This window comes from Eumetopias jubatus, unplaced genomic scaffold (assembly GCF_037043125.1).
Source record: "Eumetopias jubatus isolate StellerSeaLion01/CBP00866 unplaced genomic scaffold, mEumJub1_p1.0 scaffold_8, whole genome shotgun sequence".
Lineage (NCBI taxonomy): Eukaryota > Metazoa > Chordata > Mammalia > Carnivora > Otariidae > Eumetopias > Eumetopias jubatus.
The window spans coordinates 126,205,027-126,349,205 of NW_028274814.1; the positions used below are offsets into that span (position 1 = coordinate 126,205,027).

The 144,179-nt window shown below is 47.4% G+C and overlaps 1 protein-coding gene across 1 annotated transcript; it reads right to left on the minus strand.

The window, feature by feature from the left end:
• Positions 1-14,780: 14,780 nt before the first annotated feature.
• On the minus strand, positions 14,781-83,620 carry NUAK1 (NUAK family kinase 1). The gene is made up of 7 exons (XM_028121713.1): positions 83,339-83,620; positions 50,585-50,705; positions 32,868-33,019; positions 30,240-30,305; positions 20,842-20,961; positions 18,720-18,852; positions 14,781-15,934 (listed from the first exon to the last, which is right to left on the minus strand). The coding sequence occupies exons 1-7, from the start codon at positions 83,618-83,620 to the stop codon at positions 14,781-14,783; spliced, it is 2,028 nt and encodes a 675-aa protein (XP_027977514.1).
• Between the last annotated feature and the right edge of the window lie 60,559 nt (positions 83,621-144,179).

A 144,179-nucleotide genomic window follows, 5' to 3' on the forward strand; every position in this document is an offset into this window, starting at 1 on the left:
CTTTCATTCTCTGTCTCCCTTTCTTTCATTCTCTATCTCCCTCCCTCTAACTGTCTCTCTTTCTGCCCACCCCCCTACTCCCACCTCACACACACAGACAGGGAAGAGGTTTCAAACAGCCCCTGTGGCACTAACAGGGAAATGGCCATGAGGAGCGTTCCCAGTATTACTCGGGGGACAGAGCTAAAGTCTCTGGTTACATGAAGAGGAAAAGAAAAATCACGAACTGAAACATAAACTTCCGAATTGTAAGGACCGTGACTGGCAGGCAGAGAAAACCTCCTCGTTCTCCAATAGACCATCATCTTCAGGAAAACTTCAGTACATAACCTCCTACTTTAACATGAATAAAGTGAGAAGAAGCAGACTGTGCTGCCCCAGGAGAGGCTGAAAGAGAAAAACGAAGCTCGCTTCTGGTGTCCCTTCATGTCCCCCTCCAATCCAGACACTGAACTTGAAGCACCACCATGAGCCAAGGATCATATTCTCGAAAAATCTGCCAGACATTCCTGCCATTGCAGCTTTATTGAATTACTACAGAGTGCAGGCTGAGAAATATAAATCACGGGGAAACAGGAAGCGCGTTTATTTCATTAGCCCATGTAGCCTCCATCTGAGGCCTGCCAGTGCCTCTCTCAGAAACAGCCTTGCAACCTCGCCCTGCAAATACATTGCATTTTGTTCTGCAGCAGCAGCAAGCCCGGGGCTAGGCTATCGCTTTGTTCCTGCTTCTCCTCAAAAGTGCTTTCTGCCCAATTGAGTTGTCCAGATGGAGCACAGAGCTTTAAGATGAGAACATCCTTGTCATCTCTTGGTCTCCTGGGCAGTCGCTGGCCAGACCCGCTTTTCACTTCCATTCCAATCCACCAGCCACACAGGGGAAGAACTCGTTCCCAAGATGGGCCACGAACATCTGGAGGACATGAGAGAGCCCGGATGACCTTTGGCACAAAATGCAGTACTCTGTAGATGGGCTGACCGTGCGAACTACTTCATGGATGGCAGGGGTGATGAAGGCAGAGATGGTCTGGATAAAGTGAGCAACTTTACCTGCTAAGATGACGGAGCGGAATGAGGATGGGAAGCCCCGGAGTCAGATGGACTGAGTTCAACTTCGGGCCACGCACTTGCCAGCTTAATGACTTGAGCCCATGACTTCCCTCCTCCAAGCTTCCATTTCCTCTGTGGTATTAAGGTTTACTTCCAGGGATGATTGAGAGGGGGCCGCAGGGACAAAATGAGTGTGTGTGTGGGGGCGGGGAGCTGATGATTATTTGTAACCTACAAAACGTCACTCGCCTTTGTCGCTGTTGTGACCCCCAGTAATCTTTCGTAGGTTACATTTAATCTGTTGTGTCTTGTATTTTGTATTTACAATGTGGGCAAGGGGCATTTCATAGGAGTTTCTCCTTCATGGTTTAAAAGATTATTACCTCCAGACCAAAGAAGGTGAGAGTCAGATACTGAAGCGGCTCAGCGTGAAGCAAAATCTCTGTCTCCTTCTTGCCACCTTTCTAGTGAGAATTCCCTTGCCTTCACATCCTGTGCTGCTCCCCATTCTTACTGCCAGTTCGCACTTAATAAATCTCTCCTGAAACGTTAATGGCTGCCTAAGGTTTAGCTGACAATGACTTCATGTGTGATTCCTCCTGGGGGGACTGGCGTTTATTTTGATAGGGGAAGAGGCCCTAACTTCTCTCCTAACTTCTCTCAGAAGCTCCCCCGGAGTCCCGGGAGACAGCTCTAAAATGTCACCATCTGGGCCCTTCCCACATGATCATGTTGAAAGTCTGGAAGAGCGACCAAGGAGAGGGGAAAGATAGCAAAAGAAAACCTTTAGGAGTTTCTTCTCCTTTTCCAATGTGAAGAGAAGCCTAGTGCCTGGAACGTAGTCAGTGTTCCATAAGTAAGCATGAATAGATAGATAAATGATAGAATCAGGGAATGCGTCAGCAAATATAGGAAGAGCTGCCCCGTACTTTCTCCACTCACTCCCAAGGAAAAAATAAATGAAAGCTTACTTTGGCAGGGCACCTCTGAGAAATAGCCTAACTATAACAGCACACTCCCCAGCTAATCCTTTTTACTGAAATTAACAGCAAGCAGAATAACCAATTTGCTTTTCACTGATAGGGTTTTTACCTGACTTCTTTCTGGAATGTGAGATTTAAAAAAAAAAATGTGTGTGGGGGGTTGGAGAACAAGATCTTGACAAGAGTGAAAAGCATAGGCTTTGATGTTTGTCATTTCTGAGTTTAAGACCCAGTTCTGCCATCACCCATCTCTGTGATCGGGCAAATGGCTTAATTCCAACTTTTACTTCTATCCATGAAGGAGAAACTCCTATGAAATGCCCCTTGCCCCCATTGTAAATACAAAATACAAGACACAACAGATTATATGAAACAATTGCTGTTTTAGGCAACAAGCAATGTGGAACTATGATCCCCAGTAGAAAGGAAAAAACAAGGTAAACCCTCCAATTGCATCAGCTTAACCTGGGAGCAGTTTCCGGTGAAAATCATTTCACCAGAAGGAGGAACAGAAACAGAGATCATGGCGGCCAAAAGCAGCTAGATTTGGGGGCACAGAGCACTGGCAAGGAGGACACTATGCAATCAAAGAGCCCCAGATATCTGCATAGGGACACTCTAAGCCTTTAGCTAAATACTAATCTGCTCATGTATAGGGAGAAAGCCCATGAAGCTGTGCAAAGAAAGAGAACAGAAAAAAAAGAAGAAGAAGAAGAAGAACAATCACTGGGGAGCTGTAAGCTGAACAATTCTCAGGGCTCACCCAGGACTAGAAATATTCAAGTTCCCACCGGCTAGAGTACAGAGACATTGCTGAATGCGTATGTATACCAAATGGAACTTTTAGGGATGAAAAACACAATATATGAAATCACTGGATGGAATTAAGAGCATATCAAACACTACCAAAGAAAAGATTAGTGAATTTGAAAACATACCAAAAAAAAAAAAATCTTAAAACGAAGCACAAAGAGGAAAAAAAAGACTGAAAAAAGTCAATGGCTTTATTGTCAAAAGTTTCAACAATATTAAGTGGTATAACATGTATGTAACTGAGTTCCAGAAAGAGAGGAAGGAGAGGAATAAATATTAAAAGTATTTGAATACACACTGGCAATTTTAAAAATTCAGATTTTGATGAAATTTATAAACTTATAAATGTAAGAAGGTCAGTGAACCCAAAGAAGGATAAAAACAAAAAAAAATCAAGGGAAATCATAATCAAATTGCCAAAGAAAAAATGATAAGTAGAAAATATTAGACATTGTACAGAAAAAAAAATGTTACATACAGAGAACAAAGAGAAAAATTATCAGGAACTTCTAATCAGAAATTACACAAACCAGAAGAGAGTGGAGTGGTAACTTCTAGGAACGAGAGCTAAAAGTTGTCACTAAGATGTTATAACCAGAGAAAATATCTTTTCAAAATAAAGTTGAAACAAAGCTTTTATTTCAAACAAATCAAAGCTGAGAGAAGTTGTCACCATCTGACCTTTACTACAAGAAATGTTAATGAAAGTTCTCCATGAAGTAGAAGAATGATACCAAAGTGCAGCTTGGAACATGGAGGAGTGAAAACACAGCAAACATACAGTTATGCATAAATATGAAAGATATTGTCTGGTTTTCAATTTTTTTTAAAGAAAAGTGGATTTTTTTAAGATTTTTTTTTTGTTTATTTATGAGAGAGAGAGAGAGCACAAGCAGGGGGAGTGGCAGGCAGAGGGAGAAGCAGGCTCCTCCCTGAGCCAGCAACCTGATGCGGGGCTTGATCCCAGGACCTGGGATCATGACCCAAGCTGAAGGCAGGTACTTAACAAATTGAGCCATCCAGGCATCCCATTACTATTATTTCTAACTAATATTTACTGGGCATGTATTATGTGCCAGGCAATAGGCACTTTATATAATACTGATTAAAAACATTGACTTTGGGTTAGACCGATCTATGTTTTAATCATACTGTAGCTACTTATTAAAGATTATTTAATCTCAGTTTCCTCAATGAGCAGAAGGCAGACACTTAACTGACTGAGTCACCCAGGCCTCCCTGGTTTTCAATTTTTAAGATAATTCAAATTTTTGCTTATTTATTTAAAAGATCATCTTAAGGTCATTTAAAACCAAAATGGTAATAATGTATAGTCTTCTCAACAAATTGCACTCCAAAAACTGAAGATCCGTATGCAAAAAAAAAAAAAAAAATGAAACTCAACCCTTTTCCCACATGGTAAGCAAAAGTTACCTCAAAATGGATCATACACCTAAGTGTAAAAAAATTAAATGTAAAGCTACTAGAAGAAAAGAGAGAAAATCAGTACAACATTAGTGTAGGCAAAAATTTCTTAGGACATGAAAAGCACAAACCATTAAATACTTTATGAAATGGATTTTGTTAAGATTCAAGACATTTGCTTTTCACATCACTCTGACAAGAAATAAAAAGGCAAACCCACAGAATGGGAAAAAATATTTGCAAATATATATCTCACAAAAGCCTGTGTCTAGTATATATAAAGAACACTCACAACTCAATCATATGAAGATGATCAACCCAATTTCTAAAATGATGGGCAAAATATTGGGGAGACACTTAACAAAAGAAGATATTTGGCCCAAAAGCACATGAAAAGATGCGCAATATCGTTAGCCATCAGGGAAATTGACATTAAAACTATAATGAGATACTACATACTAAAATGACTAAAATTTAAAAGACTGACAATGCCAAGTGTTGGAATGGATGTGGAGCAACTGGAGCTCTCCTCTGTGTGTTTTTGGTAATACTGTCAAACGGTACAACCACTATGGGAAACTCTGTGGTTCTTTTAAAGTTAAGCCCATGTACCATATAATCCAGCAATTCCACTCGTAGGTGTTTACCTAAGAAAATGCTAACATATGTCCACATAAGGATTTTTTACACAAATGTTGAGAGAGGCTTTATTTTAATAACAAGTTATAGTATGTTCATACAGTGGAACAGCACCTAGCCATAAAAAGGAACGAACTAGTGCTACTTACAACCACATGGATGGATCTCAGGATACCGTGCTGAATTAGAGAAGCTAGACACAAAAGAGTACATGCCATATGCTTTCACTTATATGAAATGGTGTCAGAAGGCAGGTTGGTAGTTTACCTGAGACCAAAGCTGTGAAGGATGGACAAACTGGGAAGAAGCACTAGTTAAGACTTTGGGAAGGTGAAAATGTTCTAGATCTTCACTGTGGTGGTGGTCGCAGGCACACATGTATTTTTCAATACTCCTCAAAACCGAATTCATGTATGTTTTATTGTACGTAAATTATGCCTCAATAAAGTTATTTTTAAAAAAGACACATTTTTCATAATTGTGTGGATAATGGAATGATAGCCCCTCACCCTCTAGGTTGTGGTGATGAAGAGAGAAGGAAAAGGCATGCAAAATACAGTAAATGCCAGGATAGAAAATGAGTTTTTTCTCCCTCCAAAGTGTACGCTCAGGAAAGAGATGGTTGCCTATTGTGCTGTTCGCCTGGCATTTCCACTGTCCCAGAATAAGACTACGTTTCCCTGTCCCTCTTCAAAGATGGGAATACGTCTGTGTGACTTGTCCCATGAGACGTGAGCCCCACACCATGTTATCACTTCCGGTGGAAATGTGAAGAGCCAGGATGCATTTCCCCACACTCCCTTTCCACTGGTGCACTGGACATAGAAGCACATGTCCATATGCACTCTCATTAGCTCCAACTTAGCCTCATGGGCAGCATCATCCCACAATTCTGGATCCCAAAAGGATCTGAGCATGCGATTATGACTTGTTTCTCTGAAAAGGGGAGACAATGTTTCCCAAGCATCCATAACTCTTTACTTTATCACCATGGTGCCCAGCTTTACATGTTTATAAGAAACCAGTCTCAGCAGCTTCCACTCCCAGGAATCATCTGTACCACATAGGGACTGAACCCACAAGCATGGCTTCTTAGGAGCTGACCAGTGAGCCTGGTTCAGAGGTCTGCATCTGGCTTTCTGCTCTGCACACATCCTTCTGTCTGGGTGCCAAAGCCTGATGGCTGAAGCTTCTGGAATACCCCAGGCATGGCCGCATCAGATGTTTCTCAGCTTCAGTGATTCACAAATTCCTATTTGAAGGACTTTCTCAAGATAGCTATATTCTTGGCGCCCCTTTTCTCCAGCTGCCTCCAAAATGAGCTCTTCCCCATCCTCAGTTTCATCTGACAGGGAGGTGTTCCTCTGGAAATCGGATTTGAGGCCATGCCTGTATCATCACCGTGCTCTGGGCTTTGAAGACATGGCAATGTTCCGTTTTTTGTGACGGAAGTTGTTGCAATGCCGGATACCAGGCGGGTCCGTACAGCCAGTCTGGCCTCCTTTGTTTCCATATGGCTCTAAGGCAATTGCTTTGAGCTCTCAGTCCCCAGAAATGGGGCTCCCCTGAGGCCCATCAGCACAGGAAAGAGCATATAGAGCACAGTTGGGTGTATGTGAGTACACAGATTTGGACAGAAGAAACCCAACCCACTGGGCCCACTGCCCCACAGCATGTGCTCAGGATGGAGAAAGACTCACTCCTTCATCCCATTCCACTCTAGAAACCTGAACCAATTCTATTCATTTTATCTACTGAGACTGAATCTTCTAAAACCTGACACCATATTTGTTTGGAGAGTGCATTGACTTGGGTCGATGTAATCATCCCTGATGTTGTTCACTTAACTCCTGCAGGAAAATGCCATTTACATGGACAAGGATGGTGACAAGACAGGGCTTATGATCCCGGAGTCTGACCTAAGGATCATCCCAGGGACACAACAGAGCAGTTAAGAGCTTGGGCTCAGAAGCTGGTCAGCCGGGCTTGTATTTGATTCCAGCTCCACATTTACTAGTTGGGTGACTTCGGCAAGATACTGCACATTTCCAACACTGTTTCCTCATCTGTAAAAATGGAGATCAGGGAATATCGAAACATTAAAGGAGCATTAGAAGAGATGACTCATGTAAAGGGTAAGCACACTGCCTGCAGCTCGGTAAACATTCAGTTAATATCTGTTGATATTATGCTGCCTTTCCCTGTGGGAAGCAGGCAGAAGTTGTGACAGAGCCATTGTGATGTGTCCATCTGACTCCATTATGTTTCCCACTTTTTAAGTACTACGGACTCAAAGACTTCCCAGGAAGTCAGGCTGGGGTCAGATGACTGAGCTGCAGCCAGGAGGAGAAGGGTGCACGTGATGTCCCCACATCCAGGCCTGACCCTTGAAAGGTGCTCACCTGTGCTCTCTCTATCCTCCATTTGCACAGCTAGAAACAGAGGACCCCAAGATGGCAGACCCACGGGATGGATGAAGCTCGGGTCCCTGAGTGCCTGCATGGAGAAGACATGATGAAGAGATCTGCCCAACGTGTACTGGACTTGGTGATAGTAAGAAATAATCATTTATCATACTGAGCCACTGCCCTCTCAGGGCTTGTTACTTGAGCATAATAGAGCCTATCCAGACTAAAGCACAAATGGAAACTAGCACAGGGAGTAGATGGGAAAACTAGCAGGTCAAGACACAGTACATCTTCCCAGTCAGGGGGAGATGAGCACCATACATTTTTCATCACTAAGACAAGAATTGGCACAATTTTAAAAAAATTGATTGCTCATTTCCCCCACAAGTCCCCACTGGAGCCAGACAGTTGTGACAGCTTGGGGCAGGTTTTGTGACATGAAAACCTTAGTCTGCACTTTCTGGTCTTCATAGAGCACCACTGCGGCTCCACTTGCATGCCCCAAGCTTCGCATGATTGTGTGGATTAAAAACATCTTCTCCATAAATTTCAATAAATTGGCAGTGAATTTCTGCTGTGGAAACATATTCTTATTTAAAATTGCACGTCATGGCATGTCTCTCATCTGGGGACCACCTGTCACAGGAAACGGCCATTTGTAATTAAGGATACACAAAATCTTAGATGATCATAGCCAGTCCACGTGAGAACTTGGCCACATATGTTTAGCACAACACCACACTCCCTGAACCGTGGTTGTCCTATGCCAATGGACCAGAAATTAACCCTACAAAGCTCTGTTTTGAAGACCCCGGGGCCTTTGCATATACCGTTCCCTTTGCCTGGAATACTCGCTCTTCATATAGCTAGTTCTTCAAATCTCTGCCCAAATGTCACCTCTCCAGAGATGGCTTCTCCGACTACTCTTTCTGCAAAAGGTTCCTCCTCCCTTAATTCTCTATCTCGGCACCCTGTCCATTTCCTTCATAGCCCTTATTATAATCTGTAGTTTTAGGGAGGGGTTGTTTGTTTACTGTCCATTTTCCCACTAGATCTAGGTAACCATGAAATCTACCTTATTTCTAAAATTCAAGGTATATGAGCTAATAAAACCTTTTCTGTGGCTTAAACCAGTTTCAGCTGGATTTTCTCATATTCTAACTAATTTAACAACTAAAATCGTCCTAACAAATATATCTGCTCTCTATAGTTTTATATTGTTGTCTTTCCTGACACTATTGGTATAAATTAGAAATCTTCTAATGTCAGAGCACCTGGGTGGCTCAGTCGGCTAAACATCTGACTCTCGATCTCAACTCAGGTCTTGATCTCAGGATCATGAGTTCAAGCCCCATGTTGGATTCCACTACTGGGCATGGAGCCTACTAAAAAGAAAAAAGAAGAAAGAAGAAGGAAGGAAAGAAAGAAGGAAGGAAAGAAAGAAAGAAAGAAAGAAAGAAAGAAAGAAAGAAAGAAAGAAAGAAAGAAAGAAAGAAAGAAAGAAAGAAAGGAAGGAAGGAAGGAAGGAAGGAAGGAAGGAAGGAAGGAAGAGAGAGAGAGAGAGAGAGAGAAAGAAGGAAGGAAGGAAGGAAGGAAGGAAGGAAGGAAAGAGAGAGAGAGAGAGAGAAAGAAAGAAAGAGAGAGAGAGAAAGAAAGAAAGAAAGAAAGAAAGAAAGAAAGAAAGAAAGAAAGAAAGAAAGAAAGAAAGGAAAGAAAGAAAGAAAGAGAAAGAAAGAAGGAAAGAAAGAAAGAAAGAAAGAAAGAAAGAAAGAAAGAAAGAGAGAGAGAGAGAAAGAAAGAGAGAAAGAAAGAGAGAAAGAAAGAAAGAAAAACTCTGAAAGCCAGGGATTATGTAATGCTATTTTATAGATGAGGAAATCGAGGCCCAAAAGGTGTAACTTTGTTTCATTAGCTCTGTATCCCTTCTTTTGGCAGAGCCCCCCCTCCCCTGACTTCGTGTAATACTGAAGGAGCGATCATTCAAGTATACCACAAGGGTAGGCACATGATCCAGGTGGGCCAATCAGAGCATCTCTCCATCTGGACCCTACGAATAGGCAAGAGAGAGACACATGACCCCCAGCAAAGCCAATCACACTCCTTCCTTGGCACATAAATGCTGGGATAGTAAGCATCTCTCTCTGACTTCAGGATCACACACTTAAAGGACCTCCTAACACCACTACTACCAGAAGCTATCTTACCACCATGTGGAGAGAGCCTGCCTAGGAATGAAACCCACCTCCAGGGAGAGTGAGTGAAAAAGAGGCCAATGGCATCTCTTGAACCCCTGGATCTAGCTGTGCCTGAGACATACTCCTTAGACTTCTCAGTTACATGAAGCAGTATATTTGTCTTGTTACTTAACATGGTCTGAGCTGGGTTTCTTCCACTTGCCACTGAATAAGGATGAAGTGAGCACCCTGAAGAAGCTCCATGAATATTAGTTCTCTCAATCTTCCTCCTTAAAGTGACCACTTCTCATTAACCTCACCAACCTATCAGTTGGCATGTAAGCCATGCCCCTCCAGCTGCTCCTATTTCCTCCCTATCCCTTATATTCAGTGACTATTGCTCTGTAACAACAGGATTATGGATTCCCATTCATAATGAGTTTTACACTCAAGGCAACTTCGTAGAAATTAGCTCATTCCTTCTTCATGGACCCATTAAAGTTGGGTAAAGGTAGCAATCCATGCACCCATCAGACAGATGAGAAAACAGAGGCACAGAGACACGAAGCAGTTTGCCTCATTAACAATCAGCAAGTCCAAATCGGAATTGAGATTCTTCCCACTGCAGCCCAGCTGGAGAGGCACAGACAGACAGGTCCTAATTCGGCAGGCCACATCATAAACATCCATTCCCCAACCCTCAACCTTATCAGGTACCTGGTCATTTTAGCCAAATAAGCTCCATCAGATTGGGTTCCCAGATAAAATACAGGAGGCCCATTTAAATTTGAATTTCAGATAAATAAATTTTTTTTTTTTTTTTTTTTTTTTTTTTTTAGTATAAGCAGGACCTAAATAGTGCACGGGACATACTTATACTAAAAAATCATCCACTGCTTAACTGGATGTCCTGTGGTTTTATTTGCTAAATGTGACAAGCTGTATCAGATGTTTTCCCAGTAGACCAGATAAGGGGTGTAAGTTGCAATTTCTTTGCAAAGTCAGACTTTTCTTACACGGATCCCCAAACACTGCTATTCAGCACAGAGTGTAACTCTAATGTTTGATACTAGGGTAGGGTTTGATGTCATTTGCTATTGTAACTAGGATCCAGTCTTACCCTATTATTCATCCCTCTTTCTAAGAGCTTCCTGGAAGGTCTGTTCATGCAAGGAATAATGGTAAAATGGGACTCAGGGTGCCATTTTATCAGAGGCAGAGCAGTGGCTTTTCCCATTGGGAAATAATGCCCATTGATCTTGGACTCTGAGCAATCAGATTAGCAGTCTGGCTGCCCTGGGAACAGAGGGGGCTGCCAAAGAAGGGACAGGCAGAGGGAGCTGAACCAGAAAGAAGGAGAGAGCATGACTGGCTATTAACTTTCGATTACTGTCTCTAGTCCAGTTTGAAGGAACCCAGTCAGTCGTCTCTTCTGGAACACAGAACTGAGAATATGTAAATTTGGAAGCTGTGAGGTAAACCAAAGTGGGTCATAAAATCAGGGAGAAAGCTAGGCTACGAAAGGAGGCAGAGAAAGCCGGTGTGCAAGGAGGAGTAGAAGAAAGGGCCTGTCATTCTCTTGGCTCCTCCTCCTCCAGTTCTAGCTCCTGCTGCCCAGCTAGCTGCATTTCCTTTTCCAAAAACTTCAGCTAAGTTTCCCCTCTGTGCCTGAGCTAGCTTGGGTGGGTTTCTGTTACTTATACCCACTCTGTCACTTACTTCCTTAACTAAGAGGAAAACAACCAAATAAAGAAGCAAGGTCCCAGTTCAGTTCAGTTCATTGCAATTTATTTAATTTAAAAATAAAAACGGAAACAAAACAAAACCAAAAAAACGAAACAAAACAAAAAACAAAACAAAAGTCAGTTTCCAATGAAAATACAAACACTTTGGGTGGTTATCCAGCTTTTTCCCCCCTGTAGGCTGTTCTGGGCTCAAACCAATCAAATGAACAAAAACCAATTTTGACTGGAGCCATAAAGCATGTTGCACCAATTAAATTACACCAATATATTATTATAATACCTTTGAAATGTCTTTCAGACCAATAAATAAAAAAAAGACAAATTCAAATAAAAAAGTCAACTTTTTATTACCAAAACAAAAAAAAATAGAAATTAAATAAAAGTCACAACACGGATTTAAAAAAAAAAAAATGTGCAGTCAAGTTTTTTTCTCTCTCTCTCTTTTTTTCTTCTAGGAATGATACCATGCCAGTAAATCCCTACAGAACATTTCCAGTTTGGCAATAAGCAGTCAGTTGATCATTCACATTTGTACTCAAGACAGCAGGCCAGGGTGACACTCCCCTGAATTTCCCCCTGGAAAGTGCTCCCCATCATCTGAAGAAGCAGCACCTTATAACAGGGATGGAAAGTCAGGGAGCACTTAGCATTTTCATTTCGCCTAGGGTCTTGAAGCACTTCCTGAAAACTGATCATGCCTTAAAATTTACCTGTAAAAAGAAGTATAATTCTACTCCTTTGGCAGATGTGTAAACTAAGACACAGAAAGGCCCACAGAGGCCAGGAAAGGACCAGGAGAGCTTACATGGAATCTCCTGCTTGGTCCACCAGGTCATAAAAGTGTCTCTCACTTGTAATTCCATGGAAATGAATTAAGCATGACTTCCTTGGTTGGGGATTGGCTGGTAAGGATGATAGCACTTAATCAGGAAGCAGGGAGCTACATGTCAGGGCTTTTCTCTCTAGACCAGGTTTTTCCTTGAAAGGACAGAGTCAACACAGTATGGAGAATCAGAGGATGTTAGCAGAATGTCAGAAGCAGGCAGGGAGCCTGAGAGATGGGCTAGTCGTCCCTCCCCCCCCTCCCCTCGCCAGCCCTCATTAAAGGGAAAACTTAGCTTCCCAAACACTGCAGGTGCCTCAGGCCACCAGCTAGTTAGCAGCACACCAGGACTCAACTCAGATCCTCGGCCTCTGAGTGGAGGACTGTCTTTGCCACAATCCACTGTCTGGGTTGGTGGACAAAAGAGAACATGCATGTGTGGGGTTTTAGGGGGGGAAGGGGAGAAATAGAATGATTTTCCTTAATAGTGTCATTTTAGAAGGATGGAAAATACTAAACAGACACAATCACTTGGCAAAAGGAAAAAACATATCACCCAGTAGATAGGTGTTATACCTTAGGCATATTGACAGCTACCAACTTGGCCAGTTGCCACACATGCGGGACCAGCAGTGTGGCAATACAGGCTGTCCAGAACAGATTACATAAAATGAGACAAGAAATGGGGAGCTCGGAGGCTACAGGATGCCCTCCACACACCCACACTTCCCACACACACAATTTGCTATCTACAGATTTTTTTTCCCTTTGAACCTATATTGGAGCTCAGGAAGGAGGTGCAATTGAAAGAAAGAAAATGGAGAAGCTTCCCATAACACACCACTCAGCTCGACCTGAAGGCATGCACAAAGCCACAACCCCAGGGCTGGTGACAAGGGGGAGAAACGGAGCCATCTCCTTAGGAAAAGGGCAGTTTCACTCCAATGAATGTTCTCAGCGCCTTACGGCGAATTCTTTCACATCTCCCTATAACTGTTCGTTGTCTGTTGGTTTTCCCAAAAATAACCCCCCCTCCAAGACTAGTCCTCCTTATATATCTTTGCGGGTCGCAGAGGTTGACCATCTTGAAACAAGGCTTTCAATTTGCCCAGGCCAGTAGGATCTGAAGTCATCCCAGATTCCCCAATGAGATCATTAATTCCAAACCCAGTATCTGAAGATATCCCATTGTGGGACTGACATCTTATCACCTGTAATCTGGGTGTCAAGAAGTTGAATACCTAGTTATGTTACTTTTTATGATAAGAGTCCTGCTATACCTCTTTCCTGCCTCCTCCAGAACCATCTGGATGGCTTCTTGGGAAATGTTCCCTCTTCTGTATGCTTCCTCCCAACCCACTGTGCTCTTTCAACACCTTATTCATTTGAATGGGTGGAACTTTCTTTTCCCCCAGAGTCTAGGACTTCAAACCCATGACAGAATCCCTAGATATGAGGGGAGGACCTTATGCCTACCTTTCCTTTCCTCATCCAAATAACCCACCTACACACTAACTCCCTAGAAGCAAACTCGCCTGCCTCTGCGGATTCTACCCTTGGTGGACGGGGAAACCGTTTGCTATTAGTAAACAGGGTCAATGGTTGAGCCAGTTACTCCTTGGAGACTGTGGACAGCGTCACATCTGATTCATGCAGGTGAGAACCCAAGAGGCAGCATTCCAGTTAATAGTGAGATGTTAAAGAAATCGACAAGTTGCCCCCTTGCTGGTGTGGATCAATTTCCATTCATCTGCACAAAGACCACAGAGGGTCCCGAGCTCTGTTACACACCAGAGTTTTGACCTCTGACACCACCATTCTTTTCCCTGTCCATCCTCGGGAGGTTGTGCTGAAGAGCAAGGCAGACATCAGGAAAGAAGTGGGAGACAGCAAACAGCCCAAAAATCACCACGGGCTGACTCTTTTAAGTCCTTAGCGGTGTTCAGAGCATTCTCTCTCTGCCCGAGACCCTGTCTTCCATTCCAGGTAGAGTGGCAAATTAACAAAGGCCACACGAGCGGCATGAAAGACAAGCATAGATCCCACAGGATGCCTCAACCCAACACTTTCGGGGCTTAGCCATGTCAAGGATGGCCACCGCATGGCATGAGGGCTATTGCCCCCCTTCCCTTTCCCAAGGCAGCCATTGCTATTCAGTCACAGCACTCCCTCCCATGAGCCTAGGCTACTCACACCAGCACACCCGGGAGCCGCTATCAGTCGATCACCCATTCGAGTTCAGGTGGCTGAAATCTACTTGCCAACCCCACGCAGTCAGACCAAGCCTGCTCATGTGAGGAGGGAAGCAGCAGGTTCTGAGCTCATCCAAGGCAGACGGCCCCAGTCTCTCTTGCCCTTCCTCCAGAAGCATTTGGACAAGTTTTAGGGATGTGTTCCCTCTCCCATATGCTTCCTCCCCACCCTCTTCATGCTGGCCAACACCACCTCCCCTGGACAGCTGGTCCTCTAGGAGGTGCCACAAAGTAAATGCCAATCAGGACCCAAATTCTGACTGGCCGTTGGCAGGACTGGCAGAGAGCCCACTTCTCCCTTTCAGGTGCTGCCTCAAGGCTGCCAATTGGGCCCACCAGGATGGCACCAATCCTTTTTCAGTCTATTGTCACAGGCCAGCAAAGAGGTAACCAGCTCACTAGCACAAGTCATTGCTCCCACGCCTCCCCCGAACCCACCCACAACCCAGCCCCGCGCCCCCCCGGGAGCTAGTTAAGCTTGCTGCAGATCTCCAGCGCTTTCTTGTAGACCTGAGTCACATCGTCCATGTCCATGAGGAGGGAGAAGCTGCTGTCTCCCAGCCGGTTCCGGTACCGCTTCAGGTACTGGGGTCGGGGCCGGTTCTGGAGCCCCTCAAAGTCCTGGATCTGGAGGAAGTTTTCAGCAGAGACGCAGCTGCGGATGCGTGGGGGGGCAGGGCGATTCTCCGGCAGATCCAGCAAGTCGAAGGAGTCGCTGGACAGGACGCTGTCGTCACTGATGACGCTGGAGGGCCGGCTGTAGCTCCGGGAGAGGCCCTCGGCGGGGGCGCCGGGCTCCAGCAAGGATTCCAGTGTGGGCATTTCAGGGCCAACGAGGGCCGGGTCCGTGGTGCCTGCTGAGTACTTGCTGCTGTGTTTCAAGATGCCCTTCCTGTGGCACGAGAGGCCGTGGGACGTCCCCCTGGTGGGGTCCGGGGGGCTGGGGGAAGGGAGGCCACTACCCAGCCCGTCGTTACTGTCCAGCAGCTCTGAAGACTCGCTGCGCTCCGGGGACGAGTAGTAACCTGACTCTCTCTGCTGGGTCTTCTTCAAGATGCCCTTCTTGGGCATCGTGGCCGACTGCTTGGGGCTGAGCTTGCCCGGCACCTCTGCCTCGGGGGGGCTTGGGAGGGGCACGGCGGTCCGGACCAAGTCGGGCTCCATCTTGAAAGCAGAGGGTAGGGCAGGGCTCACGACGCCTTCGATGAAGCCGGTGCTGTGGGAGCGATGTTCACTGTTGCTTCGCTTCTTCAGGATCCCTTTGGGCCTCTTGGAACTCAGCTTGGATGGGCTCTCGGGCACCGAGTCCTGGCCGGACTGGGCAAAATCGTTCTCTTTCTTGGACTTTTTCAGGGACCGCTGCCGCTCCAGCATGACCTCGGAGGCCCCGGGCTTGGCCAGGCCCTTGATTTTGGCTTCGGCCTCAGCCTGCAGCCCCGTGGAACGGTGGTGCCAGTCGATGATGCGAGCCAAGAGCGGCGACTCGGAGTTGTGGAGCGCATCGCAGTCACAGACGCTGCTCTTGTAGCCCCAGTTCACCCACCAGTGGTTGGCGATGTCCTCGATGGTGGCCCGGCGATCGGGGTTCACCATCAGCATCCACCGAATGAGTCCTCGGGCGTCTATGGCACAAGAGAAAAAGAACGGTGCGTCACATGGAAGCCTTTGGCCTTGACGGGGGGCTGACGCTGCAGGGGTGAGGGGACACGCGCACTCGGGCGGGAGATCTGGTCCTGCCATACCAGGGAGCAGGAGCCAAAGCCTTCTAGACGGTACACGGAAGGCATCATCAGGACACAACCACAGGCCAGGGCACGGTCACACCCTGGCATGTTTTTCCACAGAAGCAAAGGAATGTCCTAGAACTACTGAGCTCTCCATCAACTCAGATCTTCACTAAATGGGGAAGGCCAGGTAACTGGAACAGATTCCAGACCCGACCCCAAGCAGGGCCCCACCATTCCTTCGGTGGATATTATTTTACCAAAAGGGAAAACAGAGTGAGGTGACCCTGGCTTTTCTGTAGTCCTCCAAGGTGGGTTTGTATAAACATGCAGTGCTCAAGGTAATGGGGAAAGTGTGTCGCCATGAAAAGGACATCTAGGGCTGAGACGGTGAAAAAGAGGCTCCTTATCAAACAGGGAAAGAAAGAAGGATGGCACACGTGGGCAGTGAGAGGTGCCATCCCCAAGGCTGGCCTTACCCCAGGCTTTTGCCAGGTCCTGAGACCCACGCCCAGTGAGCTCACTTCCTCTCCCTCTCTGACATAAGCTGTAGCCTACCGAGCCGTCAGCTCAGAGAGCTCATCTAGATCTGCTATCCGCTCACGGCCTGGCTGAGACATTCCATGTGCACATCTCGGCTGCCAGAGAATTAGGGGAAAGCCCCGAAGGGATGTTGAGGAGGCCACTGGAACCAACTGACTCTCACAGCTTATAAATTGACTTATAAGATTAAACTCTGCTCCCCCAATGGGAGGTGAATTATACCCTGGGAAGGCACCGCCTCCCCCTCAGCCACTTATGTGGGCTAATGAGTACCTGGCAGGGGTCAGGCAATGAGATCAGGAGTGAGCTGCACCCCTGAAAAGTAACAGAATGTTCCTTCAGTCATTCAGTAAATATTTTCTAAATTCCTGCAATGTGCCAGGAGCTGTGTTGGTACCAGTTGGGTCACCTGAAATTTCTCAAAAAACAACAAAAACAAAACAAAACAAACAAAAAACCCAGGCTGGTCTATTGAAAAAAAAAATGTGTATGCATATACATATATATGTGTGTGTGTATATTCATTATTCACAGATTCTGTATTATAAATTCTCCTGCTCACTAAAATGTCTTTGTAACCCCAAAATCAATACCCGGGCACTCACTCTCCCTGTCATTTGTGTCCATTTGCAAAGTGGCAAAAAATTTGAGTCACCCCCCGCGTGCATGTATGTTCCCAGCTGAGGTCGAAGGAGGGGCCGCCTCCCTGCCTTCTTGTTTCCACTCTCATGCTGTAAACAGGTGTACTTCTCACAGCCTGTATAGTCCTTGTTTTTCACACTTTTGACCTTTTTGTTGGTGATTTCACTGTGTAAAATGGCCCAAAGTGCTAACTATGGTTCCTGAGTTCGAGAAGGCTGTGATGTGCCTTACAGAGAAAGTGCACGCGTTAGATAGGCTTCGTTCAGGCATGAGTCACAGTGCTGTTGGCTGTGAGTCTGATGTGAATGAGTCAACGGGATGTTTTAAATGAGGTGTCTCTGGACAGAAATATACATAACACAAGGTTATATATTGATCAGTTGACACCAGTACTGTGACCAGAGCTTGAGCCCTGTATTTGCCCCCAGGAGCAGTGCTGTCTCAGTATTCACTCACTCCGTGCTCATAGCAACTTTGTGAACTGTAACCACCGCAAAGAATGAGAAATCAGCTGTGTTTTGTGCGTGCGTGGGCAGCATGTCTACATAGGAAGGTCTGCGTTAATTACTTTCCAAAGATGACCATGTGGACACACACGTTCCATCCACACATCACACCCTCCTAGCAAGAGATGGAGCTTATGATCTCGGGTGCTTTGACCCATAGAGCGTGGCAGAAGTGACATTATCTGCCTGCCCAGCACAGAAGGCCTGGAAGCTTCTTCTTCCTCCACCTTAGAGCCCTGAGCTGCCATGGAAGAAGTCGAGGATTCCTCCTGGAGAGAGGGGCCTGGAGAGGCATCTCATGGAGAGGGAGCCCACGTGGAGGAGCACTGAGCATCTGTCCTCCAGTCAGACCCAGCCCAGCTACCATCTGAATGTCATGGTAGGAGCAACCCAAGCATGGCCGGAAGAGCTCCAGCCAGCCTAGGGAATGGAGAGACAGGGTACCTGGTTGTTCTTTAAACCACCAAGTTGATTCAGGGTGGTGGGGGAGGTCGGGGATAGAGTTGTTATAGCAATAAATACTGAATAATGAAACAGCGCCCATGGGCCATGCCCCTGGCTGGGGGCACAGTGGTGAAAAAGAGCAGTCGCCACCCTCATGGCACTGAGTCTAGTGAAGATGGTTTATATAACCACGTAGACCAGAAAGGACTTCATATGATATCTCTTCCTAAATGTGAATTTATAGTGGAGAAACTGAATCCACATGGTAAGGGACTTGCCCAAGTTCACACAGCAAGCACACAGGACTCCTAGCTTGCCTGGTGTAGGGGACATTTGTTCTAGAAATTCCATTTGGGGAGGTTTGGGCAAAGCAGTCTAGGAAGCCAGCTTTGCCAGAAAGCAAAAATCTGGAGAGAAAAAGAAGAGGAAAAGGCAGGAGATTCCCTGCAGATGTTAAAACAGAAGCAAAAAAGTGTGAGCTACACACTCAAAAAAGGGTAATAAGCCAACCACTCCTGCTCAATCCCTGAGCCTCCGAGGGCACGCACCTGACGGCTGTGTAGGTTCCCGGTACTCTCCACTGCTGATCTGCCGAATGAGGTTTTTGTGATCGAAACCATCGAAGGGCATTGTTCCATAAACGAGAGTGTAAAGCAACACGCCCAGGGCCCAGCTGTCCACCTGGAGCAGAGAGACGGGACATACAGGAGCTCAGAAGCAGGTTCCGGTATGCCTTCTGATCCATTAGCATCACAGACTGTGAGCAGCCACCCCTAACGGCCCCAGGAACTGAATTTAGCACTTGGCGGACAGGTTCCCACCGCAGCCTGACAAGTGATATGCGGTGCGGTTGTCGGCTGCTGCAGAGCCTGACCTTTCCCTCTCAGAGACCAGGAGTCCCAATCTGTGTGAGGACTTTCTTAAAAAGATTATCTCCTTGGATCCTCAGTATGATGTTGTGAAACAGGGAGAGCCTGGATTATTTTCAACCCCATCTGACAGATGGGAAGACTGAGGCACAGGAAAGCTAACCGATTTCTCCAGAGCCCCTCTCTGCCTCCAGGATGGGTGCCGGACTGGGACACGGGGCTGTTCACTCTAAATCCAGGCACCAGTGCCTTCCTGCACCTTCTTCAGATGGATCAGGGGCTGCCAACTCAAATGCTTACAAGAGCCAGGCATGCAACCAAGATGAACAAAGCAAGAGAGAATGTGGGGTACAATGTGGGAGTGCATGGATCCACCTGACGGAGGCAGCCTCCCCTTGGCTAACTGCTGCCACACAGTAACGTAGGCCCGGCACTGCCAGATCCTTTCGGGAAGTCAGAAACCAGACCTTAATGCAAAATCTCCCAATTATTGAATGTTTGGTCCAGTTTCTTTTAGAAAGACTAACGTGGCCAGATAAAGCATGTTTGCTAGCCAGATCACAGGCCGCCAGCTTAGAACTCCAGAAAGAGATCATCAAAGATCAAAGAAACATTCATTACCTATGATAAATGGAGAGTGTCAAGTTTCTAGAGTTTTGTAAATGGAATCCAATGTCCCGCCCTTACATTCTTATTTTAGAAAGACTTTCTCTTCACTGCAATTGGTAGAGGCCCTTGGCATCCTTCTCTTCACCCTCCAGCCCTGCCTTCGAACACTCTCCAACAGATAAATATTTGGAGGGAAACATTTCAACCCACTGAGCAGCTGCTATTTAAAGGATAAGGAGTGGATGAATCTCTCTGTAAAGAGAACCATCCTTTTAAAGAGCGTAATCACTCGCAACTCACCCATTTTCAAAATAGCATTTCCACATACACATCTCTTACAGTGGTCCTGAGAGCTTTAAGCATATAAAGAAGTGCATTTCTCGTGCATTAGAAGGTGCGATTAAAACTGTATTTCCTTAGCGGAGCCTGGGTGGTGCAGTCGGTTGAACATCTGCCTCTTAGTTTTGGCTCAGGTCATGATCTCCTGGGTCATGGGATCAGGTCCTGCAGAGTCTGCTTGGAATTCTCTCTCTCCCTTTCCCTCTGCCCCTCCCACCTAAGCTCTTTCTAAAATAAATTAATAAATCTTAAAAAAAAAAAAACCTATATTTCCTTAATCAAAGATACATGCTGTCTAAGATATATGCAAAAAGATATTCATTGCAGAGTGAGGGGTTTTTTGCTTGTTTTTTTTGGTTTGTTCTAACAGGGAAAAACTGAAAACAATCTGTCTAAATCTAGGGAATTGATTAAATTATGGTATATTCATAAAATAAAACATTATATCATCCTCAGAAACCACGTTTTTTAGTAATAACAAATTCAAAGTATGTCACAATATAATTTTAAGTCAATAAAAGGCCACACGCACATATGTATACACGTATATATAATGATTGCCATTATTGTTTGAAATGCAGAGATCGACGCTGGAAAAAAGTCTAAAAGAAAAGTGGCAAAAATATTAAGTGGTTATCTCTTGTGGGGGAAATTGCAGGTAACCTCATTTCCTAGATTTTTCAAACTTTCTCCCAGGTGTCTATATTGTGGCTTTTATAATCATATAAGGAAAAGCTTTCCCCACTTGCTTGCCTTTTTGTTTGTTTGAAGTATTTCTTATATCCAGTTCCTGCCCTCCCTCCTCCCTTTCCTCCCCGGCCCCCACCCCCATACACCCCAGCAACTTGCTCACCTCTGGCCCCCGGTACGGTCTCCCATTGACAATCTCAGGAGAAGCATAGAGTGGGCTCCCACAAAAGGTTTGCAAGAACTTGTCCTTCTGGTACAGGTTGGAAAGCCCAAAGTCAGCAATCTGCAAAGAGAAGCAAGACCCAAAGAGGCCATTTAGCATTCCAGGGGGTACCTACCTTGAATCATCTGAGCACGAGGGCACCTGGATGGGTCTGCCGGCTGGGTCACCATTTTTTTCTCCAGTCCTTAGTCTCCATAAAAGAACCAGTCCACCCACAGAAATGGGCCAGTGACTCCCAGCTGCAATCTTTGGCAACCACAACAGATTCTGCTGGATCTGCACGCTACATGTTCTCTTACTTACTCAAAACCGCTCCCTGCATGGACTTGACCTTCACTTCAGTTTAGACCCACTCTGAGAAACAGCCTCAGAACCACAGCCTTGATGTTTCCGACGCACAAGACAGTACACAGCTATTAATCTGGGAAGTGCCCCATCTGTAGCCCCCCTAAAATCACAGTGCACCCACAGTGACTTTCGAAAAGTCACACTTTGGAAAACCGTGACCCAGTGCCACTGATACCAACCCCTTCTCATCCACCCCCACTCTACCCAGAATTCTATTTTGCCAACCTCTTGAGCCCAGATGAAATCTAGGACCCCAGAGTCCTAGATTTTGAGTCACCATATATCAGCCCAAACTCTGTCATTAGCCATCTGTGTGACACGGAAACAGGTCCCTTAGCTACTCTGAGCCTCAGTTTGGCCACCAGAAAATGGGAACCCAGGATCCTTTCCTGTTCTGGACCGCAGTTTTAGTGTGAGAAAAAAAAAATCAATCACTCAAGATGAGATCATGAATGTAAACCTTTAAGTCTTCAAATTCCATACCAATGCTCTACCTAACACTGCTTCTCTTGTACTGCACACCCCTTGGAATCACTCTCTTCTCTCCTGGTTTCTTGAAGCATTTTATTCATTATCCTTTATGGCAGTACTCTTCCCTGTGTGAGTGTATGCAGGCGTGCATGTGTGCATAAGTACATATAATCACATATATACACGTCACATATATACGTATGTTACGTATGTACATATGCATATACGTCGCATACACACACACACACACACACACACACACACACACACACATATAAATAATAAATTCTCCTTGCCCATTAGACTGAGTCCCCTGAAGCAGGTAACATGTTCTGCATTTTCCCTCATCTCTGTGTCATCCACTGTTTAGCACCTGCCCCCGCCAAAAAATACTTGTCACTCGAACAGGCAAAATACTTTGAAAAGCACAAGACAACTAATAGAATATGCAGCAGAAGAAGAAACTTAGTCACCACTTACTGAACCACCTCCAATGATCAGGCCCTGTTCTGAGCACTTCACCCTCTCTGATCTAAGCCCATTTACACAACAATGTGAATATACTTCACGCCACTGACCTGTACAGCTAAACATGGTTAAAATGGCAAATTTCATGTTCTGGCTATTTTGCCACGATTTTTTAAGCAGACCAGGAAAGTGGGGTTTAGGGAGATGTGGTGAGGCATCTCAGGAGAGCTGACTAGCAGGCAGCAATGTAAAGCTGTGCCTCCAAACCCTCACTCCAGCCTTCTGAGACGAGCCACCATGGGCTTCTGCCATTCTCCGTGCAGATTTCCACTGGAGGCTTATAAATAGGCTGAGCAATTCACATGCCCAGCAAGCAGCCCAGCCCCGATGGCGCTGAGGCTCTGTTTTGAATGCAGCCCCAGAATAAGCCTATTTTCTAAAAGTTGTCCCTGAATGAATGAATGGAATGGCATTGAAAGCAGCTGGTGTATAACCAGCCTCAGAAAATGCATTCTCCAAGCTCGGATTGCATTTAATTGCCCGGAATTCCACTTTCTTAGCAAGGCCTCTGATTCACTTGTAGGAAGTCGGTTGGAAGCTTATGAAGCGTGCCCGTCCATCAGAAAAGGAATGGAATGGCCACAGCCCGGGAGCACGTCCCAGGGCTTTGTCCTCGGCGAGCGCAGCCAAGGCAAGGCCTCAACACTGTGCGGGGCCTGGGGGCGGGGGGAGACATCCCCTTGCCACCCCGCAATGCACGATGTCCGCGGCTTCCAAATACACACACCCGTGAGAGGCACCCATCACCGCGGCGTGCAAATCCCTGCATGCACACACTCACGTCGGAGCGCTCCCAGTCCGGGCACGCTTGCTCTCTCTGCAGCCGTCCTGAGAAGCGTGTTTATGTTAGGGCCCACTCCCATCCCCACAGACTGATGTTTATTAGCCTCTCCCAGTAAAACTGTCATTTGCCACTGACAGAAGATTCACAGAAATGTAGATTAGTCTGTGTTCTTGGCACTTCAGTGGAAAAGAAATATGAATCAACACACACACACACACACACACACACACACACACACACACACAGAGAGAGTTCTCAAACCTTGAACCACCTAAACTCGGGCGGCAGCTCTAAGATTTCACGCCCTATGGAGCCTCTATCGGCCAGAGGAGCAGGAATGGCCACCGGGTATAAAAACTTCTCAAAGCCTCAATTTCTCATCTGTAAAGTGGAAGTAGGAAGCGCACTGACTGCCATAGTGTTGTAGTGAAAATTAAATGATGGAAAGTATGTAAAATGCTTGGAACAGTCACTGGCACAGAAAAATTGGCCTCGAGAAATCTTTGCTTCCCACCCTTAAACCCGTAATAGTAGCTTTATCAACCTCACGATACTCAAAACAACACTGGTTTTTCCATTTCAGGTAATTATTTTAAAGCGTCTTTCTCAAATAAATATACTTTTTATTTTTTTTAAAGATTTTTTATTTATTTATTTGAGAGAGAGAATGAGATAGAGCATGAGATGTGGGAGGGTCAGAGGGTGAAGCAGACTCCCTGCCGAGCAGGGAGCCCGATGTGGGACTTGATCCCGGGACTCCAGGATCATGACCTGAGCCGAAGGCAGTCGCTTAACCACCTGAGCCACTCAGGTGCCCAATAAATATACTTTTTAGAAGGGAACTGCACTAAATATAAATATTAAGTAAAAGAACACAGAAGGTTTGAGGGAAAGGTGAAAGCCAAGGAGACAGTGAAAGAAGAGAAATTTGGGAAATCTGAAAAAGCTGAAATTGGGGAAACAGTGATTTTAAACATAATAAAACAAAAATAACTGAATGAAAGTCATACTTTGCTGACATATAGGTAACCTCTGGAGAAAGGTAACTACTCAGCATTTTTGCTAATGATGGGATTGTCCCCTGCCTGCTACGGGCTCTCAATCATGTCCCCACACTGGGCTGATACCCCATTCAGCCTGGGCCCTGGAAAGGAATCTGAGAAGCCAAAACTCAGGTCCTTAATTTTTGGAGTTTTTGTTATTACCAAGCCGTTCTAGAGGTGTGCGCTGCTGGATAAAAATCAGAGTTAGAAAGACAAAGTAGGAAGTGATTCTTCACATCTCCAAACAATTAGCCTCACTACAACACGGATGCACCATGAAGACGCCGAGCTAAGTGAAGTAAGCCAGACGCAAAAGGATAAATATTCCGTGGGTCCACTTCTCTGCGGTACCTAAAGGGGGATTAACCTCAGATCTCTGTGAATAATCGCTGTGAGCTCACCGATGAAAAAGGAAGTATCCGGTTGCTAGTGGGTAAACGCTGGGGGAAAACACTCATGAGGTCGATAATGTAAGTGAAGGGCTGATGGTCTTTTGCAGTGTCTGAGAGGAAGTACAGTGGGCTGGACAGATCAGAAGAACCTGGGGCTAGCCTTGGACTTGGCCCTCCTGGGTGATGCGCGGGCCCTGCCAAGTCACTCAGTCTCCTCATCTGCAAAGTGGGAATAATCACAGAACCCACCTCAAAAGCTGTGTGGAGACTGAAGAACAGGGATGAAAAGCCCTTGGAACAGTCCCTGTACCAGCTGATTCTAGATGACAGCAATTACGACACTGCTGGTGGTTTGGTCTCTTAACAATTGTTTGCTAAGAGCCAGTGCCCACCCCAGAGCCCAGAGGAATTATCGTCACCCACTTCTGGAATAGGCATGCCCAGGGTGAGAGGCTGCACTGCACGATGGGAGAAGTAAAGGATGCGGGGTTGGAAGGTTTGGGTTCAAATCCCAGCCCCACCTCTTACCAGCACTGAACTTAGGCAGTTAATTAATCCTTCCCTGTTCCACTGAGGTCCGTGGACCAGCAGCTTCAGTACCAGCTGGGAAATGATCGACCCCAAGCCATCTGGGGAAGCTCTTCACTGAGGGCACCTCCAGGAAGGAGCCTCTCAGGGGACCCCAGTGAGCAACCTGTCAAGACTCACCACTCATTCGACTCCGGCATCCCTACGTGGGTGCTCTGGCCACCACGACACAGGCAGCCTGGCCATTGGCCACCATCAGCACTTGGAGAGTCCCTCCCGGGAACGGCTGTCTGCAAGCTGCCTATAGACAAGGTAAGGCAGACTGAAGCAAGGGCCAAAAATGTGCCCTCGTGTGATGCTCTCTTAGATTTGGGGCAAATTTGGGTGGTAGCAGTAGAGGGTAGAATTTATCAGGTGCCTGGCCCTTAGAGTCGAATGGCCTTAAGTTTGCAGCCAGCCCTATTGCTAATATTAGCTGCAGGAACCTCCTCATCCATAAAATGGGGGATAATCCGACCCACCCCGGTGGAGACAGTCTGAGATCCAGATGAGATAAGGCAAATGGAAGGTCTGGCATGGACTCTGGCTTCCAGCAGAGGCTCAGGAAAGATTACTTCCATTTTCCAGCCTCCACGGCCTATTCCTGTGCTTGCTGCTCCTTCCCTGTAGAAGGCTGTCGGCACATTTCTTTCTGTCAAACTCCTACCCACCCTTCAAAACCAAGTTCAATCACCACTGCCCCAGTAAAGGCTTTTTGGTCCGTTTATAGTTCACAGACCCCCCCACTTCCTGCTTAACACTTCCAGAATACTACACAGGGCACTATGAGGCAAGGCACATAGAAGGGCCATCTGGCCCTGCCGAGAAAGGAGGATCAGGGAAGGCTTCCTGGAAGAAGAGGCATTCAAGCTGAGACTGAAAGGACGGGCAGGCAAAGAGCAGTGGGAAGAGCATACCAAGCACAGGGATCCATGTGTGCAAAAGCCAGGAAGCCAGAGAGAGCTCAGTGGGGATTTGAGGAGTGTGAGTCCTACACAAGTTGTTTTCTCTGACCACCCTAGCTAAAAGCTCCTGCAAGCCTCCGCCCTCACTCTGCACGGATTCTCTTCGCCACCAGACAATTACATTCTGTATTTATTTGTCTGCTGCTTGTGTCCCCAAGTGGAATTCTAAGTCCACTAAGGCAGGTACCTTATCTTCCTCACTCATCTCTATATCCTTCTCCTGGCCCCTTGTTACTGCTGGCTGAACAACTGTGAGATTCCGAGCCCCCTGACAAGGACCTGGAACGCCAGCCTCCGGCACAGGGCCAGGTGCGTGGTAGGGACTTAGTAAATATCTGTGGTCGAGTATATCCTGCCCCCAGGAGATACCCAGTTTGCTGACTGCGTAAGTGCAGGAATAGAGGAGAGAATGCGGGCATGCGTGGCTACACACGTGTACACAAACACATACATAAATGGATGAATGAACAAACAAACCGATGGGTTAATTAATGCACGAATGCAGAGTTCTCACACGCATCTAATCAAAGCCCAGGGGCCATATCCCAAGTTGCCCTGTTTGGCCTTGTTCAGCCTCTGAGATTTCTAGCTCATCTTAGCCCTGGCCATTCAAAGCCGCTTTGCTTGTCCGCAGCAGCAGCGATTTCATTGTCATCAGGGGCAACAGGCCATTTCCCCTCTGCCCCTCGCCTCTGAGCCCTGGGAGCTCACCAAATTCCCAGCCCTCTTTGAGGAGGCGAGCTGACCCCAGGGCTTGGACCTCTTCTTATTGTAAGACATTTTTACAGGACCCTTCTATGGGAATTGTCGGCATTCCATTCTCCCAGAGAGTGGGATGTGAATCTGGCCCATTTTTATTAATTGCAAATTAATGCTATGCTGGGTGTCTATTTTCGTAGACATAGGCTTACTCCGCAGAGGCTTTAGCAGGCTTCTCCGGAGTACGGAATGCAACCCAAAGAAGCACATTGCTCTCATTCTTTCTGCCAACAGACTATGTGAATATTTTTAGAAGCCACGCCCTCTCGCCCTGGCCAGATAAATAATTTCCAATGCCAGATGTGCTCTTTGCAAATCAACATCAGGCTGAGAAGAGGGGAGGAATGAGCTACACAGCTCACACCAAACTACAGTGACATGCGACAAGCTTAAACCAGTAGCATTTTTACAGGCCTCCCACCCTTGGAATACGGAAGATGGAACCACAGCTAGAGAGGCAGCAGAGGAGGCTCCAAGAGGGACCTGGCTACTCATAACCCGTTGCTTTCTCTGCCCGGCCCTGGAGCCAGACGTTGATGCCACAGGCTCTCCTGAACATGGAGACCAGCGTCTGGCCATGTGTCCGCTGCCTTTGCCATCAGTGCCCTTTCTAAATATGTTTCCAGCAAAATGCTGAGTCAGGAAGAGCCGGGCAGACATAGCCGGAAGACAAATCAACACCAGCTGAAATGCATTTTTTTAAAAAATCTTGGAAGTGCGTGTGAGATGATGAAAGATAATTTGCCCAGAAGTCAAACATGGGAGTTCTCCTGGCTGTCATCCCTTCACCCCAAACCCAAACAACTTAAGGGTACCTACTGTGTGGCAAGCACTGGGCCACACTCGAAGGAAACAGAGACACAGTAAGCCCACACTGATTCCCTGCGCATGACCTTGGGCCTGTCACCTAGACCTACAGGGCCTTCATCATTTGAACAAGGGGGCTGGAAAATGACACTCAACGTTCATCAGGCTCTAGGATTCTCAGATCCTAGCAGCATTCCTTGAACAAGCAAAAGGAAGAACCCGTGTTGGGGAATGGGAAGGTTTGGTTTCTGTGTGTGTGTGTGCACACATGTGTGCGTTTTACCTGGAAATGCCAGGAGAAGAGAGTCTTAAGGAAAAGACAAGGAGAAAAAAAAAAAAAAAACCATGAGTGAAAGTTCAATTTTTATAATGTTCTGTGTGTCTGCTATTTATCTATACAACGGACAGGGAGCGCAGATGGAAGGACGTGGTCCTGGGAGCTGGGAGGCCCAACACCACTACCCCATTGCTCATTCAAATGCGCCATTCCCCAGGGCTCCTGCGGCATTGTTCCCAGCACAATTGCTTTCAGAATTCTAACTATTCTTCTCCTCCATTGGGAAATTCTATGACTCCATAGGAAGCTATGTGCCTTATCACTTCTGGGACTACATCATGGGACCAAGAGGTCACACTGTCCCACAGAACCCAATCCCCACGCCAGAGGCTCACATTCCAGGCCTTGTAAAGACTACATTTCATTTGCAGAGCTCCGGAGGCAGGTGGCAGAAAGAATCTGCAGAGAAAGTTACCAGGGTGAATGACACAAACCCTTAGAAATGTGCCCCTCAGACCAGCACCCAGTTCTCTAGCTGTGGCCTGGCCACCACTCCCGAGGACCCAGGCACCTTCACGACAGCTGACGCCCTGTTCAAAGTCCTCTCTGGTGACCAACTATTGGCACAGGTGCCTTGGATACTGAGAGTTGAGTGCTAAGTGCTCTGTGTACTAAAATCCTCACATTTGCCCCTGATTCCCTAGGCACCCCGGGCACAGGGCACGCACACATAACTGCTCAGGAAATACTCACTGAGAAAATGGACGAACAGACAACCACCCCCAGAGTTAGGACTGGCATCCCTACTGGACACACCAGAAAACTGAGACTTAGGGGATTCATTTCTCCAAAACACTGCCATTAGTCAGGGACAGAGTCGCGATTCAAATTCAAATCGCAGGCTACCCAACTCCAAAGCCACCGCTCTTGATCTTGACTCACTGCCCAGTGCTCAGCAGTGTATGAAGCTAAACACAGGGTATCTTGTTTAGTCCTGAACACAAGCCTGTGAGCATCACTGTTACCCCATTTTATAGTCGCAGAAACAGGATGAAGTGGGTTTCCCCATGGCAAGCAGCTAGGAAGCCACACCGGAGGGAATTTTTTGACTGGACAGCCAGTGCTCCTGCTAGAATAATCCAGAAAGGGAGAGACCTTGAGATCTCACTGCCTGATCCTAGGAAAAACTGCTTTGACCAACTGCTTCCTCCGTATTCTATGGACTAACACAGAAAGAGGTCAACGACTCGCAAAAACAAGAGGTCATCCTAACATGACTTCGAGGATCCTCTCAAAGGACTATGGTAACTAACGGTGGCCACCACGATCTGCAAACAGTGTTAATCCAAACTCGGAGCAAGGCAACAGTCTCCCTGTGATGCGCCCCACCCCCTCCCCTGAGCGCAAGAGCAACCAGGAAAGGGGGCGACGCAAGGTCGTTCCCATGCTTTGTCCAGGGACCAGGGATGAGGCACTAACGTCACCGGCGGCCAATTAGAGGGATCCCCTGGTGTCAGGAGTACTGAGGCCATTTCATAATGAAACCCATGCAGCGAACTCCGTTTATTTTGAAACCGTATTTGCTTATTTTGCAGCTGTGATCAAAAGGACGTTGAGAATGCTCCGCAAGAGGCGCTTGAACCCCGTGGGCCAGGAGAGCTTGCTTCAACTGCAGCGGCAGCCAGCAAAAACACTCTCCGTGGCAGTAAACCCCCTCACCGGATGGTCTGCTCCTTTCCCAGCAGCACATACCACCGGAGCCCGCTGCCCAGTTCCACAGCTGGTTCGGGGGCTGGGAGGGTCGGGAGAGAGAAGGAGAAGGCATGGCATGGCGGTGACAGAAGGGTGGCGGGCAGAGAATTCCAACTCTTACATAACCTGGGGCCCTGCTGGCAACTCAAGCCCTCGGGAGTCAGACACACACAGGCTCAAACCCCAACTCCACTTACTTACCGCTGTGTTACCTCAGGTTGATTACTTAACTTCTCTGTGCCTCGCTTCCCCTATCTGCGAAATGATGTCAATAACGGCACCCACCTCATAGGGTTGTGAAAATTAAAGGTAAGCGATAGCAGGAAAACATGACAGGACATACACACGCAATATGTTACGGTCGTAGGTGTTTTCACAGTGACGATTGCAAACTATGAGCTTCCTGAGGACAGGGACTGTATTTTAATCATCTTTTTCTCCCAGCATGAAGATTGAAGGTCTGGCATGTAGTTGGAGATCGATAAATGCTGGTCGAATTGAAGGGTTGGAACAGAACTGAGGTGACTCCCCGCACCCGCTGGCCAGGGCAGGACGCAGCCGCCTGGCTCCGAGGCTGCAGCCTGGGGCACCTTGAGCAGCCCCCTTCCCCACCCTGCGTATCAATCCACCAGGCAAGAGCTTTACCTTAATATTGCAGTTGTCATCCAGCAGGATGTTTTCCAGCTTCAAGTCCCGGTGGACCACGCCATTCTGCAATGAGAAGACAGGCGCAGACGTGAATGGGGCGGCCAGCACGAGAGACAGAACGAGGGAGCGGGAGGGTGAGCAAAGGGAGACATTTGACAGATGAAAGAAATGCGCCAGCCCCGGTGGTCTTTGCCTCCAACCTTCAGGGCTTCTCTTACTGTCATGAGGCCCCCGCCAGCCAGCGACCAGCGACAGGAGAGCATTAGTCACTTGCTGGGCGGTGAAGGGAAAAATGACTGGAATCCATTCTCCCCCAGAGCCTGTAAAACAGCAGGGGGATTCTTGGTCGGAATGTAATTCCACTGTGTGAAAGCAATAGAGTCGCGGGCGGCGAACAATGTCTGTCTGTGCTGGGCTTCTCAGGGAAGAAGCAGATTTCTCTGCTGGAGACTCAGAATGTGGGCCTCGCTTGTCTGTCTGTCTGTCTGCGGGCCTGTCCCTCTCCCCCAGGATAGCAGAAGCCCCCCCACGGGCATTTCCTGAGTGGCTGGGAGGGAAGTTCTGCAAGACCCTCTGGGCTCAGCTAGACTCAAGGGCGAAGGGTGAAGGTGGGAGGGGCCCAGGAGACCCTAGCCACTGGGCTGACCCAAGCAGGTCGCTCCCCTACCGTGTGACCTTTCCGTTCAAGCAAACTCTGGCAAGGCTGGAAGCTGGCCTGCACTGACGGGCAGACAGCCCCGCTGAGGCTGGAAAGGAGTCATTAACCAGTAGGCTGCTGGTCTATCCCGCAGTAACACCTGATACGCACAGTCCTTTGTAAAGCCCAGTGATCTTTTAATGGGATGGGGGGAGGGCATGGGCAGAGGTGGAACAGAAAGAACCAGCTACTTTGGGCTGGGCGGACAAATAGCAAGGAGTAAGGTTTTCATATCGTTCAGCATAAAGGACATTTGCGATTGAAGCTCCTCTTTTAAGCAAACCAACTGGCTAGAACATCTCTGTCTTTCGATCAAGATTTCTTTAGTTCAGAATCGGCATGTTTATTACAGTTGGTGCTTTACTGTTTATTTTCCTTTCCATTTGACAGTCCCTACCACCTCCAAAAGCACGGGCTGAGGAGATAAAAGCTATATTTCTACTCCTCTTCTTCTAACGCAAACCTTCCAGGATGTGTTTTGACTTCAGAAAGGCACAAACCAAGGCTCCCGGAGGAAAGATACAGAATCTAAGGTCCCCGATTTTTTTCTCGTTTTAAAGACTGGGAGCAGTTTTGGTTTATATTATTGCATTCCTAGTTTTCAGAGTAAGATGGAATGAGTCTGACAAAGTGCCATTCATACAAAATCTCAAGTACTCACACATCTCAAATAATGAAAATATGATCTGTAGTCCCTAATGATGATGCCTGATGATAAAGTACAAAATACCGTATGATCTGAGTAATCAGCGCCTTTTGAGTCCGCAAAGAGAAGTCCAACAGTGTTCGCATGGGTTAAAAGTTTTAGATTTGAATAATATCTTCTAGTTACTTACGGAGCCACTCTCAATTAACCGGAATATTTAACAAACCAGAAGGCCCCGTGTTGCAATCATTTGAACAAAGAAGCTAACTCTATTTTGGATGTCATGTTCGACTCAAGTCACTACTGTCCTCAAAGTGAAAGACTGTTCCAGGTGTGACCATTCTGGGGGAAAGTGTGAATACAATGGGAATCACGACTAACATGATTAATAATGATGAAGGCTGAAATACATCCTGGAAGTAGCTGTGTACTTCATTTCCTTCTCCAGAGACAAAGGGTGGCTAACCTGACTGTATTGGGAGCACAACCCATTAGGTGTGTTGCAATAAAATGTATGTGTAGGTACGTAACCTATGTGGATATGACCTATGCAAGGAAAGATACTGAGAGCACAGGAAAGTTCACAGCCAGTAACTTCACTTCTGGATTTTCCCTCAGGTGAATCAAATGAGAAAAGGTTAATATATAAAGATGTGGATCCCTATATATATTAACCAGAAATAGGAACCAGCCTTAAATGTCCAACAATCACAATAATTACAGAGAATTTTTAGTAACATAGGAACGTGTTCTGATTAAAATACTAAGCGGCAAGGCAAGACACAAATGTAAAAATACACGCACTGTTGTTCTCCAAATCCTGAAAAGGAGGAAGAAGGTCATTGGCGGAGAAACTAGGGAAATCTAAATAAAATCTGGAGTTTTGTTAATAACAGCGCCCAAATGTTGGTGTCTTGGTTTCAACAAATGTACTGATAGTAACATAAGCTCTTCCCATTAGGATAAAGTGAGGGAGGGGCATACGAGAACTCTCTGTACCAGCTTGGAAACTTCACTGTACATCTAAAATCATTCAAAATAAGAAGTTCAAATTAAAAAAAAATGCTAGGAGTAGGAGGAAGAAGACGGGAAAGAAACGAACAAAAATGTCAATCATGGGTTTTGCCTGGATTCTGGAATTCTGGGTGATGGTGATTTTCTTCTATTTCATAAATTCTCCATGCAGATGACAGTAAACAGGTATCGCCTGCATACTTGTGAAAACATTCACATGAGCATCAAAACCGTCGGTGCCCCGAGCTCTGGCGGGGCTCGGCCATACCTTGTGACAATAGTGCACAGCAGAGACAATCTGCCGGAAGAAGTGTCTGGTCTCCCTCTCGCTGAGGCGTCTCCGCTCGCTGATGTAATCATATAGCTCGCCCTTGCTTGCGTACTCCATGATGATCACAATCTTATCTTTGTTCTCAAACACTGCGGGGGGGGACAGCAACACACAAACACCCTGTTTATCCAACAAGCTCACTTATGACTCCAGAGGGTGCGAGGGAGGACAACGGAGATGTCACTGAGCAGGGGGCCAAGAGCAACCGGTCAGGACATAAGTCAGGCCGTTCCACGTCACGAGGAGCTGGGCGAGAGTGTTCCGGCCAGGTGGACGATGACATCACCACTCTTGTGACCGGACACACCTCTGCAACCTGAAGGGAAAGGTGCCTCTCTTTTCCGAGGGCCTCTCCCCCCCGCCCTTCACCAGGCTCGTTCTCCAAAGCCCCGTCCACCAGAACGCCGCCCCCAGCCACAGGACAGTGCAGGATAACACCTACCTTCTATGAACCATTCGATATGGACCTCACAAGCTACTCTGAACCCAAAAATGGGTAGCTGGACTTGTCACCTCTTTGCTCAAAACCTTCTAGACTTTCCATCTCACTCAAAATAAAACCCAGTGTTCCAAATTGGCCCAGCAGGTCCTGTGTGATCCCATGGATCCATCCTAGCCCGATTCTGTGTATTCTGTGTATTAATTTAGTTCTTCTCGCTTACTAGAGTGTAAATGAGGGTTGGTCTATTTCATTCACGGATGCCTCCCCAGCACTCAGAACGCTGACCGAGGGGCTCAAGTCACAATTATCAAATGAGTGAACTCAAAACTTCCTAAGTACATTCGGACAATTACAGGAAATAATTACTATGTGCCAGCCTCCTGTAAGGTTTTGAGTACCTGACATGTACTGACTCATTTAGATCTTGCAACAAACTTTCAGGGAAATACCACTAATTTTACCACTAGTAAAATGGGGACACTGAAGCCTGGAGAAGTTAAGAGACTTGCACAGTGTGGCTGAGCCCTCCAGACTGGACGGGGCTCATCTCCGGCTTCCGGCGTGGATGGGGACCTGTGATGCCACAGCCTGGTGGCATGTGAGGACCACTGCAATCACCCCAAGCTGGGCTCCCTGCCTCGGCCCCTTCCCACGCAACCCCCACACCACCATGGAAATTGTTTTCCCAAATGCCTGTAAATCCTTCTCTCTCACCGACTCTGACACTCTAGCCGTGATGCTCACATTCGGCTGGACTAAGTCCGTGGGAGGAAGAGCCAGGCAGATGCCCATAGGGGCGGGTTCGGGGAGGCCACAGAGCACAGGTGCTAGCTAGGTCCTCAGCATCCCTTCCACCAAAGCCACCCCATTGCTATCCGTTTCCTACTTTGGGCTTTCACATAGATGTCCTTTGAGCAAAGAGAAAATAAATAATTATTTTGAAATCCATCCCTCCCAAGGGACATGGCATAAAAACCTTTGTAGGATATCCAAGATCCTTCCTAAAGAATCCCTGCCTAATATTATGTAGCCATCAAAAGGAAAGAGATCTTGCCATTTGCAACGACCTGGATGGAACTGGAGGGTGTTATGCTGAGTGAAATAAGCCAATCAGAGAAAGACATGTATCATATGACCTCACTGATATGAGGAATTCTTAATCTCAGGAAACAAACTGAGGGTCGCTGGAGTGGTGGGGGGTGGGAGGGATGGGGTGGCTGGGTGATAGACATTGGGGAGGGTATGTGCTATGGTGAGCGCTGTGAATTGTGCAAGACTGTTGACAGACCTGTACTTCTGAAACAAATAATGCAATATATGTTAAGAAAAAAAAAAGAAGAAGATAGCAGGAGGGGAAGAATGAAGGGGGGGAAATCGGAGGGGGAGACGAACCATGAGAGATGATGGACTCTGAAAAACAAACTGAGGGTTCTAGAGGGGAGGGGGGTGGGGGGATGGGTTAGCCTGGTGATGGGTCTTAAAGAGGGCACGTTCTGCGTGGAGCACTGGGTGTTATGCACAAACAGTGACTCATGGAACAGTACATCAAAAACTAATGATGTAATGTATGGTGATTAACGTAACAATAAAAAAATTTAAAGGGAAAAAAATAAAGTATCTCTGGTGTCTTCCACAAAAAAAAAAAAAAAAAAAAAGAATCCCTGCCTACATCCCTCTGTCTCATCAGCTTCCACTGTCCTCCATCAGGCCCCCGATGTCCACTAAGGCTGGACCATTTGCTGTTTCTCACAGTCTCTGTCTCTGTCTCCCTGTCTCTGTCTCTCTGTCTCTCTGTCTCTCTCTCTCTCTCACACACACACACACACACACACACACACACACACACACACACACACACACTGCTGTTTCCCACCTCCTCCCCTCTGCCTTTACTACCTGCCTTACCTGTGGGGGAAATTCCAACCTGTCAAGGTTAAGCTCAAATATGGCTTCTATTTTGCCTCCCTCTGCCTCGCACTGTGCTACTCAATACTTGTATGATAGCCCTTTCAAACTGCATGGATTTATTTGCTGGTTTACATATCCATTCCTCTGCCTGGACTGTGAGTCTGGACTTTTACATGTAGAAAGTTTAGTTTTAGAATCAGACCCTCCTAAGTAGGATTCCTGGATCTGCCTCTTACTTGCTGTGTGACTCTGGGGGAGTTGCTTGCCCTCTCTGTGCCTCAGTTTTGTCAACTGTAAAATGTAAATAATACTAGTAAGTACTTCTTAGAACTGCTGGGAGTGTTTATTGCTATTGGGTGTGTTAAATGCTTAGAACAAGGCCTACACTTACGGCATGCACCCAGTGACATTAGCTATTATTGTTACTATTGATATTACTGGACCCCAGGGCCTTAGCACTGAGCCAGACTCCTAGACACACTCAGTGAGAATGGAATTGAACTGGAACACGCCCAGGCCTGGGTCCTCTGTCCTCCCACACCTTGTCACTGGCTGTTAGAAGCTCAAGCCCCTCCAGTTCCTCCTTGGCTCCTTCAGGTCCAGCCAAACCTCTCTGATAAAGGGAAGGGGGAAGGAGAGGAGGAAAGAGAACGGCCAGATAAAATTGGCTGCTCCTGCGCCTGCTGGCTTCGGTGTACCCCGCAGCTTTGGCTCTTGCCAGGGATTTCAGCCTGTTGTGCCCTTTTCATTAACAATAAACTTTGGAAACTGCAAAACCGCCTCGGGGTGCCTGGCTCAGGCTCTGAAAATGATGGAGTGCTAGGCCCAGGAGAGGGTGGCGGGCTTTCTAATTTTAAAAAGTGGGGGAGGAAGAAAGAGGGAAAGGACTTTGACAGAGAAGTAAACAAGGAGGTTCACACCCCCAAAAGGTCTGACGTGTCCCTAAAGGAGGCCAAAGTCACCGGTCCCTTCAGTGACTATCAGAACGTACGGGTCTCTGGTCTCAGGCAGACAAAAGGACTGTTGCGGTGACAGGAGCCCTCCCTCTCCCACTGGCCCGCCTGGTATCTAGCAGAGATAAACACGATTCGTCTCAAGACCAAATATTTTACTACGTGAGGAGCCTCCATCAGTGAGTCCGGCTAGGCCCACCTCTAAAATAAATACATCCTGATTCTGTGCTCGAGTCTGATGTTCCCGCGCACCCCTTGCTCTGAATCTCCATCCTCGCTGGTTTCCTGCCTTTTCTCTCTTGCCCCTCAGCTGACTTTCTGTATTCAGAGGGGGCTGGGGAACAGTGTTCCAGATGCGCGTGCCATGGAGCATGGGTCCTGCAAGATATTCTGGAAGAAAAAAAGTGCCTGTGATCAAGCATCGGCCAAACGTTTTTTGGACAATGCTAATACCTGATTGCCCTTGGACGGTCTGGTTTCTTTGACTCTGAGTTTTGCAGGTTGATTTGGCCATTTCAACATCCTTCCTGACATCCAGAGGAACTGACGGGGAGCCAATCCGGTAAACAATGGGTGGAGATGATAGGCAGGGCTCACGGGCAGCCAGGTGAGAGACCTGTCCAAGTGGCCACCTGGGGCTCTGGGACCCCACCACCACCCTTCCCACAGGAAGCAGCATAGCCACTCCTCACAGTCAAGGCCCTCACTGTAACCCTCAATTAACTAAATGCAAATAGCAGTTCTAGACTTGGTACATCAATGATTCATCAAGGAGGTCCCATGGTGTTAGGTATGAAGCTTCCAGTCCTTCCTGATAACAGTGACACTTACTGAAGGCCTACTATGTGCAGACTCTGAGCTAATAAGCACTTTGCATGAATTATGTCTTATGGCTTTGTTCCTATGAGTATCCTCACTGTACACGTGAGAAATTCTGAGTACAACCAGGTTAGTAACCACCATGGCCACAGAGCAAGTCCAAGGCGGAGCCAGGCCTAGGGCCATAGTCTGACCACACATGCCACTCTCCTAGCCACTACACCATTTTACATATATGTGACCCCCCGGAACCTCGGTCTCCTCATCAGTCAGATGCAGGGCCCTCGGTGAGCTCACGGGTCCTGCTCTTTCAGGATGGTGCCTTCGCCAGTGCTCAATAAAGGGGAGCTATCCTCAGAATTACTCATCTGCCTCTTAGCCAGCTTCTGCAAAACAAAACCCTAAGACTTTTCTCTCCCTACTGCCATCACTCTTTAAAACGTGTTATGGCTGGAACACCTGGGTGGCTCAGTCAGTTAAGTGTCTGACTCTCGGTTTCAGCTCGGGTGGTGATCTCAGGGTGGTGGGATTGAGCCTGGCTCAGTGCTCAGCACGGAGTCTCCTTGGGTTTCATTCTCTCTCCCTCTCCTTCTGCCCCTCCTCCTTGCCCCGCATGCACGTGCTCTCTAATAAATAAATAAATCAAAAAAAAAAAAGAATGCCTACTTCTGAGAAACACTTGCACATTTAAAAAAATAAAAATAAATTAAAAAAAATAAAATATGCTGTGGCTGCCTCAGAATCACGAAATTTTCGAGCAGGAAGGGCCTTAGGGACCAACTATTATTTTTCCAGAATAGCCAAGGATTTCTAATGTTTAAGAGCAAGGCCTTGGGAATTTCTCCTGAAGAATGACCAGCTTCCACACTCCTGGCCCAAGGCTCCTTGCCCACGCTAAGGTCACTATCAGTGAGGTGACAGGAACCCTCTTGGCCATTCTTCTGGCAAAAGGGGCCGCTTCCCTTGGGCACTTTTACAACTGGTTATTTATAAGCCCAGAAATCTTGTCTGTGTTTATGTTATTAGTCACTAAGCAAAAGCTTATTTTCCACCAGTTGGGAAGGGTTTCCTTTCTGAAAAATGAAAGCCTGTGTCTCTTGGCCAGACAGCTTTACCCAGAAGCCCGGTGGCTCCAGAATGGTAAGGAAAACTATGGCCCTTGACATGCCAGGCCTACCAGGAAAATCAAAACCCGGAATAGAAACTTAGCTCAGCTTGAGTCAGCCCGCAGCGCAGGGGCCATGTCCATGCGCTGCAGACCCAGGTTTGAGTTCTAACAATACACTTGTATAAAGTACCCGCTATGGAACTGGCACTGGGGATACCGAGAGAAGACTTTACTAGGGGAAGAGTGGGAAAGGCAGGCCAGGCAGAGGGAGCAGCACGGGCAAGGGCAGAAACAGGAGCAGAACCACCAGCAGTTGGCGGGTGCTGGGAATTAAGGGACAAGAAAGGAGAGGCAGGCTATGTATGAATGAGCCACCGAGGCCCTGAATGCCCACAAGGAGCTCTGTGGGGGAGGAGCCAGATGGGCCCAAATGTCGCCAAGAACAATAAATAGATGGGACAAGGCACAGGGCAGCCCCCAGGATCCTGGGCCTATGAAATAGCCCAGAGCACCCTTCTTCCCGAGAGCCTTCCATGCCAGAGAGTGCTCGCTCCTTCCTCAGAAGGCTTATTTGTGGTAACAATAGATAACACGTATTGAACAATTACTGCACGCCATGGATTGTCACATTTAATCCTAACAATCCCCTATTTCATAAATAGGGAACCAGCAATCAGATGGAGAAACAACATGGCCAGCACCGAGCACGGCCCACCTTCTCCGTTCCTCTTTCTCTCACTAACCATCTCCCCAAGGATATATATAAGCCAATGCCATGAAAAGGATGACTATAAGTCAGTACCATAGATAAATTTTGCCAATTGTCTAAAAACGGAATCATGCTGAATATATTCCTCTGTGTCGGGCTTCATTAGCTCAACAACGTAAGAATGATCCCATGTTCGTTCCATGTAATGGAAGACTGTTCACTCTTGTTGCTGTAGAGTGCCCCGTTGTGTGAATGTAGCAAGGCTGTATCCATTCTACTGTTGATGGGTATATTTGGGTTGTTTCCAGGTGGGGGTCATTACGAATAGTGCTGCTATAAACATTCTTTCAATGTTCATCTCTATGCATTTCTGTTGGGCAGATAACCGATAAGGATTTGATCCCAAATGTATGTGACCCAAAAGCTTCTACTCTTCCCACAACTCCCTACTACCTTCCTCCATCATCCATTTACTTTCCTTACGTAATACTCAATAAAGAGTCTCCTTTGTTAAAGAGACCAGCATCACTGTTTTTTTCTGAAAATGCTTTTTTTTTTTTTTTTAATCAATCTGGAGCATTTTCTGCTTTGTGTTGAAGGGGATACAAATGCAACAGAAGGCACAGTCTTTGTCCTGGAGGCATTGTAATGTAGCTGGATACCACCAGTAGTGTTTATAAAATAAATCAAGTGTTAACCTGTATGATACAGACTTTAAGGACCTAGATGATCAGAATCAGGGAGATAATGCACATGGCCCAAGAAAGTTCCTAGAGAAACAAGCATGCAGCTGAACCACCCAAAATGCCTTGGGTTTTGCTCAACTGAGATGGTTTTACCATTGTTTTCGCATAGACCGATATCCAGACTCTGCTTTCTTCTACTGTCCCACAGAAAGAAAGGCCTTCTTCCCAGACACCAACTTGAATGATTTCTCTTGTTTTCTGTTTATTTCCCATTTCAAGGGAGAGTGGGGATTGGTTCCTATAGCAACGGCTACTTCTCCAAATTAATTCTGAATTTCATCAGATGTTCAGTTTGACCGTCCAGCTCTGCCTTCTGATTGTCTTGCTTTCCCAACCACGCTAATTACCCAACTCCTAATGACTCCCTCCTGTTGCCCCCGGGGCAAATAACACAACTTGTATAACTTGAGCAAATGAGGATTACAAAATAATGCTCTGGCCTGGGAGAAAGGCTGATGAGTGACGAGATCTTGGGATTTTAACCGTCCGCCAGCCATTCTAGAACCAAACTCACGATGCCACTTGGAAGGAAACGGGCTTGGGAAGGGAGAGGGTGGGAATCCCTTTACGAGATGCTCCATGGACAGCAGGTTACAAAAAAAGGAGGATGTCTTTCTGGTTTACATGTAACCTCGGAAGAGGAAGATTCGATTGTTGGTTTTAAGCAAAAAAGCCAATGGCCTAGAGTGGACCAGTCAGGATTCTCCTCATGCCTTTGCCTTCAGTCAAATTAGTTCATTCTTTCCATGGGGTTGCCTCCCCACATGACAGCATTTTTACTGCCTTCCCAAAACCTCAGAGAGATGGACCATTCCACTCCTCAGGGGTGTGCTTCTGTTAAAGGTCGTACGATCCTCATGGAAAGTAGCTTATTTTTCATTTCAGAAATGGAGTGGTCTTTCCTTTGCAAGAACTGTCTGCAACCTAATTAGGTCCTTTAGTCAATGCAAGATCCATTTTTCAAGAGTTTCCTCCCCAGAACTAAATTTCAAGCACCTCACAGGCTCAGGGCTTCACAAAATGGTCTTCTGATCCCTTAAGTCTGAAAGCCCATGGCAGTGAGAGTTGAGAAAGTTATACTGGGCTGGCAGTTCTCCCACAGCCAATGAGTTGGTCCGAGTGGAATCAATGTGTTTCCTGGTTTGGACAATGAAAGGCTCTTTCGTTCACTAATTGTCTTTTCTTAAACCAAAACTCTCTCTGGATGTTGGCTGGCATATGCAAGGAGAACCATAGCCAACCAGGCCACCCACTACCAGCAGTGGACTCCACAGAAGGCAGAAGAAATAGTAAGAAAGTATACAAGCTCCCTGCGGAAGAGGGGATGCGGATGTCTTGCCAAGAACCATTCATTCCTGCTAAGACCATCAGTGCTATTTGGGGGCCCAATAACAAATCCTAGGAGGGCAGGGGATGTGGCCAGGATAAAGGAAGGAGCTACATGGGAGAGAGAATCAGTGGCACCATGTTGGTCCAGCCGTTGGATTCCATTCTCCTTCCACAACCATCCCTGGGGTATTTCCATGGAAACAAGCAGGCTTGTGAGGTGATGCGCCCCATCAACCATCACCACACACTCATTAGCCACACCCCACAGTCTCCCTGATCATTTTCTTTATTGCTCTGTCTGGGCTTTTTTGTCTCACACACACACTCACGCCATCCTGAATCTAAGAGCACTGACAATTGGTTGGAACACCTCAGAACCACCCCAGGCTCACGCTAACGCTCTTGCACTTGACTCGGTGAACTCTGAGAAAAAGCAGGCTCCTCCAGTTCAGGCAATGAATGTGGTAGAAATCCATCCCCTTTAAAGACGGCCTTACTGTTCCCCACCCCACAGAACGCTTTGCTACAGGGGCTCATCCCACCCTTCCCAGCGGCCGGTGTGGAAAAGGCAGCCTGGTGGTTATCACAGCTATGCTTCTAGCCATTGCTCACCCCACCGTGTATGGCTCAGGACTAATCCTGTCAACCCTAAATTCTGGTCCACCTCATCGTGCAAACACAGTGTTGTTGTTAAGAGCCTGACTCCCGGAGCCAGGCTACCTGGGTTCAAATCCAGGCTCTGCCACTTACCAGCTGAGTGACCTTGGCAAGTTACCTAAACTTTCTGAGCCTCAGTTTCTTCATCTGTTAAGGTGAAGACCACCGATCCTCATTGTGAAGGTTATCACAGCATGCGTCTGTGTGTTAGGCTGTTATTAATAGGCAGCAAGTCTTAGTCATGCCTGAATCAAATCCAGGTTTATTAAGGATATATGTATTGGCAAAATCTACACCTGAGATCACATGTGTTCCCTTGAGGGATGAGAGGGAGGCGGGAGAACAGAGAAGTAGACTAAGACTCCGGGACATCAAAAGACTTGCAGCCAAGCCCGAGGTGGAGGCAAGCTTAGCTCTCCTAATTAGGGTCCATTCTTCAGACACCAGTGGTGTTCCAATGCATGGATCTCAACCTCAGAGCCACCCTTGCCAGATGAACCCACTGTCAGAAATCATCTGGGGAGTGGGCCTCTTCCATACCCCACAAGCCTTCCTCAATGCATGCTGTTAACCACCGAGGCAAATTAACAGAGCCATCACACTTAAATTCAAAAGATCCTCTATTACCAGACAACACGGTTCCATTTTCTTTTCTTTAGAAATTAAGTTCAAATACAAGTGGTATTATTTGAGACACTAGAAAATACTGAATTCCAGGAAACCCAAGAGGGCGAGGCAGGACAACCAGGGAGTAGCATTCGTTTTTAGTTGTTTTATTTCTAATCTCCAGCCTCTAGAAAAATGACCTGGGTGTAATCAAATGAAAACAATGAAAATAATACACTTGAAGGTCAAACAGCTAACTTAATAGGAAACTCATTAGAAACGTGGCTGGACAGATTCACAGCTGAAGAGCTCGTGCCTGTGACTAAAAGTGAAGGAAACTCTGGTGCTGTGTTATTAACCAGGGCGAGTCCTTCCTTTTGGATCCAGCCTGCAGAGACTTCGTGTGGAATTTGTGGATCTGGCAGCAAGGGGAGTGTGTTAAAATGCTCAGCGATTTGCCATGGGTTCAAAAGAGTAAACACAAGCATAATACACCACTTTGCCAAGTTCAACAAACTGTTTCATGGGGCTCTGAGTCCCTGATGAGGGCAGCAACCAAATGGCTAAGTAAGGAAACCCAAGCCCAAAGGTATCACTCACTGCTCGCTGGTGATCGCTGCCAGACACACTTTCTTCTCTGGAATTCACTGATGACAAATGATCAGACCAAGACAAGTTTTGAGAGCAGGGCTCATTTCCTCTTCGTTGCAGGATTAAGTCCGTATTTCTCAGTCTGGCCAATTAAATCTGAATCCCCAGGGGGGAGGCTCAGGCATCAGCATTTTTTACAGATGTCCCATGAGATTTTAATGTGTATCCAGCGCTCAGTATCACTGGGGTAGGCAATCTGGCTGCGACCTTCTCTTCTAACTCCTCCCAAAAGAGGGTGATACTCCAGCCATTAAGGACCTCTCAGAGCCCTAAACATCACAGCAGGAATAACCAGTATTATTTATTGAGCATGTACCTGCCGCTGTGCTTAGCGATCTTTTCCTTATCTGATTTAATCCTCACAAGTTTATGTAGAAAGTAGCGAGCTATTGGTCCCATTTTATAGGTAAGAGAACTGACCCTCAGACCGGTTAATTCACTGGCCCAAGGTCACATAATAGCAACTGGAAGAGCAGTTGGCTCACTCAAATCGAAGCCTGCTTGGGACAATAAAACATATACTCATCCTACTAGAACAATACCTGCCTGGGACGTAAGTACTCAATATATTTTTGTAAAAGCAATGAGTGATCACATGAATGAATGAGAACACTGGGTAGAATTAATGACTAACAGCCCTTGTCAGATCAATTCAGCCATCCCCTGCCTTCGAAAAGGCCTCAGTCAGAATCTGCTTGCTGGCTGAGAAGGCTGGGTTGGGGCACTTGACCTGAGAAGAAAAACGTGAACTGCTTCGACTGTAGGTATTTCCAAATAATGGATGCTAGAAATGAGCCCTGCCTTGGTTTCTGCTCCATGGAGCAGCTGTTTCTCTAACACGGTGGTTCTCAAACTTGAGAGTGCTTTCGAGTCACCCGGAAGGCTGGTTATTCCACACATGGATCTAGGGTGGGCCCAAGGAACACAGACACTGCAGCTCCAGAGTCCCTCTGAGAACCGTGGCTCACATGCATTGCTGGGCAGTTGATCAGGGTCCTGCCATTCTCAAGGGGTTACTCTGCAGGGGCAGCCACACTTTGTGACTCTGGGACCTCTGCTAGACCCTGTGGATGTGTCTTGCACCAGCCCCACTGCCCCTGACCAAAAGTTGAGGGGCAGGAGAAGGCAGGAGGTGGAATGCCTTGTCATCCAAGCTTACAGCTCACAATACAGCCTCTAGGCTTTTGCACAGGCCCTGCCTCTTGGTGTCTCCTCTGCATCTCTGGCTGGATTGTTAGAGCAGTGATTTTCACCACCAGGCAAGAACCATATGCCCTTCCAGAAAACTCTATCAAATTCTCAGGAGACACAGGTAGCTCAGAAAAGCACATTGTAATGTATACTTCCAGGAAGATGGAAGGAACTTTTCACTGATCTAAAAAAAAAAAAAAACTCATCCAAAGCGTCTTTATGGTAGGAATTCAGGGAAGTTTCTAGAATACAGACTCCTTTACATCTTCTCCTAGGCAGCAGGTTTAAAGCTCACAAGACACACAGGCTTATCAAGGGAGGCATGTTTGTTTGTTTCATTTGGCTTTTTTAAGTTTCATAAACTCTTCCAAAGGTGAGAGATCACAGCTGACCAATGTCCAATAGGCTTCCCACTTTGTTCCAGAAAGCCAGGATCACCCTTACCTAAGACAGGGGACGCGATGAAAGGGTGGGCCCATTCTAACATACCGCAATGCAAAGGGTCAATGAAGGGATGAAATCTTGCAGGGCCAGGAAGAGAGATTTCCAGGAACAAAAACCAAGGGCATACAAGTGAAGGCACCAGCAGAATCTCCCCCACTCACTCCCCCGCCTTTTCATTCCCCTCCCTCCTCCCCAGCGGGACTGTTACCAGATGGGGTGCTAAGTTTCCCTAAAGTGTTGTGTGGCAAAACGTTCATTCTAGAGATTTTGCAGTTTGTGTCTCCTAGGCTTTCAAAGGGGAAGCCAGGGCGAGACAATGTGCCTTTGATGTTTGCACTCCAGTCCTGAAATCAGAACCTCAGGCAAAAACTGTTTTTATCTCTTCCATCCTAGGCAGCCAAGTTGAAAGCTCTGGTGGGCACTTCCTTTTCAGCTGTTCTTTCCATATTGTCAGTTCCCACCCTGCTGAGAGAATGGAATTCCTTTGACTGGAAACAGGGGTCCATCTCAGAGATGGTGCCAGAGATTTCTTTCTTCCTTTTTTCTCTCTGTTACGTTGTTACCCTTAGTATCACACACTAGAAGGTGTATGTCTATCCTCTTTTATTTACTTAGCATTAGAAACCAGTTATGGTTTCTGTTTACACAGAGTCGACAAACTTGAGGGTTACTCACCTTCACCCATAGGTCAATAGGAGAGTAACCCCAGGGTCTGGTTTGAGAAACATTTGAAAGGAATTATTTTTGAGATTTGGTGAAGAGCAGCGCTAATTCAGTGAAGTCGCAGATTTCGTGAGCCTGTGGGTACCCTGAATAATGTACAAATAACTTACATTTCCATGGACAGCAGTTTAGAAAACACGTGATCTTTGAGTTGACCAGATTTGGGCCCCAAGCTTCTTCCTGAGATGTATGTAGAAATATTTTCTAAAATAGCCACAAAGCTGGCATTTAACACTCTCATGTATTTCAGACAACAACACCCGCGAACACCAAGAATTCTCTGTATCACAGGGTCCAGAATAATGCTTGCCCCCAGTTAGGGGTCACTGCAGACCACCAAATGACCTGGCTTGTCTTAGGTGCACCAGCTTCAGAGTGACTAGGTTCAGCACTCAGATCTCCCACTTCTTAGTGTGACTTTGGGAAATGTATTTAGCCTCTCAGACAAAATTTCCTTACCATAAAAAAGGGATGTTAACAGTTGCATTTCATGGACATAAGGACTAACTGAGATAATACAAGCACACATCCTAGTACAGGGTAAAACTCAGTAACTCCTAGCTATTATTCGTACTATTTTAAAGTGTAAATAAAAGCTACTTTCTTCCTCAAAATCTGTGGCTTTGCCCTATTCTTGGTACAAAACCCACAGCTCTCCTTAGCCAACCTGGTCCAAATCTGGCCCTCCCTGACCTCCTCTCTCCACCACCCTCCTACTCACTCGCTCGCTCAGCCTCACCGACCCTCTGTCACTTCTGCCGACACGAGCTCCTTCCCTCCTCTGAGCATTGTTCCTGAAGACACAGTGTCAGACGCATCCTTGCTTTGCCATGTTGTTGCTTTTGCGCCTGCTACTACTGTGTGTGCGTGTGCGCATGCGTGCGTGTATTTTAACTCACAGAAGTCCCGGCTGAAGAACTCGTAAGGTTCTTCCACAGTTCCTTCCGTTCACTTGGCTAACGTCCAAACAGCCAGTTCATTCAGCAAAATCTGCGCATCGCTGCGCCCAGCGAAGGCTCCTGATTGGTCGGCTAGACAACCAATCAGCTTCCAGGGAGAAGGTTCCCTTTCACACAGCGATTGGCCGAGAGACCTCAGACTCGGCCCCCCCACCACTGCGGCCACCGCACTGCCCCTACCACACCAGGGGGCCTAGAAGGAGAGAAAAGGGGACGCCTGGGGCGCACAGGTGGGCTGCGGAGCCAGCAGAACAAGACACAAAATCAGAGACATAGGGCGGAGGCCCGGTGGAAGAAAAATCAAATGAGGTCAGGAGGCCTGTGTGCCAGGGCCACCAGCGAGCCATGGCACTGAATGGGGTCATGAACTGAATGGGGTCCTCCAAATTCATGTGTCGAAGTCCCAATGCCCCATACCTCAGAATGTGACCCTACTCAGATACAGGGCCTTTAAAAAGATAATTAAGGTTAAATGAGGACATCAGGGTGGGCCCTTAATCCAGTCACACTGGATTTTATAGGGATTCCCCTTATAAAAAGGGGAAATTTGGACACAGACACAGAGGGGACAGCACATTAAGACGTGGGGAGAGCCATCTATAAGCCAAGGAGAGAGGCTTGGAAGAAAGCTACCCTCTGACACCCGGATCTCGGACTTCTAGTCTCCTCCAGAACTGAGAAACAACACATTTCTGTTGTGCAAGCCACCCAGCCCATGGTATTCTGTTGTGGCAGCCCTGGCGAACTAATACACCCAGTGCATCTTAACGTTTCCAGGGCCTCAGTCTCCACAGCTGCAAAATGGGACACCTGGCCTGCCCCTCCCACAGGTGTGCTGCAGGGATCGACTGAGGCTCGAGGTGGGGGAGCTTTGTCAACCATACAGAATTCCATGGATGACCTCGGGAGGTCTAATTTCACTCTCAGGGCCCTGGTCCTGGCGTCCCGGGCAGTAAAGCAGATAAAGTCAGAAGACCCTGGGGACTGTGGGGTCGCAGTCAGAGAGGTAGGAGCTGGACCAGTGCCTTGGCAATCCCCTGCTCCAAACCTCCAGGGAAGAGACTGGAGCTGCCCTCCTCCACAGTTATTTAGTGGATGTGGGAGAAACAGAACTTGCGTGGGAGAAGGGAAAGAGAACAGAACAGAAACCAGAGATTTCTAAGAAATGAAAAGAAAAAAAAAAAAAGCCATATTCATGTCCCTGAGAATTTTCTGGATAAAAACAATACATTTTATTTGTATGGTATTCTGCAGGTCACAAAATACTTGATAGCAGTAAAGATTTTTCTTTAACCTATCTGAGGTCAAGAATCCCTCTGACAATCTGATGAAAGCTATGCACCCTCTCCTCAGAAAAAAATTAACCCATGCACTCAACATCTAAAACATTATACACCAGCATGGTCCTATCCTGCAATGATGAAAAAGTTCTGTATCTATACTGTCCAATATGGCAGCCACTAGCCACAAGTGGCTATGGAGCCCTTGAAATGTGGCTAGTGGGACTGAAGAACTGAATTTTTAATTATTTTATTTTATTAATTTTAATTTAAATATCCATCTATAGCTAGTGGCTTCTATATCGGACAAGGCAACTATACAATATTCCAGAGGACTTACAAACACCCTGAAGTTCCACTGACCCTTGCCAATGGACCAAGTTAGGAACCACTTGTAATGATCATACTGTCTTCACAATAATTATCTTTTTTGAGCTTACCAGAACCTGTATCATCTAATTTAATCCTACCAACAACCCAAAGAAAGAGGTAGAACTGTTATCTGCATCTTACAGGTATAGATATTGAGGCCCTGAGAGGCCCTCCAGCTTGCCCAAAGTCTCATGTCAAGGCCACAGTGAAGGATTTGGGACTAAAACCCAAGAGCCTGATGTGAGAACTCAAGCTCTTTCCCCCAAAACCTGGTGATGATAGGGTTTTATGAATTGAGGCCCAAGCTCCCACCTGAGGCCTCGATAGAAATTATTTCTAGTCACCCAAAGAACTTTAAATTATGTGGTATCTATTTTCAAAGTTAAAAGCAAGGGTCCTTCTCTACGCCAAGAAATCCCAAACACAGCACACTGGTCCACACCGTGGAGGTCATCCTTCACAGGTACCCTCAGGTTCCCATGGTAACCAGGCCACAGGGAGCAAAAACACTCAGAATTGTATAAAACTCACTCTCCTCCTGCATTGTGTATCCCCACTCATTTCTAACCTCTAGAAGTTCCTCTCATTTGCAGACATATTCAGATTTGTTTTCTTAACCTGGAATTCTACTTTCCCCAATTCTTCCTCAAAATAACTCCTTCAAGGCCCAGCCTATATGCCACAAAAACTTCTAAGCTCCAGGACTCTATGGTCCCAGAATATGTTGCTTGCATATCTACGTAACATTCTTCTGTCATGCCTTGTAGGGTGCCTCGAATAGGAGATCCATAGCCTGTTGTCTCTTTCAGTTTCTAACCACACTGAACACGGTGCTTAACACGATCACTCGGTAGACCAGTAGTTCCCACACTTGTTAAAACATGGACTGCCGGGCCCCACCCCCAGAGCTGCTGATTCAGCAGGTCTTCAGTGAGGCCCTGGAATCTGCATTTCTAACAGCCCAATTTATATGGATGTTACCGGTTCAGAGACTGCACTTTGAGAATCCCTGCAAGAGATGTTTGTGGAATGAATACATGATTGAGTGAATGAAAATTTCCCTTAAGCATCCTCTCCCCAAGGGCTCCAAAAATGAGCTTTAGAAAAATCAAGATAAAAAAAATTGTTACCAACATTTACTTCTAGCTGAGGAGCAAAAATAGAAGCAACAGGGAGAAAAAATGGCCAAAAACAGCCGGGAACCAGAAGAAGGAAAAGTTAAGATAGATATCAAAAAACTTTCAGGTTACCATCTGGTTTCCTCTTAGCCATTACTGTGTAAACGTATTATGATCAGACCATAATTAAAAATACTATGATGAGACCAAATTAAAAATAGGTTCAGTTTTCTGACTCAACCATTTCTTTAAAAATATTCTGGAGAAACACTCTGACTCAGTTAGTCCAAGCCTAGAAAAATTTTCATAAGACAAAAAACTAATAATTATCAGAAATGAATATAAAAACGATTACAAGGAGGGTCACAAAAGCCCTACTTATAATCACCAGAAATTTGAAACAACTTAAATGTTTAACAAAAGAAATTAGATCCAGTAAGTTATGGTACGTCCATAAATGGAATACACTATAAAGCCTTTTAAAATGTCCTTACAGGGAATATCTATTGACACAGGAAAAGGTAGAGGATATAAAACATGAAAAAAAAAAATTAAGTCAAAAAACAGTATAAACAGTATGCTCTAACTTTGGATAAAAATCATACACAGATATAGAGACATAAAAATATAAATATAGCTAGAGTGCTATTTATCAAATGGGGGGTTAGAACAAATTATTTGGAAATTTTAAATTGTGTATTTCAATCATTTCTGCAACAAATACATATTGCTTGAGTAATTTTTTTTACAGATTTAAAAAAAGAGAGAGAGACATAGGCTATAGGAAGTTTACACTCGCCATTTCTTCCCAGGAAGGAGTAACAAGTTGAAGCACGAGCATTTTTGTTTGTTTGTTTGTTTTAAGATAAGTCTTTTTTTTTTTAAAGATTTTATTTATTTATTCATGAGAGACAGAGAGAGGAAGAGAGAGAGAGAGAGAGAGAGGCAGAGGGAGAAGCAGGCTCCCAAGGAGCAGGGAGCCCGATGCGGGACTCGATCCCAGGACCCCGGGACCACGACCTGAGCTGAAGGCAGACGCTTAACCATCTGAGCCACCCAGGCGCCCAGCACGAGCATTTTTGTAACTTTTTCTCCTGGCCCCACTCTCCTACAAACATGGACTACAACTTGGATTCCATCAGTGAAGCATCTGCCCCACCAAGAGATCCCTCTTCTTTCTTGGTATTTCCGGGACCTGCTCAAAGATGATTCCCAACTCAGAGAGCCTCCACTTGGAATAACTCATGACTCCACCACTGGGGCAACTGCGTTGGAGAACGACATTGACAATGGATCCACCGTGACCCTGGTCACCCAGCAAACTGCCATTTTTTGGAAACCGTGGCTGTCTCCCCTACCGGCTTTTAATAAGGCGGGTTGCTTAGCATCCGCCAGGAACTGGCAAGAAGGCAGAAGGCGGCACCAGTCAGAACTATTTTATGACCAAAGTGAGCTGTGCTACGTGTGTCTGGTTGCATTCAAGGTAACCAAATAAGAGATAACACCCAGCTATTTTTGCATCATGAGGAAAAAATACTTGGCTCCTGACCAGAGGGGCAATTACCTAAAAATCTTGGCAGGCCCCATGGTATGAGAAATGGTAACTGATACACGGGTGAAAAAAAAAAAAATCACTGACCTTCATAAATACTGATGATATGAGGATGGTTGAGGGATGACATGATCTCAATCTCTCGTCTGATGTGAACCATGTCTTGTTCATCCTTAATTTTGTCCTTACGAATGGATTTTATAGCAACCTATAAAGTCAGGAAATGAAATGTTACCCAGAGAACTAAACAGATGCAAATCAGCCATTGGCGGAGTTTGGAAAATAAATACAGATGTTACTTGTTGGCAGAACCGACAATAACCAAAACAAAGCTTCGAAATACCCCCTGTCACGTCTTTCATTTATAGCAAAAACACCCTTCTCCCAACAACAGAAAACATCAGGTTCCAACAGCCTAGGGTTTGGGATGCTGGGTTGGTTTTTTTTTTGTTTATTGAGGGGTTTTTTGTTTTTGTTTTTGTTTTCCATAAAGCAGAGGCTGCTTCATGTGGCCAGATCCATTTACTCCAGGAATCCTGATCCTTTGAAAAAAGGAAAAAGGAGAGCTCGGTTTACAGGGTCTGGATGATTAAACATGGATGGGTGAAATCAGTATCACTCAGCTCCACCGGGCAGCTGCCGCAGCAAAGACTAAAAAAAGCTTTACTGCATGGGGCTTCTCGAGGCCAGTTCTGCTCAAACGTACGCTTTCAAGACTCCAGCCTATGCTGTGTTTGTGCAATTGCTCAGCGGCCAAATCCTTCCTTCATTCTTCCTCTTGTCCAAGGACCTTTGATACATGTGACAAGACAAAAAGGCTCTGCTATAGAAAAATCAGGACAAAACAAAGGGAGTGACAGCCAGACTCCCTGCCCAGCCCCAGTAGATTCCCGTGCCAATGTCTACAAATGCAAACTGTAGAGAGCTGCCAGGGCCAACGCACAGAACAGTTCCTCAAAAGAAACACATAAATAAAAAAGCATTAAAAGACAATGGGAATCTAATAAGGAAAAACGTGTTTGCCAATGGACTCATCTTTGCTCATAAACAAGTTGCTTCGTAATTTAATCCACCCTGGCTCTAAGGGAGGCAAAAAGTACTTTCGAGGGGGAAGGTGTCCATGGGTAACAAGGAAGCCCGCCAACCAATGTGCTGCCATCTCCAAAAGCCTGCTTAGTCCCCTCCAAAGGGGTCCTCCTGTGATGTCAGCTCTCACCTGGACCACCCTCTCCTAGATGAAAGGCACTTAGCCCATCCCTCTGGATCACAAAGGCATGAAGGGCTCCTTGTTCCCAGCAGGCCATCCCCACACCTGGATTAAGACAGGGTGAAGCCTGTCAGCCTCAGCAGGAATGCACTCCCACCTGTGAGCATTAGCATCTTCTGGATTACACCAGGTCCCCACCAAGCACGATACATGGAAACATTTCTAAAATACAACTGGTCCATCTATAACTCAGTAAGAATTGGGCAGCTATTATTATTATTATTATTATCATTATCATTATCATTATTATTGTTTTGCTACTTGCTGACCTCCCAGCAAATGGGGGAAATGGACAGGCAGGTCCCCATTTTTCTCCTCTTCAGAACCCTCCCCAGCTGTAATGAAATCAGTATTTGTGTCGTCACTTGGCTCTGTACTAGTAGGGATCTAATTCACTGCTTTATCTCCAGGGCTTAACTCCGTGTTGGCACATGGCAGGCCCGAGAAAAGCCTTAGTGTGGGCAGGTGGGCAGGTGCTAGGTAGACAGAAAGGGAAGGGGCGGGGGCAGGGGTGATGTCTGCCGTTAGGTTATGATTGCCCAGACCAGAGATGTGACAGTGGAACCGGAGCAAAAAAGGAAGAACACCCTAGTCAGACACCACCACCGAGACAGGCACACTGGGAAGCTGCTTAGTTTTTCTTTGGCATCCTACCTGCAAGGGGAACCGAGCAATGGACAAAGCAGACCGGAAATATGGGACGCTGGGCTGTAAACCCAGGGGCCGGCACCATCCTCCCTTAGACTGGAGGCAGACCCCGAGGCTGCATAAAAGGAGGCTGCCCAGAGATGAATGAGCTCCCATCTTCAAGGCCCCTTTTCACCAGGGTGCCAAGCTCAAAGCCACCCCAGGCCCTCCCGACAGCCCCATTCCGTATGCAGCAAGAAAAGTCTCCCTGTGCTTACGTCAAATGTAAAGATATGACTGGAAGGCTTTATTTTGTCTGAGCTGGGACTGTGATCTTGAGAGCTTGTTCTGGGAGGAAGCAGACAGTGAATACACACAGGCCGTGGAGGATGTGGGTGGCTGTTGGACCAACTCCTGCATTCCTCCAGAACTAAAGATGGGCCAGGGGAGAAACCACCCCTTTGATTATGCAGCAGGCTGAACTTGGCCTCAAGGAGGCCCTATTGTCAAATGACAAGAGGCATAAATTCTTTCCCCTTCCAGGGTCAGGGGAGGGTGGTGACATTTTGGGGGGTAAGAAAGTAAGCCCACTTGTCAGTTCCCCCCAACAGTGGAGTACGTTTGCCAGGGGGATGCTTCCAGCCCAGTATGAAAAGGAAAGTGCTCACATTCTAATAAAACCCCACTCGGCACTGAGGAAACTGAAGGGGCTCCATAAATGTTAATAACCATGGTGGTTGCCCCTCCACAAAAGCTTCCCTCTTCCTGCAATGAATTTTCTATTGAAAATGTAAAAGAGGGCTCATTCTGCCCCCTCTTTCAAAGGGTTGGAGGGAAGTCAGTCGGAGACAAATGCTAGAAATCACTTAGAACCATGCAACTGTCAGGGCCAGGGGGAGACTCTCAGTTCAACTCCCAAGAGCAGGGAGCTGCCTCACCCAAGGTTGCAGAGCCCGTTAATGGCAAACCACGGACACAGTAACCCCACAGTAATAACAGCAGCTGGGTGTGGAGCACTTCACATTCGGTGCAGACCTGGTGTGAATTGCTCTTCACACCGCCCATCTTTACCTCCTCATTCAGGCTTCAGCTCCAGGATGCCCTAGGGCAGCCCTCCCTGACCCCTCTCGCCACACCTGCCCCCACTTTATCTTCTTTGGGACCTATCGCACCATCTGAAATTCTCTTGCTTGTTTGCTGTATATTCAGCCTGTGACCAAATCCAGCTTGTGGCCTGTTTCTGTAGGACCCAGAAAGCTAAGAATGGTTTTCATGTTTTTAAAGAGTCGTTTGTAGAAGTCCAATGCTCTATCCATTGCACTATGGAGCCACCATAGGGGAAGGGAGGGAAAAATGAAACAAGATGAAACCAGAGAGGGAGACAAACCATAAGAGATTCTTAATCTCAGGAAACAAACTGAGGGTGGCTGGAGTAGTGGGGAGTGGGAGGGATGGGGTGGCTGGGTGATGGACACTGGGGAGGGTATGTGCTATGGTGAGCGCTGTGAATTGTGTAAAACTGATGAATCACAGACCTGTACCCCTGAAACAAATAATACATTATATGTTAATAAAAAAAATTTTTTAAAAAGAGTCGTTTATAAAAGGAGACAGAGATCTATAAATGTAGCTCCTGTAATGTAAGGCAGTGCCTGCTTCCTGAAGTCCAGGGAATGAACTGGGCCAGCACGCAGGGAAGCAGGGTTGCCTAATGGTCAGGGGCATGGCTAAGTCCTGGCTGAAACCACTCACTAGCTGCTGTGTGACCTTGGGCAGGTTGCATAACCTTTCTGTGCTCCAGTTTCCTCATCCCTCAAGGAGGTACCCTGTGAGGATTTAGGTGAACAGGGGAATAAGATATTCCCACTCGAATCAAAAGTCTGTCTCAAGATACCCACTTCAGCCTCTGGATTTGGACTGTTCATTCACTTCTTTCTTTGGAGCACCTTCCAGGTACCAAGCACAGCGCTGGCACAACCCAAAAGGGAACCAACAAGATTCTGTCCCAGCCCTCGAGGCTGGGGGGAGGGCGGGGAGTGGCAAAAATTGCACAAATAATTACGTAATTTTCCTCACGGCCAAAGGCTACCGAAGAGACACACAGAGGTGTGGGCATTCTGGGGAAAACCTCCTCTCCAGTTTTCCTCAGTCCTCACCCACATCGACAAAGAAAGACGGAGCTAAGGAAAGAAGGGCCCAGCAGGCGGAGATTACCAAATGTCTGAAATCATACACCCTCCAAAAAAAAAAAAAAAAAAAGTCCAATTTGTTGCTACAGGAGCCAAAGAGATGTCACTCCGCCTGCAAAGTGACGGGAACTCACACGCAGTACAGCCCCTTTCATAAATGTTCCCAAGTCTAGACAGCACCGTGTGCCTTATAAAACGGTCTGCCTTTGTATAAGGCCACCCTGTGGTTTAATGTCTGAACCGTCTGCAGCAGCAGGTCTGGCCAGGGACCTGTGAATTCTGCCCTGCGGTGCCTGCCTCTTTAAGAGGCACGCTCAGCCCAGCCAGCCCCCCAGCCCTGGGGAACCTGAGCAGGCCCCACCCCCTCTTCCTTCCACAGGCTTTTTCCTTTTTGGAATAATCACCACAAACCACCTGTTCTGCAGCCTGCTGGGCGTCCTTGGCCACAGCGGCTGCCGCCGATGTTAAGAGCTGGGTGGCCGGGCAGGTTCTGGGAGGCAGCAGGGTACTGCGAAAGCTCAGGCTTTTGCTGGCTAGCTGACCTCAGGTGAGGTCATCAGAGCATCGCAGATCTGTTTCCTCATCTGTAAAGGGGGGCTAGGAAGCCCCCCTTCCTTGGGGCTGTTGTAAGGAGTGGGAATAATGCGAGGAAAGTACCTGGCACACAGTAGGTGTTACTGAATGGTGGTGACAATAGATGAGGCCTGGCAGTAACAGGGTCCTGGACCATGTTTTAGGGGTGATGAGCCCCAGCAAATCATCTTATAGGCCTCTCCCCTCCCCATTCCCCACACCCATCCTCCCCATCCCCACATTTGTACTGAGGCAAGAGCAGGTTGAAATTTGTACCTAGCCGGCCTGCCCGCAGAGACTAGGGCAGCCAGCCGTCCTCCTGGCCTGCTCTGGGGAGTCGGGGAAGTTCTGGACAGGTGGTATGTTTGCCAGCCTCTAACCAAGAGCATCACAGCCCCCTTCCCTCCGGAGCCACCTCCCATGGATGCTCACTCACTGCCATCTGTCAGCCTGCAGGGAGTGTCCTAGAACAGTGTCTCTCAAACAGGGGTCATGGACACCTTGTTAAAATGCAGATTCTGAGTCCAAAGGTCTAACAGGGGGCCTGGGGTTCTGCACTTCTAGCAAGCTCCCAGGTGATGACAGTGATGCCAGTCCAGGGACCACGCTTTCAGTGGCAAGATCTCAGTGCTCTGTCTTTGGCCCTGACATATCCGCATTTTACAATTAGTGGCAATATTCTTATCAGTGGCAGTAACCAGCATTTCTTAAGTGTCAGCTGTGTATTAGGGGGCCTTATCTCATTTAATCCTAACTACAAGCCCATTTTACAGGGGAGGAAACTGAGGTACAGAGGAGACAAATACTACCCAAACTCACACAGCTTGTGAAAGAGAAAGCTAAGGCTTCCACTGAGGCAGCTGATTCTAGAGGCTCTGGGTAAAGCCGGCATGGATGGCAACCATGGCAGGTGACAGACTCTCTCCCCGGATCTCAAAGAGTCTCCAAAACTCAGTGTGATGGGACCCCTCCAAGCAGATGAGGTTTTATAGGGTCATCTGTGAGGCAGCCAGGAGGCAGCATTTGGCGTCTGAGTAGCAGGGAAGAAACGGGGCCATAAACACGGCATTAGCATCACTTAGTAGGAACAAGTTTGCATTCTGATCTGGGCAATGGGAGCTGGCAGCTTCCCTGCCATTCACAAGGTGTGATCTCACCCCCGGCCACGTTCCACGGGAGCTGCCCGGCACTGAGTCAGCAGCTCGGGGATCTTTTCTCACCCAGGGGCCCGGAGGCCACTTGCAGCGGAGATGAGCAGCCAAATCAAGTTGGAGGCCAGTGTAGGGGTCCCCACCCATGTCTGGTTGATGGTCAGAGTTCGGGGCAAGGCACGGTTTCACACCGGCCACACAGAAAGGCTGTGCATGGCCCATCACCGCAGTGGTGCCACCCAGGAGGCCATCCTGCAGCCAAAGCCCCTAATTAATTAAATGACCTCCAGCTCTTTGTGAGGAGCCTGGCCAACTCAGGATAACACTCGAGCAAGTTGCCATGATGCAACCGACCCCACAGGGACCCAAGCCAACTCCTCCACGGGGCCCATGGGCCTCTTCCTCTCTGGCCTGTTGATTCATGTCATTACATGGATGTTTTTTCAGACAGAAGCAGATTAGGAGCCAAGAGTTGTATCAACAGGCGCTGAGGAGATGCACCCCGACGCCAGGAAGTGCGGCATGTGGAAGAAGGAGCTTTTTCTTCAAAGAAGAGCATCCACCGTGCACCACCAGCAGCACTTGAACCTTATAAAAGGTCCTGAAAATAGAATCCTCTTAAGGTGGTTCTCCAGCCTCGATTTCCCAAAGCTCCCCATCAGAGATAATGTGGCCTCAGATGAGGCTGCTTTTTCCCCCGCCATGAAAAATGTGTTCTATTTCCAGAGGCGCCTGGGTGGCTCAGTCGGTTAATCGTCCGACTCTTGGTTTCAACTCAGGTCATGATCTAGGGTCGTGAGACTGAGCCCTGCACCAGGCTCGGAACTCGCGGGGAGTCTGCTTGAGATTCTCTCTCCCCCTCTCCCCTACCCCTGCCCTTCTCCCCTGCCTGTACTCTCTCTCTCCCTCTCTAAAATAAATAAATAAATCTTTTTTAAAAAAATGTGTTCTATTTCCAGAATTTGAATAGCGAATTAGATTTTAATCTGATGGGCCTGCTCAAGAGGACCTCAGAGAGGCCGGGACGTCTTTATCTACAGCCATAGGCTTCCCTTGCTCCCCACACCTCCTCTTCAAGGCCTGGGCTAAGCATGTCATTATTGCATGGGGTGATGCCACAAGGGAAGTGGAAGTCATGGCTCAGAAACTGTGGGCACATTTACACTCCCTGTACCACCAGGGGTTTGCAAACACCAGATAGTGGCCACAGCTGGGCAGACAGGAATCAAAAGAGCGGCAGGAAAAAAAAAAAAAAAAAGCCCATGGAAGGTTCACAACAGTGGCAATGCCAAAAGCAAGCAATGAGCCAGATGAGAGCATGGGATCTGATTCTCTGGGAGAGCAGTTCCTCCCTCAAAGAGTGCTGAGCACACCGCCTGCATCAGATCCGGGGGTTGGGGGGGCTGATTGTCAAAATGCAGCTTCCGCCCCCCCACCCCATCTACTGAATTCCAGCATCAGCATTTTTTACAAGCTTCCCAGGTGGCTCTGCTGCACTCTGACGGTTCTCAAACGTTTGAGAACCGTCAGAGTAAACGCGGCCATGACGGCACTTCTTATTCCATAACTTAAAGGCTGCACAGTCATATTAAACATGAGATGATTAATGAAAATTAATGAACTGCCCATCCATATAGAGGGGAAATAAAAACAAGCTGCTTTCCTGAGGGGACTCTGTGACCTGAATTAATTTAACCCTGGCAAATGGGAGGTCTGCTCCCTGGGGACAGTTTGCTCAGCGTGGACCTATGGATGCTCGAAGGCCCCAGAAGCTGGCTGGTAATGGGGTGCACACATGCTCTGCACACAACCTGGGGCTCCCATACCTGGAAATGTAAATGTCTCCAAAGGAAGAGAGAGGAAGTGAGCCCTGGAGCCTCCGGTTCGGCCTGCTCTGTGACAGAGGATCTGGCTGGGGCTGCAAGGAGCCTCCTCTCACCAGGATCCTCCAGAAGTCTCTCCAGGCTCTGCCTCAATGAATGATCCCGGGGCCTGCTGCAAGCAAAGGCCTCTGGAAGCACAAGAGATGGGACCCAGGCAACAGCAGTGCCACAGAGGGTCTGAATTCACAAGGCTGTTTAGCTGGAACCCGAGTGGCCAAGCAGCTGTTTATTTTTGGACTTCCACATTTCCGAAAGTCAAATGCAACCCCAACTCAGAATTCTAAAGTGCAAGCTGCTTTTCTTCGAGGTCCCAACTGTCCCGGGGAGGGAGAGGAAGGGCCGGACCAGAGGGCCGATGCTGGACAGCCTCGACTGGTAGCATCTGATCGCTCTGAAGCTGTTCATAACCCAGCTTGAATAAGCATAGGGTTGTGCAACTTTTATTTATCAACCTCCGAGCCCAGCAGAGGCCCCGGCCAGAACAGCTGGGAAACCACATCAGCACCTTGGCCTTGTCCTCAGTCACAGCAACTTGGCCAGGCGCCCCTGCACATAGGTACTCAGACCAGCACGCCAGAAGCTTAGTTCCCTCCTCTGCAGATGAGGATGCCAACAGTGCCAACCCCATGAGGTTGACGGGGGGGGGGGGGCGGTCATAGAAGGTTGTGTACAGCACGGAGGGCGGAGAAGGCACAGAGGCATATGGCACCAGGTGTAATAATCAGCAGATGTTACAGCTGCAAGGACCTCAGGATGTTCCATGCCAACCCCCTCATTTTACAGGTGAGGAAACTGAATCCCAGGGAGGTTAAAGCACAGGCCCGGGTTCACGGAGTTAAGAGCAGCATTGGAGCCCCAGTCTGGGATTAATACTCAGGGCAAGGAGTGCTCGCCAACTTCCAAGCACCTGAGAGGCAGGCCCCAGCGCGGCCAGGCCCCCGGACTGCCGAACTACGAACAAGCCGAGATGGGGAGTGACAGATAACTCCTAAGCGTGCCGGCAAATTATGACCCTTTTCACAGCACGGCACCTCCCCCTCGTGCCAGGGGGCTGCCCTCCCACAGACAGGCGTGAGACATGGTCTTCAGTCCAATTCAGTCCAGAAATTATTCCAATTTCTGAAGTCTGATTTGATATCACACACGAGTAGGCGTACTTGGGAGGTTTTTATCCCATTATTTCTTAATCCGCTGAAAACACTGCTTTTAAATATTAACTTCGGGCTGCTACCGAATCACTGACCTTGGGAACGATGAACAAGGGACGCAAAAGACCTAAGAACCAAAATTAGTTTTCCAAAGGGGGAAAAAATTAGTCGACTGAATTTAGCTGATCCACGTGAAGAGAACAAAGAAAAAAAAAAACGTTTTTAATTTCTTAAGATGGTAAACTATATAGAACATGCAAAAAAAAAAAAAAAAAAAGCATGGCTTTAAATTCTATTGCGTATTCTAACCGTGGATGATTTTATAAATGAGCGAAAGGGAAGATTCTTCAGATGTTATTTTTATCACGACAAAAATCTTGTTCGGAGAGCTGATTCTTGGCACTGAGAGTGTGAGAAGACACACCGGGCAGGTAAGGAACAACTGTCAGGCTGTAATCTGTCCCCTGGAAGCTCTCACTCTCCATTACCCAGAGAGTTAGCAGGCTGGGCCCTGCTCCAGAGCCCCACTGCAAACCTCCCCCAACCCATGCTTATCAGCCCACTAATTACTCCCTACTAACCTGCTGGAGAAGCTTGTCACAGCAGGGCCTCCAGCTACGCAAGCACAGCCCCAGACGATGTCCACTGGACCCCCAAGGAGCATGCTCTGTCCCCAGCAGGTTAGCTCTGTGAGCTTCATCCAACACCCACCACTCAGTTCGTACCCTCAGGGAGACTGGGGTAGGGGTCTGTGGCTCTTACAGGGACCCCAAAGAACAGCCTGGGCAGAGAGTGAGGTGCTCCTGGACATTCGTGCTTGTCATTTTCTCCGCCGGGACCCCTCCACACCCAATTATCTGCCACTAATGTCTTCAGCTGATGAGCTCCTCTGTATCCACCCCCCGCGATGGGCCCCCCATAATGCACGTACAGGTCCGCTTCCCTAACCTCGGTCGCCATTCACACACAGACCATTTCTGTTGTATTCACCGTATCGCCAGTGTCTCGCAGGTGCCTGGCATATTCGACGCCAAAAAGCTGTGGCTCAAAGGGACTCCCAAGTATTAAAAAGGACCCTTAACATTTTGCTAAGTGAAATAAATCAGACAGGGAAAGGCAAATCCTGTATTATCTCACTTACATGTGGAATCTAACACGGCCAACCTCATAGAGGTAGAGAGTACTGGTGGGTGCCAGGGCCCAGGGCGGGGGGGAAATAGGACATGTTGGTCAAAGGGCACCATCTTCCAGCTTTAAGCCGGATAAGGTCTGGGGATCTCACGTGCAGCACAGTGACTACAGTTAACAATACTGTCTTAGGTACTTGAAGGTTGTTAAGAGAGTAGATCTTAAATGTTATCACCATGCATGTGTGCACACACACTGATGATTAGGTGAGCGGATGAAGGTGTTAACTAACCTAACAGTGGTAATCATTTTGCAATATATCCGTGTATCAAATCATCGCACCATACACCTTAAACTTACATACATTATATGTCAATCATAACTCAATAAAGCTGGGGGGGGTAAGGACCCTTAAAAAAAAAAAAAGTAAAACCACAGCAGGACATCTTATCAGTCCAGAGCCACCTGCCACTGACTCTTCTTTGACTTACTCATCTCTCAAGTGTTGAATCCCTACTTGTCCTGAAATCACTGAGCCTGAACTTGCTCATCTCTAAAATGGAGATAATATGATGGTGTTTAGAAATGGGACCTTCAGGGGTTGATTAGGTCCTGAGGGTGGAGCTCTCATGAATGGGATTAGGGCCCGTAGGAAAGAGACCCCAGAGAGCTCCCTTGCGCCTTCTGCCAAGTGAGGACATGAGAGAAGGTGGTCATCTATGAACCAGAAAGGGGGCTGTCTCCAGATACAGAATCTCTGGGGGCCTGATCTTGGACTTTCACCCTTTGAAACTGTAAAATATAAGCTTCCATTATTTATAGGCTAATAAATAAATAAAATGGAGATAATAATAGTACCCACTCCAGAAGGGCTGGGAGATAATTCACAACAACAGCTAACAGTAATCCTAATAATTACAGACTATCAAGCCCTGACTATGTGCCAGGCACTGGGCACCATCATGTTGCTCAACCTTTCACTCGTTAAATTCTTGCAGAAAGATTATTATTTCTGCTTCTCAATGAATATAAACTGAGTCTGAGACAGGTGATGTAACTTGCCTTAGGGCACACAACTAATAAATAGGGAAGCTGGGTCTCACAAAGCCCAGTAACCATACTCTCAAGCTCTGGATCACATCCATGAAGCAAGTACCACAGCACCTAGCACATAGCGGGGATCTGATGAATACGGGGCTGAATCCGAGTCTCTGAAGATACAGCCTTGTCTCCACCCTAAGTCTTGTTTTAAGCTAATTTTTAAACTGCTTCCATCTTCAAAAGCACATCCATTGGCGTTCCTTGCTTTTCTCTGTGAGGCCAGCCAACACAGTCGGACAAGAGGCAGAATTGGAGAGGGGGTCTGAGAGGTGTGTCCTTAAAAATGATGCAGTCATAAGTCAATTCTCCAGCAAGCAATTTGGGCAAATCTGCTCTGGATAAGGCACTGATCTAGGCCCTGCCGAACATGATCCAGACATTCCCTTCAAGTGGCTTACAATCCTACTAGAAAGGGCAGTGGACATGGGGGCTCCTCCCTGTCCAGCACCTATTCCCCCTTCTACTGATAGAAACACCCTGACTTTGCTCAGGGGATCCCAGTACGTGCAGTTTTAAAGAGACAGTCAGTCAAGATAAAGCACCCTCCCAATGCCAACAAGTGGACCCATGATCCTAGGATTTGGCTAAGAAAATTCTCTCCCCCCAGAATTGAGTTTTGAGTGGTCTGAAAATGGCTAGGCATTTTATCCCAACAACAACCTCTGAAAAGAACTAGTTCCTTGGGGCTTCCTTGGGTTTTGTCTCTTCCCCAGCCTGGTCCTCTGGGATACACCAGACCTTCCAAATTCATTTTCTCCTTAATGAGTCACAGAGTCCATTTCTGTCACTAGCAACCAAGACCCCTAACTTCTACCGGGAGACATCAATGGGTTGGTGTGGGAAGAGAGAACCTGCTGTGCTTGGGGCTATAGAAGTCAGAGTGGGCTTCTGGGAGCAGGTGAGATGGGGGACTGGACCAGAAGATACATAGGCTTTGGCCAGACTAGGACACTACCAATCAAGATACTTCACCCTCCTCAAGCCAATAGGCAAACACATGGGCCTAGAGATTGGCCAAGATGATGCTTTTTCTAGGACTGTAAGACCCTTCCCACCAAAGTGTCTTTTTGTGAGATCACAGGTGAACTGATGTAGGCGTGCAGAGATGGAGCCTCCTGAGAAGTCCTTCCGTGCATCACCCCCCACCATTTCTACCTCTGTGTCTCACTCACACTCCTAAATAAGACCAAAATTGAGTCTCACTTTGCTCATTCATTTTTCCATCCCTAAAAAGGACACATCCCCCACTGTCCCCTTTGCTCACACATACTGCATACCTACACTCAGTCACCTCCTTCATGAATTGGGCCATGTCTCACTTGACCGGTACATGTCAAAATGCCAATCTTCAGGGACCATCCAGATGTAATTTTTACAATAATTTCCTCTCGCACCACAATAAAGCCATATTAAGTTGTTGTGGAGTTTTGCCTTTTTTTTTTTTTTCTGGCTGGTTGGGGGTTCAATAAGGATTATTTTGACCTATTTTGCAGAAAAGTGGAGAAAGTCTAGCCATATTCTCTGCCAAATAATGTTCACATCTGTATTTACCAGTTGTTGTAGACTGAATTGTGTCCCCCCAAATTCATATGTTGAGGCCCTAACACCCAATGTGACTATATTTGAAGGCAGAGCCTTTAAGGAGGTAATTAAGGGTAAATGAGGCCATAAGGGTGGGGGCCTGATCCAACAGGACCGTTGTCCTTATAAGAAGAGGAAAAGACACCAGGAGCATGCACACACCCATGATAGAGCATGTGAGGACACAGTGAGAAGGTGGTGGTCTACAGGCCAGGAAGACAGGCCTCACCAGAAACCAACCCGGCTGGCACCCTGATCTTGAACTTCTAGCCTCCAGAGCTGGGATAAAATTAATTTCTGTTATTTAAGCCACTCAGTGTGTGGTATTCTGGTATCCACCTGAGCACACTAATACCCTGGTCCTTGTCCAATTGACCTAAATCACAGACAACATATAATCCAACCAAAGGGAGGGTCATTCACGGTCAATATCAAGCATAGCAGGGAGAGCCTACAGGATAGGAACCCTCACTGCCTCGTTTATCCCTGTGTCCTCAATACCTAGGAAAGAGTCTGACACCACAGCAGACATTCAATAAATAGTTGTTGAGTTGAATGTAATCAGACATGATGACTATTGTCTTAACTTTTCTAAGAATGAGAATACCCATCCACTCACTACCAACCTGGCCCAGCACCTACAAGTTGCTAAAGTCAGACAACCTACCCAGATGATATCCCGGACTCCACTCCAGTCCATGTCACTTCTGTCCTTGTGGGGAAGATCACAAGCCCAGGGGATGCAAGACCACGGTGCGTAAAGGACCCCCACGCACTGTGCATACAATGCCATCCCACTTCACTATACTCTCCCCACCAGCCCCTGAGACAGGCTCCTCATTTTGCAGGAGAAGAAAACGGAGACTGAGAAAAAGGGACTCCCCAAGTCACAGGTCATAAAGGCCACACCCAAGTGTCAACCGGGGACTTAGATTTTGTGGCCAATGCTGCCTCCACTGGGCCACACCTGTTCCCACAATTTCATCAAATCCACAGAAGCGCAGGGTAAGGAAGAAACAGCCTGAGTCCGGCATTGGGATGCTTCCTTTCTCGGGAAGTTAGGCCTGGGGGGAGACTAGCTCAGATATCAGACTGTTCAAATTTCGTGGACGATCTGGCCGGGGAGCTAATCAGAACAATTTGGCTGTGCGGCTAAACAAGGACACCCCTTCCTGGATCGAGCACTGCCTTGATGGCAACACTTCATAAGAACCATTCCCTTACAACAAAACTGTCAATCCCAGCAACCGCAGGCCAGAAACATCCCAGCTGAGCCCCACCAAGCTGCTTTCTGATGTACTGTACACACAAATACCAATATTCCCCAGATGTTCTCTATGTAAAACATTTGGTTTGAGACACAGCCCTTCTTTCCCAAAAACCCTTACATTTGTTTAATGGACTCATACAGTTCAGCTAAAATGTCCTGGATCAGACATCTGAAGCCAGCCCGGCTCTGATGCAAGCATCCCATCTGCAGAAAAGACGAACAAGTAAATAAGACAGTCTTCCCCAAGATTTATGCTCCCTGCATCTTTAAGCAGGTCATAAAATGTAAGCTATGTATGGCTAATAATGCAAGTTGCTTTCAAGTGTGTTTCTGAGTCCATCTCCGAATTAATCTAAGACTGATGTTCCAACAGAGAGTGGGTCTGGCATGCTGAACAAGAGGCCACATTCTGCTTCTTACTTCCGCAGGAAAGTTTAAAAAATCAGTCATTTGAGTAACCTTGAGGTAAAGGTAGGTTTTTCCTGGTTTTAGTTATTCAAATATAGCAGTATCTCCTTTCGTTCCAATGCCACTGACCCCCTAACCCACACTCCGAAACACAGGTAAGAGACGGTGAAATGGAAAATGTTCTCCCTGAGTGACCCTGGCCAGCCTTGCTCCCCCCACAATGGCTCATCCTGTCACATGAAAAACAGAAGTTCATGAGATGCACGGTCAGGGCCCATTCAGCTGTGAAGATTATTAGAGGAAAGGAAATGAACCCTTAGGAAAGCCACCCAAGAAATGTCATTGAATCCACACACTGAGCCCCCGCAGACAGCAACCCACAATTTTCCTACTAATATTTATAATAAGCTTGGTCACAGCAAATCTTTGGGGAAGTGAAAAAATGGAAGGAGAAAGCCGTCAGAGGGAGCCTCACTGACAGAACCAAGACAGGGCAACTAATTTTTACCTTCCATCTTTAACTTCCGTGTCTTGTGAGTTTTCAGTATTGGGCAGGCGTTATTTTTGCTATCAGAAAAGAAGTCTATCCTCTAAAAAGGTCACAGAAAGGAATGAAAGTTGATGAGGGAGAAGACAGACAAACTATAAATAACAGACATGAGAACCCCAAAATAAAGTTCTGAGGACCAGTTGGGAGAAGTTCCCCCAAAGACATCAAGAAGAGGTCTAACGTTCAAGTACTTCGTTTTAAGAAGGAAAGAAAGTGTAGGTACATTGAAAAAGATTTCCATAATAAATGGCTATAATTTTTTTTTTAAATTGGCTATTAAATGGGTAAGTTCCAATTACCTGGAAAAATACACTTGGAGCTCTCTGTGATAACTTAGTATGTCCACTTACCAGGCACATCAGATTAACCAGTATTCTCCATTTCTTTGACTGAGGTTCATGGCAGGTTGAAGACAAGGGGTTGCACCTGCTACTCTCTCCTTTCCCTACAGCCTTCTTGTTCAATCAGCCAATTACCCACCATCATCCCAGGCAAGTCAACTGCCCCAATATGGTGGCCTCTACAGTCCATGGAACTCCTCATCTTCCAACAAGGCCAGCAAATCATGACATGATTGTAAGCCCTTCCACCCTGAGGATAAAAAGCCCCAGATTTCAGACTTTTCTTTACTCTCTTACTGCCAAGAAAATGCAAAATGCAGTAAGATAACACACAGAAAATACCCCGGAGGGGTCCCAACAACGCTAAGTGCTCCAAAACGCTTTTACGATTATAGTTAACAAAGAGCCCTTATGCAATATGTGTAAGAAAGAAGGGGACTCCAATTAGACCTTCAAAATCTTGAGAGGTCGAGAGGACAGTGTCAGAGGGCAGAGTGAGAAGGGGCTGGGAGAAGGGGAGCAGCTGGGGCCACTTTCGAGAGGACATTTCAGGTCACCCCACTAAAGAAGTCCCTCCAAATGTACTTCTGTAGCCCCCAGGGAATTGATTTTGCAGGATGGAATTATTTTGCTGAAATAAACAGACACACAAAGGTCGCTACAACTGGGGCCTAAAAAGAAAACAAGCCAGCTGCCGCATTTACGGGCAGCCTCTGATGCAATAGGAGCAAAAGGTCCGGGTCCAGGTCCAGGGGGATGGCTTTGGACACACCAGTCCTCCCCAGAGAAAGAAAGCATACCAGGGGGCAAGGCTGGGGGTTGGGGGAGGACTTGCCTTCCTGTGGGTAAGGTCTCCACTTGGCCAGGCAAGGCTGGGGGTTGGGGGAGGACTTGCCTTCCTGTGGGTCAGGTTTCCATTTGGCCAGGCATTGATGGAGACATCTTCAGGAGGGCAGACCTGGGACCTCTGCAGTCAGCATGCGCCAGCCGGTGACCTAGGGGACTGTTTAAAAATGTTGGTGCCCGGGCACCATCCCCAGAGAGCTTTTCAAAGGTTATTCTAATGCTCAGCCAGGACAGAGAACCAGTGGTGTAGCGGGAATTGCCCTCAGCAGGGTCGGACGGACGAGAGTCAGCGCGGCCTTGACCCCTTGGGCAGATCAGCTACTCTTTCCCAGCGTCAAGTTCTTTAACTGCAGAGTGGTAGTTAACAGTCACCCCATCACAAAGCTGCTGTGAAATGAGAGGATACATGTCAGCGGCCTCCTTCGGTGTGCCGTGCAGAAGGCACACACGTGCACCCTGTAAGTGTCAACCTTTCTCTCCTTTCAAGGCTCTTGCAAGTGGGTCAGGAATTCCGGGCTGCTCCTAATCCTAAGGGGTTTCCTGAATTGCTAAGTGGTTTTTAAAAAGGTGGGGGAGAAAGGCACGTCTTTCCTTATGCTGGATCCCCACCACACATATAAAATTCACACACACACACACACAGGCATGCACCCCTACTAGGTGAAATGGGCATATTCTATAGTGAAACTATGTAAAAAATCGAGAGTCACAAGCAGCAAACTGAGGGAATGCCTAGTTTCTAAGATCGGCATTGCTTTTCCTGTCCAGAAGAAAACCTATCCGGGGTGAGACGCTTTCTCAGAAAGCCCCTGCCTCACCCCCATCTCCCCCATTATGCCAAGTGCATGTCTCTTCCACCTGGAGGCCCTGTACAGGGCTGGAACATAGTGGGCCCAAGGGAATGTCTGCCAAATGAATGAGTTAATTCTGCCCCTTAAGGCCAGGGATGGACATGTGTAGATCAACAGAGCTCATAATGCCCACCCATGTTAATCCCCTAAACAGGCATTGCATAAACACACCTGAACTTTGATTCCAAGCAACTGGCAGAAAAGGATAGGAAGGTCCATCCAACACGCACAGGAAGCAGCTGCTCAAAGGCCAGTGACCGTGAGCAGCAGCGTCACCACATCTCAGGGTTTGAATCCCACCTACACCTGCAGATGTAGGCAAGTGACTTAATTTTCTGTGCCTCAGTCTATCCACTGTAAAATGGGAATAATCATGGTGTGCACTTGCTAAGGTTACCGTGAGGGTGATTTTAGGTCAGTGATTTAACACGCATGGGCTATAGCCAGGTATAATCACTGCTATGCAACTGTCTGCTATTATTACTACTCCATGGGAGGATATCAGGCAAAGAGATCTCACGTTTCAGGCCCACTAAGAGAACCCCAAGATCTGAGAGCCTTCTGGTTATCACAAGAGAAGGTATGGACCGAAGAAAGTGGGGTGCTGTATTCCCAGATGAATACAGCAACTAGCTTCCCAATGTCCAGCTGAGTTTTTCTTTTTTTTTTTTAAAGGTTTATTTGGCGGGGGGGGGGAAGGAGAGAGGGAGAGAAAGAGAGAATCTTAAGCAGACTCCCCACCAAGTGCAGAGCCCGATGCGTGGCTCGATCTCGCGACCCTGAGATCACGACCTGAGCCAGATTAACCTACTGCGCCACCCAGGCACCCCAGAGCTGCGTTTTCCAAAGTGCAGACCATGGACCAACCCCATCACATCCACTTGAGTTGCTTGGTTAAAATGCTGCAGATTCCCAAATCTCCCTAAGTCCCACCCCAGCCCAGCTGGATCAGACTCTCTGGGGTAGATGCCAAAGATGGTGCATTTTGACAGGCACACCCAGGAGGGTCGCAAGTCCCCTCAAATTTAAGAACCATTGGATTGGCTAAGCTAGAGGATCCATGTCTGTATCCCCCGGAGCCTCACACAATGCCTGACACAGAGCAGGTGCTCAACAAATACCAGGTGAATCCATGCAATGGTTATAACTCTCGAAGTGTTCGTTCAGTTTTTTGAAGGCCCACTATGTGTAAGGCCCATACAAAGCAATGCTGAATCAGACTTCATTCATTCATCTAAACATCTTTACTGGGTGCTTTACAACATGCCAGGCAGTGTTCTAGAAACAAGATACAGAAACAATGACGAATGGGGTTGCTGTTTACAGATACTGACAAGTGCCGAGTACGGAGCTAATAAAGCAGAGTAAAGAGTGGCACGCGACTCTCATTAAACTCAGCATCTAGAGCAACTCTGCCCTTCAGAATTTCTGTGATGATGGAAAAGACCTTTTCAGCACTGTCGAATGGTAGGGAGGCACTAGCTACAAAGAGTTATCAGGCACTTAAAATGTGGCTAGTGTAACCAAGGAACTGAAGTTTTCATTTTAATTGTAATTAATTTTAACAGCCACCCGTGTCCTTATTAGTGCAGGTCTAGAGGCAGAAGAAGAAATGGAAACGGGAAATGATAACACACGCATTATGTACTACAGGGGTTGGGAGGGAGGGGGGAGTGCTTAGAGCACCATGTGTTATCAAATGCCTCTCACCCAATTACCAGATGCCCTAATGTTCTCTGGCTCCGAGAATTGAAAAGAACAAGGTCAGGTACAAGGCATGGTACTTGGGCTGGAATTTTTATAGCCCATGATCAGTTGGAAGAGGTATGCAGCCCAGCCAAGCCCCAGAGACTGTGATTTGGGAACACACTGCCACCCGCAAAGCCTGCCCACAGCTGCCAGAGAGATCTCTTTCGGCCCCACCGCTCTGTGGATGGTCAGTCATTCTGTCCTCGGCTAGAACGTCCCACTGGGCCCAAGACATTGCACGGATTTTAGAAGATTTCCCCGCTTCAAGCCTAAGTACAAATACAAGCCTCCCAAATTCCACCGGAAAATTGGTGGCTAATCCAAACATTTCATAAAATTAGAACTCATTGTGGGGCTGAAAGGAATTCAGGCTGTGCCGCCACCAGAGAAATGGAAGATATTTGTTATAATTTTTTCCTTCATGAGCTGTTTTAAGAAGCAAGTGCTTTTTCTGCTTGAAATAAAGAAGGCACGCGGGGTGGGTGGGGGGCGGGTGGGGAAAGAGGGCGGTGGGAGGAAGGGGAGAGTTTTTGCTTTTGTTTTGTTTTCTTTGTGGTTTGCAAAAAAGCATCACCAGATGACAAATCGGAGGAATCCTGCCTGACTCCCTCATCCCTCAGCTAGCAGAGATAATAAACCTTCCTTCCCAATCCCGGCGGCAGCTCACTTTTGTAAAGACGGTGTTTTTCCTGGAAAAGGGGACTTTTGCTCCTTCATTTTCTTCTTGGGCTTTAGCCCCAGAACATTCACATCCAGAGATTTCATGAGCAAGGAGGATAGCCGAATCATTCATTCAGGCATGCGGCACGTGTGTCGCCAACATTGATTCACCAGGCACTGGACTAGGTACTTGGGCTACATCAGCAAGCCAAAGTGATGAAAATCCCTGCTTGGGTGGTGGGAGCGTGCATTCTAGTGAAAGAAGATGAACAAGGGAGGATTCGCTGCCAGCCACTTCAGAGGTACGTGGGAACAGGACGTGAAGACCCGCCAAGGGCAGACTCTGGAAGAAGCGGGAAACGGGGCTCTGGGAGAGCAAGGAACCCCGTCGTCTGACTGTCACTCACCCCTTTCGCCCAGAGCAGAGCAGTGTCTGACACACAGCTGGCCCTCAACAAATACTTGTTGAGTGAATGATGAGGCCTGACACCAAAATCGGTCCCAGAGCTCTCATCTTACAGATGAGTTAGGCAAAGCTATCGAAGGGATGGATCTTGCCCCAGCTCATGCAGCTCAAGTTGTGGCAATGAGGGGACTGAGCCCAAGCCTCCTGACACCAGTCCCAGACTCATGATGCCCCACAGCCATTCGGCAAGTATTGACGGCATTCTTATTGTGGGCCAGGCCCTGAACTAGGCACTGGGAGGACACAGATGAGTAAGGCACAGAATAACTGAGATTATGGGACAGAGTTCCTCCAATTACCATTTTCACAAGCTTGGAGACAACTTCTCTGAGCTTTAAGTCTGGGTTCAACGGGTGTCTACCATCCAGCATGCAGATAAAAAGCCAAAGGGCTTTTTAGGTAGCAGGAGGGCTAAAGAAGCTTCCAAGGTCCCAGACCCATGAAAGGCTACGGAACCCAGTGGTTACGACCATGACCCTGATGTCAGACAGCCCAGTCCTAAATCCCAGCTCTGAGACTTTGAGCAAAGTCATTGACCTTTCTAAGACTCCTCTTCCTCATCTGCAAAATGAACATCCTAATGATACAGAAGAATGGGAGAGAAGGCATGTCAAGTACTCAGAACAGCACCTGGCATACACCAGTCACTCAATAAATGTTTCCTGCCATTAACACTGTTAGGGAAAGGACACTCCATCTGCTCTGGAGCATCCTACACACTCAAGCAGGTGCAAAGGACTCAGGGGAGATTTCCACTTAATTCCTCTCCTCTCCAGGATTTCTGCTACCAGCTGCATGCACACCCATTCACACACCAGTTCCCTCCCTGAACGTCACATTTGATTCTCTCTGGAAAACCTATCATTTGACCATGAGGAAGATGCAAGGTAGGGTTCTCCCTAAAGTGAGCACATCCCTGCCCTGCCTTTCCATCCAAACACATTCACACGCTGGGCTTGGAGCTGGACGGTTAGCCTCTTCCCTCCCACTCCTTCTGCTAGCTGAAGGAAAAGTTCACTTTGAAATCTACTAAGAACCATTACAAGGTAATTACATGGCATCTGGGGCCACTGAGAGTTTCTCAAAGTTTGTGGGTATCTTTTTTAATTGACTCTGAGAAAGTCAAGGCTGGCTGCATGAGGGATGTACTTGAGGCCAAGGGATGAAATTCCGAGAGATTAAAACAACACACACATACTCACTCACACTCACAGACACGCACCAGGGAATCGGTCTCCTTAAATGGACCAGCTAAGACGGGTTAAGTGTAGGGGGCGCCTGGGTGGCTCAGTTGGTTAAGCTACTGCCTTCGGCTCAGGTCATGATCCCAGGGTCCTGGGATCGAGCCCCGCATCGGGCTCCCTGCTCGGCAGGAAGCCTGCTTCTCCCTCTTCCACTCCCCCTGCTTGTGTTCCCTCTCTCTCTGTCTCTCTCTCTCTCTCTCTGTCAATTAAATAAATAAATAAAATCTTAAAAAAAAAAAAAAAGATGGGTAAGTGTGGGCCACAATAATCAGGATCTGAAATGACCAGAGTAGCCGCAAGTTCTAGAACCAAGAGGTGGTTGAGTCGCCTTGGGGCAGAGGTTGTATCTTGCTCTTTATTTTCTCCCCGGTGCCCAGCACAGTGCCTGGCACACAGGAGGAGCTCACCAACCATCTGAATAAATATTTTTAAAGGCTACGTGGGAGAGGCAGAAGGAACACTTGCCACAAGAAATAAAAATGACAGCAGATATTTCTACTCCTTCTTAGGAAGCTGTCTAGGCTCCTAGACGAGAGCTGAGACAGACTTGAGTTTCATTCCTGCCATCCTCCCCAAGTGACAAAGAGAGTGGCCCTGGGCCTCAGTCCCCTCTGCAGGGAGGTGGGAATAGCTGTAGCATCTCTCCCTTAGAACAGGTCTAAGGACAAGGACATCCATCAGGTGACGTAGGTGAGGCACTTACCCCGAGGCCTGGCAAAAATAAAGTGCTCCCTAAAAAGGAGTTTGATCAATTGATCAATTGACTCCCTCCTTAAGGATAAATTAGTAGTAAACGCATGAGTCAAGTCTTCCTTTTAAGTGAAGCTGCGAAAAATACCTCTTGCCCTAGGAAGAGGCCCTCCTTAGTCTTTTCCTCAACCCTCGAGTCTTGCCGCCACCCCACCTGTCACCAGGCTGAAGGAGCTGAGCCCTCCCGGGATGCCAAGTGCCCCCACCACTGCTAAAGCCACAGGGAGAAAAAAATGTGGTCTCCAGGGAGAGCCACAGGCAGGAACAAGAGCAGAGCCAGCCTGGGCTCTGGCTTCCCCGGGACCCCAGGGCAAGCTCTACCAAGCGCTAGGTATGTTAGGGATAAGCAAAGATCCCTCTAAGCAAACCCACAGAACATGAACTTGCCCTCCTCCAAACCCCGGAGAATCACAGCTCACATTTACCAAGGACTGGCTACGTGTCAGACACTGCTCTCAGCACCATTCCTGGATCCACAGGCCCACGTAGGAGGCATGTCCTACTATTCCGTCCCATTTTATACATGAGAAAACGGATACATTCTTGGAAAGCGAGAATTTTCTATCTCACGCAGAGTCTAGGGCAGAACCCACCTCACAGACGTGCTTGACAAAGCACCGCCTGCCTTGGGCTGAAGGGGGTGCATGCGCATCTGACGAGACCAGGAGCCAGGAAGGAAGAAGGCCTCCCCAGTGCAGGCTGACACTCCACATGGGGAGACTCTCCTTACACTTGTCAAAGCCTGCACCAGACAATCTGAAAAGAGTTTTGAGAAATAAAGATACTTCCCTTCCCCCGCAACAAGCCTCCTTCTGCCAAAAATCAAGCAACAGGAAGTGAAATCTACATTTCACCAATTTCATTCAGTGAATCCCAGGATTCTCTTTCTGTGAGCTTGGAGACCAGTCTGTCTCAGCCCCTCGATTTACAGGTGAAGAAAGGGGGCTCAACACTGGGGTACCTACTACACGTGATGCACAGCACCCAGGCTGCCCAAGGCGCAGGCACGGCCGATGGGCTGTCCTCCCTTCCCCAGGAGGGTTTCTTCCAAGAATAACACTTAAGGAGCATTTGCTGTGGACCACACACGTTTCTAAGACCTTGACACACAGCGCATTTATCCTCACCGCCACTCCCATTTCACAGATGAAGAAACTGAGTCGGGCGGACCATCTCAAGGTTGCACAGGAGGTTCAAGTGGGCTCTCAAACCCAGGGAGCCTGGCTCAGAGACCATGCTCAGAACCCACCCTCACACTCCCTTTCAGAGCCACAGATGGGATCATCCACTTTCCTTCCACCACCCTGGAGAAAACACAAGAGCATCCCTGCGAATCATCCCTGAGCGGAGCCCGATTCTTGATGAAACGACAAGAGCCAGCAAGGACTCCCAAACCTGCAGCAATCTGCTGTCCTTGTAGCTTTGGAGCTACAGGAATAGGAGAGCTTGACACAAGCAGAGGGGTTGGGAGGGGATGGGGAAGGGATGGGGCCTTTAGGACATACTAAGACAAAGAAGCAACTCCTTCTATTTCCCTGGGAAATTGCCCTCGGGCCCTGAGCCACTTGACTGCCATTCCCTTCCCCTCCCAGGGAAGGGGGAACCTGCCACAGCTACCTCCTAGCCCCTTCGCCCAGAAACCTCATGCTGTCTCAGTATCTCTCATGAAAGTAAGCGACGTGGAATTCTTTTCTTGAGTTTAAAAGGCAAATCATGATGGTGTTTTTTCCAGACATACATTAACTCCGCACTCCAGCCGGTTTACAATTCTTAAAGTACTTGATTTACAACCCAGGGAGAAAATGTTTTGAAAACCTTGCAAACGTACTTTGCATCTAAAGCTTGCCTACTCTGCAGAGCTGATCACCAGGCTTCTCAGATGAGGGGCTGGGGACTCCTGGGAAGATGTGAGAGTGTGGGAGCAACCTCCCAAGGTGGGAAATGGGCTCCCTCCCCCTCCCCCTCCTCCTCTCTGGTAGGGGTGCAGGGCCGCAGCTAACAATGCTGGGCTCTTGGGGCGCCTGAGTGACTCAGTCGGTTAAGCGTCTGACTCTCATCTTGGTTTCGGCTCAGGTCATGATCTCGAGATCGTGGAATTGAGCCCTGCATTGGACTCTATGCTCAGCACGGAGTCTGCTTCAGATTCTCTCTCCCCCTCTCCCTCCTGCTCATGCTCTCTCTCAAATAAATAGATAAAATCTTTAAAATTTTTTTTAAAAAAGTGGGCTCTCCACACCTGTCCACACAGTGGTGAGGAGGAGGTGACTCAGAAAAGGAAGAGGGTGGGGACCCAAGGGGTCTTTCCTGCTGCCTCCCATGGTCCAGAGCTCCCCCTCTCAGGATTGCTGCTGCACTTCTCATTCATTCATTCATTCATTCTTACTGAGTACCTACTATAGGCAGAGCACCAGGCCACGGGCCAGAAAGCAGTGAGGAGTACGACAGCTCCCCTGCTTCCTTCTAATGGGGGAGGAAGGGGAGGGTATACACGGACAAATCATCGAAGCCGCATAGTTTACGTGTTCTGAAGGAAACGGACAAAGGGCCAAGACAGAAGAACGAAGAAGTGGGAGTTTGGACACTGGGAGGAGCCTTGAAGGATGTGGCAAATTCTGAATTTAGTCCCCACACAACCCATGGCCGGGTTTTAAGCAGGGAGAGCCACGATCTAGGATAAAAAGACCACCAGCTACTCTATACTCTATGCTGGTACTTCTCACCAGAATAAATAATAATACCAGTCCTGGTTTCCTAGAGCCTGCTAGGCACCAGGCTCTGTGTCGGAAGCTTCCAAATTCTACTTCTCATGGCAATCCCAGTTGGCCTAGGATGCTGAAAGCTGCACTTTGTAGGTGAGAAAACAGAAGCTCGGAGAAAACGTGTAGCTTGCCCAGGGTCATCTAGCTGCCAAGTAGCAGGGATGAATTTGAACCCAAGTCCGTCTGGTCCTACAGCCATGATTTCTTCCCCTACACCTCATTTAGATACTACCTTGCATTGTTCCCAGATTATTCCAGATGAATGACTCACATGCCCCAACTAAGTCTCAGTATCTCGGTGCAGGACTTGTCATGTTCTCCGAAATGACCAACGGTCCTGAGCACTTAGGAAGCACTCATTCAGTACATCGGGTTTACTGCTAGATTAAAAGGAAAAGGAGGCATGCCAACCCCCTACATATGTTGAGTCTTTATTATGTGTTTCTAGTATGTTGTGTCTGAATATGACTACTCAGCCACAGAGCAGGGAGGAGTGGTGGACAATAAGAAGAATGAGGAAGACCACCAGCAAGTGCTGCCAGGTAGGGATGTGGGGATCATATACACACAGGGCGCCCCATGGAGAGACAAGTGAATGGCAACCCGTTCTCCCAGAGCCACCCGTCTGGGGGCTGCTTTGGGCCAGGAGGGGAACCTTTTCAAATTCATCCACCTCGAGGGAAGCCGTTTTCTATTTCAAACAGATGTACCTTTTAAACTAACCACAGCCCCAGATGCACTTAATATACATCTACTGTGTGCCAGGCACTGGGCTAAAGGCTCAGCTACATCACATCATCTTATTGAATCTTCTCAACAGTCTGGAAAGTAAGAACTGGTATAAGCCCCGGATGAGAGAACAGAGGTGTCAAGGAGATTAGGAACTAGGCCAAGGTCACACCATTGTCAAGCTGTGGGATGGAATGTGGAAGCGGGCATCTGGTTGACCATGGCACACAGGACACTGCTTTCCACTTCTGACACAAAATGAGCGTGAGCGTTCTGGGGACCCACAGATTGGAATCTTGAGGGCCTGACAGATATGAGGCTTCCACTCCCATCCCCACTCCCCACCCACTCCCCTAGGCCCTGCCTTGTTTTGTTTTGTTTTTAATAATAACTTTATTGAGATCTAATTTACATATCACAAAATTCACCCATTGAAAAATGTACAATTCAGGGACTTCCAGTATATTCACCGAGTTGTGCAACCATCACCACAATCAATTTTAGAACATTTCCATCCCTCCAAAAAGAAACCCCACCCCCCATTAGCAGCTACTCCCCATTTCCTTCCAACCCACTCAAGCCCTAGGCAACCACTCATCTACAGTCTGTCTCTCCGGCTCTGCCGAATTTGGACATTTCACAGAAATGGGATCATACAACATATGATCTGTTGTGACTGGCTTCATTCCCTTAGTATCACGTTTTCAAGTTTCATCCATGTTGTAGTGCGTTCGTAGTACTTTGTTCCTTTTTACTGCGGAACAATAATCCCTAAATATTCCATAAATAAAATTATGGAAAGGATCATATACAATAGTCCATAAATAAGCTGAACATACCACATTTTATTTATCTGTTCATCAGCCGATGGACACTTGGGTTGCTCCTACTGAGGGCTCTTAGGAATAACGCCACTAGGAACATCTGTGCTCACGTTTCCGTGTGGACGTGTGTCTGCATTTCTCCTGGGCAGGCCTGGGAGGGAAATTGCCCATCCCCATCTTAAAAGGCAGTTACAAGTTCACCGAAGAGCCCCGCCGTGAAGTCAACATCTGGCTGCTCCTGGGCCGTTTCCAGAGAATTTTATCAATATGGCCAGACTCCCCTCACGGGTAGGTCATCTGGCCGAGCCCCTCCTATTCCGGGGCCTGGGATCTTCTCATTCCCGCCCTGTACAGTGTCGTCTGGGCCAGCACAATGATAAATGCATTCTGCTCTAAAACAGATACTTCACAAATCATAACTTACAGATGCTCCGGGACTTTCATGTGGGAAACACAAACGAGACTTAGGCCGTCTGACTCCAGAGCCACTGAGGACAGGAAGCCGACAGGCCCGGGACAGCCGTCTCTCCCCCTCACGAGTGCAGGCGCGCATGCAGCAGACAGGGAATCCGTGCACAGAACGGTCCGCCCGGCTCTGCAGAGTTTGCCCGTGTTAAGCCGCATTCATTCCCAGCAATTGTTTTTCAATCCCAGCAAATCAGAGAGCTCCTTGAGGTCACAGAAGACAACCTGCCGCCTTTCCACGTCCTAAGTAGTCCCTTGCCCAGTGTATTCACATCAGTGTCCATCCCACAAGCCTTTGTTGAGGACCTACTATGTGCTAGGCATGATGCGAGGCACGACGGGAGGTTTAAGACAGTAAGGTCGGGTTTACTAGCAGACAAGGCACCCGGCCCCAACCCTCCTGTACTGCTGCTTCCCAGGAGGAGGTGAGATGTCCTGCGTGCTGTGGGTGCATTTCTATCTGCAGGCAGGGAAGTGAACCAGCTGACCCCTCCAGGCCTGCTAGGGCTTCCAGAATCTGAGGCTACTCGAGGAACAAAGAACTCAGTGTGTGTCCAGGTGGAGAGCTCCCTGACTTGATTCATTAAAACAGACTCATGGCCCAACAAGCAGACAGCTCGCCAGAAGCAGACACATTAATGCGGTTCCGATCCTTATCTTCTCATACCTCAACTCTTGCGAAAACCTCCAGGCTAGCCTCCCTGCTCCAAGCCAACACACCAGACTGCTGGGCTCAGAGCCCCGCTGAGACCAGAACCCAGCCCAGCCCATCTAGAGAAAGAGATACGGTCAAGGTCTCCGCATTCACACTGCCTGCATCCAAACCCTGGCCCTGCTTCTGCGTGTGACCTTCACGGTCTGCAACTCAGTTTCTTCATCCAGGAAATGGGATAATAACAGGCACATTATGAGAATTAAATCAGTTAATATGTGCCTGGCGGTGTACCTGGCCCATGTTATAAGCACTCAGAAAGTATTAGCTGCTATTACTATTATTAAATATTATTATTACTACCCCAACCTATCTTGCCAATCTTGCTTCCTACTGCATCCCAGCACAAACCCTGCATTCTAAGTAATCTGGCCTGCTCACCCTAGAATCCTCTTTGCCTGAAATGCCCCATATTTCAGTCTTCTGAAACCCAAATCAAGGATCATCTTCAACATCATCAGCCCTCCCTAATCTTCCAGAATGCCACAGCCCTTTCTCTCTATTCCTTTCCTGAACAGTGCAAAGAAAACTTTTCCCCCAGGAAAAGAATCACCCCCATGGCGGATCTTCTGACACCATGAGCAAAGTATCACGCCCAAATCCAGAGGTCACCGGTTGTGCAGCATAAGGAAGGTTCTCCATTTCTCTAGCAGCAGTGGGTTTCGAAATAGACCACTTGACCCTCCAGCTGTATGAGCCTGGGCAAGTTACTTAACGACCCTATGCATCATTTTGCCCGTCTGTTCAATGGGTTTAACTCAAGTGCACACCTCTCGGGGTTGTTGTGAGTGTTAAATGAGAGATGTCTGGAAAGCAGTTAGCACAGCGGAACACACACCAAGCTTTCAAAAGTGTCTGCTGGTAGTAATCACAGTAGCTGTGGCCATATGAGGAGGGGGTGTCCCTGTCCAGAATCGAATGTGATCGAACAAACTAAGCTTTAGTAAGCTACATTCCAACTGGAAAATCACCTGATATAATCCAGTCCTGTACCAGGCACTCAGACCAGGTAACTGCTTACTGCATCTTCCACCAGATGGGTAGTTCCGTGGGCCTCGGTCACTCCTGTGTCCCAGCATTTTAACGTGGAGAGCAGCATACAGGAGATGGTAATAAATCTTGCAGCCACACAGAACTAGTTCAATATCTGTAAGTACATTTTATCTTGGCTACTAGACTACAAGCTCCTTAAGAGCTAGCATCACGTCTTGCACTAGTAAAGATTAAATGAGCGATGCAAAAAATACCAAACCGAGAATCAGGTTGCTTAGACCCAGCTCAGTCACTGGGTTATTCTGGAGGATTAGGGAGGGCAGATGATGTTGAAGATGATCCTTGATTTGGGTTTCAGAAGACTGAAATATGGGGCATTTCAGGCAACCCCGGAGAAGTCCCTTAACGCTTCTATGCTTTATTTTTCCCATCTCCGGGATGAGAAGTCTGCACCATGTGTTGGCCAACGCATCTTACTCCCTGAAACTGGGTTTGGGTCTTCAGTGCAACATGGTACCTGAGCCCCTGCAGATGACAGCCATCTGGCTCAGCAGGCCAGCTTACAATATGATAGCACCCCTCATTTGCAGTCTTCCAGCACCAGGCAAGGAGTAACTTTGGGCCAGTGCTTAAAACACCCATTTTTGGTCAAATCAGTTCATTTGCGGAGTGAGGACGCCCCATCACCCAAGCTAGAGCTCTGGTACCCCCAGGCACACCAATGGCAAACTGGGGGCACACTCTGCCCACTGGTCCTGCACCTCCCATGTCAGACCCCTCCCAGAGACCTCGCCTCCTGTTCATATCGCACAGCATACTGCTCACAAGAGATACTTGGTGCAGAGGGAAAGTTGAACTTGGCCCTTGGTGGGGAGGTGATCACATGACACCGCTCCTCAAAATGTTGTTTGTTTTTGGGTTTGGGTTTTATGGCAATAGTTTGCACAGCCTGAAGGTCCAGGCAGTTTGGCTCAAAGAAAATGCATGCCATGTTATGCCACAGGGGCTCCACTCAACAACGGCCCGGCCCAAAACTGTATCAAAACAAAAGTTGTGCAAGAAACAAAGCCCAAATTCAAGGCTTTAGAAATGCATTCAGATCCTATCAGAATCTGGCTGATGGTCTTGGCTTCTTATGGGTGCACTTTTCTGCGAACCTCACATTCCCTAATTAACCTAAAAAGTGGGTTCTTTCCCTACCATTCTCTGAGTGATAGCATGCTGATTTTCCAATGCACCATGTCTCTGATGGTCTTAAAAATCTAAGGGAAGGTCTACGTGAGATGAGAAAAAAAATTCTGCTAAAAGAAGGAACTAAACCAGCTAATTTCGCCTCTTGAGGCTTTCCATCAATTATTTTATTTAATTGTTACACAAGTCCACGAAACTGGTACTATCGGTAGCCCATTTTACAGATGAGGAAGCTGAGGTTTCAAAAAGTTACAGAGCACGCACCAGCTCACGAAGCTAGTGAAAGGCTGGGATTTGAATGTCCGCCAGGGCTCTTAGCCCTTCTGCAAGAGTGCTTCCTTGTGGGGTGTGTTAATCTCTGGAACAAGCCACTTGGAGTCCTTGTGTCATGGACACCCTCCGGCAGTGGCCACAAACCACATTTGGGAATTCAGAGAGGAGTGTGCCTGGACTAGGCCAGGCCGAGGGCCACTCCAAGCTCCTGATCCTGCAACTCTCTTCAGAAGTGGCTTTCACAGAACACAGAAGATGATGCTGCATGGTGCTCTGTTTGATTCAGAAGGCCCTTCCAGATGTACAATTAAAAGCCACAACATTTTCATTTTTAAACACTTCTCTGCCTCTGAGCTGCTTTCAACGGGAGTGCTGATCCCACAGCATCTCCTGCCCGGGACACCAGCCACCAGCGTTGGCAAAGCGGCTTAAAACCCCTGCTCCTCTTGAGAGGTGCCATATAAGACATGGCAATGAAAAAGACAAATGACATGAAAACGTCACTTTGGAATTCTACCCAAAGCCCGAAAAGTCAGACCTGAGAGAGCGCTCTCTCGATTCTCCTCCACCGCACCCCGAAAGCAAGTTGTAGCTATTCACTGCATCCTTAGAACCAGAAGAAAACTCCCAAGTTCCGACTTCAGATGACCATGTCTTGCTGCTCTTGACAGATTCTGAGTCACCAAGTGTTGTACAGGGGAGAACGACTTGCTGACCAATTTTTTTGTGGGGGTTTGTTTTATTTTCTGTTCAGCCAGGCACAGGGAATTTTCCACCTGACAATTCCTGCTTCTCACTTAAGTTCTTATACCATCTGTGAGCACTGTGCTCAGCAGGGGGAGGACTCAAGGCCAAGGAGGGCTTCCCATCACCAAACCTCAGTTTTCCCATCTGGTTAACGCAAGCCTTTCACCAGATGATTCTGCTAAGGTTCTCAGCTTATCTATGGAATAGAAAGCAGTTTGAGGATTGCCAGCTTCTGAGCCTGGATCTGCTACCAGATTCAAAATCTTTACATAATTTTTTAGTAAAACAAGAGATTTGGCTGAAATTAATAGCACAATGGGAAACGACCAGGGCTGGACAATAACAGAGCAGGACTGGAGTCCCCCGGCGGAGAAATGAGCCTCTCCCGTTCTCAGGGCGCCCCCTCGTGGTCCTTCGACTAAATCCCGACGGAATGTTCAGAGTTTCTGCAAATAAAGGGAAAGACACCCACCAAAAGAGAAAGGCAGGCTCCCGTCTACTGATGCAATCCCTTTCACTCTAACCTCGTCTGTGGACCAGACAGCGAGACGAATGCCTGACAGGAAGCCCCAGTGAAGCTCAAAAAGGTGTCTGCCATAGACAAGATTTCATTCTTTCAAACAGTTGGCGGCAGCTCCCCAGCATTCAGGCTTCTGTGTCCCCTGGCAGATCCCAGACACACCCTTGCCACTCAACCTCTCAAGCTCACATCCTCAACCTGCAGCTCCGACCGCGTCTGTTTTTCATTATTCTGCTTTCCAACTTCCCAGCGCGATTCTTCAACAGCTATTAAGACAACACAAGCAAGGACCTAGGCTTAGTTCTTGCTTTTTCGACATCCAGCCTGGGGAATATCACCTCAGAAGAAAAGCATGAATGAAGTGCACGTTTCTCAGCCTCTTCTTCCGCAGACCTGAAAGTCTGTTCCTCAAAGGACATGTCTACAACCATCTCCTCTTTAAAACGCTCAGACTACGAAAAAATGGCACCTGCCCAGAGTGAATTCTTCACTACTTGCTATCAGATTTGTTTATCCGAGACAGCTTTAAAACTACAATGTACAATGTCTCAAATTTCCAATTAACCTACGACAGACTTCTTTTTTAAGCTATAGAATACAACTGGATCAACCCAAACAATGAAGCTTAGGATGAGGGAGTTATCCGGGTATCCAAATATTTGAGAATTCGGGGCTAAACCTTCTGATTGGGGCCCCATTTTCTCCACAGAACGGTCCCTGTACAGATTGAAAAGAAAAATGCCAACATCAACCTACCTACCACTTCATTCAACAGTTCATTTTGCTTTTACCCTGTGGTCATTCGTTAAGTTTATAAGCAACCCTGGGCCCCGAAACACCCCCAAAAGTGCACACGAGGCATACCATAATTAGTTCCTGACTTTGGCCCTAAATCGATTAACATACATCTGATATGCTTCAAATCAAAGAACCATGTTGATTTTCTGCCACACACCACACAAAATCTTTCTGCAACAGTCAGTCACTTTGAACCCAACCCTCTGGCCACAAGCAGTGTGGATTTCAAGGGCCTGTTCCCCAGAAAGGAAAAGGACAACAAGCCAAGTTGGGGACACGGAGAGACCCCAAGGTACTCCAACCGCTTCCAAATGGGGCTGGGACCCTGGCAGGGTTTCAGCTGTCACAAAGAGTGGGGCAGCTGGCCCAGTCCCCTAAAGCAATTCAGCAGCCCTGCAACCAGGACCTGAAGGGCAGTGGGGTCGGCTGCAATTCAGCATCTGTGTGGCTACCCATGCCCTGGGCATTTCAGTCCTCCCTGAAGCGGGAGGTGAACTGTCACAACCCTCAGGCATGCAGTAGTCTTTACTTTTGCTCCCTAACCTTCTGTCTTCAAAAACAGGCGGGAGTCCACCCTCCCTTGCAGCTACAGCAGCACCGGGGTGATGGGGAGTAGGAGTGGGAGGGTGGGGGTCGCCCTCACGTACAGGACACGGGACTCCGGGGACCAGCTCCCCGCTGAGGATGTGGGTCTGTTCGGAGTTAGAGCAATAAAGCATTCCAGGGCTTGGTCTGAATGCGTGCCCGCGAGGGAGACCTCCACGGTCCCAACGTTGCAAAGTGTTTGCAAATCATAAACACTACTTTGCTGCTGGGAGAAAAACCCCCAAAATATGCGCAGACAGGATGTAACAAGTGTTCCGAGAGAGAGACACGCCTGAGTCACGGGGAGCTGGGGAGAGAGTGAGGAGTCTGTCTGGGGGTTCCCGGGAAGCCCCTCTCGGACAAGAGAGTCTCGGAGCCCCAGCCCCCCAGCCGGCGCGCCCTCGGTTCGCAGCACCGTCTGGCCCTCGCCCTGGGGGGCGGGGAGGGGGTTCCCCCACTCACCACTCGACCCGAAAACCTCTCGGTGGCCCTCTTGACTTTGCCGTAGGTGCCTTTGCCCAGGGTCTCCTGCAGCTCGTAGCGGTGCTTCAAGTTGTGCTTGTGGTGATGCCGCTTCACCCCGTGCGGCTTCCTGGGCTCCGGGGCCGCTGCCGCCGCCGCCGCCGCCGCCGCCGCCGCCGCGGGGGCTGCGGTGGCCCCCGCCACCACCTCCGGGGGAGAGCCCGGAGCCCCCGGCCGCAAGTCGGGGCCGTCCCCGGCCGCGGGAGCAGCGGCCCCCTCCATGTCGGAACGCAGGGCGAGCCGGTCTGGAGAGGGCAGGACTGGGCACAGCGTTCGAGGTGTCGGGGTCCCCGCCGAGGAAGCCGGGGCGCGCTCAAGGTCGCCCCCGCAGCATCGGGGAGGCGGCCCGATCCCGCTCGGGCTGCGGCTCGGTCACTGGCGGCGGCGCAGACTGCACATCTGGCGCCCCCGGCGCGCACGGTCCGCGCACCGCCCCCCGGCCGCGGCGAGCTGCGGAGCGTCGGGCGAGGTGGCGGCGGTGGCAGGGGAGGCGGCGGTGTTTGCAGGAGGGAGGGGAGAGGGGTGGCTCCGAGCGCAGGCGGGGGAGTGTTATGTGGGGCGCCGCGCCCCCCGACCCCTCCCCGGGCGGACGCGCAGACGGGGCGGGGGCGGGGGCGCCAAGCTCGGCCGGCCCCCGGGGGAGGGGAGCGAGGGGCGGCGTGGCCGGGGCTTCCCCACCTCCCCGCCGCCACCCGGGGCCCGGGGCCACCCGAGCTGGGAGGGGGATGGGTGCGTGTCGCGACTCGCCCTTTGTGCCGCGCGGGGTAGGCCGCAGTGGCGGCCGGGGGGGGCTTTGTCCTCGCTCGGCCGGGACCCGGACCCGAGGCTTCCAAGCCGGGGCGCCCCCTCCCCGGGCTCGCCCGCCGCAGCTACCGCGGGCCCGCCGTCACCGCCGTCTCCTGCTCCGGCCGCTCGGCCTCCCCGCCTGCTGGCGCCCGCGCGGCGGCGGCGGCGGCCGCGGCGGCTCGCCGAGCCCCGGGGCTGGAGAAGCGGGAGCGCTCCGAGCCAGAGGCCGCCGGGACCCGCTCGCGATCCGGCCGGGGGCGCCACGGGCCCGGGCACCCCTTCATTTTGTTTTAGGTGTCGCCGCGGCCGCCAGGCCGGAGACGGAGGAGAGGCTGGGGGAGGGGAGCAAGGCGGGTGTTGGGTTACAGGCGGTGAGTCACGGCCCCTCCGCCGCAGTGCGCACCCCTCCCGCCCAGCCGGGGCTGGCACCCCGCCTCCGAGGCCCCCTCCTCCGGCTGGGGCGGCTGCGCTCCGCGGAGGAACCCAAGAGGGGCGCCTCGACCCCGGCCCCGCGCCCTCGCCGAGGAAAGGCGGAGGCGGGGAGGAAGAGAGGCCCGGAGGCTGAACCTGGGGTCCCGCCGCCGACTGCCGGACCTCCGACACCAGCCAGGACTCTGGCCGCCAGGGAAGGGAGAACAGTTGGGGGCGTGGACGACGTGGGGCGCCCACCGTGTCCGCGACGGCTGCCTTCGGAGGTGGGCGAACCGGGGACCTCAGAGGGAGCAGGGCCCGGAGCCTTCTGAGCAAGAGGCGACTCGCAGGCCTCTTTGGCCGCCTTGGGCCTTAGGAGTTTTACTTGAACTGAAAGGCCCGGATCCCGGAGTTGGTAACGGCGCCTGTACCCCACAAGTTGAGGGTCAGGCAGGAAGGGCGTCCGACAGCGGTGAAGCAGCCCCCTCCACCACCACCACCACCACCACCACACACACACCTTCTCCTCGGAAGCTTCAAGGCAAGAGAAAAAGAGGCCTTAGGGAATTTTTTTTTTTTTATAATGGTGCTGTAGACTGGGATAGGAAGAGTGAGGTATGAAGAATGTCTGGTGCCTGGTTCTCTTTACTTTTTCACCAGGGCGCCCCTCTCGACCTTCCTCTGCAGCTCTCAGGTCCGTCCCTTCTGCATTCCTGCTGTCTTCACTCAGGTCTCCCACTTATCGCCTTATTCTGGACTCCTGCAACGGCTTGTCCTGCCCGTCAGCCCCCTCCCTGCTGCTAGAGAAATGGCCCAAAATGCTGCCATCACCATATCCCCCACACCTGTGCCTCGGCCATACTCTTGTCCTTATCTGTCCTAACCTCTCTCCTCCGGTTGCCGACATAAATCCCTCTCTGCCCCTTCCTGCCTTCTCCGAGAGCACACTGGTTATTGCATAATACAAAGACAAAGGCCATGTCTATTCAACTCCTATGCTGTCCTCCACAGTTGCAGGGCCTCCCTGCCCCCATCCTGAAAGTGAATTCTTTTTTGTTTTGTTTTGTTTTGTTTATAAAGTCTGTAGACATTGTGCATGTAAATTGAAGAGTCGGGGTGAGCAAAGTGCGGGTTGATTCTGGCTCCCCGGTGGACAGGCTGTGTGACCTTGGCCAAATGACTTAACGTTTCAGCACCGCTGTTTCTGCTCCTTAAAATAGGGAATAGCAGATCTGTTTTACAGGTAAACGGACTGTGTCTGTAGTGGGAATTGAAACTGTTCACCAAGTATTTCCTTGTTCTTTCCCTCCTGAGGGATGTGGTAGGAATCTACTACCCTATATGACTTACTTAGGCCAGTGGAATGAGAGCAGAAGTGGTATGCATTGCTTTCAGGGAAAAACTTCTAAGGGCCAATGGGCAATCCCAAAAGTTCAATCTTGGCAATCTTACATTGTCAACCATGGAAGTGCAGCAACAGAGCCTCCCCCAGCCAGTGTGGGGCTCTGTAAAGATGACTGAGCAAGCCCAACTAGCATGCATTAGAAAAGTAGTGTGAGCAGATTTTACACTTGTGTTGCGTTAAACCAGTGAGATTTGGGGGTTGTTTGTTACAACAGCGTAACATTGCTTATTCTGGCTAACAGTGTTGTTCCCAAATGCTTGGGACTTCATCGGTATTTGTTGAATGAATAGCATTCTGACACTATTCTGATATTATTCTGATACTATTTTATGATAGTATCTGATACTAAATGATAATAATAAACCCTCTGCTGTAAGGTGGCTGTGATGGTCCCTATTTTCAATTAAGGACACCATCTCAGAAAAATTAAGTAATTTGCCTGAAATCGCACAGGTCATAAATAGCAAGGCCAGGGTTTAAACCCTACCTGTGCAGTTCCAAACCTCATGCTCTTCCTCTTCTACACTTGCCATGCCACATCTCCTTAAATGGGAAGGATGGAAACACCCAGTACAATGCCTGGCACACAGTCGTACTCAAGCACTGGGAGTTCCTCTCCAGACTGAATTCCTATAGCATTTATAATTGGAGCCACACTTTAGCACAATATTATCGTGCATTGTGCTCAAGTGTTTTCACATAGATAAAGCATTTCCTCCGACAAGATCCCAGGCTGCTTGATTAAGAGCTTGAGATCTGGCGTCAGACTGCCTGAGTTCAAATCCCTATTCTGCCACTAGTAACTGACCACCTTGGACAATTCTTTTCCCTCTCTATGCCCCCCTTCTCTCATCTTCAAAATGGCAGGTGGTATTAGGGGTGCTAACAATAATATGTGTGAGGGCTTGTGTGAGGATTAAGGGATACAATATATGCACTCAATAAATCATGGCTATTAATATCATACTTGTTTTTATTACACTTATTCTTTATCTTACATGACTCCTACTGGCATTGAGGCAATTATAAGCCATTTAATCATATTACTTACTTGATTAGACTCTGATTTCTGGCTTCATTCTCATTACGGGACAGAGGTAATAACATCTGAAGTTAGAAACATGACATCCACACTGCCCTACAGCTCATATTTACATAAGGCTCATTACTTGTTCTTTATTATACTTTTCTATTTTCAGAGCAATTTAAAAGAAAGTGTGCTTGCTTTCTGGAGAAATATTTGTTCAGAAAACATAGTAATGCCGGTATCCTTTGTCCACCATCTACTGTCTGCCAGGACCTTCATATGTGTTGCCTCTAATCACCATCATAAAACCGTGAGGTGGACGTTATGAGCCCCATTTGGCTGTTGAGAACAGGGAGCTCAAAGAGGTTAAGGTGCCTATGACCAGGAAGTAACTGCCCGAGTCAGAATCAGAACCCAAGTCTCTGACTCAGGTTTTGCTCCGACCCCTATTTTAAGCTGCCCGACATCCTAGTTCATATCAATGAATGCCCGTGCTTTGGTCGACAATCGTTTTCCATTTTTCTAGATGAGGTTTTGGAAAACTACCTAAGATCGTGACTTTTTTTAAGAGGGAGAGAGCGTGCACGCATGCGTGTAAGTGGTGGGGGAGGGGCAGAGGGAGAGGGACAAAGAATCTTAAGCAGGCTCCACACCCAGCACAGAGCCCAATTCAGGACTCAATCCCAGGACCCTGAGATCATGACCTGAGCAGAACGAAACTAAGAGACGCTTAACTGACAGTCACCAAGACGCCCCAGATTGTGTCATTTCTAACGTAAGTATATTGTCTGCTAGACATCTTACACTAAAGAACCACCTGAGAAGGTACGTATTCTTCACTGTGGCAGAAGACTGCTAGCTAACCTCCGAATAGCCATGCCTGTCTTTCCGCAGGGGAGCTGACAGACAGCTGCTCAGCTGGGGATATATCTCCCAGCCTCCCTTGCCTCCAAGCCTGGCCACATGACTAGTTCTCTCCAATGAAATATGAGCCAAATGATGTTCACTTCCTCCTAGGCCAGGGTGTTTAAAAATTGCCTACCAGGAAACCGAGGCCTCCAAGGCACTGGAGGATGGTGGAGCCACTAGATAAAAGAAGCTCGTGCCCCTGAATCTCACTGAGGAATAAAGCCACCCTCGGGGCAGGACATGGGACTGGCCCATGAGTGAGAAATAACCTTCTATGAAGTCCCTGAAATTAGAGGGTTTATTTGTTACAACAGCTAATACTGCCCTAATACATACAGCTTACACTAAGTCTGTATTTACGTAGGAAAAGCAAAATGGAAGACGATCACAACCATCTGAAGAGTTAGAACCAAAAATGCCACGTGTATGTTTTCTGTCTACTTGCTGACTTAAGGAGAAAGCAAATTATTTTGGGCCAGAATTTTTCTTTTAGTTTTTCCTGGATTACGTGTATCAGAGATCAAAACAGAGAGCTATGTTTCTTCCCCTGCTGAGCAGCTAGAGAAACAGAAGGGTGGTTAAGAGCCTAGTTTCCAGAATAAAAACCAGCTCAGTTCAAATCCTGGCTCTACCACATTCAAGGTGTGCGATCTTGGGCGACTTGGTCTTTTTCTCTGTTGTCTCACCTTGCAGATGGGGACATTAATAATGCCCCACTCAAAGGGCTTTTGTTAAGGATTGATTGAGTTTATGCAATAAAAAGCACCAAGATCAGCACGAGGTAGTGGTGACACCCCATAAATGTCAACTGTTATTATGACTTGCCACCTTCCCTATTCTACATTATATTCTCTTTTGTGCATGCAAGGGTACAAGGGAAGGCCAGGCACAGAATCATGAGCAGAATCAGTTGCTCTTACAAGTGTTCAACCAAAGTAATCCAGACTGAGCCTTCATTTGCAACATGTCTCATCTATTTGGTGACTGAGAGGGCAGAGGACCCTGCTGGGAAGGAAGAGCATCAGTCTGGGCATCCACCATAGTATGGGGACAACCAACAGGACAAGACAGGGTTTCTAGCCCCTGCTGTCCTGGGGGATGCCACCCAGGGCAGGTGCCCTCACCTGTCTGTGGAATGACATCACCAGGCAAGACGCCCTCTGATGACCCTTGGGGCTGACAATTCCTGATTCCTTTTGGAGATGGCAGTTTCACACTCCTTGCACGTGTCTTCTTCTCCCTTCTTTTCCCACGTGGGCAAGCAGATGACTTCCAGCAGTTCCATTTGCTTTGTTTTCTCTGTCCTAAACATTGTACTGAAAAATAAGATAGCTTGTCCCGAGGCAATAAAACAGTGGGGAGGCATTGGAAGGTTCTTTTATGGAGAAAAGAAACCAAAATGTGATCAATTCCCCATCCACAGGAGAAGCACCAGCAGGACTCCCCCAGAGCGGGAAACACCTTCCCACCCCTGGAAAGGGTGACTGCCAGAAAATCGAGAGTAAACATGTCCCATGCAGGGATGCACTGGGGTCATGTGAGAGAATAACTCTAATTGGCTACAATGGGAGAGACTTTGGGTTTTGTGGAGGTTAAATTGGGGGGGGGTCCAAGGTGGGGTGCTACAATGGAAGAGACTTTGGGTTTTGTGGAGGTTAAATTGGGGGGGGTCCAGGTGGGGTGGGGGGATGTAAAGAGCTCATTTCTACATGTTGCTCCCTGGATGGGTGAATGCACTCAACCATATTAGCTAAGTGCTTACCATGGGCCCATCACAATTCTAGGTACTGGGGATACAGAAGTGAACAAAAACAAAGTCCCCGCCTTCATCAGGTTTACAGATAAACAGTGAGCCATGGACAAATGAATCTATTACCTGTCAGGTAATGGTAAGGGCTGGTGAGAATAGATCAAGTTGAAGAGGCAGAACATGTTGAGAGTGGTAAGGAGAAGACATTCTGACAAAGTGACACGTAAGCAAAGGCCCTAAGGAAGCGAGCATGTGTACAGCCTGGATATCTGAGGGATAATACGCACATCTGGGGAAAGAGCCTCCCCGGCATAGAGACTCATAAATGCAAAGACCCTGAGGCAGGAATATGCTTGGCATGTTCATGAAACAGCAAGTGGAGTGAAACAGGGGAGAGTAGTAGGCGTTGAAGCCAGAGAGTTACCAGAAGACCAGATCCTGTCGGCTCTGTGGAATGATGAAAGAACTCTGGGTTTTATACTGAGGCAGGCAGGAAGCCATTGGTCGATTCTGATTAAAACAGTGACATCCTCAGACTTGGATTTGAAAAGTCTGCCCCAGCCATTGTATTAAAAATAGACTTGGGGAGGGAGGGAAGTGATGGGGGCATGGGGCTCTGAAAAAGGCTAAGGGGCTCTGACAAGAACTACATACAACACCTCACCTTCCTCAGTGCCTTCCCCCTTGTGCTCACCGTGGGTCATTCCTAAAACACATACCTATCTGACTCTTGTGTCTCTCTCCTAAGATTCTGCTGATCTCCTGTGGCCTTGAGGGCAAAGTCCAAACTCTTAGCCTGCCGCTGGCTGGGGAAAGCATCACAGGGTAAGAAGGCATTGGCCTTGGCACCAAAAAGACCCGGATTAGAGTCCTGACCTTAGGGCTCACCAGCTGTGTGACGTGCCCGAGTCGCCGGAGGTCTCTGACCTCAGTTTGTTCTCTTTCCTCCTTGTCCTGGATGTTATCACCTGCATGTCAGCTCCATGAGGGCTGGGACTCTGTTTGTCTTGTCCCTTGCTATATATTCAACACCCAGAACAATGCCTAGCACCTAGTAGGCACTCGACAAATATGGGTGGAGTCAGCGAATGAGCTGATAACGTAGGAGAGGAGCATCCGCAGAGTGGCTAGTGCCCAGCCATTGTGCCTTTCTCTTGCTGACTTATGCTCATTGCCCTCTCCCCGAATGGTCAAACCCTAACGGTACCCTCCTGATCCTTATCCACACCACCTCCTCCCACCAAGCACCATATTTTCTGGGGACACCTCTGTTTCACGCTGCCCCACCTTTGCACACGCTGTGCCCAATGCCTGGGATGGCCCCTTTCCTGTCCTCCAGATAACAAACTGCTACTCATCTTGGAGATCTAGCTTAAGATGGCACCTCCCCTCTGACACCGTGCTAGACAGAACTAAAGGCTCAGTTCTCTGTCCCCAGGGCATTCAGTCCCTGGGTCTCTTACAGCACTTACCTCATGGCATTACAATTATTCGGCTATGTGTCCAGCTCTGCCCAGTTGCCTGGGAACTCCAGGATGGTCAGCATGAGAACAGCACTGTCCAACAGAAATATAATATGAGCCCCGTATGGCATTTTAACTTTTCTAGCAGCCACATTAAAAACAAGTTTTTAAAAAAAAGAGAGAGCAATTAATCTTATTAATGTATTTTATTTAACCGAATATGCCCCAAATATGATCATTTCAATATGAAATCAATATAAAAGCCCATTAATAAGATAGTTTACATTCTTCCTTCTGTACAAAATTTTTGAAATCCATTGTCACATTTTACACTTACAGGAAACCCCAATTCAGAGCTAAATTTTCAACTGAAATATACCCTAGCGAAAAGATAAAGTTGCATTTCACAGAAAAATATTTTACACAGCTCCAGAGTTTTTTAACTTAAATTTTGGTTAATTGTATAAAATTAAATGTTTAGTTCCCTAGTTAAAGAGCCTCATTTCAAGCACCCAATAGCCATATGTGAGTAGTGGCTACTGTTTCCAACAGTGTAGATCTAGATCTTATTCTTTATTCTAATAGAAGTATAGATGTGGCTTGTAATATATAAATACTGAAAGGATGGATGGATGGATGGATGAATTTTACTAATTACACACCTTCCCTAGTTTACCTTCCTATTTCTTACTCTGGAAATGTAGGGCCCAGGAAAGAGAGAATGAAATTAAGGGAAAGGTGAATCCATAGAAATCTTCCTTGGACTCCAATTTTTCAATTTGTCCCATGGGACAAAGTTCAAAGGCATCAAAGTTCTCTCTGATCCATGCAGCTCAGCAACCCAGCATATTCAACTCTTTGCTTAGATGTCAAAGCAAAGTGGCGTCTTTACTGACCATCCTGTTTAAAATTGCAGCCCATCCTCTCCTCCTCCATCCCAACACTGGGGCTCCTTATCCACCTTTACCTGTTTTCTTCTTCACCATTGCATTCACCAGCATGTAATATATTACACAATCTGTTTCTTTGTTGTGCTTGTCTGGACAAAGCAGGGATTTACATCTATATGATTCTCTCATAAATCCCCAGTACCTGGCGTATAACAGGTGCTCAATAATTATGCATGGAATGAATAAACGGATAGATGAATAATTTGAGTTCCAGTTGTTTCACCTGCTAGTTCTATGATCCCAGTAAGTAATTAAAGATTAAACCTCAGTTCCTTCATCTGTAAAACGGATGTATAGTAATATTTACCTTACAGAGTTGTCTGATAGGATCCTACAGGGGTTAATACTTATCCTATAGGACTAAGATGATGTCTCTGAAGCATTTAACATAGTACCTACATTGGTACTGGCAAAATGTAGCTGTTCTTAGTCTGTTTAAATAATAATATTAGATTCATTCTCTCAGGTCTATACCAACCATGTAAAGCAATCACAATTCCCCCAAGTAATTCTGTCCCAAACAAAAAAACTAGGTCAGGAAAAAATAGTCTCAGGATCTAGATTTCCTACACAATTGCCTATATTTACTTGTCCTGTTTGTATTTGTATTTGTATTTCTAACCCTGGGATACAGGTCTCTCAGCCCTGCCCTGCCAAGAGCCAGGGCAGCTCCGTGTCAGGCCACTCTGTTTACTGTCACCAGGGACTTAGGCTCGAAAAACAGGCACAAGAGGCAGGGCATTCCACGCGAGTCATCAGCCTGCCTATGACGGCAGAAGCTCTTGGCCCACCTGCTCTGGGGCAGTCACCCAGGCCTTAGATGGCCTGGGGCCTGGCAGCCAGGCTACCCAGGCAGCCAGCTAGTGAGGGAGGCATTAGCCGCCTTCCAGGCAGAGGAGCCAGAAACCCCAAATTCCTCTCAACGGCCTGCTTCTCCTGCTCCCTCTCCAGCCTCATCCTCTGAAATCCTTAATGTAACAGGCACATCTCCAATCTGCGCCCTTCATGACGCTCTGCGTCCACCTGTTCATTCATCCAGCCAGCACACGGTATTTGAGCGTCCCTGACGATGCAATCATTGAGTCTGGGCTGGGGATAAAGGGTAATATCAGACAGTCCTCTGTCCTCAGAAAGCATCTAATACCTCCCCCCACTGATGTGGTGCTTTACAGTATACAAGACACTCTCACATGAGTGGTCTCTCTTAAATCTCATAATGATATTTTATTTGAGATTAGATGTTTTTACCCCCCCACACACACAATCCCTGGACAACACACACATTTCACTGGATGTCCTAAGAGATGGAGTGCATTACCTAAGATCTCACAGTCCACAAAGGAGGAGCCAGGAACCACACTCAGGTCTCGTGCTGACACCAGAGGTAGTACCCAAGCAACATCGCATCTCACAAACAGCAGTTCTATAAAAGTCAAAAAAAGGGGTATGTGGGTGGCTCAGTCGGTGAAGCATCTGCCTTCAGCTCCGGTCGTGATCCCAGGGTCCTGGGATGGAGCCCCACATCGGGCTCCCCGCTCATTGGAGAGTCTGATTCTCCCTCTCCCTCTCCCTCAGCTGCTCCCCCTACTCATGCTCACGCTCTCTCGCTCTCTCTCTCTCTCTCTCTGTCAAAAAAAGTCACAAAGAGTCAGCTCACTAAAAGATAAAGGCCATTTAATTGTATATGTAATGGCTCCAAAGAGAAATTGCATGTTATACAAGGGGCCGAGGGAGAATGGCTCCCTCCCTCAGCACAATAGAAGGGGACATCAGGAATTTGGATGGATCAGGAGCCTCACCAGATCCGTCTGTCCCTTGCTCCTCCAATGTAAGCACCCAGCCTGGGATTTCTGAAACCTCTGACCACAGAACCCCGACTGCCCAAATTAACATGGTATGAACAAATGCTGGAAACACATGCGCAGGTATGAACCACACCTCCTTCCCCCTGAAGCACCATTTCTGGTGCCCCTACCTTTATTCCTGGGGTCTTCTGGGAGAAACATCCAGGTGGCTTTACGAGCAAAACACATCTTCCCACAGCTGAGTCTCTGCCCATTAAAAACCCCATCCAACAGAGGCTTGCTCCAATGAGCCAAGGCACAAAATATCTAACAACCAGGAGCAAGAAAAAGAAGTTGGCAAAACCGAGGAGGGGTGGAAAAATTCAGCAGAGATCCAGGAGACGTGGATGCCCTCATAACAGGAAGAAGGCAAGCAGTCAAAGCTCTTCATCAAGAAGCAATTTAGCAGAAATTCAGAAATTATGGCTGCAAGTAGCCAACCCTTCCCTTTTTATAGATGGGAAAACTAAGGCCCAGGGAAGTTCATGCTCTTACAGGGTGACGTGAGGGCGATGATGTACTCTGTGCAAAGCTCATTACCTGTATGGTCTTATTTCATCCCTGCAAGTCTAAGAGAGAGGTATTATTGCTCCCCAGTTTTATGGATAAAGATAGAGCAGGAAAAAAATCAAATAAGAACAATATTTATGATATCTGAAGATTATGTGAAATTCAGATTTCAATGCCATAAATAAAGGGTTATTGGAACACAGCCCCACCCATGTATCCATGTACATCTATGGCTGCTTTCAAGCTATAAGAACAGAAGTGAGTGTCTTGACAGAGACTGTCTGACTGTCAAAACCTAAAATATTTACTATCCAGCACTTAATAAAATTACCAGCTCCTGGGATAGAGACTCAAAGAACTTGAGGAACCCTGGGAGAGGTGCCTGGGTGGCTCAGTCAGTTAAGCGTCTGCCTTAGGCTAAGTTCGTGAACCCAGGGTCCTGGGATCCAGCCACGCATTACATTGGGTTCCCTGCTCAGTGGGGAATTTGCTTCTCTCTCTACCTGCCTCCCCCCCTGCTCGTGCTCTCTCTCTCTCTCTCTCTCTCTCTCTCTCGTTCTTGCTCTAATAAATAAATAAAATCTTTAAAACAAAAAAAGAAGTGATATGATGGGGGAAAAATGGAATATGAAGTTAGAGGACCAAATCTGTCACTGACTATGTGATCTGAAAAGTGGGGTTTAATAATAAAACTCCCTGTGGGGTTTGTTATGTGCATGAGCTAAAAAGCTAGACGCAAAAACTTTCTGCGCTGCAAAATGCTCCACATTTGTGTCCACTGTTGTTTATGAGATTAGAGCCAGTTTAGGGTCCCGATCTTCCAACTCCTTGTCCTGTACGCTTTCCACTATATCACATAGTCTCTCTGGGCCTTGGTTTCCCCATCTATTAAATGGGCATAATGATACCTTTTGTCATATAGGCAGAGTCAAAATGAAAAAAAAAAAAGAGCATGTTTGTGAAAGCCACTCATAAAATACTTTGTATATGGTTAGCTGCAGGGTCTCTACCTCCTGTCTGTAATGAAATGGAATGCCATGAGTTTTCAGCACCCAGATTAGAGTACTGGGAGCCAAAATGAAGAGCTGAGAAAAGGACGGACAAGAACACCCAGCCTGGCTTCAGCTTGGCCTCCTGCCCTTTCCAAAAGAGCAGCCACCTCAGTGTTCATTTGAAAGAGGAGCTGATTGGATTCTCAGCACCTTCATTATGCCGGGAGGGCATTTAGGGAGATTAATGTGGCCTTGGGGTATTTCCACTCCGCAGTCCTCTCCAGCCTTACACCTGCTTCTGACCCTTGGACCTTCTCAGGCTACCAGCAGGCTTTCTCCTCAGCTGCAGTACCAGCCACTCATAGCAGGCATACCGCAGGTGATGAGTAGACGCCAGCCCAAGGGACCAGACCCCGACATGGATAGAGAGGACCATGGCAGCCACCTGAATAGTTGGGGAAGGGAAGCAAGGATCTGCTGCTGAGGCAGGAGATGGTGACCAGCCCACTTCGTCCACACCTGGCCCCGGGCAAGAATACAGCAACTGTCCAGAGTTTGGACCCCAAGACCTTTACCTAAAATGTCCCAGCAGCTCTCACCAAGTTGCTTGGGTCATGGGCCCACCTGCTGGCTCAGGTCGCCATTGGACTGTGTGGCTCCTTAGCATCCAGCTGCATCTATCCAAAATAGGCCCAGCCAAAGTCAAAGGGAATAAAGCATAGAGAAAGTCCAATGCAGGAGTGGCTATGTATATTGAGAATGAAAGCCCCTGAGTCAGATATGGGTCATGTCCCAGGCCCCTCCATTGCTAGCTATGTGAACTTGGGCAAATTGCTTAACTTCTCTGAGCCTCAGTCTCCTCTGTATCTACAAAATTGGAATAATACCTAACAAATATAATTTAAAGAAGATTATATTAAGGTATGTCTGGCACATAATAAGGGCTCAAATAAAGGGGAGTATTGTCATTTTTGACTGTTGTGGCCCCAGGTTCTCCTCAGGCATCTTGGGAGCCCTTTGTCCCTCAGATCAGGATACAGTGAACCACTTGCTAAATGTGAATGAATGAACTAACAACGAAAAGTAGTATGCTTCATCCTGTTCTGTTGATAACATCCAGGAGAGTTGCACTATCGCATTATTGTGTCCAATTTACAGATGAACAATGTGGGGCCCAAGAGCCTACATCATCCATAGACATTTGTAATCCAAGCCACAGTTTTAAATGCTGGCTTCTGTTGGGGCCTCGGTTTCCTCATCAATTAAACAGGTGCAATTGCCAAGCCTATCTTGCTGGATCGTCAAGGGCATCCAAGGAGAGGAGGCAATGTGAAAACTTCCTATTTGTGGTTATTAAGCATAACGGTTCACTCTCCAAGGAATGTACTTTAATAAGACACAACTTAGCCAAAAGGATAAAACTCTAATTATAGAATTCGATAAGCTTGAGAAGTGTCCACGCCGGTAAAGGAGAACTGCCCATTATTTGTGCAAATAAGTGGCCTACGGCAATGATGGCCAGGACAAAGGTGACCTAGTCCTCAGAGGGTGTTTTCCTGGATTCATAGAATCCAGGCTTGACTGTGGCCTCTTGAGTGAAACCCACAGATGACAGAATTGCAGAGACAGTGGTCTCCACAAAATCCACGCTCATTCCTCTAACAGAATCATCTGGCCTAGTTCCCATTTACAAGCACCCTGTCAGAGACACAGGGGTCTAAGGCTAGAGTAAGCTATGTTTGTTCATGTCACGGACCTTGTCATAAGTAGAAACCCATCAGAGGCTGCTTTTCAGATCACACACACACACACACACACACACACACACAATTAGGATTACTTAACATTAAAAGATCTTCCGATATAAAATTATCTAAACTGCCTAGACTAAACCTTTCTATAAAGGTCATACATATGTTCCTTTGGGATAAAGGACCTAATCAGTGCCTCAACGTCCAGGACACTACCAGTCAGAACTGCTCACCTGTAGGAATGGATGTCCTCTCTCACACCTCAGCAGCTGTCCCAGCCATCACAGTGGGCTGGATCTGGTACAAGAGTTCTCGTCAGGGCATGACCCAGAACGTCTAGCCACAGACCTTCAGAGTTACTTAGGACAGTGGGGAAGGGGTGCAGAGGTGCCCAGCAACCAGCCCCTGCAGGGCCACCAAATGCCATCAAACTGTGAAAGCTCAGTTCCTGGTAGTGAGGATTGGTTTCCCTGGGGTGTTGCTATTCACACTCTCATTCTGATTGGCTATATGCAAATAAGCAAACTCTAATATGTTGATCCTAGATATGTTGATTAGCAGTGCTCAGGCTGGCTCTTCTTTCCCCACCCATCTCTCTGTCTTACATGAATGTATAAATTAGGCTACATTAATATGCTGATGCTGGAAAGATGCTGGTCCGTGCTGGGAGGAAGCAGCCCTCATGTGCTGATGCTGAATCCAGAACTGGGACTTCCAATTAAAAGCATATATACTCATACACTCTACACACCCCATAGTAGGGGTTCAATAAGTATTCTCTTTCCTGGTTTGATTTGCTCCCCTCTCCCTGCCAACAACCATGTAGCTGGCTCCCCTCCTTTGTAATTCCATACCATCACTGTCCTTCCCATTTTGTGGAATTATCTGTTTATCAATTTGTTCTTCTCCCTAGGCTGTGAGCTCTTTGAAGGCAGGATGTGGGTCTCCTTTTCTTTCTTTCATTTGCTTTTTTCAAATTTTTATTTAAATTCTAGTTAGTTAACATAAGTGCAATATTGGTTTCAGGAGTAGAATTCAGTGGTTCATCATTGACATACAACACCCAGTGCTCATCACAACAAGTGCCCTCCTTAATACCCATCACCCATCTAGCCCCTCCTCCCCACACACAGGCTCTTACAGGGTGATGTATGGAAGTGTTGAATCACTATATTGTATACCTGAAACTAATATAACACTGTATGTTAACTAACTGGAATTAAAATAAAAACTTAAAAATAAAAAATAAGAACAGAGGGTCTTTCTATTCTTCTCTACCATTTTTAGCTTACTGGCTTTTTAAAAATTCTTTGGGTTAGGGCGCCTGGGTGGCTCAGTTGGTTCGGCAACTGCCTTCGGCTCAGGTCATGATCCTGGGATCAAGTCCTGCATCGGGCTCCTTGCTCAGTGGGGAGTCTGTTTCTCCCTCTGACCCTCCCCCCCTCATGTGCTCTCTCTCTCTCTCTCTCTCTCTCTCATTCTCACTTTCTCAAGTAAATAAATAAATAAAATCTTTAAAAAAAATTAAAAAAAAATTCTTTGGGTTATTACCTACCTCATGGACACAGATGGCTGCCATGGTTCCAGACATCACATTCTCATACTACTGCTTTCAAAGGAAGTAAGAAAAGGTGGGGTGAGGGGGTCAGCCAGGGCAAAGGGGAAGCTCCCTTCATATGTCTTTCTATACCTTTATGAGCGATGAAAATACTTCCCAGCACACCACATCAACCAACACTTGGTCCCATAGTTACACTTAGCTGCAAAGCAGGCTAGGGAAGCAAATACCTGGCATATTCAGGCTCCATATTAGGAGGCAGAGAAGGAGAAAGGAGGGTGGGAATGGTTGCTAGGGAGGCAACCAACAAAGGTTCTCAGAGACTTGGTTTCCATTAGACATCAAAAAATCCAACCCAGGGAACCAAATGGTTAACTTGAAGGAGGGACTATACATACTAATAACCTGTTGAACACTATAGAGCAGCTTAGTATTAAGTACTTGGCGTACATTGTCTAATCTTCTTAACACCCTTGAGTGACCTTGAGGCCACTAGTGTTAGACCCATTTTATCTTCGACAAAACAGAGGCCCAGAAAGTTCAAATTACTCACCCCAAGTCACACAAATTATAAATGATGAACTCCTGACTCAAAAGTAAAGCCTCTTCATCTCAACACTGGACTACACAGATAACTCATAAGGAGGTTTTCCTATCATGGTTCATACTGTTACATTATGCTTTACGGTTTACAAACCTTTCCTATATCCCAAGTCATTTGATCCTCAGAATAATTTGTCAAGGTAAGAAATATCATGCTGTAGGAGGATGTTTAGTTGCTCCACACCATTCTACTTCTCTTGACATTTGTGGTGGTAGAACTCATGGTCTTTAACTGGATACATGGCACTCCAGAACACAGACTGTATTTTCCAGGCTTCTCTGCAGCCCAGTGGGCCATGTAGGTTCCAGAGAATGGGATCTATGTAGGTTCTAGAGAATGAGTAAAAGCCATATGGGTAGCTTTGGGGTCATGCTTTTAGAGAGAGTGGAATCTTAACCCTTCCACCATCTTGGAAGTGAATCTGATGATAAGCCATAATGAACCACATGGAGGGTAAAACTCTACAGAAAGGAGACACCGAGTAAGAGGAGCCCAGCCGACTAATACAGCAGCTGTGGTCTCTCTGCCCTATTTCTTATCTATTTCTATATTATTTAAGTCACTGCTATTTGAGGTCTCTTGAACAAGTGAATCTGGGTTCTGAAATAGTCCCTAGATGAATTTTGGTATAACTATCCTGCTTATAGCGATGTTCTTGACCTCGCACTTCACCCAAAAGTATGATCTCTCCTTAACTATGTTTATGCTCAATGACCCTGACTTCATGGCCATGGGAGTGGACAATAAACCCAGATGGGCCAATCAAAGGCTCTCTTCTAGTTATGTGAAATGAATGTTAAGTGATTCCAGATCAGTCTGGACTGATTACTTGAACAGAGAAGATGTAAATTCAAGAGCTATAGGGTATCCATCTTCTGCAAGTTATAAGGACCAAAGCACAGAAAGTCAGTCTGTAGAAAAAGAATGAAACAGATGGGCAGAGACAAGTTGTGTGGTCCTAGATGAATTCCACACTTCTAGTTCTAGTCTCTTCCTAAGGCCCAGCTGTACCACTTGCTCAAGTTCTATAAAGTATCTCTGGATCCTTACAGTAATTCCTCCTTTTGCTTCCATAGTCCAAATGGGTTTTTATTATTTGCCAACATTATTCTAAAGAATGCCATGAGACCTGGGGTGCCTAGGTGGTGCAGTCAAGTGCATCCAACTCTTGATTTTGGCTCAAGTCATGATCTCGGGGCCCTGGGATCAAGCCCCAGCTCGGGCTCTACACTCAGTGGGGAGTCTGCTTGAGGATTCTTTCTCTCCTTCTCCCTCTGCCCCTCCCTCAGCGCTCTCTCTCTCTCTCTCTCTCTCAAATAAATAAATAAATAAATCTTAAAAAAAAAAAAAGAATGCCACGAGACCAGTAACATTAAGCAAGTGGCAGAACAGAGACTCACCTTCTCTAATTCTGTGTCCAGCGGTCTTCCCACAGCAAACCTATTTCATAGCTTGACTTGCAAACCTGCTCTCACTTCTCCCTTTTCCTTTCCAATGGACACATCCAGGTAGGACAGGGTTCAGGACCTAAACTCCAATCTGAACCTGGCCCGCCGAAGTTCCTCCACTACTTAAAGTAGGAGCTAGGTCTCAGCTTTCTCACTTTTCAGAGGCTCCGATGCATTTTAGGACCTTTTGTAATTATTCGGACAGATGAGTGAAAGTTCAAATTTTACTCACATCACTGTCCTAACTAGCCCTTCGATAGCTCCCATTTCCTGCAGTTTAACCCCAAAGACCTTGACCGCTGAGGCCTATCCTCCTTAGACTGTCCCCTGCCTGCTCTCCAGCCGTGAATCCCATCATGTGGCTCCAGCATCCCTGAGCTGCTTGTGGCTTCTTGTCCTTACTCATGCTCTTCCTCCCATTTTGTGATCGAGGGACACTGGCCAATTATATGCTTTTACTAGTCAGCTTTTCCTGCGGTCACAGACAGCCCCCCAGAATCTCAGGCACTTACAATAAGACATGTTTATTTGTTGTGTCTGGGCTTCCCTGTCTTCTGTGGCTCTGCTGGGCCCAGCTGGGCTCAGCCCCAGGCCGCGGGCCAGGTGCAAGTCTGTCCCACATGTCTCTTCATCGCAGGCCCCAGGCTAAAAGAGAAGTACGAGAGGTATGTTAACCTCAAGACAGAGGCAGATGCTCAGGAGGCCAGGCCAAACAGGAGCACATTTCAAGCCTCGGACCAGATGTGATATATGTCATTCTGGTCCCTTCTGTCGGCCGGTGCAAGTCACGCTGGGGAGCAAACATCCATGAGGCGAGGGTATGCACTCCTCCCATGGAGAAGTAGGGGGGACCGTGAATATCTGATCGATCAAGATACAATCTGCACCACACCTCATGTCTGCATGTGATCAAGAGGGCTTTCCCTCATCCTTTGGGAAAGAAGAGCATTGAAAAAATCACTCCCTCCCTCCACAGTCCCTAGCTCTCTGAGTGGGGAGGTAGGAAAATTGGGACTGGCCCATGTGGAGTCCCTCCCAGGGAACCTGTTAGCCTGCATACTACCCAAGGCGATTTTCTCCTCTCCTCCCACCCTGTGATAAACTCACCAGAGTAGGACTTAACCCCTGCAAAAGGGTGAGGAAGCCAGTGTATTAGTGAAGCAAAGGAACAGGACCACCACACCAGCCTCAAGCCCAGGCTGAGATTTCCAGCTCGGCTTTCCTGGTATGAAGCTGATCTCACCTCTGTCCGATTGCCGTATTCATTTCTCAGCTGGTGCACGATGCGAAGCGGAGAATTGGGTAGGGTCTCACCAGGCCCCCAGCACCAAGAATGCTCTGACTTCTCCCAGGCCCCCATCTGACTAACAGCTACTAATTATAAAAAATAATTAATAATCATAGCTTATACTCATATAATGTCTATTATGTGCTAGTCACCATTATAAGTGCTTTTCAAACATCAGTTCATTTAAAACTCATGCAAACACTATGAGGTAGGCACTACTTTTAACATCCACATATTAGAGATGAAGAAACCGAGGCATAGAGCGGCCAAGGGACTTACCCAAGGTCACACAGCTAGGTCTGTGCTGGATTTCAACCTGGGCAAAATGGCTGGAAACCATGACCTTAACCACTCCACTTTACTGCTCCCAGGCTGGATGAGGAGAGCCCTTGTCTTATTGGTGTTTGCAACACCCTCCACAAACTGTTATCACCACACTGACCACACTGTATTAGAATGACCTCTTTATGAGTCTGTCTTCCCTCTTGGCTCTGAGATTCTCCAGGGCAAGAATGATATCTTATTCTTACTACTGGATTCTCTGCTAAAGATGCTTCTATGTATTTATTCAACGTTTTCTGAGCATGACTAATGGCGAGCACCGTGATGAGTGCTATCTCATTATTTCTCCCATTCACATGATAGCCCAGATGATAGCAAACTTGTACAGTTAGAATGGTAGCTGTTTGGGGGAGAAAAAAAAAAAGACCTCAATCATTCCCTTCCTTGAATCTGGGCTAGTCTTAAGACTTGCTTTGGCCAATAAAATGCAGTTGGCAGCTCGTTCCAAGCTTGGACCTCGTCCTAGGGGCCTTGTCCACTTTTATTCTCTTGAGGCCTTGGGCCACTGCCACAGGGACAAGCCTGGGCCGGGCCAGCCTGCTAGAGGATGGGAGGCCCACATGGAACAGACACGAGCCAACCCAACTGACGCCGTTTTAGACCAGTCAGCCCCCAGGCCATCTTGCAGCTGACCACAGAGGCGTGAGCCAACAGCCCTAAGTCCCACCTGCCCAGAGAAGCAAAACCACCAGTCACATACAGTCTCGTGAGCTGAAAAAATGGCTCTTGTTCTTAACTGCTAAGTTTTAGGGTCACTGTTATACTAAGACAGTTGGCAATCCTGATGTGCACAGGATGGGTAATGAAAGGTGCAGTAACTGCACACAGACCCTATTAAGGATAAAATGGGGCAATGACCCATTGTCAATGAGGCCCACGACCCCAGTTCTGCCTCCTCCTTTTTTCTCTCACTCCAATGATAGTCACATGGTCTTCAAGACGAGAAAGGACCACAGGGTTCCAAATGCTCTGTGGAAAGAAGCCCAACAGCCCAACAGGTCTTTCATTCCAGGCTCCCAGGATTTTACTGCACTAGCTCTCAAACCCTATGATAAATCCTGCTCTACCAAGAAGCGATTATTGTGTACCCCAGAATTAGAACATCTCAGAGGAATGTTCAATGAATAAACCAAAGTGCCAGGAAAGCCTCTTATGTCATTCAAAGGGAATGAAGCCAGTGGCTTGGATCTTGGAGAGGACACTTATCTGTTTTTCTGGTTAGTGATGAAGGACTCAGCGTCTGTAGAAAAGGATGAGAACTTTGCTGTTCTCTCATAAAGTCCTGGCTCCTCTGCCCCAAAGCTTTTTGATTTTTCACCTACTGGGCTCTATCTCAATAAACTCAGATAGCTCTGACCCCACAGGGAAAGAGGAGCTGTCTTCTTTATTAGCTTCTTCATTGCTCCGCTGCATTTATGTAACCCGCCAGTCATCTAAAGATGCATTTCTAGGAGCGTAAGTAGTAGGACAGAGACAAGCCTTTCCTAGGAATAGCCTTTGTCATTTGTTCATTTAAAAAAGAAAAAAAAAATCCTCGTATACTGGCACTGGGGGGAGGCCCTGGAAGTAAACCAATGAGAAGACGTAGGACCTGCCTTCCAGAAAAAGAAGGAAATGGAGAAGGAAGACAGAAAGGGAGAGAAGATCTTATAACTTCCACGGTTTTTGTCTCTTCAGTGAGTGTTTTTTGGTTTATTTTGTTTGAGGCTTTCATGTATCCAGAGCCCAGCATTGGGCTGGCTAAGGAAGACAAGAGTGTTGAGGACATAAAATAAAATTAATAGTGATGAAATGTCCTAAATTTAGAGTATAGTGATGGTTGCACAACTTTGTAAATATACTAAAAGCCACTGAATTAAACACTTTAAACAGGCGAACTTTATATGTGAACTCTATCTCAATAAAGCTGTTACCAATAAGCAAACAAACAAATAAATAAATAAAATAGAACACATCTTTAAAAAAATTAATAGTGATTGCTGTTAATAATTATTAAAATTTCCTTGGTTTTGTTTTGTTACTTTTTTATAACAAAATATACATAATCTAAAATTTACCACTTTTACCATTTTTTGAAGATTTATTTATTTATTTGAGAGAGAGAGAGAGTGCACACAAGCAGGGGGAAGGGCAGAAGGAGAGAGAATCCCAAGTAGACTCCCCACTGAGCGCAGAGCCAACTCGGGGCTCCATCCCAGGACCCTGAGATCATGACCTGAGATGAAACCAAAAGTCGGACGCTTAACCAACTGAGCCACCCTGGCGCCCCTCATTTTAATGATTTTAAAGTGCACTGTTCAATGACATGAAGTACATTCACACTGCTATGCAATCATCACCACCATCCGTCTCCAGAACTTTTTCATCTTCGCCACCTGAAACTCTGTTCCCATCAAACACGAATTCCCGGTTCCAGTCTCCCCCTCAGCCTCTGGCAGCCACCATTTTGCTTTCTGTCTCTGTGAATTTGACTCTTCTAGGTACCTCATATTAGGGGAACCAAACAGTTTGTCCCTTTGTGACTGGCTTATTTCACTTAGCAGAATGTCTTCACGCTTCATCCATGTTCTAGCTCCTGTCAGAATTCCATTCCTAAGGCTGAATAAAACTCCAGTGTATGTATCTACCACATCTTGTTCATCCATTCACCCATCAGTGGACAATTGGTTGCTCCCACTTTGGGTGACTGAGTAATGCTACTGCGTCTCGATGTGTTTCTGCTTTCATTTCTTTGGGGCACGTACCCAGAAATGGAATGGCTGGATCACATGGTAATTCTATGTTGAATTTTTTGAGAAGCCACAGCGAATGCATCATTGTACATTCCCATCAGCACTGCACGAGGGTTCCCTTTTCTCCACATCCTCACCAACACTGATTTTTTGGTTTGTTTGGTGTTTTTTTAATAACTGGGTGTGAGGTGGTAGCTCACTGTGGTTTCGGTTTGCATTTTCCCAATGATGATTGATGTTGAGCTTACTGGCCATTTGTATATCTTCTTTGGAGAAATGTCTATTCGGGGCCCTTGGTTTTATTTTTCATGACTATATGCTACTTTCGTGACCATGTTTTTTGTGCCAGGCAGTCTAGCAACCTCCACAGGTGCATTATTGTATTGCATTTAACCTCACACAAGCAAATTTGGAAATATTATTCCCATTTTCCAGGTGAGGAAACAGGCTCTCTTTAAGACCTACCACCTACAGAGTGGCAGAGAGCAATGTGAGGAGGCCTGGTTGACCTCACTGAGCCAAGCTGTATTTCCGCATTTCCGGCAGCTGGCAGAGACCTGTGGGAAGGTCGGGGGGAGGGGGGCTAGTGCCCACCTGGCCCTGGGAGCGCTGGTCTTTGTGTCTCACACACTCCATGTGCTTCTTTGTCACACTTCCCTCCTCCACTTCCTTCCTTTCTCCTGTCTCTCTTCTCTGATTTGGAGCCATTAAATGTCTCCTGCCTGCCAGCCAAGATCTGATAAATTCTTAGCACCTCGGTGAGAATAGCTCCGTTCACAGGAGGATTTCCATTTTCAAAGGCATAAAGTAGAAGGAAAATGCCCCTGAAAGATCCTCTGGAGAGTCACCCCTGGAGACCTGACTAGGAAAGTGGAATCTAACCTGGGGTGAGCCGGCCAGAGAAGGGGGGGCAAGCTGACTCCAGCCCCCACCCCATAACCCTGTGACTGGTTTCTTTTCTTTTCCCACAAGAAGATATGACCCAACTACACTCTAGTTCTTAATATAATGAATTGTTGGCATAGCTACAAACTGAGGACCTACTATGTGCCTGGCACTGTCTAAACACCTTACACAGATTCACTCATCTAAGCCTCCCAACCACCACTGGGCCCATCGAGAGACGGGGAAACTGAGCTTCAGAGAGGTGGAAATAACCAGCTAAGACTCCCGGCACCGTGAAGTGATCCAGCCAGCACTCCAGCTCATGTGCTCTGGGTCCTAAGCCTGCATTTAGCCCCTTCACCTTGCCTACTGTACTCTCTTACAAGAATTTAGAGACAGATATACATGACAGATACATGGATGGATGGATGGATGGATGGATGGATGGATGGATGGATGGATAGACAGACACACAGAAAGACGGGGAATTGGGGAGGGCAGGAGAGAGGCTTTTTCTCCATTACTGACTTACTTACTCCTAGATAGCTACACCATCAAAATCAGCCTCCTCCAGCTCTTCACCAGCCCCTCCCTTGGAAAGGAAGTTTCTGTTGTCTGTTTGCACCTCCCATCATCACCAATTCCTTGTGCTCTTTCTCAGGGAAAGGGAGCCCCAGAGCTGACCCCTGTGGGGTATACCACCAGGGTGCCCTTGACCTCTGGCTCTCAGAGGGCACAGGCAATGGAAGGACCAGCAAGGGCCAGAGGGCACCCTATTGCTGGCAGTTTCTACATCCTTCTATGGCCATGGATCCTGCTCTATAGCCCCCTCCAAGGCTATAGCTTTTCCAAATCAAATCCCTCTGCTGTATTTGTTGGCCCCTACAAACATGTGCACAGATACATACATATATGCACACGCAAACACACATGTGCACACGTAAACACACATCCACACATGCATATGCACATGTGTGCATACACACACACCCTTAAATACTGGGCCAGCCAAAATTCTCACACTGGTTTGCTCTGGGCAACAGGATTATAGGTGATTTTTTATTAATGCATTTCTATATTTTCTATGATATTCATGACTTTAAAATTTTTTTAGTGTTCTTTCTGTTTTCAAAGAAATGCTGGTCCATGGGTGAGAAGGCAGAGCGAAAGGTGGGGCAGACAGTTATGAATATATTTAGGGGGCAGAGTTCTTATTTCCCCTGAAATCACACTGGGGAGGGGGGCCTCCCCTGCCTTTGCAAAGACCCCTCCTCAAGCCCTCCTGTGGCCATCACGGAGCTCTGAGCCCACTTCTGCTTTCTTACCAAGGCTACCTTGAGGCCATGAGCTTTGGAAAGGCCCTTAAGAGCCCTTCCATACCTCCAAGATGACCAGAAGTGTCAGCTAGCCCTCTGCCTGGGCCCTTGCTCCCCAGGAGCCTCCCCAGCCCCCTGCCTTCCATCTGTGGGAGGAGACCCTGGACTTCCCAGGCAGGTACAAGTCAGGACAGGAAGGGCAAATACCCCTTATGTAGGCAGAGGCCAAGCTTGCAGTGCCCACAAGCCCTCATGGGAGTCGTGCAGTGAGAAAAATGTGTGTCCCAGGAACCAGGTCCTCACTCCCTTATTCTCCCCATCACCCCACCCCTGCCCCCAAAGGGGTCTTCGTTCAGTCCTCTCTCAGGACCAGCTGTGAGATCCAGGACACTCTCAGGCAACAAGAGCAAGTCAGATGGACACGTGTTGCCGTTCCCAGGGTTACGAGCATTTTAAATAGAGGAATTCTAGAAAGGCAAGCCTCAAGAAGGCCTTTCATGGAGGCATTTCAGGCAGTGGTTGGGGCAGTCTGCTGAGAAACAGAGAGGGTCACGCTGCCCTTGCACCAGATCATAACCAACTTTGCACTGCATTTCAAAGTAGGACCAACACAGGTCAGCCAGGTCACTGCCCACTGATGCCTCGGAGGAGAAGCTAATCTAACAAGGATCTGGCAGCACCAGAGGGAGGAACCAGTTACTGAGATGTGAAATTGGGTTAAAGTAAGTGAGTTCAGCCCTTCTGCCCTATTCCCCGGCCCTGCAGAACCTACGTGACTGTAGTCAACAGCCTCTGTGGGTGGTAAACAGACCCAAGCCCAGATGTTTAAGCATCCTGTGTTCTGCACCTAGCCGCCTCCCAACCTGCTGTGTGATCTTAGGCAAAATACTAAATCTCTCTGAGCCTTGTATCATGGCTAGCAATATGAAGCAGTTGGATTAGGGGGCTCCAGGGTCTCCTCCAGCTCCAGTATGCTATGATGTCCCCTGCCCTTCCCTCTTCCTCCCCCTCCTGCTCCCACACACACAGACACACACCCCAGTCCCAAAGAACACATCCAGAGTTTGGGTCAACTCAGTCCACAGGCTTCTGGGAACTGCAATAAGCCTGCAGCCCACATTTGGCCAACTGTAGCCAACTGTCTTAGGGACTGAAAGAGCTTCTCTTTCCAGGTCAACCAAAGCTCCAGGCCTAGATAAAAGACCTGCCCCACGCTCAGCTAGTTGAGTTGCTCAGCCCGGGCCCAGGATTAACCAAGGCTCCTCACTGACTCCAATTTCAAAACAAAACTTTGAAAGAAAACTGCATTCAGTGGAAAATCCCCCAGTAACAAGGCCTCCGGGAGCATTCTGGGAACACCATCTGTCAAGCATCACTCGCACAACCTGTGACCAGAACAGCCTTTTGGTGTCAATACCAATCATGATCATCGCATCTTGTGTATTTGGACAGTGGTACTGACCCTTCAAAGCCCTTCATCTGGGCTCAATTTGGCCTCATACAAACTCTCCGAAGTAGGCAAAGCAAGGGACTTTCAAGTAACTTAGTCCTGTGTTATAACACAGGACTATAAATGAGGAAGTTGGAGCCCAAGAAGTAACAGAGGTGAAAAGAGAGACATTCAGAGCAGGAACAGAGTCCCCTAAGCAATGTTCAATGAGTTTCCCCACACCAGTACATCCCCAATCTGCAGATGGCTGCCCAGCAATGATGTTAGATGGTCTTGGATGTTACCCTAAACCTGTATTCTTTAGTGTCCCTAGTGATGCACAGACAGCTTTGGGGACCACTGCCCACTATGCCATGTGCACAGAATCTGGGAATCCTGGAAACTCCAGCCTAGAAGGACCAGCCAAGCTCACTGAGTGCAACCACCTGCTCAGGGCAGATCCTCCCTCTGCAGTGTCCACAACTGCTGAGGACATAGGTTCTGACACAGTAACAGAGACCAGCTGTAATCACAGCTTGAATGAAGGAGCAGCTTCTTCCTCACATAACACCCCAGGGCTGATAGGGCCACTCCTTAGGTTGGGGACACAGGACTCCTCTGCTAGAACTTTTAGGGCATATTGCAGTTTCAGCCCCCCGGGAAGCAGTCTCCACTCTGGAGTTTAGCATGCAGGATCCACACTTGTGGAAAAGGGCTGGACTGAGTGGAGGGAGGAGTTGGGCTGTGATGTAGTCACAGCCAAGCCTCAGCCAAACCCCTGGGGACCCCTGAAGCTGTGATGTCTTTTCAGGGTTGTCCAAACTGAGTTGAGGGAGCCAGAGACTAGTCATTGGATACTGGCTGCCCTTGGGAAGGTGTGTGACCTTGGGCCAGAAGACTCTCTTCAGCTGAGAGCAATTCTCAGCACGGGCTGATGGCCGAAGGCGGGCAGCTGTGGGAATAAGCCCTTTGGTCCTGAAAGGTAATCTGAGCAGCACAACATAGCATCCACTATAAGGTTGTAATGTGTTGAGTTGTGCCCCCCAAAAAATCCATATGTTGAAGTTCTAACCCCCAGTACCTCAGAATGTAAACTTATTTGCAAATAGGGTCATTGCAGATGTAATTAGTTAAGTTTAGATGAAGTAATACTGGAATAGGGTGGGCCCCTAATCCAATATGACAGGTGTCATAGTGCCAAAGGGGAAATTTAGACACAGAAGTGCACACAGGGAGAACTCCATGCAGAACAAAGATTGGGGTGATGCTTCCACAAGCCAAGGAATGACAGAGATTGCCAGCAAACCACCAGCAGCTAGGGAGGAGGCACAGAACAGCTTCTGTTCCACGCCTTGATCCTGGGTTTCTGGCCTTCAGAACTGTGAGACAATAAATTCTGTTGTTCAGACCACTTAAGTCTATGGTACTTCGTTGTGGCAGCCTCTGGAAAACTAACACGGAGATGTGGCTTTCATCCACATGGTCCAAAATGGCTCACCACCATGTCTGCATTCAGCCCGGGGAAAGGAGAAAGAAACAGGGGAAAGCAGACAGACCTCCTCCCTCACCTACAGTCACATCCCACTGGTCACACAACCTGATCACATGGCCACATTTGCTGCCAGGGTGGCTGGGAAGTGGAGTCTTTATTCTGGACAGCCATGCAACTAGGGAAAAATTCTATTAGTAAAGAGGAATGAGACCATGAATAAAATGAAGTGAATCCCTTCAAGGAGCTCAAGTGAACTGGGGGCGTAGACATAAAAACAAACACTTCACCGGGGCGCCTGGGTGGCTCAGTCATTAAGCGCCTGCCTTCGGCTCAGGTCATGGTCCCAGGGTCCTGGGATCGAGCCCCGCATCGGGCTCCCGCTGCTCGGCGGGAAGCCTGCTTCTCCCTCTCCCACTCCCCCTGCTTGTGTTCCCTCTCTTGCTGTGTCTCTCTCTCTGTCAAATAAATAAATAAAATCTTTAAAAAAAAAAAAACAAAAAAAACCCACTTCACTTAGTATCCTGCCAGGAGGTCTCCAAGCAGGAAAGCATAAGGGATAGTGAGAGCAGAAAAGAAATTCAGTCTCATTCTGCCTGAGAGTTGGGGAGGCTTCCGGGAGGAGGTGACACAGGAGCTGGTCCCTGTGGGACAGAGAAGACATTCCCAAAGCATGTTCAGTGGGCAGTACACAAGGAGCTGTACGTCCATGATCTCGTTTAGTGTTTAGGACAACCCTGCAAAGTAGCCACTCCAATCTCCACCTCACAGAGGAGGAATTTGAGCTAAGTAGAGAGATTCAGTTACCTTGACAGGTTGCTTGTCAAGGGTCACAGAACTAGTAAGAGGCAGGGCAAAGGCACAAATTAGGTCTTCTAATTCCAAACAGAGGTTCTATTTGTAATCCAGATATGAACTGGAGGCCCCCATCCTTGAGATCTATATGGGACTGCTGTCAGGAGGCACACATTTAGGGACACAAATCCTGTCCAATCTGTGGGCACATTCCCAGGGACTCATTCACCCATGGTCTCCTCTCTCTGCCTCCAGAGTCCTGGGCCTTCAAAAGCTGTCTTGGCCCATTCTGGCATCACACTGGATTTAAGCCCTTCACCTGTTTCCTAAATAAGTAAGTAAAATGTTTAGCTGCAGAAGTAGTGGGGAAGGGTCACAGTTCTCCTGCATGACCACTTCCTGATTCCGACCCCCAGCTCCCTGTGGCCCTCCCCAGTACCCTCCTCACCCAGCTCTCCTTCAAGTTCCACCACTTTCTTTGAAGCTCTGGTGATCCAGGAACCCCTTGTTCAAATCCCCCATTGATGGTCCTGGCCCCTAATTTACTTACGGATGCTCAGGCCCTGCAGCTGCCTTTCTGTGCTCTGTTCTGTACACCCGGGGCTAGGTGTCTGCAAACTACACTCCCAGGGTCCCTTGCCAGGAGCTTCCTGGTTGGTTCCACCAATGGGAGGTGTTGGTGGGAGATGGGCGGGCAGGTAGGAGGAAGTGAGAAGTTTCCACCTCTGGCCCTGGGGCGGGGGGGCCGGTGACTGCAATGACTCACCACAGAGACAACAGCAGTTGGGTGATGCTGGATGCCAGCCACGCTGACATAAGGAGCTTCTTCATCGGGGGCTGAGGAGGCCTCCCTTCAACGGACCCAGACCTCACTGCGACAACACCCCCAACAGGATGCGGCTCCTGTCAGGCTCACTAAGGTCTGGTGCCTGAGCGGCTTCCCATTTGTTCTTCCCACCCTCCTCCTCCTCGTTTTTATTTTTCCAGCCCTTCTAACATATTTATAACAATACCCTGAATTAAATTCCCTCTGTTAAAAATACCTGGTGTGTTTTTTATTTCCTGACCCACTGTCTTCAAACTCAACATACATGTTAAGATTCTTTTTCCTTCTATTTTTAGGGAAAAATGAAGATTATATTCGACTATTTCCCTATGCCTCCAGGGAGTCACACTAAGATCTGTGTGCATGTTCTCAGAAATATATATTTTGGGTTATTGACACAACTGGAACATATAGTACTTGGAAAATTACTACAAATAATAGTCATTCAATAACTGGGCCATTCTTGATGTTTAACATTAATTTTAAATTGCCAAGAGGGACCCATTAAAGCCACCTCAATTGAAATTTTGGAGTTATGATCTAATATCATCCCTCTAATAATAGTTTGCCCAGGGTACTTTATAAAAATTTCACCTCCTCCTTCAAAGCAGGTATCCATGTGTGGTCTGTCCCCACCCAAGCTGGGAGTTCTCGTCAGTCAGGTCAAAAAGGAATTCATGTCCCAAGCGGAGGACCAACAGCGGTGTGGCAATAGCCAGATGTTGGTCCGAGGTGATGTGAAAGGGCAGGAGAACGATCTGGGAGTGGTTGCTACATCTCCCAGTGTCCAGAAGCTTCTGCTTTGTCGCTTATTTTAAACAATTCCAAAGTTGTACCCAGCCTAGATGAGGAAAGCACCCTGGATTCTGGTGAGTTCCTAACACTCTTGGTGTGCACTCCAAGGGGTCCGCCCCAGTCAGTTTCATCAATGTTTTCACAATGGTTCTCTCCCTACACGGAATTCCTATAGCAGCTCTCACTTTTCTCTAGGGTTTTACTTACTGCTTCACCCAGGTAGCCTCCACTGCCTCAAGCAAAGTTCTATTAAAGGGATCTGGAAATAGTTCAGTGGCCAAAACCACGAACATAGCGGCCAATTTAGATTGCGCTGTGGTCAGTAAACACACATCTCTCCTCACCTCCAAGACTTCGCATCCCGCAAGGATCTGACAAAGGCAGAGCTCTGGATAAAGTCCTATTTTGTCAGTTACCTTGTGTTGAGGGGTGCAAAGAAACCAGTTGGAAATTCAGCGCAGGCTGGAGGTCAGGGTACCTTTGGGAGGGGGTCTGGCTGTCACTTGAGTTGGGGCCAGGATTGAAGTAGGAGGGAGTTGGGGAGCCAACAAAGTACCATAACAGGCTCAAAACATACTTTAAGCTAGGACCCGGGGAGGACCTGTGTGTCAGAACATAGGAGCCTCCACGGAAGCTTGGGAAGGAAACATGACCTTCCCCTGTTCTCATGCGTCTTTCAAATAATGGTGATTGAGTCACTCGTTTCTTCACATCCTGAGGAGCCACAGCTGCCTCACCGCAATGCTGCCCAGTGGTAACATTGTGCCCTCTCTGGACTCAGATAGACCTGAGTCGGAACACTGGCTCTGGCTCTTATTACCTATGTGTCTTGGGCAAATGGTATAATCTTCTGAGCCTCGGTTTCTTCATATGTTAAAAAAAAAATGGGGGTAGTAATGCCTCCCTCAAAGGGTTGCTGTAAGGACGAAATGAAATCATGGATCAAGGCATAGTGCCTCACTTACAGAAACACTGGACTAATCAGGTCTTGTCAATAAGCACACTGCCTGGTACCTAAGTCCTATTAAGTGCTTGTTGGCCCTTCGGCCCATACCCCCACGACCCCTCTCTCAGAACCCTGACCCACGCTGGGCCAATTGGGTTTTGTCCATCTCAAATGTATAACTGGTACAAGAAATTCTGGTTCTTCTCTGTCAGTGCCTGAACCAAGATGACAGGTAAGAGCTGAAGCGGTCATTCTGTGTCCTGGGTCCAGAGAAGCACAGAAAGCCTGTGGGAGGGGGGAAAGAAGAAAACGGAGAGGCAGAATGAGAAGCAGAGATGAGAAGCTATCGCCAGGGGAGTGCGAGTTGGAGAGAATTAAAGAAGGGGGAGAGAGGGAGCACATATTCGCTTCTCACAAGACACGCTAGGATGCTCCCACTGAATCCCCTTTGTGCTTGAGTGACTTGCTGAGCCCAGTCTAAGACATCCATTCCTTCCTGTCTCCCCTCAGCTCGCTGATTCCTCTCCCATCCCTCTGGTTATGGGCATCCTGGTTCCTCCTTCTACAGATGAAAACGTGAGATGTAGAGAGCTCCAGTGTCTTGTCAAAGGCACGTGTCTGGTAAGCATCCGAGTCAGGACTCAAACCTTCATCAGTCCTTCCCTGAGGAATGAGCATGGATCCAGGAGTCAGAAGACTGGATGGAGGAGTGGTGCTGCCACTCACCAGCCACGTGACCCAATCTGGTCACCCAGTCACTGAGCCTCCTGCCTGCCTGTTTTGCAAAATGGAAATCACAATGTGTCCTCCCCTGCCCTCCAGGGTTACAGATGCAATACCATATGTGAATTCACTTTTAAACAACAAAGTACTGTACACATCCTAGCCATTATTCACCCACAGATCTTTCTATATCTTTGCCTGCCTTATTAGACTAGATTTGAGATAGGAGTCTTGTCTACTTGAATGCACCCCCAAAGTACTTGGAAGCCTGCTGGCCCTTGGAAAATGTTAAATAACTCCAAGTTGAGAAATAACAAACATATTTATTTTCCTAATGCAGAGGATACAGATTTCATAAGGAAAATAAATATGTTAAGAAATTACTCAACGTCTTAACTCACGTTCCCAGCTCTTCTTTGGAAACACTGTGGATGGCATTTGGGGTGATTAACAAAGAAGAAATAATTTATGTGAGTGTCTGTGTGTTGTTTCTTAAAGTAGCTATTAAAAACACAACCGAATAGCATGTGTTTTTCCATTCTCTGGAAAGCAAGAAATATAGAGCTGTTTTTACTCAGACTTCTCCAAAGCAAATCACCTTTTGTGATGGAAAATGTTGCCCTAAGGAGAGAGCTTTTCAGAAAAATTCTGAGTAAAAGAGAACAGCACCAAATAGAAGGCCTGTTTACTGAGAACAAGAGCCTTGCTTGGCAGGTCTGAGTCCATTCGCAGCCTGCGTCAATCAGCTGTCTCTCATCGGCAGGAGCGTTGAAGTCAGACAGACCTGAGTTCAAATCCAGCTGTGCTTGCTGTTAGCTGAGTAGCCCGGGATATCTCATCACCTCTCGAAGACTTGGTGTCCTCGTCTGTAAAATGGGGATGAAGTACTTTCTTCACAGGCTTCTGGAACGATTAAATGAGGTTTCATATTTAAAGTACCCACCATGTTGTAAACTCTGAATATTTCGCTATTTCTGTAGTGGTTCCCAAGGTGTATAATCCCAGTGAACAAAGAACACTGGCCTGCAAAGCGCCTCCTAGGTATAAAGACCCCACTCTTCCTAGTGGCGCTTACTAGAATATTCTAGTCCCCGAAACTGAGATTTTAGGTCTCTCATCCTGGTCTCTAACAGAACAGGGATTGGGTATAGAAAGGTAAATTCATTTTCTTGTTTTTATTGTTCAAAACAACATTGGGGCGCCCGGATGGCTCAGTTGGTTAAGCGTCCAAACTCTTGGTTTCAGTTCAGGTCATGATCTCCTCAAGGTTGTGGGATCAAGCCCCGCGTCGGGCTCTGTGCTCAGAGCGGAGTCTGCTTCAGATTCTTTCTCCCTCTCATTCACTCTCTCTCAAATAAACAAATAAAATCTTAAAAAAAAAGCAAAACATTGCCACATATAAAAGGAAGATGGGGAGGAAACCCACTAACCCACACGATACTGGCATTTGGGGTAATTAACAAAGAAGAAATAATTTATGTGAGTGTCCGTGTGTTGTTTCTGAAAGTAGCTATTAAAAACACAACTGAATAGCATGTGTTTTTCCATTGTAACACATTTTCCACTGTAACACATGAGGCAGGAAAGGTGGGGAGGAGGAAGGGGAAGTGGACTGAGAAAGAAGGGAAAAGAGAATCTCAACTTCATCTGTAATTTTTAAAATTTCATTCATATAAAAATATTCAAAACAAATAAGATAAAATGTTAACAGTAGTAATTCAAGGTGGTGGGTACACAGAGGTTTGTTATATTTTTTGTACCTTTCTGTATTTTCCACTATCAAAATCACTTCCAGCTAAACAAATTATCCGTTATAACCATAATAAATTTCTAGTGTAGAGAACTTCACCAGCATCCTGGCTACCCTAACAATTGATGTCATTTATATCCTGGTGCTGTTTTTTCTTGTCTTTATGCATGGGCATAGATATCTTACAGAGCACAATATAGAATCCATTTCCACTTAGGGGTCTGCAAGGATGGCAGAGTAGCAATGCTGCCCCAGGGGCGTGTTTCGTCGGGCAGTTTGCTTAACACACATAAAAGGGCACAAACCTTATTGTTCACATTACACCTGAGAACCTGACTGTTCTGGCACCTGATTGTTCTATGGTCTCAAGGGCAGGCAGTCTCAAGGAGTTTTGATGTTGTTTTTACTAGCCTGGTCCTTAAATTTGTGAGTTCTGCATCATGACATACCGTCTTCCTGCTCTAGCTCATCATCACTTACTGACCCATCGATTCATTCCAGATGTCTGTCGTGCACCTCTGCACCCCTGGCCCCCTGCTGGGCTCCAGGAAAACGAATGAGTCGGGCCAGGTGGCCGCCCCTCCAATAACTCAGGGACAGGTGTGAGAGTCAGGCAGGTAGACACTGTCTGCACCAGGGCCTTCACACGCCCCTTTGGATTCTCACAACTTTGAGAGAAAGGGCACCTTGGCTCCTCCAGGGAGGGGAGACTTGATTCGGAGAGGCTCCGTTCTAGGATCTGTCAGGGCAGAGACAGAATTCAAACTGCACTTCCTGATCATAAGTCCAGGGCCCTGGTCCCCAGGCCTCCAGCCAGAGCCCTTCTGTAGACCAGAGGAATCTCCCTAACGGACAAGATATTGGGCACAAAGAGAGGCCAGTCGGGGAGATAGTTCAGGGGGAGAGATAAGCTGGTTCTCTTTAGACTATACTCCGTGGCCCGCTTCCTTCCCTATGGCCTCATAGAGAGGTGTGCCTGGGTAAATGAGGAGAGCGAAGAGTCTAATTAAGACATTCCCAGGCCCAGAGTGAGCTGAAAAGAGTGACAGCTGAGAAGAGTAGTCAAGAGGAGGCCTTGACATTTTATTGATAAAAAGCTATAGAATGTGTGAAATGTTCATAGACTCAAACTCAATAATAGGATATATATTGTGGTGGTGGTGGTGGTTCAATACTAGGCAGCAGGCCTCATTTCAGCACTTACCACGGGACCCTTACATTCTCTTGGCAGGGAGGCTTTCTACCCGTTTTTTAGAGATGAGAAACTGAAACTCTGAGAGGGTATGTGACTTATCCAGGGTCATCCAGCTACTGACAAATGGAGCAAGGATACAGGCCCTGGTTGTCTGACTCAGAAGCCTATGATTTTCCCACTAACCATAAGCAGCTGCCTCTAACTTCTGGGAACCTAGCCTAAGAAGATAATCTCAAACTTGGAAAAAACTTTATTATGTATAAAAGAGTTCACCCCGGGGCTATGTAAACTTACAAAAATGGACACAATCTAAGTGTCTAACAGTTCATATAGTGCCTGGCCCACCCTGGGCCCTCGACAACCATCTTCCAGATGAACAAAAAGAAAATAATTAAATTATGAGTTGCCAGTCTTGATGGAGTATTAAATGCCCTTTACTAAGTGCACTTAAGAAGAGTTTGTGATAGGGTCGCCTGGGTGGCTCAATCTATTAAGCGTCCAACTCTTGGTTTCAGTTCAGGTCATGATGTCAGGGTTTCGAGCCCCATGGCAAGCCCCATGTTGGGCTCTGTGCTTATCACCCCAGAGTCTGCTTGGGATTCTCTCTCTCCCTCTCCCTCTGCCCCTTCCCCTGCTCACGCACGTGCATTCAATCAATCAATCAATAAATGAAATCTTAAAGCGTTTGTGACAATATCTTAAGTGCTTGTTATAGGAAAAATCAGGATACACAGTACTTGTATTCTAGGATCCCAATTATATTCAAACACATTTTGTGTAGACAAAAAGGATGCAGGAAAATATGACATAGGGCTTCAGTCTCTGTACTTGCCTTCTTAGTTTCACACTAATGAAGATTTCATTTTTTTTCTTCTTTCCCTATTTTCCAGAGTTTCAATTATAAGTACAGATCACTTTTATAATAAAGAAGAAACACTGTCTTATCTCAAAGAAAACCTGCCTTCCAGAATTCCCATCTCAGACAATGAGGACATAGAACTGGAGCCTGCTGGGAAAATTGGAACATTGGCCCCGCCAAATGGCCAGCCCAACAGGCAGGCCCTGGAGGAGCCCCAGCTTAGCAAAGTGGCCAGGCTGAGATGCAAACCTTCTTGTAACCACTGTGCCACGTGGTCTTTGCAAGGTATGGCAGAGGACCCAGAGCTGCCGGGAGCACAGATCCTCTGAGTTGCCATCATGGAGACCCCCACCCCCGATAATCCCCAGATCCAGCACTCCAAGCCCGATCTCGCCAGCAGTCCTGAGCTTTTATCGTGTGTTTATGGATCCTGTGCACACACGATAAGCTCATGGTTGTGGAATATTAGAATCAGAAGACATCTTAGAGATGACTTAGTTCAACCCTCTCTTCGATGAAAGAAGACACTGACACCCAGGGAAGTAAAGGGCCTTGGCCCAGGTCACACAGATGAGCCCAAGTCTGTGTTAGCTCTGCTAGAACTAGAACCTGAATGCTCCGGCTTCAAGCCCACTTTCTGTTTTTCCCTCTCTACACCAAATCCTCCCCAGTTCCACTTCATTCTTCCAAGGAGAATCAGTAGTCCCACATGGCAGAGAAAGCAAGCTTTTTTTGTTCCATAAAGATTTCATTTCCAATATTCAAGGGATTGTTGCAAACGACAATAATATTAAGTTATTAAAGCAACCCCAAGTAAAATGAAAAAGCCACTTCTCAGAAACTGGCTCCAAAGTCATTTTTCAGAAATTAGAAAAAAAAAAAACAAAAACAAAACAAAATGAAGACTAGAAGAGGGCAGGAATAACACAATTGATCCAAACTAAACACATGTAAGGTTGAGGGCTCTGCCAAAAGGAGGCCGAAATAGCCAATTTCTTTGAATTACCCCCATTTTCCATCCCCTAATTTAAATGAAGACTGTCATTTTATTGGCTTGCCAGCCTTTAGGAAACTTGACTCTGTTCATTTATTCAGTTACCTCCCCATCCCCAGCTCTCCAGCCAGAGGAAAGCAGGTGGCCCAGCTAACTCAATTGCTCCCCCTGGGGCTCCTCCGTTTACATCTCTGCCAAGGAGCCACTCATTTCTCTATTTGCTTACTTTTCGTTTTCTGACATCCTTAAAGTCCAACTTCTACCCCCCAACTCCAAGGGCAGAAACTCCAGAGTCAGCCTGAACTTGGGTTTTAAACCCAGAAGGGCCATAAACTACCTGGACAGCCCTGAAATTTGAGCTCTCTGAGCCTCTGTTTCCCAGTCTATAAAATGGGGATAATTAAATTATACATGACTTCTGTAAGAAAGAAATAAAACTATGCATGTAAAATAACTAACACATAGTAAGCGCTCATTCAATAAATGCAAGTGTTATCCCACACGACAGCTTGCGTGACACACATATCAATCATCCCTTTAGCTCGGGAAAACTTCCTGGTTAACATTCAAAGTACCACAAGAGATTCCAGGTTCTTTAAGACATAGAGCACACAAAGGGGAAATCGTTACCAAAAAATAAATGGAAAAGTAAAGTTTCCCCTCAAAAAGAAAGCAGAATTAGTAATCCTAAGAAACACGAACAGAAATGCAGTTTGATAAGAGTCCAGCTAAAAGCACTGAGAAGTCCTGCAGAAAGAAATCGCTATCCCTTGCTTAACTAAGCATGTTCTAAACTTGCTTTTGACAAGTAATCCCTAATAATTCCCAAAGAGTCAGCATTTTCTTAACACACGTTTGGAACTGGTGCTTATTATTTTAAGAGTATTAATAGCTATCACTGGTCAAGTTGATGCCTACGTGTAGAGTTGTCTCCACTCACACATACTCAAGAGCCGTTGTTGTCCGAATGAGGTGGCGGTCTCTGAGGAGTTGCCCATCATCCACAGGCAGTAAGGCAGCCTGTTCCCAAGCCTGCCCAACCCTGCAGCCCATGAGCTTTCCCCAGAACCATATGCCCTCCCAATTTTTATCTAATTTCTACCCTCTTCTCCCCAAACTGAGTTGCAGCTAGTTCTCTCTCCTCATATTCCACTGACTCAAACATTTTACCAAAACTCCACGATCAAGCTGATGTAGAAAGTTCGTCTTTAGTGAGCAAATACACACTGTGAGCTCTATAAGACACTGTCCAGACCACACCTGCCTCTAGACCCTTCTTTCACAAAGCATTTCATAGGACGCGCTTCTGGAAACGCTTCATTGGCATCTCCATCGGAAGTCACAGGGTAGGTGGAATTCTGGTTGTTTTAGCGGAGTGGAGTCTTGATTTTTCTTTACTGTGTGAGTGAAATTGAAGTCAGGGACCAGATTCTTAAAGAGTTCTGGTCACGAATACTGTACATCCTTGAGCAAATCCTCAAAACTCCTCCTCTTTAGACGTCTGATGTGCCAGCTATGAAATAAACAGAGTATTCTAGATAGCTCATCTGTGGCAATCCCAACAAGCACTTAGGCAACGAGATAATTGAAGTTTATTTCATAGAAATTTAGGTTCTAAAGTCTAACTGCGTGGATTGGAGTTCAGGCTCAACCCCTTACTGTGTGCTCTTGGACAGGTCACTTAACCTCTCTGTTCCTCAGTTTCCTCATCTGTCAAATAGGGTTAAAATCACAGAACCTGATCTGAAGGATAAAACGATTAGAACAATGCTTGGCACATTTAAGTTCTTGATAAATGTTATCATTATTAGCTTTAGCCTTGTTGCAAAGTGATGCCCAAGAGGTTACAAATCCCCAAATGCCCCAGTTCCTGGATGGAGCTGACCTTTTGCCCAAAAGTTTCATTCCCTCCTACCCTTCTCTCCCCCCCCTTCCTCCTCTCAATTCCTCCCCACCCCCAGCTCCCCACTCCGTGTCTGAATCCCTCCAAGAGGGGTCTCAGAGGAGCCTGAATGGAAGCTGCTCTGCCTGAGGATGGAGAGGCCAGCCTCCCACAGCTGGACCAGGCTCACGGCGACCCGTTGAGCCACACAAGGTCAGAGACAGCAGCAGGGTCACCAGAGAGATTGAACGGGTCACCAGCCCCCAAGCCTTGGGGTCTCAGGGCCCATTGCAAGGGCAGAGTCCTCCTGCTGGGCTCAGCCACCGGGACTCCACAGCACCTGGCTGCCCAGAGCTGCCCCCAGGAGGGGCTCACAGCAACAGGGGGGTTCCTTGCTGCCTCTGGGCCAGGGAGGAGCCGGCAGGGGGAGGAGGGGCAAAGGTGAGGGGCAAGCAACAGTTAAACATGCTAGGATTTCGGCCACGAGCAGACTCTTTACAATTGATTAAGTGCAAGCGCTGGGGAGAGAAACAGGTGAGCTCAAACAAAGCCACACCCCTGTGCCACCTACGTGTCCCATGTCACCTGGCCCTTCTGTGCCTCCATTCACTGAGAGGATAAAATGAAATGATACATGGAAAACTCTTAGAAGAATGGTAAGCTGGCAATAAATCTTAACTTATTATCAACACTCATTTATTCCTCACAACAATCCTCTTGGAATTACTATTTCCATCTTCTTCCCAATGAGAAAACCAAGGTTCACAGAGCTCATAAGCTCTGGAGGCTGGGTTCATATGCAGCTCTGGCCCCAAAGTCCGTGATGTTGCAATGTCCCTCCCGCACTGGGGTGTCAGACTGTCCCTCCGTGCACATCCTTCTCTGGTTGCACACACAAGCTGCAAAGTCTGCCAGTGCAGCCAAGATCTGCGATGCGTGGGGTACTGACTGCGGGGCACTGACCGCAGGGTCAGGGATACACTGGGAAGGGACCGACATCGTGTCGACCCTGGTGGAGCACAGGGTCTGTGACTGAAACAGAAACAGATCGAACCAACAGGAGCAAGGGAGTAGAATTCCAATGTGAGACGAATGCTCCAAAGCTGAGCCAGCCAAGGTGAATTTCTTGCCCCCACGTGGCTACTGAAATTCAACTTGGAACTAATTAAGATGAAACAAAATGAAGAATTCAGTTCCTCGGTCACATGAGCCAAGTGCCCAACGACCAACACAGCCAGTGGCTACCATCCTGGTCAGGACAAATAGAGAGGCTTTTCATCCTCATGGGATCCTCTATCAGAGAGCATTGTGTGAGAGGAAAGGGACCAACGCTGTGAGCTCTGGGGGTTCAGACACAGAGAGGCTTCCCCGAGGAAGTGGCATTGGAGCTGGAACAGAAGGAGGAGGGGAAATCCACTGCTGAAGAAGCGGGGGGAAGGGCAGGAAAGCATGCTAGGTGAAGGGAACAGCATCTGTCAAATCCTATGCTGGGTGGCGCGGGGGAAAAATGAGACTAGAATGCAAAGAGAGGGAGTGCAACGGTTCAGAACAGAGTCTCCAAGGGGCTGGCTGCCTGGGTTTGAATGCCAGCCCCAAGTCTTCCTAGCTCTGTGCCATGGGACAAGTTACTTGACTTCTCTGTGCCTTACTTTCCTCACCTGTAAAGCAAGAAAAATAATAGTGCCTCCTTCCCAAGGGTTGTCCTGAGGATTGAAAGAGCCAGGCACAGCACCGTGTGTGTGTGTGTGTGTGTGTGTGTGTGTGTGTTTGCCATTATTATTCCCAGCACAAGATGAGGTGGGAGAGGTAGGCAGGGCTCAGGCTATGCAGGCCTTGTGGGCCAAGGGAAGAATGTTGGTCTGTAACCTAAAAGTAAGGGGAAGCCTGAAAGGTTTTAAACAGTGAGGGCACAAGGTAACTGTGGGCAGTGAAGAATCACAGCCCATCTTAATCTCAACACCAGCCAGGCATGGGAATGCAGGACAATATTGCCGCACCTGGCAATTTTCCAAAAGAGGCTGGAAATCCAGATTTTTGTATGTAAAATTTTCTAACTTTTTTAAAAGTAGGTCCCTTACTCCCAAATTTTTAAATGTCTTGAGGGGCAAACCAACCACCTGCTAGGACCTCTGGTCTACCCACAATCCGCAGGTCCCCAAACCTCAATAAACCAAAGTCTCTAATGAAAGCCACATCACCTGGCAAGCCAGCTGGCTCCAGAAAGAAATCAGTGATTGCCTAGAACAAGAGTGGCACATCAAAAGAGTCGCCAAATGAAATCTGAACCATATTGCTAGACGATGGGGCTAGAGGCCCTCAGGGCCTGGATAAAAGGGCCCAGTGATAAAAATGTGCACAAGCTGCACAGATTTTTCTTTTAATTTTTTAAACTTTTGGTGGTTAAAAAAAGAGAAAGAAAGAAAATATATGAAAGCCAATATTCTCTTCTCGCTGAGGTTGTCCAATTAAGGTATGATCAGCCTCTGCATTGAGGTCATTCACCCTTCCATTCAAAAAATATAGGGAGCAGGTGTTCATTTGGGAGGTCTGCGGTTCCTGTCATTTCCTGGTGCCTGGTTATAAAACAAAACCACTTAATCAGGACATGGCGCTGGAGAAAGAGAGGAAAGACTGATGGGATGAATAAAAATTCGAATGAAAGCCTTAGGCCTGAGCAAGAATCGGGTGTTTTAGGTTCTCATTCTGGAGATCTTAACCCTCCTTAACCATTGCTTTTCAGTGGAAGTTTTTCCTCCAAAAATATTGAATATCTAATGTATACTAGGAAGTGGGATACACAGCCCCGGCCTTGTCCTCAGATACCTTCCAGTCAGCCAGTTGGTGATTCCATTCCTCCAGATGAAGGGAGAGACCCAGCTAAGCACGTATTCTAAATGGTAAAAACAAAGAGAATAAAGAAAAATTTGAAAATTTGAGTCCCTCCCTCCCCGTGCAATCCCTCGGTCAGGAAAGAAAGATGGGCATTAGGTTCCTCAGGGAACACTTCATGAACACTGGGAAAGTAGAAACTGTCTCTGAAGAAAGAAGCTTCTAGCACTTCCCCCAAGGGTCAAGCCAGGGAAACATCAACGTAGAAACACTGGGTTGCTATTTACGAAGGGTGGGAATTTTATAAGGTGAAGTATGCCTGTTTGGGCTGGCACCGAATCAAGCTGGAGATTGGAGCTGAGGCTGAGGGCTGCCAGCCTCCTTTCCAACTCCCCCTTTGCCACCATGCATCCTGTAGATGCTGGAAGGGCCGGTGATGGGCTGCCTTACAGGACCCGTATGTCCCAGTCCAGTTTTGAGAGCAGAAGAGGAGAAAGGGTCCAGTTATGAGGAGAGCGGCATCTAAATCAGATTAGGGCAGAGTGACTAACCTGTGGTCTATAGATCGAATTAAAGGGCTCCTTGAACTTGGACGAGAAAAAAAAAAAAACTTACCTTGATTTTCACTAACCTCTAACTGAAAAGAAGCATGCCTTTTTATTTGCATGTAGGCAACAAACCACAGCGGTATTAGCAGTACCTGTGCTCTTGCCCCAAATTGTAATCACAGATATTCCCATATCACATTTCATTTGTGGCAGGAACCTTGGAAGAACATCTATGTGCCTCATTCCATCAAAACTTGCTGCAGGATCTTGTTATGCAATGCATTAATAAAGAAGCACATATATATGACTAGATCACTAATTCATTTTCCTCAGTAGGCTCCCAGGCATAAAAAGATGAATAGCCCTCAACTAGAGGATGCAGGTGTGTCTTTTGAAGTCCCGGCTACTTGAATTTAAAGGGCGTGAATTTTAAGGGCAGGCAAAGGACAGGGGCGGGGAAAGGCATCTGGGGCTAGGGAATAGCATTCGGAAAAGTACATGCTGTTCAGACACTGTATCTGTTTGGTGGGGAGAGTTGCGGGGTCGGGAAGTTGAGAGTGTGACCAGAAGGCCCTTTGGCGGGTGCCTGGGTGGCTCAGTTGGTTAAGCGACTGCCTTCGGCTCAGGTCATGATCCTGGAGTCCCGGGATCGAGTCCCATATCGGGCTCCCTGCTCGGCAGGGAGTCTGCTTCTCCCTCTGACCCTCTTCCCTCTCGTGCTCTCTATCTCTCATTCTCTCTCTCTCAAATAAATAAATAAAATCTTTAAAAAAAAAAAAAAAAAGAAGGCCCTTTGGCTTGGGCCTCAACATCACAGAGGGCCCCCAATTCAGGCTCCTGAACCTAATCATCCAATGAGATTGGATGACTATTGAACTTTTCATGCATGTGTTGAAAAAGTGTTAATTAACCAAAAACATCTAAAATATACCACAATTTTCCTAATCTTATTTTGACATGACTTCATTTTTCTTCGAGGCACCTCTCTTAACCTCTGAGGGAATGAAGTTGGCCAAGCGGGAAGGATTTCCTGGAGGTGGGTAAGAAGATGAAGTCAGCAAGGTGAGCAAGGGCCAGATCAAAGAGTTGGGATTTGAGCCTGAAAATTATGGATTTTTTTTTTTAAGTTTCTGTTTGTTTTTGTCTTGTTAATGTCATGCGAGTGACATAACCAGCATACCACTCATTTGCTGACTTCCCTGCCAACACCCGTCCCCTTTCCCCTTGCAATGGTAGCTCAGACTTCTTTTGGAGAACCACCCCTCTATGACTCTTAGAGGTAGGGAGCAGTGCATGTGACCCAGAACAGGCCAATCAGGTCACAGAATCCCCCAAGCCACCACAGTGATTGATTTAGATGTAAGCCTATCACAATAATTCCATCCCTCTAACCTTATAGAGATTGTTTCAGAGATGGATACTTACCCAAGATGGTCCAACTGGAGTAAATCTTGGGATTAGTATAAGCACCACTGGCAAAAGAGTGTCTTTATTCGGCTTCATTGGGCCTAGAAAGGTTTAAGCCTAGAGTAGTTATCTTATTGCCATATAAAGCCTGAGAACAAAGCCAAAGGTGGGAGAGCAGAGTCCGGAGATGGAGAGAGGTAGATCCTGATGATAACACTGCACCTCTGGATAAAGCCAGGCCAAATCCTTTCTGGAATTTTCATTTCAATAAACTGATAGGCTCCTTTTTTGTTTGTTTGTTTGTTTGTTTTGGTCTTGTGCCTATGGAGTTGGGTTTTCTGGAAACTGCAACCAAAAGAGCCCGAACAGATCCAAGCAGATCTGATTTTAGAATGGGCATGCCATCGGCTGGGAGAGGAGTGATCAAGGTGACCCTGCCTTGGAGGCCAGAGGATGCAGAACTTCACAGTGGGAGACTAGGAATCCACTTTCCCTGGGGAAGGCTGCAGTAACAGACAGCCCCAGCCTCCAATGGCCTACAACAACAACTTACTCCTCACTCACATTGTTTGTTGGCTGCCGGCTGACTCTGGCTCTGTGGCTGCACTCCAGAGGTCTTCCCCATTCCAGGATCCAGGCCGGGGAGCAGCTCCTAATGTCGTGTCATGGCAGAAAGGGACAGAACAGTAACTGAACCACACAGGGGCTCTTAACACTGCTGCCTAGTGTGTCATGTCTGTCAAGTCTGCCCAGACTCCACTGGCCAAAACAAGTTTATGGCCAATTCCAACATCAATGGACGAAGAGCAGGAATCTGGGTGGCAATGGGCGGGGATGTATAATCCTCTTACGAGAAAGGCAGTGACTAATTGGAACAATAATAGTAGGATCCACTGCCAAAACTTTGGGGTGATTTGGTTCAAGCACCTCATTTCTCAGAGAGGACACTGAGGCCTGGATTAGTTAAGTAACTCGCTCACAGTCACTTGGTTTGCCGGAGGCCAAGCAGGGATGAGGACCTGGCTCCCAGACTAGAGCTGTTCGCTGGGCCCCAGCTGCTCCCCTGAAGTTCCACTTTGGCAAGTGAGGAGAGATCGTCCACAGTCCACTGTTTGTCTGCCTCCACTCCCTCACACGCTACGTTTCCCAGCACAGGGAGCTGGATGACAGGCAGGGCAAAAGGGAAAATTCTCCAGAATCTTAATTTGAGTTTGTTTCTCCCTGGCGTCCAGTAAGAACAGAAAGCTGGTTCAGGGTGATCAAACAGAACCGTGGAAGCAAATTCAAGAAATTATGCTTCTGCAATACTTAAGGACTCATGGATTTAGATTTGAAATTGGGGATTTGGGGTTCCTTCCTTTTATTCTGATTTTTATCAGCTTCTAATCCCACATAAAAGAACAAATAATAGTGAACTGAATATCGAGAAGGTATCAGACGCTGATAGATCTGATATACATGTAACCTTTGTTACATTATAATCTCTCTGGTCCCTTGGAATTTTTTAAAAAATATTTCTCAAGTGACATGCTTCTCTTCCCTCTCTATCCCCTTTTGATAACACTCCTGAGAATACACAAAATATGAAAGAAGCCCTGTTACCGCTACCAATATTTGATCCGCCAAATATTCTATAAAATATTTTTTTAAAGATTTTATTTATTCATTTGAGACACAGAGATACAGAGAGAGAGAGAGAGAGCAAGAGCAGGGGGAGAGGCAGAGGGAGAAGGAGAAGCGGGCTCCCCACCGAGCAGGGAGCCCGATGCGGGGCTCGATCCCAGGACCCTGGGATCATGACCTGAGCCAAAGGCAGACGCTTAACCATCTGAGCCACCCAGGCGCCCTATAAAATATTTTTCAAACACTAAGTGTATAAACTGATTACAGATGCCAAGAATTTTGGAGAAGTCGCCGTCTGGAAAACCCATTCACCTCAGTGCAGCCGGGACTGAGCTTCCAGATCTGGGCAGGGCATTTGGGTTTGTGCTCGGCTTCTCCAGGCTCCCTAGCTGGACCGCTAAGTCTCTGATCCGGAAAGAGAGGGTGGACTAGGTTGCCAGGAATAGTTACTATTACCACTGAGGAAATGGATGAACTCTATACCCTTTCCTGGCCCTCACCATACCCTCTCCCCTCCCTTCTTCTTCCCACCCTAGCCCCTGGGGCTTTACTGTCTCTATATTCCTTTCTCCCAGACACTCCATTGATTCTTCGAGGGGCTCTCTTCACCCAATTTCCTCATTAACTAGCGCGTTAGCTTATCCAACCCTCAAGATAAACTCTGTGTGACAGATGTTATTATCTTCATTATGCAGATGAGGAAAGTGACTCTCAGAAAGGAAAATGATCCATTTCGGCCATATGGTTGCCAAGCCAGCGTTTGTTTTTTTGTTTGTTTGTTTGTTTAATTTTATTATGTTACGTTAGTCACCATACAATACATCAGTAGTTTTTGATGTGGTGATCCACGATCCATTATTTTCGTATAGCACCCAGTGCTCCATGCAGTACGTGCCCTCCTCAATACCCATCACTGGGCTAACCCATCCCCCCTCCCCTCTAACACCCTGTTTGTTTCTCAGAGTCCATAGTCTAGGACCATACCACCCTGAACACGCCCGATCTCATCTGAGCCAGCATTTGAAACCACATCTGCCAGACTCCAAAGTCACAGATGCTGAAATTCATTCATTCCCAAATACAATAGGGCACCTACCATGTCCAGGTCCTGTATGAGACTGGAAATAAATGGTGGATAAGAAGACCAAACCCTCATGTAGCTTATTCAAAACTCACTCAACAAATATTGTCAGAACTCCCGCCATGCGCCTGGGCCGTAGTAGTTTATAATCTACTGGTAAATGCAGAAAAATTCACATGCAACTAACAGCGTGATTTGCTAAGTGCTACAGGACTGGTGAATAAGGGTTAGGGGAGAACAGAGAATGAGTGAGAGACACAGTTTCTACCACTTGTCTTGTACTGGGTTTGACAAACCTTGGAATAAGCCTACCCAACCCCACTCTCACTAAATCTAATTATCTCCTTACTTAATAGCTCATCAAAAGCAGGGACCTGCAGGCATTTAGGATATACTGGCCTCTGGCCTATTCTTCGCAGCTGGAAAGAAACGTACTGGAGCAGTGCCTTAAGCCAGAATCAATTTCTGTGCAAGAAGCCAGGCTGTAGACTTGCAGCTCAGTAATGAGAGGGTGCTGGGAGAAAGCTTGAGATGGTTCTGGAGCAGTCCAGAGCTGGCTCTGCAGTCAATTACTGATGGTGAGTGAAAAATGAGGTCAGCCCCTGACAGCAAGGCCCCGGAGAAGCAGCGAAATACCACAGAACCCCCATTCTCTATGGTCCCCAGGACACGGCATCTAAAAATAGACACACAATACCACTGGATCTGCTGTAGATTTCACAACTGCTGGCCCAGCACAAAACGTTTGGCTTTGGCCAAATCAGGATGCAATGAAAACCCGCCGGGAGGCTGAGCATGACCAAGATCAACATTCACCAGGACAACAGCAATCCCTCTGTCCATCAGGCCTTGACCGTGAAGCTAAGTTACCCACTGCCCTAAGTCCTTGTTCAGCTTGCTCTGCAACTTACAGAAAACTTGCCTTGCAACGCCAGGGACTTTCTAAAACATTTCATTTCAGGGACACTGGGGCAGAGGTACTTGTGGAAGTTTGCCCTGAGAACTAGAAAATAAGTGAGAAATGTCCATGATTTCAGTATAAGGGGAAACACAACTGCGAGCGTGGGATGTGGGTGGGATGGGATAAGAAAACATTTTAAGGAGAAAATAATTACAAACACATGAGAGGGAGAAAGGGCATGGCCCAGGCTGGAAATGTGCAGGAAAGGAAAATGAAAACAAGAAAAGATTTGGCATTATATTTGTGGGTTTAAAACCAATTTTAAAGTTGACAATTCTACTCTACTGGCAAATATCTGTTTCTATGCTTTATGCGATAGTATTATTTACCAAGTAGCTAGCATGTGCCAGGAACTGCTGTCAACCTTGTGCATGTATCATTCCATCTCATCCTCACACCAACTCTGTGGGGGCAGACACTCAGATTATTCCCATTTTTTAGATAAGGAAATCGGTCCTCACACTTTAAAGACTGAGCAGATCTCAGCAATGATCTTAACCAGTGGTTGCTAAGCTGACTTGTGCATCAGAATGACCTAGGAAACCCTAGAGCATCTGGGGCCCTATTCTAGACACCACCAACCCCAGTCAGAATGGGGATAGGAGTGGGTCCAGGAATCTGTGTTTACAGAGCACCCCACATGAGTCTCATGTACAGCCTGCTCTGGAATCCACCTACCAAGCCAAGTGACTTCTTTGTTTTCCAGACTAGAAAATTGGAGCCCAGGGTGTTCTAGAGACGTGCCCAATATAAGCAGCCAGCAGGCAGGAGAGTCAGGACTAGAACCCAGAGTTTGTAATATGGCACTCTTGCCAACTATTATATGTTCCTCACTGGAATCCTAAGTGGGGAGAAGGTAGTTTCTTCCTCTCCCAACAAATCACTACACTTGACATTGCTTTCACCGCACTCTTGCCTACACCCTTCAGCTGAACTCAGTGCAATTAAACAAAGCTTTGCTGAGCACCTACTATGAGCTACCCACAGTATCGGTGCTAGGAATCGCATGATGAACAAAACCTGTAACAAGCCCTCATAGAGCTTACAGAAAGAACATCTTTAAAAATGTAACAACTTAACTGAATAAACTGGACTCAGCCAAAAGCAATTTTATTTTCTCACCATTGTCCCTTCAAACCTGCTCTGACTTCCTATTCCCTGGAAATCTTAGTCATCATAGATGGATTCTGTAGCTATTCCACTCACTCTTCGGTGTTAAAGGACAGCCTCAACGTCAGGTAATTTGTAAAGTCCCATTTGGTCTAATGCAAAAGCTCCAACCTCTCATCCGGTTAAAAAATTTCTCCGCACTGTGGACTTGGGACTGGCTCAGGCTCAGAAGCTTGCAGGGGAGAAGGGGATTGTGCATGCTCCTTTGCGGGTTCTTGCCCTTCTCCCCAGCTCGCTGTGCTCTTTTAGGCACCTCCAGGGCAGGGGCAAGGGGCTCGGGAATCAGTAAGCAGAGATGGGAGAGGTAAAAAGGCGAGGTCTTTTGGAGCCAGGGTCATCTCTACTAGTCAAATGCCCTCATTAATGCCGCGGTCCAAACAGTGGTTCTTTCTTACCCTGAGGGCTTCCTCCCCACTCCCTTCTGCCAATGATGGAATTGGCCTCTTGCAATTCCCTAATGTGGACCGTGCCTCCCTCAGCTGACTTCTCAAGCCCTGGCTGCCAGCTCTCTAACCTATTCACATATTCTCTGTTGGGGCTCACCTTGTGCCTCACAAGGGATCTCTTTCAAAATCACTCAAGTCTGGGTCTCCTTCTTAGGACCATATCCTGGCCCCCGTTGCCATTGGGAGGACCATTCATACCAGTGTGTGGTCCATCTTCCTATCTTTCTCAGCAAGGCAGCTCTAGTCGGCCCCTCTCTCTAGACCCTCCAGGCATGAGTTGTGCACCACTGTGTCATGTGACTTCGATGCCAGGGATTTTTTTCCAAATGATTCTTGGAAGTCCTCCTCATCTAGCTTGGAGGAAGGGGAGAGAAGCACACCCCTCCTTTCCCTCACTCTGTGTACTCTCCATCTCTCAATTAATCCTCCCCACCCCCACCCTGTGGTATGTCCCCCACGTGGGTGATGAGCTAAGAACTTTTTTCAAGAAAAACTGATTTCACAATCTCTTAGCATAAACTACAAAGATGGTCTCAACCTTTAGGTACTTTGCCAAAACACCAAAAGTCAAACTTAACAACCTGTTACACAAGAAATTACAAATTCAGGGTACAAAGGGAACATAATAGCAAAGGCTTGTGGGACCAGCCCACTTTACCCAGTCCCGAGGTAAAGTACCAGGTCCCTGCTTTTCTAGAGCCCTTCCAGAGAGCAAGTGAGTAGCTCTTTGCTGTAGCTCACAATTCACCCATCTCACCCCACCCAAACAGCAGCATCTTTGCATAATACAGTAAATATTTAACTATACATGTGTGGACTCTATGTACTTCTGACCCTATCTTTAAAATCATAGATTGTACCCCAATGTTCATAGCAGCAATGTCCACAACAGCCAAACTGTGGAGAGACCTGAGATGTCCATCAACAGATGAATGGATAAAGAAGATGTGGTGTGTGTGTGTATATATATATATATACACACACACACACACACACACACAATGGAATATTACTCAGCCATCAGAAATGATGACTACTTACCATTTACATCGATGTGGATGGAACTGGAGGGTATTGAGTGAAATAAGTCAATTAGAGAAAGACAATTATCATATTGTTTCATTCATATGTGGAATATAAGAAACAGGGCAGAGGACCGTAGGGGAAGGGAGAGAAAACAGAATGGGAAGTCATCAGAGAGAGAGAGACAAACCATGAGAGACTCTTAACTGTAGGAAACGAGCTGAGGGTTGCTGGAGGGGAGGTGGGTGGGGGGATGGGGTAACTGGGTGACGGGCATTAAGTTGGCTAATTGAATTTAAATTTTAAAAAAAGAAGCCCCCAGGCGCCTGGGTGGCTCAGTTGATTAAGCCTCCAACTCTTGGTTTCAGCTCAGGTCATGATCTTAGGGTCATGAGATTGAGCCCCGTGTCAGGCTCCACCTTCAACAGGGAGTCTTTGTGTCCCTCTCCCTCTGCCTCTGCTCTTCCCCTCCCCTCCCGCCCCATTAAATAAAATCTTAAAAAAAAAAAAAAAAAGCCTGGGTCTGCATTTACAGTGTGGCATTCAAATCTCACCTGTATTAATCATGACTGTGTGATTTTGAACAAATATTTCAACGTCACTGAGCCTCAGTTTCCTCATCTGAAAAGTGAGGAAACAATGATGCTCGCTTCATAGACTTTCGAGGAGATTAAAGGTGCCCATAAGGCAGTCAGCACACAGACTGGCATAAGGAATAAATAAGTTATGATTGTTAAACTCCTCAAAAGCTTTCCTGAAGTCCCACATAAAATGAGTCCTATCTTCTCTGAATGCTGAGAGTATTCACTATTGTTTTTAAAAAAACAGAAAGGGAATGGGGTTGGAGTTTACGTTATCTGAACACGAATCGCTATCCTGGGGACTTGACGTGTATTATCCCAGCTGATCTTTGCCCAGTCCTGGGTGTAAAGGGCTTGCAGCCTAGGTGTGGGAGGCATGTTCAACCTAGTATTTTGCCATCTGTGGCTTGTCCGCAGACAGATGGGGCTAGCCTGCCAGAAGTCCACATGCATGAGGGACCAGGGAACACCGAGGAAATATGCCTCCTTAAGGGAGCAGAAATCCTTAACCTGGTTTAGCTGAGTAAAGACGATCATAAATCCTTTGATACTCTACCCATTGAGAGGTGGGATCTATTTCACTCCCCTTGAAGCTGGATTGGCCTGTGGCTGCTTTGACAAATAGAGTGTGGTGGAAGGGACGGTGCCAACTCCAGATCTAGCCTTTGAAGAGGACTCACCACTTCCTCTTTGGTCTCTTGGAGCCTCCAGATCAGACCAGCCTTCAGACAAATGCCACCTAGTGATTCTAGTTAATACCACCTGAGCAGCAGAATCGCCCAGCAGAGCCCTGGCCAAATTCCTATGCACAGATTTATGAGATCAAATATCGTTGTTTTAAGCCACTAAATTTTGAGGTGGTTTATTATGCAACATAAGATATATGTGGGACATCTGGGGTCCACTTATCCCAAAGTGCCTATGGGTAGAATTCAGGGAATCCATAAATTTGGAGAAGAAAAAAATTGTATCTTTACTTACACAACCTCTACCTCAAATATAGCATCGTTTTTTATTTAGAATGTAGGCAGCAAACTGTAGTAGCATTCACTGCCTCTATGACTTGGACACTGAGAAGGGATTCATAAGCTTTTCCCACTGCCAAGCGGGTTCATGATTGGCTCATGAGTGTGTACACACGCACACACACGCAGTGTGAGAATGCTGGAAGAAAGATTGGAAACACACAAGCGAGGACCCAGGGCAATGGGCCAGTGTTACATGAAGAAGGATGTGTCGGGGCATAAGACTCTATTCCCAAACGGTCTCTGACTCCGGCCTGAGCCCCAGAAACAGGGAGGCTGCATTGAAAGTGGACAAAGGAGCTACTTTACTGAGATAACAGTGAGACCCAGTCCAAAGTGGCACTGTACGGCAGCTCGAGCAGAAGCAAACAAGTCAACAAGAGCCAGAGAAAAGAGGAGCATGTGGTCAACATCTCCAGATCCCTGAAAGCATTCTGTGAACACAGGGTTGATTTTTCATGGGGCTACTCTGAAATAGTTGGGGATAATCGTGAACTAGTCTATGGTGTCACAAAATACAAGGGGGAAAGAGTAGAGGTATTTTGGGGGGACTATTTGGTGACACCATTTTTCTCCCGTGGTGAAATGGCACGTTTTTAAAAAGATTTTATTTATTTTTATTTGTGAGCGAGAGAGGGAGAGAGTGAGCAGGGGAGGAGCAGAGGGAGAGGGAGAGGGAGGTAATCTCCAGCAGACCACACTGAGTGCAGAGTCTGACACAGGGCTCAATGCTAGGACCCTGAGACCATGACCTGAGCTGAAACCAAGAGTTGGTCGTTCAACAAACTCAGCCACCCAGGTGCCCCAAAATGGTTTGAAAACATGGGTTGTGATGACATAGGCAAAATGATCACCATCTGGCAGGGACTCAAAGAGAGTCCATGACTTAAGAAATTGAAGTGTAAGTGGCAGAACGGGGATTCAGACTCAGATCTGCCTGGCTCCAGAGTCCATGCTATTTCTGCGAAGTTGGTCCAATCTCCCATCTTATTGCTCCTTCTCAAGGTTTCTGGGTTTTCTTAACACATCTTGAGTTCCCAAACGCCTGTGATGCTGCTCATGGTGTTCCTTTTGCTGATTGTTCTCCCCCAGTTCCTCTTGCCCTTCCCCTGACACTCCTGAAAATCCTTTTCCTATGAAGCTTTTCCTCATTCCCTGAGAAGGGTTTATTGTTCTCCTCTCTGTTTCCGTAACCCTTCATGTGTAATGGATTTTATCACATTGTGAGATTTGGCCTCTTTGTCTCCCTGACTAGATTCATAATAGAATTACTAATAACAATAGCTACCATTCACTGAGCACTTACTAGATTCTATTCCAAAGAACTGATGTTTAAGTCATTTAATAACACCCCTATCAGAAAGGCACTACCATTATCCCTATTTTCCTGACATGGAGACTAAAACACGTAGAGCTGGACCAACTTGCCCAAGGATACCCAGGTACTGGAGGGCAGATCAGGGATTTAAACCCATGTCCACCTGACTCCCCAGTTTACATTCTTCAACCCTAGGTTATAAGGCAGAGATCATGACATGTCATTCTCTGTTTTCTCTGCACCCAGCACAGGATCTGGTCCTCAGTGTAGACTCAATAAATGATCACTGGATGAATGATGGCATAAACACATCATCTCTGCTTGTGTAGTGCTGTACCCAGCTCTGGGTCTGGTCCCTAGAGCATGGGAACATGACCACTAATATTTGTTGGTTGATTCACCAACTGAATAAGTTCTTTTTCAGCTCTGTGCCCGGTGATGGGGGGCAGCGGGAGGGGTGGGGCAGGACTCAGAAATGAAATCATTCTCCTAGACAAGAGTTGTCACAACTCTTGATTCTGAAGTCTCTGTTCTTTTCTGGGGTCATCACCACCAAAAATCATTTTGAAAAACCTAACCAAACCCAAACCCTGCCAAGTTCTTAGACCAACCCCCTGATATCCCGGGGAGTCCAGCGAGCAAACCGAGGAGGAACTGAACATGTCATCTGTGGCCTTCATGCTACAACCATTTTCCAAGCCAGACCCAGCGGTCTGGTCTTGAGGCAAGCCAAACCCATAAAAAGCAGACTTAGCATTCTCGAGCCACTACCTCAATAAAATGATGATAATAATGAGTTGAAAGAATAACTGCTTCTAGACCACTATTTATGAGACCCGGGGCCAGCCAGGCAACTTTGGTGTGAAACCTTCTGGTGTCACATGTGATGGGGAAAGATGAGGTGTGAATATAGATAGAAAAGGATCCAGATCGAGACACAGAACACGACCAGCACCTATGGGCTCCCGGCCATCAGAACCAACTTCCCTGAGATGTGGGAGTTGGGGGGGACGTGGACCAAGTATTTCCAGCTCTCCGCCTTCTGAACATGAGGTCAGATTATTCTTCTCTGCCCCCTGTCAGGTGCAGCCATGGCTTTGCTCTGGCCTCTGTGATGGGAGCGGAAATGACGAGTGTTGCTTCTCCATGGCCCCTGTGGAGATCCAGGAGTCCGAGTTGCCATGGAGCCTCCATCAGCCTGGATTCCCAGGGACTCTTTAGCTAACCTTGCTAACCCCCAGTGGGCAGGCAGCGTGAGGACAAATAAATCTTTGTTGGGCAAATGGGTAAACCAATGCGATCAGGGGCCTGTTTGTTACCTCAGCCTAATGAACCCATCCTGACTGATAATGAAGGTGACCTCTCAGAGGGGATCTCAGGAGATAAAGGAGCCAGGCTTCAGGAAGCAGGGGGATGAGCAAGCTGGGGATGGCAAATTCAAAGAAGCTAAAACCAGGGTGTGTATGAGGAGTGAGGAACAGTGTCTCAGGAGGGAATCACCCTGGAAGCAAAACTTTGAGACAAGAATTTGGATGTAAGGGATTTACTTGGTGGTTGATCCCAGAAACACCGAGAAAGGAGAGAGGAAGTGAGATGGAGGAGAGGAAGCCATTATAGGGAGGGGTCTTTCGTGAGTAGGTTGCCCCTGGGGCTCAGTGCCACTGGGAACCTCTGAGAGATGGTGCAGAATACGCCCCAGAGCCATTCCCCTGGGGTATGTGGAGGCTGAGGTGCTTATTTGTCAACATTGGCCAATGGCAGAGGCTGGTCCCCAAACATCAATCCCTGGGCAAGCCAGCAGGCAGAGCCGTAGGTGCTCATGCCTGCATGAAGTGGGATGAGAAGTGACAGGAGCAATGGGCAGGACACAAACGGTATCTGTGACAAAGAGTGAGGAGACCAGTGTGGCTGGAGAACCAGCGTATGCATGTACACAAGGATAAATTACAGGAACCACCCCAAAACCACAGGCAACATCCCCAGACTAAACAAATTCTCCAGGCTCGTCTTCGCTTATCAGGATGATGCAACCCCTTCCTACCTGTTATCCCTGCCTCCAGCCTCACCATGGTCGAATCCATCCTGCAAACTCAACCAAAGTGGCCTATAAAACACGAGAAGCTGACAATGCCACGTCCCTGCCCAAAATCCCTCAGTGGTTTACCGTCTCTGTCAGGATAAGCCCGGAGCTCATTGCGGAGGCAGACAAGGCCCTGTGTGAGCTGGCCCTGCCCATCTCGAAAACTCACCTCTCCTCCACTCTCCATCTCAACGTTGGTACCACAGCCACACCAGACCGCTGAGCATCCCCCCACTGCCCTGGTTCCCTCAAAGCCCAATGCCTTTGCAAATGCTCTTCCCTCTGCCTGGAGTTCTAATGCGGCTCCCCTCTAACTCTGTTCACCTGGTCAACTCTTATTCATTCAACAAATGCTTCATTTAGGTCATAGAATGCACCAAGCAAGCTATAAATAATCAGATGGGTCCTCCTATACACAGTGAAGCTTATGGGGGTAGGCGGGGTAGAGACCAATAATAAAAAAAAAAAAGTATATGAATAAGAAAATCAAATAATAGTAAATGCAGTGAAGCAAAAAAATAAATAAATAAAAGAAGAAGAAGAAAAAGAAGACACAGAGTGATGATCCCAAGTGGGAAGTGTTGTGACGATTTTGATTTAGTGATCAGGGAGGCCTCTCGAGGAGGTGACATTTGAGGTGGCTGGTCTGAATGACAAGAGATTGTCAACCATGTAAGAACAAAGGCAGTGTGTTCTAGGCGGAGAGGTAATAAGTGCAAAGGCCCTGAGGTAGGCGGGAATTTGGAGTGTTGGCATAACTGAAAGAAGGCCAGTGTGGTGAAGCATACAAGCCAAGGGAGAGAAGTAAGAGATGTGTTTGGAAGGCAGGGGCCCCGTCATCATGGACCCTAGGGATGGTGCTGGACTTTTCCCTACCATCTTCAGTTCAGGTGACGCACCCCTGTGCATCCCTCCCTATCCTCTGGAGAAGGTGAGGGAAGGAGGGGTCCCTTCTCCTAGCACCCCTTTCATAGTACAAATAATCCTTGATACAGAGGTCCCAACGGTTCAATTGCTTTAGGCGCTCCGTCAAGGCCTTACCTCTACCTGGCTGTGTGACTTTAGACAAGTGATTCAACCTCTCCACGCCTAGAATGTCTCCATAAATTTCTGTTCTCTCCTCTGAGCGGTATTGAATTAACTCAACTTTGCAGGTTAATTAGGAAGAACAGTAAATTTCTCTCCAGAAAAACTTTTTCTCCAGGAAAAGATTTTTCTCCAGAAAAAGTGTCTTTTGAGGCCTTCCTTTGTACCACAGTCATTAAGAATCTGAGTTTTGAAAGTCAGACAGAACTGATGTTGCATCTGGATTCACTGCTTTCTTGAGCAATTTATTTAATCTCTGTGAGCCTTGGTCTTCTTCGCTGTAGAATGCAGCTCATATTTGGCCCTACTGCATAGTGTTTGGGGAATGAGTTTGTGAAGTCTTTAATCACTTACCATAGCTTTTGCACAAAGTGAAGCTCCACCTATAGTTTCTATAGTTTTTTTAACCAATCCTCCTGACCCTGTGCGGGCTTGGCCCATCTCACTGCTTCCCCTCTAACGAGGCTAAAGTTTGCACCACAAGGACCCAGCCACCCTCAAATTCTGGTGCAATGGAAAGACAGGGAGGGGGCCTGGAACTAGGAACGGAGTCCCATCTCAGTGACCAGCTCTCCAACTTACAGCAAGTCCCCTCTATCCTCTGGGTCTCGCCATGTGACTGAAGGCAACTGCTTTTCAAAAGGGCCTGTGGCGGACATGGTCTCCCAGGTAGTAGGTGTGATCCCCCGAAGATGTCCCCATCCTCATCTGTGAAGCCTGTGAATAGGTCACCTTCCACAGTAAAAAGGATTTGGCAAATGTGATTACATTAAAGACCTGCGATGGGGAGATTATTCTAGATTATCTATGTAGAGTCCAATGTGATTACAGGTCCTTAAAAGAGTTAGAGAAAAGAGATGTAAAGAAGAAAGCCAAGTCCCAGCATGATGCTCTGTGGGTTGGCAGAAGCCTCACTGCTGACTCTGAAAGGGGAAGAAGGGTCCATGAGCCAAGGAATGTGAGCGGCCCCTAGAAGCCAGAAAAGCCCAGCAAGCAGATTCCCCTCCAGAGCCTCCAGAAGGATCACAGCTCTGCCAATACCATGATTTCCGCCCAGTGACACCAATTTCAGAATCTGACTGCCAGAACCCTAACAGAGTAAGTTGGTGTTGTCCTCGGGTGCTAAGGTCATGGTCATCTGTTACCGCGGCCCCAGAAGAAACCGATGCAAATCCCCTCTGAGCAGGTGCTTTAAAAGCCCTTCTCTGCCTGCTGCCTCTCACGCTCCTACCTCTAGCCCTGAAGGCGAGTGACCTGGCAGGTCAGCAGGTAGTTCCAGCTCTAGCAGAGGGGAGAAGTATAAACACAGGGCTTTCGTACCCGGGGCCAAGGGTCACCGAACCTTCAGGAGACCAGAGCCACACGTCACTGAAACGGAACTGGGAGCTTCGGGATCACAGCTCCCCAGGACGCCTGGTGCCGGAAGAAGGTCAAGGAACTTAGGATCTCTCCAACAATGCATTATGCTTTCCACCCTTACTCAGAACCAAAAGATTGTGTCCCAGCCCCGCGGAAAATGAGACCACCTGCAGGAATTTAGCACAGCCCTGGCTATTTCGCATCCAACGTGAGAAAGTGCTAAGAAAAAAAAAAACGAACAACCAGCTTCCTTTCAACCATCACTGACAGCGTTGCTCTCATCCTCTGCAATTATCCTGTGTTATTGTTGGGTTCCTGTGTTTTTCTTTTTTTTCTCCATAAACAGTGTAATTTTGAGAAAGTCCTTTGGAGGAAGGGCAAAAAAAGGTTGTTTTTTGGGATGTCTCCTCATGGTTTAACACTGCTGGGCTCCAGGTTTTTCTGCGGAAACATTCCATCGACATTCTGCCATGTAGAGGGCTCTCGCCTGGCACAGGGAGCATTGTCTTTGGCCGCTGGACGGGTGGCCGGGGGCACCCCTGCTGAAGGCAGCCCCCTCTTGTGCTCAGCAGAAGGTTGCATGGCGAGGGAAGCGGGGTGGGCCCGAGCAGGCGGGCAGGGCAGAAATGAGAGCTGGGGGCTGGGGCTGACCCCCGGCCCCGGGCTTAATGGGACACCTGTTGGCAACAGCCTCACGAGGGAGCCCTCCAGTCAGCCAGGCACTTCTGGAAGACCAGGTGCTTTAGAAACACGGACCAAGAAAGTGCTAATAAAAAAGAGAAGAGTCTAGTGTGAGGACAAGGGAGGGGGGGTTGGTGGAAGTGGGTGAAAAAGGGAAAAGAGGAGTGAGAGAGAGAGGGACAGCAGGAGGAAGGGAGGAAGGGAGGCAGGAGAGAGAAACCATTAGTGTAGGGAGGATACATAGTGTTTTTCAGAATTTATGGCTGGGAAAAAGACTCACCCCCACCCCCAAACTCTGACATATTCTGAGAGATTCAGAGATGTGTAGCTTAAGGTCTTCTCTTCTCTAGAATACTGGGGTGGGGGCAGTCAGTCCCCCGTCCAAGCTCACCCTTTCTTGCAGACGCCAAGCTCGGGTGGGAGACCCCTTGAAGCTGCTCCCCAGCCTTCTGCCTCTCACTACTAAGATACGCCCACCTTCTGGCACAGGCTGGCCAGACCCCACAGAGCAAGCTACTAGGTCAGTTGAAGGTGTTAAATGCCCAGTGGAGGATTCAGGACTCAGCTAGTTGGTAGCTGGGGAGTCGCTGGGGAGAGAGGATTGAAAGAAACATTTGAAGGTAATGAAACTGGTGATTCTTAGCTGGGTGGATTACAGAAAAGGCAAAAAGGAAAGTGTGGAGAAGAGGAGAATTTTGTGATGTTCCACGAGGAGAAGAAAGGGATGACCAAAGGAAGGGCTGGATATAGCGCCTTTATAAAAACAGGTTTCGCGGCTTTATCGATCCCATTTTCATTCTGGAAAACATAGAGCAGGAAAATGAACAAGATAAAAGTGATCCATAATCCTGCCATTAAGACATATCTTTTAAAACAACTTTACAGAGTATAACTGACACACATAAAGGGCATGCTTAAAATGTAGTATTTGCAGGGCACCGGGGTGGTGCAGTCGGGTAAGCATCCTACTCTTGGTTTTGGCTCAGGTCATGACCTCAAGGTCATGAGATTGAGCCCTGCGTCAGTCTCCATGCTGCGCACAGAGTCTGCTTGAGATTCTTTCCCTCTCCATCTGCCCCCATCCACCTGCTCACACGTGCTCTCTCTCTCTCTCTAAAATAAATAAAATCTTTTTTAAAAAATGAAATGTACTATTTAGTAGATTCTGGACATCTACACCCATGAAACCACCACCACAATCATGCAATGATCATATTTGTCAGCCCACAAAGTTTTGTCCTGCCCTGTCCCAACCCCCACCCCCTTCCATCCCTTCACATTGTATCTTCTCTTTGGGCTTGTTCGCTATAACTCTTTGTGTTGCAATTTTAGCAGATGCTCTAGGGTTCTTAACATACATCTTTAACTTCCCACAGTCTCCCAGGTGGGATTTTTTTTTTCTTTACATGCCTTAGCCTTTGTAATATAGGCGTGTATGTATATATTCAATAAATCTTTACCTGATGCATAGCAAGTGCCACGTACTGCATGAGCATTGAGGATACAGTGTGTACCCAGACAGACATGGCTGACATTCTAGGAGATACACCAGGCAAAGAAATAATTACGTGATGACCACGGTTCCTCAGATCTAAGATGGCGTTGCTCGTAAGTGGCACCATTGTTTTACGTACCACTCAAAAAGAAAAACACCGGTAGGGAAGTGAAAGGCCAATGTGCTTCTAGTGTGAATTTAGGGACTCCAGTGGGATTTCGGACTTGACCCTCAAAACAACACGAGACACCATAAGTTTTAAGCAAAGGAGTGATTAGATGTGTCTTGTTAAGACATCACTGTGGCTTCCAGGTGAAGGACAGACTGGGAGAAGCAAAGACACCAGTCAGGAGGCAATTCCAAGGGTCTGGAGTGAGAGAAGATGGCGGTTTGGACTCTAGCCATGGCGATGGAACGCAGGAACAGTTCTTGAGAAATATTAAGTAAGATGCATCAATCAGACTTGGTGACTGGATGTGGACCATAAGGGGGGAAATGGTGTGAGAACTCATGTTTCCGACTTGAGAACTCATGTTTCCGACGTGAGAAACTGGATGGATGGAGAAGCCACACACTCTGATACAGTACACTGGAGGAGAAGGTTTCAGAGGAGTAAATAACGAGCTTATTTGAGGCACAATGAATTTGATAAGCTTGTACCTTCCCGTGGGTCTTGGCTGCAATCAACACAAAACAACCCTGGCTTGGGAGGATATCAGGTGGCCTACCAGTTCATCAGAAAGACCCGAGACCCAGTCACTGAAAATATTCTGACAAGAGAGGAGCAAAATTCATGTGAAAACATCCAGTGGTGGATGCTGCCAGGGCATCACCACCGTGGGACACTCATCACCTCAACCCTGGACACTCAGTTTTCTTCAGCATTGTTGTAAATAACCTCTGATTATCTCTGCACCTCAAGACTCACAGCTCTAAACACAAAGTTTACGACTGGTTGCGAATAGAAGAGAGACTATTTCTCCTCCCCCAAATAGAAAGGGTATTCCAATGATGGGGAGTCAGCTGTGAGGTATCTAGACAACAGGTAGAAATGTCAAGTACACCTTTAACCAGAATCGGTCCAGAACTCAGGAGAGAAGTCTGGGCTGGAGACAAACCCTTGGTGATAGATGGCATCACCCCGGGAGAGAGGATAGAGCAAGGGGAGAGGACTGCTCATGACCAAACCCTTGGGTCTGGTCAAGGAAGAGAAGACAACATAGAGCCCAAGAGGCAGTGGCCAGAAGTGTGGAGAAACGTGGATACCAAGGAAGGGGGTACTTTCCTTCTGGGATTTTTTTTTTTTCCCCTTTCTGGATACATCAGTCTCTGTAACATAGGCACAAATGCATTTTTTTAAACAACTTTTCTTTTCTTTCTAAGATTTTTATTTATTTATTTGTCAGAGAGAGAGAGAGCACAAGCAGGGGGAGCAGCAGAGGGAGAGGGAGAAGCGGGCTCCTCACTGAGCAAGGAGCCCGATGCAGGGCTCAATCCCAGGACCCTGGGATCATGACCTGAGCCGAAGGCAGACGCTTAATGACTGAGCCACCCAGGCGTCCCACAAATGCATATTTTTAACAAATCTTTATCAGGTGCCTACTTATAATGTGCTAAGCACTTTAATCCTCCCAAATGCTCTGTGAGGTAGGTCCTATTACAATCACCCCCGTTTTATAGGTGAGGAACTGAGGCCACAAGAGGTAACTTGCCCCAAGTCACACACCCAGACAGTCGAGCGCTCCAGAGCCCATGTGCCTAGCCACTGCCCAGCTCCTTCCCCCACTAGCTCCAGGAAGTCCCAGGGTAGTAACAGAGAGTGAAGTGAGACATCCACAACCCAACAGGTGCAGGAATAGGCTGGAAAATGGGAGGCATGATAGGAGGCTCCTGAACAAGGCTCACCTAGCCAGATTTATACTTTTCATGGCTGGCTTTGGGTGAGGTTGGCAGCATTAGAGGCCAATGGAGCTAGATAAAAGCCAAAGCACCCAAAATACCCATTCATCTCTTACTCCCAAGCTAGACCCCTAGTGTTCTCTTCATCTCACTGTCCCTGACTTCCAGGACACCCACTCAAATGGCTCCAGTAGAAAAAGACCCTGCCCAAAGCTACTGGGGAATGCCAGGACTCTGATGGGGTTTCTAAAGCATAACAAGGTAGGTTCAGTGGAGCTGGGCTGAGCCAGAAAGGGTTTTGCCTGCAGACTTCACTTTGTATCTCTGCCAAGGGGTACCCTGAAGCCACCACAGGCTCTGCCGCAAGCCATTTCTGGAAGGGATTTCCATCAAGAAACAAATAGACTCTCCTATTACAAAATGCAGAGACGGGCAAACCACCAGTGTGTGGTGTTTGTGACTTCAGTTGCTTCTTTGGGATTACACATTTGCCCCAACAAGGGCAGGAGCAGATT

Excerpts from the sequence above, each read along its gene's own strand:
- NUAK1 (XM_028121713.1), bottom strand. The coding sequence starts at position 83,620 with ATGGAGGGGGCCGCTGCTCCCGCGGCCGGGGACGGCCCCGACTTGCGG. Across the intron at positions 20,962-30,239 it reads ATGACAACTGCAATATTAAG|ATTGCTGACTTTGGGCTTTC; the intron begins GTAAAGCTCTTG and ends TTCTCTTTGCAG. Across the intron at positions 15,935-18,719 it reads GGAACCTACACAGCCGTCAG|ACGCCCGAGGACTCATTCGG; the intron begins GTGCGTGCCCTC and ends CTTGTGCCATAG.